The 144,179-nt window shown below is 41.6% G+C and overlaps 1 protein-coding gene across 2 annotated transcripts; it reads left to right on the top strand.

Moving 5' to 3' along the window:
- The first annotated feature begins 26,875 nt into the window (after positions 1–26,875).
- On the top strand, positions 26,876–136,286 carry RERG (RAS like estrogen regulated growth inhibitor). 2 transcript variants are annotated; one of them, XM_075727703.1, is made up of 4 exons: positions 26,876–26,936; positions 119,449–119,505; positions 135,075–135,148; positions 135,879–136,286. In XM_075727703.1, the coding sequence occupies exons 1-4, from the start codon at positions 26,876–26,878 to the stop codon at positions 136,284–136,286; spliced, it is 600 nt and encodes a 199-aa protein (XP_075583818.1). The 2 variants fall into 2 exon arrangements, with proteins under 2 accessions (XP_075583818.1, XP_075583819.1); XM_075727704.1 differs by lacking the exon at positions 119,449–119,505.
- The last annotated feature ends 7,893 nt before the right edge of the window (positions 136,287–144,179 follow it).

The raw sequence follows: 144,179 nt of genomic DNA, 5'->3' as shown, positions 1-144,179 counted from the left end.
TGAATTTAGCATCGGCACAGTAAGCCAGAGGTGAATGGAGGCATGTTGCTTACTTCCACACTTTATGCCAGGCAGACGTACTCACATTTTTTGCCTTTGTTGGGATTCAAACAGGGTAAACGGTCACCGTAACAAAGCAGTTAATTTGTCGTAGACTGAAATGGTAAACTAGATTTTTAGAGTCAGGAGACATTTCTTCCTCTTTCCATTACAAGCCTTTAAAAGGTCACACAGTACCAGCCAAAGAGTCACTATCAGCATCAGGCTTAAGGAGTGCATGTGACTGTTGCCGTGCAGCTCCTTCTTACTGGTTTTACACAGTTTCTCAGATGTGAAGATGGATTATACCCCTAATTACACTTTCATCTTCATAAGTCCATCTGAGTTAACTTTCTGAAAATATCAAGTGATTCAGCTAACAGCAGAAAGAAACAAACCAGAATTGTTCTCTGGAATAACACCTTTCTTTTTAGTGTCTTGTGCAGAATGAATAGTAATTTCAAACCTAAACACTCAAGAGGCAACCAGTTTTCCACTTACTGCAGAGTATATGATTAACCCCAGTTTGCCTGAAGCCATCAGAGTACTGGGAGGCAGCCACTTCTGGAGCATTTGTACCCAAGTGCTTGCTTGGGGATCCTTTCCCATCCTGAGCGAGGAACAGGTAAAAGTCATGGGATGGTCTATATGAATCCTTCAGTCTTCTTAGGCACTATAAAAACCCCACAGATTCTCAGATAAGTGCAGATTCCCTTCTTCAGGAATGCTGCTAATGATACGGGCTCTAATGGTTTTTTATTATTTTATTTTATTTTTTTTTACCAGCTGCAAAATTTCCCTGGCAGGTGTTTTGGTCAAGACAGCAGCATTATCCCAAGTTGGACTCCGGTACTTTTACACAGTGAACATGACTTTCCTAAACAAGTAGCTAGCCCTACAAGTTTCACTGGGGCTACTTTTAGAAAATATTGTCGCTCAATTGAGCTAAAGCAACCCTGGAATATCCTGTGTAAGCAAGTGGGACTGCGGGAGGCTATAGGTCAATAACCTTGGATGTATTTTACATAACAGATCAAATAGCTGTAAATTATCCCCGAGGTGGGCAAGATTAAGTTGGATAAGAGCAACCGCTGTGGTCATGCAGAGCTTCAAGACTCTGTTCCAAGTCTGGGCTTTTTGGAAGCCAGTGATTAAACACTGGAAAAAATGTGAAATGTTTCAGATAATTAGAACCATTTATTCAGTGGGAAAGGGCATGAACTGCATTTTCTTAAGGAAAAGCAAATGTAGAAGGACTACTACCAGCTTGGTTGGACTCCAAAAGCACATCTTCCCTATTAAGGTTAGATGATTCCCATGTGGGGTAGTAGACAAAAGGACTCTTGTTGGTTGTTTGCTATCTACACTTATTTACCACATATAATGAAGTGTGGCGTAAATGAAAATTAAGTGGTACACTGCAGAAATTTTCTTAGTAGGTATTTGGGTGGTCAAAGTCTCATGGGGGGCTTGCAGTAAAAGTTAATTCTGGGGCAACCTTTGCTTTGCATAATGAGAACCTAAACAGCTGGAGGTCTATCTGAAATCTGGATGTAGCACTCCAGCAGCTTGAGGACCATCTGCAGTTACTTTCATTCATGTCTTCCTCTTAATCATCTTAATGATTAGCCAGTATATCATCCAGTGGAAATGCTAAAATACCATAAGCCATAGATTCTGAATTAGCAATTCCTGCATCACATCAGTAATTTATATTTAGTTTATAGCAGTGCTTTTAAAAACATCTTTTTAGAAAGATGTCCAGTTTAGATTAAGACATAATGAGGCAGTCTGTTTAAATAATTTGAAAATTATTTCAAATCTCTGTCCAAATACAAATGAAACTGAACATGAACGCTTTTGGAGCACTGAGGAATTTAGTCACCTTCTTTACACCCTGTTTCTCTTCCTCTACATGTGCTCATAACTAAAGACAGCTCAGATTAAATCTGGATTTAAACTCTATGTCTGGATCTGAATATCCTGTCTCAAATGGTACAAACCACAGTCCCAGATCCAAACATCCAAGAAAAAAAACAACATTGGATCCTAATGCAAATCCTGGGAAGCTTGAGGAGTTCTAAACCAGCTCATTGTGAGCCAGCAAGTGTGAGCTCAAACTTCAAGCTGAACTCTGACCCACATATGAGCTCTGGATTCCTGGATTATTTGCACAAATCACTCCTTATAAAGTAAATTTTTATCACATTTGGTTTGGAAAGAAACATGCAGAACCCAAAACGCAGCAGTCTCAGAGTGAGCACCAGGCATAACTGGCCCTACAGGACACGAAACCCCCCAAAGCCCAGCTACGGGAGGAGGCAGCATCGTCATGCTCCCACCCCAGGAGCCTGCAGGTGCTCCGCTGCCAGCCTGCCTGCCCCGGGGCTGCCAGGGCCAGCAGGTCTGGTCCCGTTGCTGAAACACAGCCTGGCATTAGAGTGGGGAGACCACAGGCAGACACGGCCATCCATCTGCAAGTCCAGGCTCCCCCAAATCAGCGCCCTTGGTGTCAGCCCCTGAGGCAGGCTGGCCAGCTTCAGGTTGGCTCTGAGTGCTCTGGGCTGTTCTCCCACCTCGCTTAGCATTGAATTGTCTTACCTAACCTACATTCAATGCCAAGCAGTTATCTACAATCTATTTCCATCTCCACTGACATTGCCACAGGCATACCTGCCTTATGAAAAGAAATTCACTGTTCAGACGCTACATTTTTTCCCCACAGCCAAGGTACCTCTCTCTTGTCTACCTGAAAAGGTAACTAACCATGGAACAATCATCATTTTAAATGGTTCAATAAAGATTTCAGTTCAAGGAACAGCAATCTGCAAGGAACTGGGTATGATATATATTGCATCACTATTCTGATGGAAAATAATTAAGAATATATTACATATACCATTTGTACACATGTACCATTAAACTGACTGTGCATCATCAAAACCATGCAAAGAGTGGTATATATACCATTCAAATAACTAGACAAACAGCAGAGGTATTTATTTGAGAAGAAAGCCAAGCAATAACCTCTATATCCAGAGAGAAAATGTAGAGGCATTCTCATATGCTTCAATTCTGGATCTAACTTCTGACCTGACAAATTTGGATGGACTGTTTGCGGGTAAAAAAGGAATTTTGCCACAACAAAAATTTTCAGTTTTCAAAAAAATTGTGTTGTTTCAAAACCCATTAGAAATTGAAAAAAAAGTTGAAAAAAAATGTTTAAATAACAGTAAAGTTATTTTCTTTCAGTGGGTTTTGCTACAACTTCTCTACTAACCCTCGCTTGACTTCAGCAACCCATTGATATGCCCACAGCCAGAGCCTTCTATCTCTCTTGCAAGTTCAGCTCATTACCAGTCCTTATCAATTGACCAAGATAATTTCTTTGAGGGTTCAGTCCTGCAAATTACTGATATTCTGGCCTTAGTCTACAAAGCATTTGGACAGGCATTTGGCTTTAGTGAAACTACCGTGGCTTTAGTGAAACTGCTGATGGAGTTAGAGTTAAGACTTGAGTACTGTTTTGGATCAGGGCCAGAGCAGGTTTTTCTTTGCAGGATTAAGTCCTAAATCTCCCTCCAGAAGTGATTCAGTTCCAGTTCTTTACCCATTGTTTCATTCTCTGCATTTCTTCATTTGCTTTTATCTTTTGGATGAAAATCAAGGCCTAAGGCCTGATTCACTCATATTGTCGCTCTTTTACACGAGCATAATAACTTGAATGAAGTGTCTTAAATCAAATCTGGTAAAATGATTATCTGGGTGAATGGATGTGTTTATGCACTGCTGCTTTCAGACAGCTGGTCACTAGGAAAAAAAGGTCTTTCCCATCATAGATTCCGCTGTGCAGTTGCATAAAACTATACCAAAGTACAATTTTTCTCCTCTTTGTGATGAAAGAGAAAAAAAGCACAGGTTCTTTGGCAACAAGATAAGCACAGGCTCATCCTGACAACAACCATAAACCAAGAGGGCTTAAACAAAAAAGAGGTCAAAGGAATTAAAATCATAGAATCATTTAGGCTGGAAAAGACCTTTAAGATCAAGTCCAATCGTTAACCTAACACTACTAAGTCCACCACTAAACCATATCCCTAAGTGGCACATCTACACATCTTTTAAATACCTCCAGGGATGGTGACTCAACCACTTCCCTGGGCAGTCTGCTAATCCATTAATATATTCCAGTAAGCTTTAGAGGCCTGCATGATTATGTGAGATGATAAACTTTTAGATGTAACAAGTCTTTCAAAAACATAAATTCACAATGTTTCTGGCAAAAATCACTGGGGAAGAAATCTGTGGTACGCTAGAGAATAAATTCTCATTCAAGCGTGAGGTGTCAGAAAATTCTGTTTTCTTCCACTTTAGTTGAATTCAAAACATATCAAAGACAGCCCTTCACATTGCTTTACATTTGAACTCCCATGCAATTTCACCATGTTTTCTCAGTTTAAAATTCTTCAGCAAAGTTTTCTGGGTAACATCTTATAATTTCCACAGACCACTATACTTGACACCATCTTATTCCACGTAAACGGGCAAAATCTGCTCTTTCCCTGCCTCCTCAAAAGGATGCAGAACAAGAGAAGCAATCTTTTGACTTCCATGGAGCTTCCCTCCATAGCTCTGACAGTAGCTCAGTCTGAACTTCATCATGTGAGTAGATTTGCATCTCACAGCCATTTTTGCAGTTAAATAGAACAGTAGAAAGTAATCACATCTCATCGCAAAGCTGGTCAAAGCTTGTCTCAGACAGGCTGTGTAATAGAAAAACTACATAAAAAGCAAAGCAAATCCTTTCAGAGTCAATCATGATTTAGGGAAAGTGCATCATCTGGCAAAACCTCCATTCTTTATTTATCAGCTGAAATACATCTTGCCTAATCTAGTAAACAATGCAACCAGCTCACGTTAACTTTAAGACAAGTGATCGTAAGCAGATTGTTCCCACTTTCATCTCAATAGCAGTGCTAGAATTTAAAATATTTGGTATTTTTACTATAAATACAAATTGCTTCTGATGTAGTAAATAATTCATTAATCCTGCTTTGCTTTAATGTGTTGGGCACTTAGTTGCTCTTTTTCAAAGGATTATTACTTGACTATCCTACAAAAAATAGGTGATTATTGTGCAAGTGTATCTAGACTTGTATTTCTATGAGGAAAGAATGCTTCTGGCTGAAGTCAATATAATTAAGGACTTTCACACATGATCCCACAAACAAAATCTGCTTTGGTAGAAGTTAATGATAGGATGCATGTTAATTCTTTATTGTCAATATTAATATAATCTTGTTCATATTGTTCTTTCAGGGTGTGTTTTAAAAAAACCTCATGTGCAGTGGCACAACCTTCAGCAAGAAAAGCAAGCTGAGCTGGCCACAGAATAGGTGTATCTTAAGAATTAGTGAAATAGCTTGAGAGCATCTCATTGCAGATCGGTGGTATCCTGAGTAATTCAATCGGTTCCACTGCCTGCACAAGTCCCCAGCTTTTGAACCACGGAGAATACAGCCTGAGTGCAGAGAAGCTGCCTATTAGCCACATTTATACTTATTTGCTGAGATATTAGAAGATAGACTTCGTGTTGCTGCCAGATGGCTCCCAGCTGCCTTTTGGTGGAAGCAAGGCTGGCTGTGCCTGCTGGTGCATGCTGGGGTCTCATCTTGACTTGTGTCAAAATACATCTGGACACGCACTCGGCCTGGAAGCCTAAAAACTATTCCCAGGTTCTGGAGTTGGGGTGTAGCCTAATGGAAGCAGAAAGAATGGATCCAAAAAGGTATTTAGAAGTCTGAATTTCTATTCAAGTTCTTTTAAGAACTGTAATTAAATACCTAATTGTCTTCATGTTCCTTCCTACAGTTAAATGTTACAGAACATTGCTGTGGCGCCTTTTACCAGGCGCAACTCCTACAAAGAAAGCTTGCTGCCTTTCATAGCAGCTGCAGTTCCCAAATGGATTTAAATTGTCTTTCTGTTTAGAAGGTATTGTATTATTACAGCCTCTTCTGTACAGATTCAGATCAAATACGCATTTTGTGTGCTGTTTAAATACATTACATACCAAAAAAAAAAGCAAAAAGGACTCACACAATACAAAATGCCAGAATTAATCTATCCAAAAGCCTTCCTAATTCACCTTCACTGGGTGTATACATTTCTTAATTACATGACGCAGCCATTATTTTCCCCTTGGAACCCAGCCTTTTCCACCAAGCCTCGCCCTGAAGGACTTTGCCGTTGTTGCAGATAATCCACCTAACTAGCACATTCCTCCCAACAACATGTTCCTGAAGCCATTAAGACTAATTACTGCTATAAGTAACCAGTAAAACATGCCTACTGGCAAAACCCGCTGCTTCAGGACTAGATTTCATCGTCCCTGCAAAAGTGAGCTCTAACTGACAGGCACCACTAAGGAGCAGTGCAACTGCAAAATACCTAAATCACGGTCAAAATTCATCCCCTTTGTCTTCAAAGCCAGCCTGCCTGCATGCTCACACAGCTTTCCCAGCGGGGCTGAGATGGTACTGTCGGACTCTTTCCCTTATTTTTGCCCCTTTTATGAGCTGCACAAGAGATAGCGGGGGCTGGTGACAACCACTTTCCCCAGCACATTTGCACAGGACTTGCAGCTTGCACAGGGAAAAATCTCTATGCAGCAAGAACTCCTAGGCCGGTGCAGGAATCCCATAGTGAGAAAAATACCACGTACTCATGTTTACACTCACCAATAGGAAGTAAAGAAAAGTTAGAAATCTGATGAGCTATGAAGCCGTAGAACTAAAAGTGCTACTAACTTTTGACAATTGTCTTCAGAGAACCAATTTTCAGCACAGTTCTGCAGTCTGTCTGAACCTGATTATGCAAGGCAAATAGTTTTATGCTGTTTCACTTAAGGTAGAAATGAGCATAAGATACAATGAAGAAGGGACATTGCCCATGTCCTACTGCAAGACTGCTGGAGCATGCGCCCACCCACTGTTGGCCCTTTGGAACACAGAACTAGTCAGATAATAATCCATATACAGCCCTTGGCCAAGCCTTAACCTTTCAGAAACTTCAAAAATTTCCTTAAAAAGTTGAGATTTTTCATAGAGAAAAAAATGGAGTTGATTAATTCTTGTGACTGAAGTTGATTTTACTTAGTAAAAGTTAAAACAAGAAATATTGGAGAGCCAATTTATATCACTGAATGAAATTGCTTTCCATTTTTTCCACTTTGCCATGATGTACTTTTAGAAAAAAGATTATACTTATGAATTTATCAGTAACTTTTCTTTAGTCTCAATAAATGTATTATTTCAAGCTTCAACATGCATAAAATCTATTTTTGCAGTAGTATTAAAAATAATTCAAAAATATGCACTTATATTCAGTCACTGAAAGAGTCTCCCCATTATTGCTTTGTTCTTGAAGAATTTCAAAACTGCAACAGGCAATCCTTTATGTAGTGTACAAAAGTATATTCTTCTAGTATTTGGAAAACATCAGAGTTTTCATATTTTCAGACCCTTCAACACTGCCATCCAAGTCTTCAGAACAACCAAGGGGACAATGAATTAGTCCTTTTTCAATAATGGAGAAATGGACAACTTTGGACACATCTGAGTATTTACCTATTTTGAAAGACCAGTGATTAAAAAGAAAAATATGTCCTTTCAAAATACCTAGAAATCTTTTTTCCAACTGAAAGAAGAACTAATATATTGCTAGAGAAACAAGGAGCTTTAAGCCCAACATGCCTAGACCAAACATTTTAGCTGTGGGTGGATCTTGGAGAGCAAAGCTTTTATTTGATACCTGGATCATGTAATTTCTGTGAATTGAGAATACTGCAGCCCACTCTGCTTCTATCACAAATATACTCCTGCATTTGGTCATTTATATTTCTTAAAGAGAAAAAGAAAAAAGAAAAAAAAAAAACCCACTTTTTTCCTAAGAAGGTATGCTGCAATTCTTATTACTATTTTCTTCATTTATAGGCTACTGAGTATCTTAAAGTCTGTCATTAGCAATCGGTGGAAATTTTTGCTATGCATAAAAAAAGTAAGCCTTATGGCAGTTAGTGCTATCTTTAGAAATCTATGAAAAATATTTTTTTCTACTAATGCCAGAAAGTGTGACCTCTTTTTTATGATACAATTATCATGATTATTGAATGTTACCATTACAGTCAACTCATGTAAGCATGCAACTTTATCAACAAAAAAATACATAAATGCATTGAAATACATAAAATTCAACATCAGACCACAGAATCCTAGAATAATTCAGGTTGGATGCCACCTCAGCAAGTCATCCAGCTCAACCTTTTGCTAAAAGTAGGCTCAGTACTGAATGCAGACCTGGTTGCCCACGGCTTTCTTCAGCTGGGTTTTAAAAGTTCACAAGGACAGAGTCCACAACCTCTCTTGTGGTTGTAAAAGAGCCCTTTCCAAGGTCTGATTGTCCTCAGGGTGATTTTTTTTTTTCTTCTTTATGTCAAGCTGGAAGCCTACAGCACCCAGAGATCTCCCATCCAAGTACTGACTTTTGAGGTCTAATCCTGCTGAGCTTCAAGGTCAGACAAGCTCCAGTGTGTAAAGGGGCATGTGACCGTGTGCCATGATGTGGAATTACTCATAAATTTGGTTGTCACCCTTGCACAGGGCTGTACTAATCTCTCTACTCTTCCAAGTTTAGTATATGCATGCTAAAATGAGCTACAACCAAAGCAGTCACCTTATCTGCTCTGCAGCCCCCAACCACGGGCTAACAGACCCCAGATATTGTGCCTTATTTAGTCCATGACAAATACAGGGGATGAAAATTACAATTACATTCCAAACCACTGAGTGTATAGGTTAATCCTACCATACAACAGACTAGGTGTTCTAGAAATAAAAACATTCTTTCTGCATTTCAGTGATTGTTACAGTTACTGCAGAAAAACCTTAGAGGGAGATGTAGGAGCTTGGTTTTAAAGGTGGTGCTTAAATGTAAATGTTGCTCACTGAGACCAAATGCACCAAGCAGAAAGGCTTTTAGTAAATATAATTTAAACTCAGTCACCGAAACCCTATTGCAAACAAGCGTTTCAAACATTTTTTTCAGATATTCCCAATTCATTGGATTGGATTGACAAAGCTTTTCAGAGTTCAAGTATTAAACCTGGCGAACATAGGATCTGAAGGTTCTCCACCCACTTCTCTTTGGAAATGCTCACTCAGCCACTGCTATTGTCCTAAATAACAGAGGGAAAGCATTTCTTGTTATGATTTGGCTACAGAGCTCCAATGTTGTTCTGTTACAGTCTCAGCAGTTTGAAACCTGACAGCAACAAATTACAAAGAAGCCACTAATAGTCTGGTGGTTTGGGGTTTTTTTTCATTTTTCCTATGTATTAAATTGTATAATCATAGAATCATAGAATTATTTAGGTTGAAAAAGACCTTTAAGATCTTCAAGTCCAACCATTAACCTACCACTGCCAAGTCCACCACTAAACCATGTCCCTAAGCGCCGCTTCTACACATCTTTCAAATACCTCTGGGATGGGGACTCAACCACTGCCCTGGGCAGCATGTTCCAATGCTTGACAACCCTTTCCATGAAGAAATTTTTCCTGATATCCAATCTAAACCTCCCCCGGTGCAACTTGAGGCCATTTCCCCTTGTCTTATTGGTTGTTACTTGGGAGAAGGGACTGACACCCACCTCACTACAACCTCCTTTCAGGTAGTTGTAGAGAGCAAGAAGGTCTCCCCTCAGCCTCCTCTTCTCCAGGCTAAACAACCCCAGCTCCCTCAGCCACTCCTCATAAGACTTGTGCTCTAGACCTTTCACCAGCTTCGTTGCCCTTCTTTGGACACACTCCAGCAACTCAATGTCTCTCTTGTAGTGAGTGCCCCAAAACTGAACACAGTATTTGAGGTACGGCCTCACCAGTGCCGAGTCCAGGGGGACAATCCTGTCCCTGCTCCTGCTGGCCACACTATTCCTGATACAAGCCAGGATGCTGTTGGCTTTCTTGGCCACCTGGGCACACTGCTGGCTCATATTCAGCCGGCTGTTGACCAACACCTCCAGGTTCATTCTGGCCAGGCAGCTTTCCAGCCGCTCTTCCCCAAGCCTGTAGCATTGCATGGGGTTGTTGTGACCGAAGTTCAGGAGCCGGCACTTGGCCTTGTTAAACCTCATGCAGTTGGCCTCGGCCCATTGATCCAGCCTGTCCAGATCCCTCTGCAGAGCCTTCCTTCCCTCAAACAGATCAACACTCCCGCCCAACTTAGTGTCATCTGCAATCTTACTGAGGGTGCACTCAATCCCCTCACCCAGATTGTTAATAAAGATACTAAACAGAAATGGTCCCAGTACTGAGTCCTGGGGAACACCACTTCTGACCAGCCGCCAACTGGATTTAACTCCATTCACAACTCTTTGGGCCCAGCCATCCAGCCAGTTTTTTACCCAGAGAAGAGTATGCCTGTCCAAGCCAAGAGCAGACAGTTTCTCCAGGAGAATGCTGTGGGAAAGGGTGTCAAAAGCTTTACTAAATCTACGTAGCCAACACCCACAGCCTTTCCCTCATCCACTAAGCGGGTCACCTTGTCAGAGAAGGAGATCAGGTTGGTCAAGCAGGACTGCCTTTCATAAACCCACACTGACTGGGCCTGATCACCTGGTTGTCCTGTACGTGCCATGTGATGGCACTCAGGATCATCTGCTCCATAATCTTCCCTGGCACTGAGGTCAGACTGACAGGCCTGTAGTTCCCCGGATCCTCCTTCCAGCCCTTCTTGTAGATGGGTGTCACATTTGCTCCAGTCAATTGGGACCTCCCCGGTTAGCCTGGACTGCTGATAAATGATGGAAAGTCGCTTGGTGAGCGCTTCTGCCAGCTCCCTCAGTATCCTTGGGTAGATCCCACCCGGCCCCATAGACTTGCATGTGTATAAGTGGTGTAGCAGTTTGCTAACCATTTCCCCTTGGATTACAGGGGCTTCATTCTGCTCCCTGCCCCTGTCTTCCAGCTCAGGGGGCTGGGTACCCAGAGAACAACTGGTCTTCATTATTAAAGACTGAGGCAAAGAAGGCATTAAGTACCTCAGCGTTTTCCTCATCCTTTGAAACTAAGTTTCCCCCTGCATCCAATAAAGTATTAGCCCTCCTTCTGTTGATAATGTATTTACAGAAACATTTTGTATTGTCATTTATGGCAGTAGCCAGATGAAGTTCTAGTTGGGCTTTGGCCCTTCTAATTTTGTCCTTGCATAACTTCATAACATCCTTGTACTCCTCCTGAGTTGCCTGCCCCTTCTTCCAAAGGTCATAAACTCTCTTTTTTTTTCCTGAGTTCCAGCCAAAGCTCTCTGTTCAGTGAGGTTGGTCGTCTTCCCCAGTGGCTCATCTTTTGGCACATGGGGACGGCCTGCTCTTGTGCCTTTAAGATTTCCTTCTCAAAGAATGTCCAGCCTTCCTGGACTCCTTTGCCCTTCAGGACTGCTCCCAAGGGACTTCGTGAACCAGGCTCCTAAACAGGCCAAAGTCTGCCCTCTGGAAGTCCAAGGTAGTAGTTCTGCCGACCCCTCTCCTTACTTCTCCAAGAATCAAAAACTGTCTCATTTTGTGATCGCTATGCCCAAGATGGCCTCCAACCGTTACATCACCCACAAGTCCTTCTCTGTTCACAACCAACAGGTCCAGCAGGGTGCCTTTCCTAGTTGGCTCATTCACCAGCTGTGTCAGGAAGTTATCTTCCACACAGTCCAGGAACCTTCTAGACTGTTTCCTCTCTGCTGTATTGTATTTCCAGCAGACATCTGGTAAGTTGAAGTCCCCCAGGAGAACAAGGGCTAGCAATTGTGAGACTTCTCCCAGCTGCTTATAGAATATTTTGTTTGCCTTTTCATCCTGGTTGAGTGGTCTATAATAGATTCCCACCATGATCTTTGCCTTATTGGACTTCCCCCTGATTCTCAACCATAAGCATTCAACCATATTGTCACCATCATGAAGCTCTAGACAGTCAAACCCCACCCTAATGTACAGGGCTACCCCACTGCTTCTCCTTCCTTGCCTATCCCTTCTGAAGAATTTATAGCCATCCATTGCAGCACTCCAGTTTTGTGAGTCATCCCACCATGTTTCTGTGATGGCAACTATATCATAGTTTTCCTGCTGCACAGTGGCTTCCAGCTCCTCCTGTTTGTTGCCCATGCTGCGTGTATTGGTGTAGATAAACTTCAGTCAGGCTATTGACCCTGTCACCTTTCTGGGGGAAGAAGCCCTAATTCCTCTGTGACTGCTCTCAGGTGCTTCTGTGGTTTCTAACACATCAATAACCCTTGCGTCTTTGCTGCTGCATGCATCTCCATCCCCTACCTCCACTGAGACAGCAGACCAAAGGACCTCCCTAGCACACCAACCCTCAAACATTGGCATGTCACCCTCAGGCTTATCTCTAGCGAGACTGGCTTTATCCCTTCCCCCCTTCAAATCTAGTTTAAAGCTCTTTCAATGAGCCCTGCTAACTCCTGTGCAAAGATCCTTTTCCCGCTTCGAGACAGGTGTATCCCGTCTGTCACCAGCAGGCCTGGTGTCATGTAGAATGACCCATGATCAAAAACCCCAAAATTCTGCTGGTGACACCAAGCTCAGAGACAGGTATTGATCTGCTGGTTCTTCTTGTTTCTTCCCTCAACATTCCCTGCAACTGGAAGGATAGAGGAGAACGCTACTTGTGCTCCTGATCCCTTAACCAGTCATTCCAAGGCCCTGAAGTCTCTCTTGATTTCCCGCAGACTTCTAGTTGCAACTTCATCACTGCCTACCTGAAAAATCAATGATGGATAATAATCTGAGGGCCGTACCAGGGTAGGAAGTTTTCACATGTTTTACCCAGGCCCCAGGGAGGCAGCAGACTTCCCTAAGAAGTGGGTCCAGTCTGCATATTGGGCCTTCTGTTCCCTTCAGAAGGGAGTCTCCTAATGAAATGAAAATATCCAAAGAGGCCCCTTATCTAGAAATTTCTTTCCTGTGCCAGGAGCTGGCTGGCTATCACATTTCAAAGCCTTACACTGCACACAGTAAGCAATGATCCTTCTCCAATCAATTTGGAGCTCATATGTAACAACCATTTGTGGTTGATGTAGCCATTAATAAATATTTCTAGAAGTCTGCATCCCTACACGACATCTCCTTACCTGGCACATGAGTGGAAAGACACCCTGGGGGAGTTATAAGTCTTAACAGGCAAAGGGATTAGTTCCAATAAATTAATTTTTTCATAGGGAGGCTAAACATCTTTGCTCCCTTCGTAAGCAGTCATCAGGAGATGCTGCTGTTAAGAGTTAAATGAACCAGAAGTCAAGCTCTGCAGGTGTCCTGAATTACCTCCACTGACAACAGAGTGGCACTCAAACAGATGAGTCTCCCTTCCTAAAATAAAAGCCCTCCAAAATCAGAAACACAGATCACCAGTTTTGGTTTAAGTTTATGGGGTAGAACTATTGCAATGCTTCTTTCTTCTTCTTTTTATTTTGAGGTATACAGTTTGTTAAAATATTAAGTTTTTTCAAGCTGAATTATACATAGAAAGTAAGATTTAATGAATAGCCACTAGTGTTAGTTTTGCTCTGCAAATTTTTTGTCATTTAATACAACCTTCCAATTAGTCATGTGAAAAGTGAACAAAATCAGGAACACTCTTAAAAATATAGCATGAGTGTTCAACACTTGGCACAAATCAAAGAAAGGAGGGATACATTTGCACCCCATTAGGGAAATTTCCATGCATAATCACTGTTATCTTAAGAGCACAGTATATTTCTTCCAAAGTGTTAGTCTAACAGTGTTTTGATAGTTCAAAGCTGGACCTACACCAGGTTTCTCTAATTATCATTCAGAAGCTGCTCACAAGCAATTAGTTTCTTTAAATTTCTTGGTACCGTTCAGTAACCAGTAACTTAATCAGTGTTTTAACACAGTAGAAGGGCTGTAAAGAGTAGATTGCTTTCTCTCTTGGAAGGCAAACATTTTTACATTGGATTATTTTCAGAGGTTATTTTTAGTTTGGCTGGAGAGTTAGCAGAGTTTTGGTGCTTATGAGATTAATATAAATCAGGGAAGAAGGTGGCTTAATGATGCAGATGGCACAGGGCCATGGAATGCACACACTGCCTGCCTTAAAAAAGACATAAAAATGCATTCCTCTCACCATGGCATCTCCAGAAAACCTAAAAGGGAAAATATCTTTGTTTCATTTGAAATTCAGCCTAGGAATTCAGATTTCTAAATACAGACTGCTAGTTTGTGCCTTTTAAAAGGTGCCCACACTGAAACCCATGTTAAATAGCTGTGTGCATCTGGAGATGGTTGTTTTACTGAAAGGCTTGTGGTTGCCAGGGCAGTAATAGTGGGGTTTAGTACTGAGGACAATAGTGGACCTCCTTAAAACCAAGCTGTCTCCCCCATTCAGGCTCAAGAGAAGGAACAATCAAGCCCTTTATGTAGCTGCAGGTGATGATGGTGACTGCCTCAGATCTTTTAATAAAGCCAGGCAGATCGTAATTCACAATTACAGTGGTTAGGTTATCTTTTTTTTTTTTTTTTTAATATTGTAAAAGCTGGAGAAGACAAAACCAGGAGTTGAGAGAGAGACAAAGAGTCAAAGTTTCTTGGGTGAAAAGCTCTCAGAAATGACATATATGAAACTTTCCAGAATGCTTCTGTTGTGGTCCGGAAAACGAACCATTGTCCATAGACCAAAACCATGTACAAGATTGTATCATAAATATATGTTATTTTTATAGGTTTCCCAACTTCTGTAAAAACAGGAATGAAAGCCATAAACCTGCCTGCTAAGGCACATATGTTGAATATGAACACCAAATTTTGAACTCCTGGAGAAAAGTCCTGTGCCTCCAGCTGTGGGGCAGTCACTTCTCGGGAAATCTACTTTTTAGAGATGGACCTTGAGAACTAAACCTTCAAGACTTCAGCTGGAAATAGGACTTATTTGACCAATAGTAAATGGCTCCGTCTGAGCTACTCAACTAAAATCATTTTACAGTTAATGGAAAAAAAGTGTGCTAGACTCAATGCATATCACCAAAATAGGTCATTTTGACTATAAGAGGAGGTAGGATGTCTGTGACTAGTCTCCAGCTAGGTGAGAAGGTTGCTGGAAGTGGATTATATCAGCAGTAAGTTGTTAGGTTGTATTGAAACACTGGAGCCTCCAAGATGCCTTCAGAGATAAGATGAACTGCCTGTTAGAGGTAACTCCATGGATTGCAGAAAGTTAGATCAGTGGCTTAGACTAGATGTGTATTAAATGGCTAAAGACAGATGAAATAACCTGCCCACCCCTAGCTGTTTTTAAGAGGATACCATTAGTAGTAATGCCCAGAATGGAGACACTAGCTATAGACACTGTCCACAGCTAGGGATACTTTTCCCCATGTTCTAGTAATTGATTTGCTGCACTTGATCATGCTGTATTCAGGCTGGACTGTCAGGCTGTTGTCTGACTGAATCATGAGAGGGAACAATATAGAGTAACTTGTCATTTTAAATACAATGGAAAACTTGTTCCTATATACTTATATGACTAACAGAAAATGCAAAGCATCACAGACACACACCCACATCATATGCAAGATGGATGGTATGGACTACCTTAATTTGGCTGCTCGCTTGGAAACATCTAATATGGAACTAGTATTTACAAAATACTGGATCACTGTTCTCTGAACATCAAAGTGGTATGAGATATGTCAGATTAAGCATCCACTCGCAAAAGAAGAATACTGATTCAATTAACAGTAATTTTAGACAAGAGTTGGTGTTTTCAAAAACAATGGACAACTCTGGGTGGCTGATTTTTGGAAAATGTGTTTATGAATTCTTCCTGAATATCATGACCTTTTAAAGACTTCCCAAACGGACATACAAAAATTTGAAACACAACTATTTTCTAACATTTTCTACCAAAACTTCTAGGTAAGCAAATTATGAACTCTTATGTTAGTACTAATATTTACAATCATTTATGCTATATTTATCGGAGTTACTTTACTGAAAAGAGATACACTGCCATTCTCTGCTTTGTGCATGACACTTTCAAATATGTTGACATCTCCTTGTTTTGTTGCAAGGACAGTAATGAACTGCTGTTTTGGTGTTTCAGTCTGGATATGGAACATGACAGAAAAGTCTTAATCTTTCTTTCTTTGCTACAAGGACTTCAAATTACTGCTGTCCTTAAACAGATGTAAACAGAAATCATCTTGACTGTGGTCTTTGTGTTTAAGAATCCACAGTTTAGAATAAATTTAACCAACACCAGCCAAAATATTGTGAAATTCTTATAACTAAGCTATTTCACTTGACGTATTCTTTCTCAGTGCCCATTTGCTGTGCACCTGTATGCATGAAATAGCTGAACTGCAATCTTGTGTGATGTTAGAGAAAATGTGCTATTTCATTCCTGAGGCAGAAAACTCAAGTAGCAAATGAAAAAAACAATGTACCATCGTACAGGATGTTCTTTAATCATGGAAGGATATTGCAGCTATGTTCATTGCTCTAAATTATGAATTTCCTGTAGGTTTTTTTTCTGGATAAAGCCAAAATTAAAAAAAAAAAAAAAAGAAGTTAAACTAATTTTAAGTATTAGCTGTAAGTATTTCAAAATGAAACATTTATTTTTTTAATCTTTTGTCTGACTGGAGCCCAAAATATTTAATGGATTTTTTAAAGATATTATTATTATGGATGATACCATACTAATTACGAGTATAGTATAGGCATTAGTGGATAGTGTTCCTTAAGGAATACTCTTAATTGTATTCCTGCTATCCCACTATCAGTGGATACTGAAATAATGAGCAGCTTAAATAAACAAGCCACTGCTTGGTTAGTTAATCTCCATAATAATGTTACGCTGTTTTTCATGGGATTTGTGTTTATATGAAGATGGGAAGCCTGGCTAAAGAACTAGACACTTAATATTAGGTATCTCTTTCTGCTGTTTTAATTGCTGCTGCCTTATTGAATCCTTCAAGCTTTGCCTTCAGTTGAACAGGGAGTCCATGGGAATTTAACATGTGCTTAAAAGATTTTTGAAATTATGGCATTACTAGCTGCCTTTTAAAGTAAGTCCTTTCAGAGTTTCTCCACCTCACAGGATAATATGCTGAGAAATTTGGTTTTGTAACATCTGTTTGTTAACATTGCCTTCTGTTTCATTGGAGGGTATCTCTCTCTGCTTCTCTCATTCTGTCCTAACAAACTTTTATGTTGGTTTATTAATCACTCATTCACAAATGGTGTCTACAGGTCTTTGTTGCTGACTGAAACTTTTAGTGCACGCACACAGTCTCAGAAACTAGTTCACAGAAACCTTGATAAGTAATATGATAACAGTAATTAGTATACAAAAGCTAGACTGATTAGCAGTAATGATTTCCAGATGAGGACGGATTATCCACTAGTGCCATCACCTAGCGTCCTACAGTCTCAGAGCAGTACAGAAATGCTCAGCATCTGTTACCAGCTCCAGCTAGCTCCTATAATGCTGAAAGAGCTCATTTCCTTCACCAGCTGTTCCCTGAACACAGAAGAGTCCAAGGCTGCTTGAATTCTTTCATCGCCTTATACATAAAGAATTCAGGGATGGTTCCAAAAAAGTATCTAGATCACATTAACACATCATAGGAGTCAAGTACCTACATAGTTGGTGTTTTTTTTCCTCCAGACATCGTCCCGAAAAATTGTGGAGAAAAGTGGCAATAACCCCAGAGTATCATTCTCCAAAACAGCACCAAAGAGATGGAATACACAGGTGCACTTCAAGGCAAAATTATATAGTTCAAGCACACATTGGAGGACAGAAGATATCATTCAGCCCCCAGCAACCCTGGGTACATGAATAAGACATGAGTTCGCAAGACTCATGGACAGTAGATCATCCAGTCCTTGACTGAAAAATGTACTTACTACTTTTCCTTCAAGATGTGTCACCATCCTATTGACGTGAATTGTGAAGAGGCCATTCCAGTTGCGGAGCATTTGGATGCACAACGGTTGGTTCCCTACCACAACACGCTCATGGTCCTAGAAAAAAACTGATGGATGTGGACAGATGGAGAAGGACAAAGATTGTAAAAATATTACTTAGCATGATAGGCAGTGGTCATAACATATTTGTAGACAAACATTTGTCAAGTTGATTTTATGGATTATGGCAAGGAGGAATTACAAGGGCTAGATTTGAAGGAGGATAATGAATTACCTTTATATGAGATCCTCCCAAGCACAACAGACAGGGCAGAGGAAAGCACAAAATCACATTTCTGGGAGAATGAACATTAATAGATTTTATAAACAAAATTGTTGTCTCTTATACACAGGAATAGAAATCAGTGAGAAACCAAGGAAAAGATAAAAGTCTGTTTGTCTTCAAAAAAATTCTCATTTTCTGTTAATGCAGTGGTCTAGCTAATCTAAAACGAAGCATTTTGGTTCTGGATAGCTTAGAGAGAAAAGTCAAGAAAATTACTCTCATGGTGACAATTTCTTCACTTCTGCCTCTTTTATCTTTACCCTATCTTTAGCCAGTGCTGTGTATAGGATGCCAAGTTGAATTTTTCCTTTTGTTGAAGAGTTCTGAATCCAGCCCTCTCCAAATTCACAAGACTGTACCCTATCCATAAATACCATACTGTTTTGAGGCAGGATGCTATCATTTTATCACACTGATGATTTCCTAAATGTAACTAAATATTCTCTGTGGCAGGGCCTGTTACATTTGTCTTCATCCTAGCCATGGGCTGTAGGGTTACTCCTTTCAGCTGTGTCTGCGGATGCTCTCTGACAGCTCTCTGTGTATCCCCATCCAGCTACCTGGCTGTGCCCAGTATTTGCACAGCACCTTGCTGTACATGTTACGGTCACATTCTCACAAAGCAGTGTATTGTCATACACTGCAAGGCCAGGCAGATACAGTCTATGCTAAGGAATAGCCCACACTCAAGATTTCCCTTGCAGTGTATCCCTGAGCTCATTTAAACCCTGCCCCTGAGAATGGACTAGTGTCTGAAGGGCTTGGGTAGGAAGGAAGTCCGGATTTGATCAGGTATGGATAAAGATCCCTACTTAAAATCCACAACAACCTACCTCTCTCCTTGATACAATTACATAGGTGTTTTATATAACATGAAACATCCCCAGTGAAAGAAATGGGGTGTATATTCACACATATATATGTAGGTCGCCAAGACACTCTCCTGTGAAAGGGCATCTCCTGTCAAATCCACTGCTTGGCTTCAGAATGGGCGATGGAAATGTGGCCTCCTGCCTCTCCAGGCATGCCATGATGACTGGCGTTACAGTGTGTTGAAAGCAGATGTTCCTCAGTCTCACCTCTGTGAACAGGCCTGTATCTCCCACATTCTAGTTCTAATTATCCTCCAAAGTCCTAGCAGTCATTCAGTTTCTTGAAGATATTAACAATGGCAGCAATTTCCCCTTCCTATTCTCTTGATTAAACAGAGGGAAGGAGGTAGAAAAAAGATGAGAGATGTAAAACTCCAGATGTCAACACCAATATCTGGTTCCGCCAGAGAATTTGAACACTGAAGCAATGATGAATTTACAGCGGTGTCCCTATGGCAATCCAGAGTACTGTTGAGGAAGAATAAGGGCTAGCATTCATTGACATGAATAGCAAATGAATTTATGACAACTTCCACTGGTCCTTTCAAAGAACATGAATACATCTGTAAGAAATTAAGATGACACATCAGTGTAACTCATTCATTAATAAAGTCTGGTATTGCACATTTGTTGCAAAATTTGTTGCAACTGTTACCAGTGGTTTTTTTATTCTATAACTGTACTTTATTAAAACTGTAACACAAATCTCTCTAGCAGAAGAGTACTAGCTGGTTTACAGACTATTATGTAGGTGATTTCATTATTAGTCCAAACTTACTTTGGTGTAGAAACCGAACTTCTTCAGTTAAGCAAGTAGGTATGTAATCATTATAAATACGTACAAGAAAGTTATGGTTACCCTGCTTTCTTTAGAGCTATACAGCAATTAATCTCACATTAACAAAAACCTATTAAAGGATCTCTCCGTGATCTGAGTAAATGTGGAGGGACAAATAACAATACCAGAAAAGCAACCCCTAAACAAAGAGCAAAACCAATAATAACGTACCAAACTGTGATGGAGTCAGCGCAGTCACTGCTGTATTCCTGTGAGTGTGGACTCACGGCTTGCCCATTGTTAAGGACAGACTCTCAGGATACAACCTAGTCAACAGCACAGGTGAGAAGAAACATAGATTAGCAGAGTTTATGCATTTTAACTTGGGCAATATGAAGATTATCTATTAGTCGTGTTATAAAACATGAGTTTATGCTTTGCTACTCTGTTTAACAATAGTTCCTACTGAGCTGTGCCTCTCAGCTTTGCACATCTATCACTGCTAAATATACCTGATAAAAATCTTGCTACTGCAAGAAACCCAAGCTGTGTATTTACATGTGTCCATGCAAGTGTGCCAAATGCCTACTGAGACAGAAGGCCTGCATTAGGACATAGCATAGAGGCATTTGCATGTGTGAGATCCACAAGATGCTGTGAAGAGCACCCCATGTCCACCTCCAGGGCCCTGTTTTGGCACCTTGTGAAGCCAAATGGAACAAAATGTTGAAGCACAGATTCTGCAGGTGACTCCGCAGCCCACCTTCAAGTGATAATAATGGGGAAGCTATAGCTTCCTTGGCCACTCCATTAAGCCTGTGCATGTAAGGTTAAACACAAATAAATGTTCGCAGGATTGTGGTCTTATTTACTACATTAGAAATAAACACTTATTAAGTAATAAAGCCTGCCTCTTAAAAATATGTATTTGATTCTTCTTCTATATAGTGAGGAAAAAGTTGAGAGAAAGAGAAATTACAAATCCTTAGTGTACACTCAAGAAAACCCATCATTATAAACTCAGTGTTTATGAGCCATGAGGGAAAACATGAGAAAATGCAATATTAATTTAAAACAGCAATACTTCATATTGACTACAAACCAAACTAACAGCAAAGTTCATCCATAATTTAATGACAAAGTTGCAAATTTTTTCACGGCGCTAGATTAGTATAACTGAACAGATTTATGTACATTGCCAAGAGCCAACACAAAAAACATTTGGAAGATATTCTGTGAAAATGAAGAAAACAATCCAAATGTTTCCCCGTGAGCCTTTAGTAATAGCTACAAATATTTGTGTTAACATGCTATTTATTTGGTAGTTTTTCTACCAGTTATCAAGTATCATCTCAGCTCTCAGGAGAGTGCTGGAAGGAAGGGCGAAAAAGTAAACCAAGTTGCTGATGAGTTGCTGTTTGAGACAAGGATCCGGCTCTGACGAGGTGTGCCCTTCTCTAGAGCAATCCTCACTGCGGGTCTGGGCTGCTCTTCTACAGCAGCAGCAAAGACAGTAGTCATGAGCTCAATAACCTCTTCCTTACAGCAGGAATCATACCGGAGGATTCTGTTTCCTCGTCCGTGTCACCAATGGCACGATCTGCTCTACAGTTTGCAGACACTTGGACTCAGTTGCACAAAGGTGCTCAGAAGATGAAATATCATTCATTTCCATAGGATTCAGAGACTCCTAAATGACCCTGTGAAATCAGGTCTCTGTCATCTTTTCCTCTCTCATGAGTCTCATCAAACCCCATGCCCAAATCTTGGTTTTGGAAATTGTTGAAACCTGCAAAATTGCAATCTATAATGGGATTTCCAGCTTCGGAAATTCAGCGTTCCTTTCCCATTCATACATCCTCTTCACGTGTTAGCTGTCAGGCCTGCAGTGTCACACCAGCCCTCTCTCCCACCTTTCAGGAAGCAAATGCCATTGGCTTTCACAACAGAAACACCTCCAGAAAATATGCTGTAAGCATCCAGAATGAAAATGATAAGCCAGTAGAAGTGTTTGATGACAAAGAGGTAGCACCTGCAGACCAGACAGCAAGAACACTCTGGACTTTGGCAACACTTAGGTACCTTATTAAGCCAGTAAAGTGTTATTTAGTGGTACTTAAAATTGTGAGCCTTTCTAAAATACTTCTGTCATCTGTAACTGCTTGGATGCACCTCTGTTAACCAATCCTGAAACAGAATTTTGCTTTGGCTTAAGAGTCTGTGGCTTCATCTGCATTTCAAGTTGGTCCCGTTCTTATTTCATCTTCTGCTCCTCAGCCATTAGGGTTTCTGACAAACAGGGGTAGTCCAAAGCTCTGACTGCAGACACTGGCTGACCGCAGGCATTTACCAGACCACAGATGAAACAAAAATCTTGCTCTGGACCATTGGTGGGCATCTTCCTAAGCAAAAAGGGATGCAACCTGGTGTGGATAACAGGGGAGCTAAGCCAGTTATACCCCCTGCATCGTGAGATGCAGACCCACGTTACAGACCCTGGGGTAACTACACAGCCACGGACCTGCAGCCGCATTTTCCATGTTCACAGCACGGCTGGGCCCAGCTCTTCAGCAGCAAGATATCCGCAGTACCTGAGCTCATCAAGGGAGAGGAGGTCACCTGCCATGCCCTGTTACAAGGCTCAGCGTTAGCCCTGGGAGTCATAAAGCCACAGATATAGTCACTGATGACTGTGGGTAGATACGCTTCATTGTTTTGACACCGTTAGAAAAGGAGCCTACAAAAAGGAGTGAGTTTCCATCAGCTCCACTCCAGCCAATAATTCCCATAAGCCAGCTGTCTTCTTGTGCTGGGACTGTTCCTTTTCCTGGTAAAACAAGTATAATATTTTTAAATATACTAAAGTGCTATTTTCAAAAATGAATTAAGGCTGTGAAACACTATGACTCACAAAAGATGCAAGGGACAGGAGGGAGAAATCTAAGACACATGGCTCTGCTGGGGTGGGAAAAGGGGTACTCCTGACTTCTGCTGGATCAGGCTAAATTCTGACTGACAGCACAGAGACCATCTGGGATCAGACCCTGCGTACCTTCAGCTTTGCTTCCCTTCTCCCAGATTTTCATAAGAAGGAAGGGCAGAAAAGGAACGTGCCCCATTGTTCACGCAGTCAGTCCGTGATGGTCTTCATAGGGGAAAACCTTGATCTCGTTACCCATGCCAGGGTAATACCCATGAGCATGTTTTAGGATCAGCACAAATGGCAAAACCACTGGGAAAATACGCCACGTCAGCCACAGCTACCAACAAACCATCGCTTAGGACAAAGCAAGGTGGTCCTTGGTCTATAGGCCTAAAACCTAAGGCTTTCAAAACCCATTTTGGGTAGAAAAAAAACCCCAAACCCATCATCATTATGTATGAGAAGCACAGCGAGTACAGAGAAAACAAACAGCAACTGAAGTAGTCCTGGACCAGCCCTGTGGGTCTCAACCATCTAAAACCTTTGCCTGTGTCCATGATTAGTGTTTACTAAATTTTTATGCCCTGGCACCAATAAGAGACTTCAGTGCAAGCAGACTGCAAAGCCACTAGGATTTTTAATGACCAATAAATTATCTGCTCCTTTGGAAAAGCCAGTTATCGTATTTAATTTGACAGCCCCATGCAGGGTGAATTCCATAGACACAAAACAAATGTCGGGCCTCAAGAATAACACACTTCTCCCCAGATGCAAAGTAGACACTCACCAGTTGCTCTCCTAGGAGGATGGAAAAAGCTAATCCCTCTAAATTATGTAAGCCAAACAGAGAGTGAAGGCTTAAAGCCTCAGCATTTATTTTTAAGAAGTAAAGCACAAACCACACTACTGCTTTCACATCTGCCTTCTAATTTTTTTTTTGCCTTTGAGCAATATGCAGTACAACTATTTTAAGATGTGCTCCTGAGTGCCTGCAGCTGGCACAGCTTGGAGGGAATAGTAGGTGCTCATTTTTCCTCAGGACTGCCACCCTGCCCCCTAAACGCTTATCATGGTCTTGTAGAGGGACTTGGATTGTGGAAGATCTTTTCCAATCCAACTTTTATTCAATTTTGCATCGAGAAAGACAGCGAGGAGAGCGCTTTTTCTTTTACTCCTCTTGTATCTCATTCAGATCTGGGCTGGAGCAGAAACAGAGGAGGAACATCCACTGAACTCTTAAGTGCTTTCCAGCTCTGGTTCACATCTGTTACTAATGTATCTTTACATTACTGGATAGCTTAATAAACAAGGAAGTTAAGAGTTGTCCGGTGAATTTGGTCCTATCATTTCAGAACTTGATCCCTGGCTCTGACTCTAGCCTTTGGGAGGGCCTGATGTAATTACACGGTTCGTTTTCCCCATTTGCAAACTGAAATAACAATGCTTTCCTTTACCATAAGCAATGCTGGAGATGGGAGGGAGGAGAAGCGCCGAGTAAAAAGTTGGTGCTACTGGGGAGCGGTTTGACGAGGCAGCAACCTTGCCGTCGCTTTGCTGTCGCGCTTGTCAGGACAGGGGCGAGACGATCGGGCTCTGTGGAGCTCTACAGGGTGGTGCTGGTGAGCAGCGCCAAGCAAATGAGAGGGAGGGAAAGAGAGCACTCGCGATGTTAAATTAAACCGTGGAGCAGACTCGGCCGGGCCCGCTAGCAAGCACTTAGTCCAAATCCATGCATGCGAACAACAGCCATTGTCCCGCATAATTAAAGGCTGCGTTACCGTCGAACACGCCGAATTACAGGGCTGCGCTCGTTCCCCTCGGAGACCGCGCCAGGCAGCGGGTAACGCTTGCGGGAATCGACAGCGAGGGCTCGGCTCCCCCTCGCCCACCCCCCGGGGCCCCCCGCGCCGCTCCCCGGCCCCCTCCGCACCCCCGCGCCTGCTGCGCCCGGCGGCCGGCAGGGGGCGCCGCAGTGCCGCGGCGGCGGGGCGCTGCGGGAGCGGGAGCCGCCGCCGGGCGGGCGGCGGGGGGGGGGGGGGGCGGCCCCGCCGCATTGTGCGGCCGCGCCGCTGCCGCCGGCGGGAGCGCCCGGGGCCGGGCCGGGCCGGGCCGCGCCTCCCCTCGCTGAGCGCCGCGGCGCAGCTCGGGCACCGCCGTGCGCGGCTCCTCCGCGCCGCTCGCCCCGCGCAAGGAGGTGAGCGGCGGGCGGGGGGGAGAAGGGAGGAGCGGGGGTGGGGGGCGTGGGGAGGAGCGTGAGCGGGAAGATGCGGGGCGGGGGGGGGGGGGCGGGCGCGGTGCCCGCTGCGTGCGGGGCCGCGGGCGCGGAGCCGGGCGCGCCGGTGCCTGCAGCAGCGGGAGCCGCCCTGCGCCGGGCGGCACCTGCCGGGAGCCGGCCGGGGAGCAGAGCCCACCCGAAGTTAGGGGGCAGGCGGTGAATGAATCAATATCTACTTAGGAACGTAAAATAGACCTGCCGGCGAGGGGCGGGCGGGGCGCGGAGCGGAGCCGCAGGTCGTGCCGCGGGCGGCGGCGGGGGCTCGGCGCTGGGCGGGCGCAGCCCCAGGCACCGGCAGGCGAGCGGGAGCTGTCGTGGGAGGGAGCTACCGGTGTCCCCCTCCCACCCACCCCGTTAGGTGACAGCAGCACCCGCACCGCTTTGCGTTTCTAGCTGTTTATGCAAAGCGAGCGTGCCCCGACAGTCATTCTCAGGCAAAATGAATCGGAGGGAGAAAGACGCCGGAGAGGAATGGGGACCCTTCTCTATGTAAGGTGTCTTTACTCTTTCTTTTTACAAGCTTTCTTCCATAGGCAAAAGCCTCGGGCTCTTATTTCCAAGAAACGTGTTTGAAATGCGTTTCGCTGTAGAGCGGGTAACATTAACATAGAGCTTCCTACGTGGCTCAAGTGGACGCTTCAGCGCAGCAGCAAACCTTCGTAACAGGTTGCGTTCACAAGTGAAGTTCTACCCTGTTTTAAAGGGAGACTGAATTTTTGATGTTTTAGTCAGGGCTGAGGATCATCATCATCGTCACAGTTGCCATTTTTTCACCCAAGATCTTAAGGCATTCTACAATGACAGGTACTGTTATTTTTTTTGTACTGTCTGGGTTAGAGAAATCAAGGAGATGAAGTGTCAGGTGACTTGCTCAAGGTCACGCAGCAAAGCTGTGAATATAGATAATTCCCATGTGGCCTGTTAAAAGTGTATTACCAGAAATTCTGGCATCCTTTTTCTAACCCCACACTTTGCCGAATGTTTATGTATGGGCTGAGGCAGCTTAAATAGGGAGCACTAGAGAACTTCTGGGTACAGATTTGTTTAGCAGAGCGAGCAAGGTACAACTGCTTAGAGGTTTTTAAGCAACTGCAGCCGAGTAATTGAAACTTTTCTGGAACTGGAGGGCTTGGGGGAAAGATCATCTATCTGCAGGCACCATTAGTGAGCGCTTGTGGCTTTTCAAATACATGCTACAAAAACTAATACGTTGGAGTTGAGGCAAGTACAGTAAATATAAGCAATTACAGCTGAAAGAAAGAAAGAAAGAATAAGGAACCTTGTGAGGCAGGTACTTTAGGTTGTTAAGTACCTTTTGCGATATTACAGCGCCAGTGTGAAACAAACAGCGAGAGCTAGAAAGCTGAAGGTAGGTTTTTCACGAACAGTGCCAAATGTGTCAGTGGCATTACTGCAATGTTTAAAGCAGGAACATAGCATCAATTATCATGACTATTTAAAAAAAGAAAAAAGGGGGAGGTTGAGGGAGAGCCTGGCTTCTTGCAGGCTCCATCGTCGTGGTGTTCTTCCCCAGGCTCTGCATTGACGTCACAATGACACGGTGAAGCCGAAGACAGGAGCTGGGAACGGTTCTTCTGCTTCACTTTTGATAATCGAGTGAATTTGTCGCCACTCCGTTCCTTCCAGCATGGCTAAGAGCGCAGAAGTGAAGCTGGCGATCTTTGGTCGAGCTGGCGTGGGCAAGTCAGGTATGTTTGCTGTCTGATTTTTTTTCTTCTGCTTGTCATCAGGTAACTTTTTGCTCCCTCTGTGCAGACAAACTCTTTGTACAAAAAGACAGCTGTGACCTTATTCTTGTCAGGGAGATCAGGATCAGGCCAGGTGTTCTCTCTTTGTTGCTTTCCACACTATTTTCTCCAGGTTCTCCAGAATAAAAGTACTTTTATCACTTTAAAAAAACAACAACAACAAAAATAAACTTCCCACCCCAACTCAATCCCACTTCTCATGAAGTGAGTGGCAAGATTGCTCTTTTCCATTGGAACGGAATTAGTATTTAATTTGTTTCTTCATAGCTTGTGGTAGATGAAGGTATTTATATTATGCTCTCTATCCCCTAAGATCAGATCCTCTGTTAAATATTGGATGACTTCTGTAATAGCTCTAATTCTGGTTGATTTCGGTGGGAAATTTTAGACTCAGCAATGCAAAGAATTTTTATTCTCAGTCCTCTCTTGGATTTACATATTTACTAGGAAACCAAGAAAATATGATGTGTAACGTTTGCATTTGGAGAGATCTTTTGAGAAATAAACATAGTCTGGTGAGTTCATACTGTAGAAACACAAGGGGGAGGCATAAATGTTAAAAATCCATTTCTACAGACAGCCTTTGCTTTGGTGAGACAAGGAGCGTAACGCAAGGGTTGTGAGCTCTCTCGGGTAGTTGGGTGGTGTTGCATTAACTTGACACCTCCAGGACCACTCTAACATGTCCTTGCACCACCCGGATGTGGAAATAAGGAGACTGAGTCTAGTCACGCTCCTGTGCCAGTTTGGGAATTGTAAGGTACTGTTTATTTTGGAGAAATCTGCACAAGACAAGCCAGGAGGTAGGGCGTACCTGTAAGAGCACTAGCGAAACTCTCAGCTGCTGTCAACCAGCTCTGGTTCTCCAGAGTAACTTTTATACTAGAATTGCCAAGGTTCTGGCCCATAAACTGCTGTTACAGTTTCGTTAACTTTGGAAGGGGTTGTTTATAAAAGCATGTTAACCCAGAAGGTATTTTACTAGAACACTGTCAGTGAAGTACGTCTGTCAGCCTTCAGGAAAAAAGGCGTATGTGAGGCAGAGGTTGTTAGAGATTATACTGCTTATACAAACACAATGCAGATTAAATTCTGCCTTTTTGAATAAACTACCCGAGGGAATGCTGATAATATACTGGGATAAGTTTAAACTGTTTCTTCTCTTATGCTGTTCCCACCCCCACCCCTCTTTTGTATTTTCATTTCACTGTCCCCTCCAAGTTTTGCGAGTAACTTCGGTGGTTCTCCTTTTGGTTTGTCTTACATTCGGTCAAGGGTTCCTGTGGTTGTCCAGTCTTTTGGCTGGATTAAAAATAATGCAAGAGGATGCTGAGGTATTTGCAGGAGAATTTTAACACTAAAAGACTCCCCTCGCCCTGATATTCTGAGCCATTTGAGAGCTTCTATGTAAAAATAGAAAAACTACCAGTTGAATGCTCAGTTAAAATGCCTCACCAGTATAGGATCAACAAGAGCCTTTTAAACCTGTTGTATCCTTTTTGTAGACTTCACTATACTAGGATTTTATGGTAAAAATGTTTTCCTGTAGTCCTGGAACTGGGTGGGAGAACATCTTTAATGAAAAGCCAATAAAAATATCCTAGTCTTTTAGAGTCCTCCTCTCTCTTTTCTTTTTTTCCTGTTGAGATGCGAGGAGATATTACATAAAATATGACTAAGGTCCCCTCTTTTTGATTGTGACCACGCATGTGAGTCTGTGTGGAAATGAAGGCGCAAATAAGTGGCAGCACAGCAGGGTGAATTTAAGTAGGTGGAGAAACTACAGAGAGCTATCAGCCACCTCGACAGTGCAGCAACTGTGCCTCCCAGAATCTCCAGCTTGCTTATGAAAACCCCTCTTGTACGTTCCCATAAAAGGATCCAGTTTCAACAGCTTGACCAACTCCAGAGAAATAAGTGTGTGTGTGGGGGGGGGGGGAGGAGCGTGTCTGAAAATACCTATTGGCCTGTAGCCAGCAGTAGGAGCTGTGGAAGTGCTGTTACACCTTTGCTAAAAGCAGAGCTGGGCACAAAGTAGTCTTCAGATCACTGGGTTTGGTGGATAAGTACCCTGCTAAATTAGTGTTGATAGTGTCTTTTTTTAGCAATGTAATTCTCTATCCCTGTGACCAGCTTGTAATACGTTGACGACACAGGATCCTGTGGCCATAGGTTACTAGAGTAGGCTTGGCCAGACAGCTGAAAGATAAGCCAGACTCTAGAAGCAAGAATGCAAGGCAGAACACTGGAGCACGCTAGATACGTGTGATGAAAAGGAGACATTGGGTGATAAATAAGGCCACTGTAACTGCCAGAAAGCCATGCCAAAGTATGGTCACTGGCTTGCTTTCTTGGCTCATCTTCATTTGCTGAGGAAGAGCCAGGCATTAGGTTCTTAATCTGTAAGTGGCTTCACCACCTGACAGCATCTGTGAAGTTACAGACACATATTGTAATATCCTGGAGAGGCTCCTCTTCCAGCTCCTGACTGGGACTTTGGATCAGTGAGTCAAAGCAGCTATGAAGAAAGAAGTGTTGTGCTTGGACATGTGGAGAATTAAAGCTGTCCCTCACGCACCATGAAAGTCAATAGAATTGTTACCATTACTGAGAGCTGAGGAACATCCTAATCTCATCATTAATGCTAGGCATCTGTTTAATGGGGTGCAAGATTCCTTGTTCTACTAAGTAGTCCCTTCCAATTAATCCAAGACTCTCCCAAACATGAGGTGGGAAACCACAACACTGTTCACAAGTCAGAATAGCGATAGCATCTCAAAAGAGAGTTAAAGCCGGGGAAAACAAAACTTTTCTCCACTTTCTTGCTGCTTATTTACATGGTTTACATGGTTCAAAGGCTTAAAAAACGAAGAATGGGGAATAGCAAGTCTGTGTCAGCTTTTTACTGTTCTCCTTCCTTGCCTTGTCTCCTCCCGCCTGCTGGAGAAGGCTAGCAGAATTGCTAATCAACTCACCTGTCCTGTTTTGTTTTTTACTTAATGTGGGCCGAAACATTTCAAAGAGAAAAGGAGGAGCAAACCAACTCAGAAGGGGGCATGTAAGAATGCTCTAGTAAGGCGCTTAGTTCAGAATTACACTGAGTAGTAAATCACTGGTCAGCTCATCTGGGCAAGCTACCTGGGCAAGCTCATCAGGTACGAGCATCCCAGCCTGCTCTTGTACAGTGGACTGGATGCTCCTCTATTCACCCAGTTCTTATTGTATGAAAGTTGCATAAACATTGCTTTAAACTAGCTGAAAAAAACCCAGATGAGGAGCTCTGCCGAAGCCAAGGAGCTCTTTGCCGCTGCTTCACTCGGGAAGAAGAGGAGACGCGCTGTGGGTGGGAAGGGACGTTGCTAAGCCCTGCTAGCACCTCCTGCACAGGGCTGCACCTCCTAATTTGGGCTAGAGTCAAGCAGCACTGGGGGGGAGAGAGCTTTTAAAGTCTTTTTCTTTATGTCCAAGAGGAGCTTGGAGGGAGCGGAGAATTAAAGTTGAAGTGAATTACTTAAACATTGCTGTTTAAATTGTTCTTCTGCTGAATCCTACAGCTTCATTCCTATGGTAACAAAAGTTAGAATTTCCTAAATAGCTCCTTTTAAAAATACAGTAGTAACAATTAATAAAGACTTAAAGGCCTTGTTCTTCCATGTCATCACAAGGTACAGTACGTGCCCAGAAAGCTGAAGAGGAGTGAAAATATATGAACCGGGAGGAGAAAAGGGCATGTATTGGATAGCACTGCATGGCTGATGCTTTTCCAACTCATAATTCAGTTGAGTATGAATGCTCAAAATACCTCTGCTTAGGAGCCTTTATATTTTGGCCAAAAAAGAGAGAATGTCTAGCTGCAGCATGTGCTGTCCAACTTGCCTTTTTGCTGTGTGTGTGCCAGGCTGAATACTCCAAGTTTCTGCATTAGTGTGTATGGTGTGCCCAGCCACAGGCAGATGCAGTTCTCATCTGTCTGGATGGGCTGTGCAGCTGCAGCTGTGGTATGTGACACGGAAGTGTGCGTGGTTTCTGCTGGCGCTTAAGTGACAGGGACGATACTAAAGCTCCCACAGCCTCCCCCCCCAGTAAATATGTGTCTGCTTCTAGGCAGCTATGCAAATCATTTTCTTATGCAATCAAGTACATGAGACACAGGGCTGTTGTCACCTTTTGATCCAGCAATAGCTCAGATGTTTGCATTTGGGCAAGAGGGTGATCGATAAAGTGGCATCAGTAAATATCATCCTGCAAAGAGCCTGCCCCATCTCAGAAATGAAGATCTCGCCAACTCCAGTCCTTTTAGTGTCACAGTTGGGAAAGTCCTGAGTAGACGTAGATTTGTATCTGTTGGCTTACACTATTTTCCCCAGCTAACCCAGGATGGGGGGAACATACTTGGGAGAAAGATATCTGGATTTGAAAGCTGCTGCAGAACAAATTCAAGCAACAGCCAAGCCAGAGAGGCCTACAACAAATCTGTGTTTTGTTTTTGTTTTTTGGGGATATGTCTGAAATACACTACCAGGGATCACTTCCCAACTGCAAGGTCTGGGCATGTGGGGAATAGAACTGAATTCAGCACTGCACCACCCTGACCCCCCCTTCAAAAAAACATATGGGTTACTGGGAAAGAAGCCCATTTCAAAGTGATTTTGTACTTCACAAATCCCTGCTCATATGTTTTCCCCCACTAGTTTCATTTCAGGGACTTTTGGGGAGGAAACATGAGTTATTAAGGAGTGATTAGTCATCAAGCTCACAGCTCTGCTAGTAAGGCGAGGAAGGCTACCACAAAACCTTCAAAGTCCATGCTATACCAACTGATATATCTAGGGAGGATTACTGTAATAAGGTGCCTCTGAAATCCAGAAATGTGGGTGGAAGGAGACTCAGGATTTTCTGTTGTGGTTTGTTTTTTTTTATTTTTTTTACACTGGTGGAATAGATCAGTTGCTTTTTTTTTTTCTTTGTTCTTAAGAATGGCAATGACAACCAGATGCTTAAGCGATTATACAGTGATCAAGTTTAACATCCACTATATTAATTGTCCCCTAATATTTTGCTGGTAAAGTACTCATTAAACAATCCCACTGTTTGCATTCTCTGGTTTTACACTTTTCAACCAGGTACAGGTTCACTGAAGGTACTGTGCATGTATGTGCATACATACTAGTAGAAACATAACAGTAATTAGGTCACTCTGGGTGAGGTTTTGTGGTGATTTCTCCCCCAGCAAGCATGCAGATATGTCCCCCTGGAGCAGGTAATACTGCAAGCAACCAGTTGCATTGAGATGACCTTTCCACACTTCTGTCCAGTGGATGACACTGATGCCTATATGGAGGGTGAGACATAGGTTAAAGGATTAGTGAAATAAGGTGCTGTCACCCATGAATGTGTGGCCCTGAGACTTCTTGACATGCTGACAAGGAGAGGGGCTGCTGTTGTAGTGGCCCGAACACGTGCGGTTTTGGGGCTGGGCAGGGTGTACATTAACCAAGTGCAGGGCCCTATTGGGATCAGCAGTACCTGTGGGCACCCCCAGCATGCTGCTTGGAAAAGCCCCGCTGGCGTTACCACACAGGCACAAGCTTTTAGTCAGTAGCTGCATGACAACCAGTCTTTCTTGGACTTTCTCAAAACTGCATTTGTTGATTCTTGTTATGCTAAAACTGAAGAGAGGGAACACCAAGGACCTGGACTAGACACAGAAGCATTTGCCCTGAGTGCCAGGATGGTCTACTTGTATGTTACCTCCTCCCTTTCCTCTGCTTATTTGCCTGTCCATGGTTCACTATAGCCTTGCCCTTGGTGTAGAAATCATTCATGCTCTGCTCAACATTCGATCTTCCTTCTGACTAACCATGAAATAATAAAACGCAGAATTTCTCTAACCAAACGCCAACATTGTTCATTCAAGCATAGCTGCCTTCCCTGTTCCATCTCATTTAACTACATCTGACATTGGCTCTACCTGCGTCCCCTCTGAGCAGCTGGTGGCAGCTGTTAGAGCTAAGACTAGTCCTGCTGTTCTTCGTTTCTGTTTAGGTTGGGCTAAATATAGCCTGCTGTTTGATTACCAGGGAAGGAATGCCAGGATTCAAGATTTATGTGTGCAGCACAGCTTTTCCTCTAGGTCTGTGCTCAGCCACCCCCTGCGGTGCTTGCCTTGATAAGATAGCCATCCTGTCCACTTCTGTCTCCTGTAGTCATTGCAAAAGACAACTGAAAAGTTTGCTGGTGGAGTCCCAGGAATCCTTCGCCTTGTTCTTTACCTCCCTGGTATCTGGAGTCTCTGCCTACCCCTTGCCTTGCATATACTTTTTTGCTTTGCTGCTTCTCAGCTGTCACCCTTCCCTCTCCCCTTGCCAGTTTAGTACATGTTTCCTAAAGTCTGCGTATGGTAGAATCACTTCTGCTTTGTACTTTACATGAAAACTTTGTATTTACAGTTGCCTTTTCAGCCTCCTCACTTACTGCTTCCTCCCATCTCTGTTTCTCATCTCCAGCTCCTTTGTTACTCTTTGCCCACGCTGTCAGTGCGTCATTAAAGGCTCAGTGCACGAGATCCATCTGAGCCGACCTGGCAGCAGTGATGTGATGTGGCAAAGAACAGCCACTCTGAAGTGGTTCCTACTGTCTTGGAAACCATTCCCTGGCTTGGATTTTGAGGATGCTCCAAGCTTTGGCTGCTCCAGGCAGTCATTGTGTGAAGCCAGCTTCACACAGGTTAAAAAAAGGAGCAGTGTATATATTTACATAGCTAGCCTCAGACATAGAAGTGGGTAAATTCACCTATTTTGGCTTTGTAGCAGGGCAGGAGAAACAAGTTATGTCTGTACTTCCCAAGCAAACTTTATTTTTCTGCGTTTATCTTTGCACCACCATTGTGCCTTTTACATTTACAGCACCCAAAAATAAATACGTAAGTATATGAAAAACTAACACCGCCTTAAAGTAGGAGGATGAACAAAACGCTTTAGGCTTCAGCTGAGCTGTGGTTACAGGGCTGTCATTAGCTGCTGTTGACTGAAGGTGTTTGTACCCTCTCACCGCACGCCTGGTAGGCACTCCCGACACTGTGGTGAGCAGGAGAGTGGAAGAATGCTGTAAGATAGCAGTGGGCAAGGAAACTACAGCATCCTCACCCATTTGCTGCTTTTATTCCAAGTCTGTGTTTGGTCAGCATTACTGACAATGCTGCAGAGGCAGAGTTGCAACTTTGGGAGAAGGCACCCCTCGGCTTTCCTTCCCTTTCACATGCAGTCTGCAGAGCGCTGCCGTGAGCAGTCCCCATTACTGCTCTACTGGTTATGGGGCTCCCACCTCACCAGCTCTGAACCTGGCCTGCTGTTTGAACTAGCATTTCTTTCCATTCGCCTCAGATTAAACCAGCTTCCCCAATTTCATTGACTCCTACTTCTTCCCAGAGTCAGAAAAATAACTGAGAAGGGGGGTGCCTCTGTTTCTATCGCCTTTTCGTAATTCTGAATGGGAAAAGTACTTTTTATGATTGTTTCCCACCAGGTAGAGCATTCACACTGCTGGAGTTAGTCTGCAGCTGTTACAGTTTCTAATGGATTTGCCATGTAGGTGTTGGGAAATGCCATATATTATGGTAGTGACGCTGTAGATAACTCATATTCTATGCATACAGTATGAAAAGATGAATGGCAAGAGAAGCATGAAGCCCTGGGGAAGGAAGTAGTAGATATATTAAACATATGTGCGGCTTTAAAATGCCATAGAAATTGGCTAGAGTCTCCAGCTGCCTTTCCAGAAATGTTAGGCAGTAGTCTGCGTGCAGGAAAATGAGAGAGTATGCTGAAAGCATCAAGCCTGGTTTTGGAAGCACATGAAGCTCCTGACATTCACAGGTTGTTTTGCTGCTGCTGCTCGGGGGTCGGCAGAGAGGAAGCTGCAGACAAGCAAGAGCAGAGGCGTGGGGCAGCGATGCATCACTGTGTGGGAACTGTTTAGATAAGTGGCTTGAAAAGTTTTCAAGCTGGAAGGATGTAATTGGAGAGTGCACGATATACTCTCCCAGGGAGGGAATTTCTTTACCACTTGAACAGCATTCTAGCTTTCCAAAGGGCTGTGGGAACAAGGGCCACCACCATGACCCTCTTGCAAGGCACGCCACTATGGCTATCCTCAAGTGGCCAATATGGAAACTGAGGTGAAGGAAGGAGGAGCCTGATAGTCTCAAGTCACTAAGGGAATTGTGACTCAGGCATTGCCAAAGCTTCTTTTCATGATTTCTTCTCTGGGCCAGGGCTGCCAAGATCCAGCCTGCAGATGGCTCCCAGGCAGGCAGTAGTTACCCAGCATCTGAGCCCCAACCCATATAGGTCCTGAGGGATCCTTGTGACCCTTTATGGCTCATTCACTGCCATTAATTATTGACAGCAAGATAAAGCATTGAAATAACATTTATTTTCATTAAAAACATATTTGGCAATCCTCTCTTTCACTACTTACGCAGTAGGACTTAATTTCATTTTGACCCACAGGACCACAAGCAAAAGAGAAGCTTGTCTTTACCTTCTTTCTCCCCTTCATGAGGCTATATTTGTCATCCAACTCTGAGTATAACTATAATATAATCTATCATAGATTTGCACAACCCTACTCTAGAGGGCTGCTTTTGTCAGTGGCTTATCTCTGTGCCTCCGATAGGAAACAAAAATCCCACTCCCCACAACAGCAGAAGCCAGTTAGACAAAGCTGTTGGCCATGATCTTTTCCTGACCCACCCAGCAACTGACCTGTGCCCTTGAGGAGCTTTACAACTGAAAACTTCAAGTCTGACAATCGGAGCAGGAAAATGCAAGAAAGAGTGTAGAAGCCAAAAAATTGGAGTGGGCTATTTATTTCTTCACTGAAATAAGGCTGCAGAATAAATAGAAATATATTAGAGAGTCACCACAGAAGAATGCAGTATTACACCCACAGGGAGCAGAAAAAAACACAAACAAAAAAAACCCACCCCCAAACCCCACACTCTGCAAAACAGGGGGCATGGGAGTATGAGTGCCAAAACAAACACCTTGTGTTAACCAACCTCAGTGGCAGAATCAGTGACGCCAAGCACTACTGCTTAACCCGACTGGATGCTTGTGGTTACATACACTGGAGCTGGTTCCGCTCCAGGCCGAATTCCAACATTAAATAATTTAATAGTGATCCACAGCAGGAGTTTGTCCCAGGAGTCCATGTCTGCTAGATCTATTGCCAGGCAAAGTTTCAGGAAATTTATCTCCAATTAAGAAAACTTGGCCTTTATCTACAGGGAGCATAGTAGCTCACGGGAGATTATTGAAGAGGAGTGGAGAGGAATATCAGTGTCCTTATTTATGTATTTATTTAGAAAGATGTCCTTCAGTGACGTGTGGTCTTTCACCCATTCTGGCAGTGGGTGCCTGCTTACTCCAGCTGAGGATCTGGTCAAAAAAGCTTCTGTACAAAGCCAGGAGCGTGAAGTGGGCTGTCCACCTCCCACTGCTGTGCTGTGCCCACACAACCACCTTTCCCCTTGCTGCAAGCGGGAGCTGAGGAAATCGCCTTGTTTCCTGACCACAGCCAACAAATTCACTAAAGCAGGAAGATTGAGAGCTCTTGTAATTCATATCCGAGCAAGTGCAACTGCAGCTGTGGCCCTTACATATCCACTCCTCCTGTTTATTTATGTTTACCTTGCTGATCAAATGACAAAAACTGGGAGCACAGGAATTTTCCCGTAAAGATGCACAGTCCTGAAAGCAGAACACCTGCTGCTGAAGAGCTGCAGGCAGAAAGGTTGAAGGCAACAAGAGACAACTTTGTCCAGAACACAGCTTACTGTATTTTAATTATCAAATATACGTACACTGTGTCCTATTGATGACTTTGTGACTAAAGAAACATGCTTGGTCATAGAGCTGTGAATAATCCAGCTAGAGGCTAGTGAACATAGGTGGACCATGGATGGAAAACAATGGAAACTGAGCAGAAAGAAACCCCTGCTTTTGAGATTTGAAAAACAAAAGTGAAAAACAAAACAAAATTCTCCCTATTGTCAATGGATGAAGGATTCATTAATGAGCTGTACTGCTGAGATATGAAAGTAAATGATGCAAAAAGCAATCCAGGATCATTTTTTTGCTTGAAAGGAAGTGACTTATCCCGACTGGATGGTTCAGACCCATTCAGAGGGAGAGGCAGACCTGTCCTGGAAGCACCAGCTGACCACCCTTCTCCTCATATAACTGATACTGTCTCACTGAAATAAAAGCAAACACTGGCTGAGGCAAGAAATCAAGATCTTGCCTTTAATTAATCTTCAGTGCCCCATGATAATCTCAAATCAGTACAGCTCATGCAAGAATACTCTTTCGTTAGTGTTTGGTGTAATTAAACCAGTCTGTTTCTCACCACACCCCACCACTTTGGTAATTCCTTGCAGATTTTTGTTTGCAGTTTCTGACCTGGCATCTGAAAAAAACTAAGCCTCTCTCATGAAAACAAACTACCTCTATTTTAAACGCAGTCAGTATGACTGTTTTCTTCATTAAATTTCTATTTAGGATCTGGCATGAAAGAGGCACCTGAGCTTTGACTTGGCACCACTATGGTGGAAACCAGTAGAAATTCACATAGTGCTCAGTGTATGTTTGGAGCCTGTACTATCAGAAGTACTTTCATAGTTTGGACAGGTCTTACGTATAGCTCTGCAGACTTCTAGGGCTCCAAGGAAAAGATCATGCACCATTTCCACTCTTTGCTGCTTGAAAAGGCAGACACATTGGATTCTGAGCTAAGAAAGGAGCTTTGCCTGTTCTGTTTTTCTAGTCCCCTTCTACAGAATAAACCACCAAATTTTATAGGAATTTCATTCTCCTATTTTATTTTCATGCTGAAACGTCAGTAAAATTCCCTGTTTCCTAAGCAGTTGTAGCACCTATGATGTGTATTGATCTGTAGAATCATGGGCAGTTACTGATCTGCATGGTACAATCAGCATCAGCTCTGGAGCAGGCTAGCTTGGCATCCCTTTGAAGATGAGCCAAGAGACAGACCATGGAAAATGCAGAATGACCCTAGAGCAATTTCTTAAGTTTTTGCACTTTACAGGTATCATAATTTGCCTGCAGGAGGTCTCTAGACACAGCTGAACAAACCTTCAGTATCATTAGGACTAATGTCATGTTCAATATCATGCATCTCACCTCACATTAGCTCTGTATTTAAAAGACTTTTTAATCACCTAAAATAATTTTGCCTGGCTCATTTTATAGCATTTCTTGAATTGCCAAACATTTACTGAATGATACTTTCTACTAAGCTGTGAAAATTTTAATACCATCAAGTTTGAGGAACTTTGTTGCACATCAGAGTGCTGCAAGTATTACTTTTTGTTCCCAGTGCTGCAGCATGGACAGGGGCTGGCTGCAAATAGAAGCAGGGACTCAACAGGAAAGAATGACCTTCACAGCCAAGTTAAAACAGTACGTTGCCACCTTAGATCCTACCCTCTAGTTTCTGCACAGGAGGGAGCTGACATTCATGTTGTTCAAAGAGGCAGGGAAAATACAATGACCAACAGTAGGAGTTGGAACAGGGCTTAGGGAAACATGTTCATGATTAAAACACCTTGAAGCCTGATTGTGCACTGTCATTTTCTGTTCATTCCCATTAATACTGTTGCTCTTGGTGAAGGTTAAAATGCTTTTGTGTTTTGTGGATAACAAGACATAGTGGATGGAAAAAAGTCTTTAGTTTCAAGCGTGGGCAGACTGACATCATCATGTGTTAAAAGTACTAAATCATTGTGCAATTCCAGGACTTCTCTGTTCACTTTAATAGGCGACTGAAGAAGTTGGGGCTCTACACTCCTGTGACATTCTAAAGGCATATTTCATACGACATTTCAGAACACTTTGAACCTGCTGATTGCAAAAGTGCTCTCAGCTCCCAAACTGTTCTGCTCAGGAAAAAAAAGTTTCCAGGGCAGTCACGAAGATAGGATGCTTGGTGTGCCTCCCGGAGTATTAACCTAGTGAGAGTAGTTTTGCACACGGGTCTGTTTTGTAAGCCGTAATCCAGTTGCACCTCTACAGTTTCTGAAGAGTCCTAGGGATGGTCTTAATGATGTCACTCTTCTATTTGGAGAACAAGATGAATGTGGAGTGGTGGTTTGGGGTTTTTTTAAGTCTTAATATTGACCTCTAGAAAGACTTATCTGCCTGAAGCTTAGAGCACAGAGTGACATTCTCTAGTTCCCTGTTGGATTGCAGGCTTTCTGAGGAACAAAGCCGGTCTCCCAGTAAAAGTGGTGGTACATGACCCAAGAGATTCAAGTTTGATTCCTGTAAGAAAAGTGCCTCAGCTGCTGGCTTTCAGCTATTCTAAAAAAAACAACCAAAAAAACCCCAAAAAACAAAACAAACCAGAAAACTCAAACCCCACACTCAAAAACCCCCACAAATGGGCTGGAAGAAGTTCATGAATGCATGGAGCTGCTAGGTCACTGTGGGAGTGACAACTGTCTCTTGAATAAAACCTAATGATTTTTCTGCCTTCAGTTTATCCCTGTACCTCTCACATGAGGGATAGCCAGTACTGAAAAAGCCTTATGGGTTGGGACATCTTTTAGCACAGCACAGGCACATGCAGTGAAGGCAGCAATACTAACGTGGTAACTCCTCATATCACTCAAGGACTTTAGTGAAGTACTGGAACATGATCAAGGAATTTCATTACCTCAGCACATCATCCTAGCCACTTATTCTAAAAAAAACCCCAATCATACCATTCTGAAGCTTTCTGGTGACAAATGAAGTAAAGTGTTATTTACCACCTTACTGTAGGAGGACTTACGCCATCTGTATCTCCAGAAGCCAAGTCATAGCAGCTCCCTCAACTCATGCATTTGAAAGAGAATATTGTTGCCTAAATATTGTCATGCAGGTACCATACCAGGCACTTGTTACCATACTTCAATATTAAATGATCCTGGAGAAACTTTGAATGGCAGTAACATGAGACTTATGTATGGATTCTCTCTACTCTTAGGGAGTCAGTGCAGGGCTCTCTGGCAGTAGTCTCAACAGTGCAGGACTTGTCCAATTTTAGGTAACTCATGAACCTCCTAGGATTTTATTCCCCAGTAAATAATTTCCCTAGTGACCAGCATTTTGTGTCCTTCATTGCAAGGGGGTCAGAGTAGGTGACTGCAGTGACCCTTTCCGACTTGAAAAAATATGATCTTGTTGACCATGATTATATTAAATTAAGAACTTTTCCCTGGTGCTTAGTTGCCTCCCCCAACACCCCGAGCTAAAACACCTCTATAGTCGCAATCCTCTCCTTTGGGCCACTTGACCTTTCCTTTTTCTTAGTAGAACTTTTATTCTATATATCTGATTATTCCTATACACTGTCTAACCACATGGAGCCCTATCTTCCTTTTATAAGACAAATGATTTTCATAATACAGTTATGGAATCTCTTTATAGTATTTAAGAAAAAAAGTAACTTCCTGTTAAATAAAACAAGTACATATAACTTTATGGCACAAAGTTGAAAGCATTAGCTGAGTCAGTGTTTGGACTATGCTACAGGGGTGTTAATGAGAACTAACTTGCAAATTTTATGCATTTGAACTCATTAACATGAACAGCACAATTTATGCATCAGTGGCTTATTTGCAAGAATAGGGATTAACAGGAGCATGTGGAATAGCAGAATACAGATGCAATTTCTTCTGTAAATTCACATTGAGATCAGAACAAAGATGCAGAGCTTTCTGCTGACTCTTGCTAAGATGGATATTTTTGCCTCTGACCAACGTGTAAGATTTGAAAACACACTGGCAAAGAAGCTAAGAGCTTGCATAGAGGAGATCCTGCATGTATCGGGGAGGAAATCTAGACACAGACAGTTTTAGAAAGAAAATCCAAGTTAACACTCTTAGAAGATGAAAAAGCGAAGTCACGGAAAGGTGACCTTTAGTTACAACTCTTCAAAACTAGGCAGAAATTTCACTGGATTATTTGCAAAGCTGAAGAACATTAGTTATGGGAAATTAAGGATTATTAGTTAAATTAATTCAAGATTCCACAAAATGCTAGACTAAATAACCTTGTACAATGCCGTGAACAAATGCTGTGTCCCTCAGAGACAGGAGGAGGTTGATACTTAAGTAAGATTTGATTTCAGACAATCTGAATTGCAGCTTGTTGGTGCCACTACTTCTGCACTGTTTTCTCATTCTTAGAGGTGATAATCTCCTAGGGAGGGGTCCCAGTTTAAAGGAGGTCCTCTCTGGGAGATCTGAAAAGCAGAAGTTTCAAAACGCTTAATGGGGAAGGGTGAGAAGGTAGATGTTTTGGGTTTTTCTTTTTTTTTAATCTCTTAATCAAGAGCATGTTTCCTCAGCCTTAGCCACGCCAGGGACTTGAACTGAACTGATCTAGGAGAATCTGCAGGGATTTACAGCAAGACTTTTCTTCCCCCCCACTCCAGAAGAATACTGGTTTGGGTTGGTCTCTTCTGAATTGCCATCATACTTAGTTTCCATAGCAATATTTCCACAATTAAAAAGTATTGACAGACATCTGGAGATCAATCCAAAGTCTGTGGAAATCAATGAAAAAGCATGTATTTATTTCTGTGGGCTTTGGAGCAGGTCCATGGAGAGCAGGGTGTTGTGGTTTAACCCCAGCCAGCAGCTAAGCACCACGCAGCGGCTCGCTCACTCCCCCTGCCCGGATGGGATGGGGGAGAGAATCGGAAGAGTAAGAGTGAGAAAAACTCCTGGGTTGAGATAAGAACAGTTTAATAATTGAAACAAAATAAAGTAAAATAGTAGTAGTATTAATAACAATATAATAATAATAATATACAAAGCAAGTGATGCACAATGCAATTGCTCACCACCCGCTGACCAATACCCAGACAGTTCCCAAGCAGCAATCGCTGCTCCCCACCCAACTCCCCCCAGTTTATGTACTGAGCATGACATCATATGGTATGGAATAGCCCTTTGGTCAGTTTGGGTCAGCTGTCCTGGCTGTGCCCCCTCCCAGTTTCTTGTGCACCTGGCAGAGCATGAAGAGCCAAAAAGTCCTTGACTAGCATAAGCAGTACTTAGAAACAACTAAAACATCAGAGTGTTATCAACATTATTCTCATCCTAAATCCAAAACACAGCACTATGCCAGCTACTAGGAAGAAAATTAACTCTATCCAAGCTGAAACCAGGACACAGGGTCAGTTGTTCCATGAATTGTGTTCCACTGTGACACTTCCCAAGGAGGAAAGCAGGAGTCTGGGGTGTCCTCACACCCAGTGCTAGCAGACTGTCTCAGGAAGTAGTATAATGAATTGGAAGACAAAATACCATTTAAAAGCAAGCATTTTAAAGGACATATCTGTAGACCCCAGAAGTGTGGCATGCTATTTCCTCAGTCATAGCTGCTGCATTGTTTTGCATTCAGAATTTGGAGCACTTCCCACAAATTCTCTAAAAGCTCATCATCTGAAAAAGTTATAGTTCAGACTTCTTCTCTGTCCCTGCCTTGTAACAGGCTGCAAGTAGTGCAGCACTAACAGACGCTTGCTGTAGCACTTTTCACGTACTGGGGACAGACACTGGTCAAAGACGTGAATTAACTGACGCCAAGCACAGCAGCTGTGCCAGGAGTCTAACCCAGACCTCTCCAGTTCAATCTAGACCCTGACTCCTTGGACCAAGGACTCTCTTCCTGCTGTTTGCTTGGTTTAAACTGCCACTATCAGCATGTTAGATTTTTTTCAGCTGCACAAATGCAGACTTACCGCAACCTACTGGCTTCATCTCCTGGATAAAAGCATCTAGCAAAGTGCTTATTATCATGGGACAGCAAGGACATGCCTACAGTTACAGTGTTTTTCTGTTCAACAGTGATGTAATACTTCTAGATGAGCCTGGCACAGACAGTGGTGAGAAAAAGAGATGGTTTGAGAACTTTGGCAATTAAAATATTGGGGAGACAATGCTAGTTATTAGCATACAAAGCATCAGGCTCACAATTTCAGTAAGAGGAACTATTTAGCTGCGCTGCCTCAAAATGCTGAGTTCTGTAAGTGAAATCAATGTGGCTCCTGAATTTCTTTCTTTGACAAGGATGAGGCTTATCAGTTTTCAGACTGACAGGTGGAGCTGGAAGCAACACTATTTAGGTAGCCTTAAATAGTAGTAGGGTAGTACCAGATCCCCTGTAAGTTTCTCAGGACATTGCTTAGATTTAGCTATTCCAGCTGGATATTGCCATACTGGGTGTCTGCTTTGGGCTGCTTTTTTTTTTCCTGAAGATGTCTGCAGAAGTAATACAGTCATTTCTAAGAATAAGGTTAGGAAAAAAAAAATGGGCTGTGTCTGTGTTAAAAAAATATTCTTGCAGCCACTTTACATAGGTATTCTAGTATCATCATTCCCCAGAGCAGGAACTCAAAATATGACAGAGAGGGGTTAGCATGTCAGCAAGGCATGGTTTTTGCTATGCTCGTGAAAGTATACTTATGTTTGGTAGCAAGCCAATGCCTCTGGAAGTCCCGAGTTGTGTTTTATGTGTTGGAGCTGGGAGTTAAGTTTTCCTCATGAGTTTATCCTTATGGAAAAATATTCCAGCTCTGGATACAGGACCATCTTTCTTTTCAAGGAGCCGTGTACGGAAAAAAGTGGGCACGCTGGCATTATGGCCTTTTCCTTTTTCCTGGCACAGAGGCACTATGAAGTAGTAATGAAGTGCATGGGAGACAAAAGTCCCAAGAAATGAAAAGCAAACGGCAATTTAGGATTAAGATTGCCTTTCCATTAGTTTATCTGAAACAGATTTGTCCTAGGAAGCAGTTCTGGAAGCTAAAAAACATAGCTCACAGCCTCAGAGATCAGTGGCAAGAGCCTTTGTATCTTCCATGCTTAGGCTTCAATGGAGCTTTTTTACATCCAGTGCAACCAGAGATAAAGAACGCATCAGTCTCACCCACTTACAGATGCTTCCCTACTGGGCAGGGTCGCAAGATGTTGGCAAAGGGCGATCTCCCTCCTGCTACTGCCTGTGTGGTAGTTAGACTAAGGGTAAGCGGAGGTCTCCGGTCTCAAGGGCCATCAGGCCAGCCAGCACCTCTCACCATCACCAAAAATAATCCAAAGCACAGGGCTGAGGTTTACCTCACCAGTTCAGGAGAAAGTTTTAGTTAAATACCATAAATATAAACAAACACATAGGGAGATGGATATACATGCACACACAAAATTTAGCGCTTGCACAGCAGCAAGGAAGCTTTTGTTTAGCCTGAGATTCCCGTTTAGGCTGCCTCAAGTGATGAGTGCAGGGCACTTCGTGCATTGGCATATACATCAGCTCAGCAGCACACTGTTATTTAGCTTCTGGGGAATTTTATAGCCTGCTTTACTGCAGCAAGAGCAGCAATGTGATGAATCTTTTAAATAAATCTCATGTGATGGATTTGCTGGCGCCTTATTTAGACTAGGGGTGAAAAGTATCCCACCCTCAAAGCTCAACACATTTACCACCAACACAGGCACCATTTGGCACCATTAGAGCAGTTTTGACTAGGAAATTTATATAAAAAAAATACATATACTGTGTGGAGACACATCACAGATGAGCATTAAGTGCATGCAGTGAACAACTCGACACTGAAATGAGCATACATTCAACATTAACTAGCTGAAGTCAGAACCCTACTACACAACAACTAGATAGGTCGTCTCTTCTGCTGTGTGTGGTTTCACTGAAATGCTACAGTTGAACCTCAGAACACTCATTTCATTCATCTGCTGCTGAAACAAGCCGTGGGGAAAATAATTTATTCAAGGGCAACTTCAATTTCATGTTCACTCAGAAGATAAGTTTAACCTAATTTCTTTTTAAAGCAACTTCCTCTCCCCTTCCCTCAGCTCCCCCCACTCTCTACTTTCTGCTTCAGTGCTGCAATACCAAAGGAAGATGTCTGAAGAGTATTTTTTGCCTTGTATGAAATTGCCATGAGGAAACGCTGTTGTCCCAGTGAGAATAAGGCCAATTTTGCAGACTCCTGGAAAATCAAATAATTTTTGGACAAAACCCTAAAGTTTTGTGAGTTTATCCAGATATGGACTTTTGTTTTTACATTACTCAGGGAAAACCAGGAAAAAGGCATGGGTTGGTATGCAGTTCTTGATCCCACATGCCATGATATCTTAATTAAACTGTACCTTTTGTTTGCTTAAACCCGTAAGTGTGTGGAACTGAAAACTTAGCTAAGACCTATTTATAGGGCAGTGTCACTGGTCTATGCAAGTGTTAAGTTAATCGGACTATTGCCTAGTCTATCTGCTATGTGAAGCAAAACTCCCCTCCAGCATTTGTCCCTGTACGTAGGAGTCTAAGGGTCGGAAATACCCTGTCTCTTGCCTAGGCTTTCTACACATTGTTACAAAGGAGGTTTTTGCTGGATTTCCACTGCCTCCCTCTTACCACCTCTTTTTTTCCACTACCTCCAAGATGTCCCTTGCTGAAGGACAGTAGAAAGGGGGTCTTACAGCTCTGCTGCCTTTCTTGGCAATGCATCCTTCCACACTGGATGCCTTTGTGTCAGCCTTTTCCTGCTCAAAGCTTTGCTTTGCTCAAAGCTTTCTGAAAGCTCTGTTGGTTCAGTATTTCAACCGTGGCTTGCAGGGGCATGAAACCAGTATTTATATTAACCTAAGACATATTCATTTTGCATCTAGAATGAGTGATAAAAGTCTGATCTTTAGCAAAGATACAGGAGCTGTCTGCAGATCCAGAATGTCACATTATTTTGTGATGTTTAGACAATCGGTTGCACAGGCCCAGGAACTAAGCACATGAGAGCTTAAATCCTGAATTGTCAGTATTATATCCTTCACTGATAGTCAGGATGCCTTCATATCCAGTTGAGAATTTCGAAATCCTAAGCTTTTTAAACATTTTATGACATGCCATTACCAAAAGTGTTACAAAAATACCTTGGGGAAAAAAAAAATTTCTTTATGGAAGTTTTCCCTCAACATATTTCTGTACTTTTGTATCAGAAAAAATACAGGTGATTTTTAGAAGAGTTTGAACCTTTTTGAGCAGTGGTCTTAAAATGTGTTTAGAAAGGAAAAAAGTTAATTGCTTCACTAGTTTGATATAGAGTATTTAGTAATTTTCTTCCTGTGACATAGGAAGAGAGCATCTCCTTGCCTTGTTGCACCTCCCAGAGAATTATAATCTGACTTGCAGTGTCATTCATACAAGTTCACATGGATGTTCAAGGGTACGCTCAGTGAATTTTAACTGCTAAAGAGAACAGTTTTAGTATGAATACAAGTACAAGGATCGTGTTTACGTGCATATAGCAAATGAATGACAGTTCTAAAGTCCAATTGTGTCTATACCAATAGTTAATTAGCAGCCAGAAAAAAATACATGCATTTCAATATCTAACCTTGAAGTCAGGTTGGTATAAAGCTCTGAAGTATTGTCACATTAAAACATTATCCAGAAATTCTGTCTTTAAATGAATCAGTGAGCTGTGGTTGACAACAGGAGACTTTGGTCCTAGTTTTCTAGCATCTGTTCTTAATTCTGCTGCAATTTATTATATAACCTTGAGAAAACTTCTGTTGTTCTGGGGTTCCTTGCTCACCATTGTATGCTGAGATACAAGGAGAAGGCTTTATTAATCTCAGAGAAATGCTTGAAGTCCTTGAATAGAAGCTATACAAGTGCAAAGTGTGGATGACAAAGAGAAAATTCCCTGGGGAGAAAGTAAGAGAAGGGGCAGGTGGAGGGGAGTTCTTGTACACCTGCGATGCATAGTTCTGCAAGTGCTTCTGCAGGATAGGAAGCTCTCAGACGTCTGGCTAGAGTAAAAAAGATGCTAATTTTTGACTGAATTAAGCTTTGCAGTCAGGGTGGATAGGAGAGGATGAGAAATTAAGGGGATGTAACAGCAGCTTTATGACAGGACACTGGAAAGAAGGGGACTCACCAATTAGACGGCAAAAGGTAGAGTGAAGATATGATCAAGGTTTATATATCATTAAAATGGTGGGCAAAATGAACACAGAGTTCATTGAATACTACAGTATGAGGCCACTTGAGGAAACCGGTCTAAGGCTGGCTTAAAACAGATACAAGCAAGTATTTCTTTACAGAATGGGTAGTGAAATCCTGAAACTAGCTACTAGAGTTTTAAAACACAGCATCAGCAAGTTCAAAAAGGATTTACTCAAGTTCATTGGTAACTGATCTACAAATGGATTTTGAAAGCAGAAGGCAGGGATGTGCCCTGTAACATCCTCATTACAACAGTTCTCAAGGAGAGGAGCGGAGCACAGGAAGCAGCCGGGCTTGCATGCTCTCCCAAAACAGTATTTCCTGTTGTCACTGTCAGACTAAGCACTGGCTAAGATGGAGGGCTGGTCTGACCCAGGAGGGCATTTAGTATGCTCCTGATCTACAAGGAACAAATCACCCAGTGCAGTAACTTTACGTGCTGATGGTTTTCCTCTAAGAGACTCCTTCCTTATTAGCTCCAGACTTCCAAATATTATCAGATCAGCACTAACCACTTTCCTGAACATATGCTACTACTGCACCGCCAAGAAAGGAGGTTCCTTTTTTTTTTAAAAAAAAAAATTCACATTTTCAATTAACTGCTATTCTTTTTATTTGCTTTCTGGTGTGAGGTTTCAGAACACATGCTTAATGTTTTCAAACTTTTCTGCATAATGAAGGTGGCTGAACACACATTTCAAAAAAAGCTGAGATTCTCAGAGTGTCTGCTGCCATCAGTCAGGACTGCAGTAAAGGTAGCAAATGTTAAAAAAATTGCAGTAAAGTCATGAGAGATGACAATACTTTTGTGACTGAACAAGACTGCAGCTGGCTGTCAGCCATCTAGATGATTTTACATGCATTCAGCTTCCACAAATCAAAAAGACTTCTGGAATTAATCTATTTCAAAGGTCTGCATCAAAGAAAAACAACCATTACAAGTGGCACTTGAAGTCCAAGCACAGGTATTTGGGGAAAAAAAAAAAAAAAAAAAAGGAAAACAACAAAAAACAGAGCACTAAAAGTCTGTTTTCCTGGCAGAGGACCCATTTTACCACAGTCACAGCAGTATGGGGTGGTTTTTCTTGAGGCTGAACAGATGAATTGTATCTTAAAGTCTATCAGCTAGGAACTTCTGCAACAGGGGTTGACCACACAAGCTGATGTTGGTGAACCAGAAAGCAAAATCTGGCCAGGAACATTTCATTTTAATGTGATTCTTAAGTTGTTGGCTTATGCTTCATTCTGCTTCTGCCTAACTCCTTTGTTTTGCAAGAGCACTTTATCTGGAAGGCACAGTTCTGTGCTTGCTGGGCCATATGTTAGGTAGCCGTCCATAAGGTGTCCTTTTCACTTGGCAGCAGGGATAGACAGCCCTCGTAAGAGAGGTGATAACAAACACACACGTGCTTATTCAGAAGTCTAACAAAATTTCAAGCTGGAGCTATTCAAAGTGTTGGGTTGGGGTTTTGTTTTTTTTTTCTTTTTTTTTTGTGGTTTTGTTTTTTTAGACAGTCACCCAGACTTCTAGGAGTAATTTCTGAACCATGAAAAACCTAATATGACTGTAGCCAAGCAGAGGAAAAGCTAGACCTGTCTCACTGTAAACAAATACTTCAACTATACTGCTGCGCTTTAAAACGGCCTTATCAAAACCCCTGGAGGACCAGCGTTCCTCAGAAGCGCTCTGCCAACCTGAACATGCAGCTTTGATATAGTAAGTCCCTCAGTTAAGAGGGCTATACGTTAAATCACTAAAGCAAGAAGGTGTGCGGCCTACTTGTACCCAAGCACAGGGTGGCTTATTTTGGGGAGTTGAGCTGTAAGATAGGTTCTTTGCCTATATCCCCAGGTGTCATAAGGAGCACAGGTAGCCAGGAGGTTATCTGGACATCCAGTGGGTGCATAATGCAGTTTCCAAGTTTTATGATGCTTTATGTAGAGCAATCCTAGTTTTAATGCGAGAAGTCTTGTATCTACTAATGAGAGCTACAGATTAGGAAATAGGAGCCTGAGGGCTGTTGATAATAGTTGACGCCTTGTGTGGTCTTGGCAAGTCACTTAATCATTTGCTACCTCAACTTCGCCCAGCCCCTGAAGACCATAGTACCTTTTTATTTCCGGTTTCCTCTTTCATTATGGTAAGAACCAGCAAGCCCCAGCAGAGATTAGAGGTCTATCTCTACCATTTGCTATAAGGCGAACAAAAAAGATGTGCAAAAATCAGCTGATGTTTGTATACTGATGAGTGCCTTGTTTGCAGTGCACCATATGGATGCAAAGTTTTCGTCTGGCATATTCCTACAAGCAGATGCCTGAAGGAGCAACTGCTCATCTGAAGTTTTTACTAGAGAAACCTCCCATTTCGTTTACGCCACAACCTCCTCCTCTTTCTCCTCCTTCTCTAACATATGGAAATTAAATGTAGTTATGACTCAGGGGAATGTTTGTCCTTAAAATTAAAGAGCTTTCCCTGAATGCACTTTCTGTGAGGAGTTTTATTTGTCGCCTTTCTTACAAACCATTTGTATAGTTTGTGTGCTTCTATAAATTATATATGTCAGCAGAAAGCCATTTGCTTGTACTAATGTTATAGGCCACTGATTTTGGATACAAGTTTGCCATCTGTTGGCTCCAAGACCAAATTAAGGCTTAGATATCAGCCCAACTGAGTGGTTTAGTTCTCCAGCTTTTATCTGCAAGGAACTTTGCTTTTGCAGGTGCAACACAATGCTCAGTGAGGGTTACACAAATAACTAATTGACGGGCAGACATTAATTTCACACCATAGTTTATTAGCTGCTGTGTGGCAACAGCCATATGTTTGCACATTCTTACCCTGTGGAAGATGCAAGGTAGCCTTAATGGGAGGTGAACTTGCTTCTTTATTTGGGAAAGGCTATGCATACAGCACCTAGTGCAAGGAAAATGGGATGATGTAATACCTGTCCAAATTTGCCTGGCCCCAATTTGTTTGGGTTCCCCCTGTCTTATGATGTAGTTGTCATTAAGGGATAGATGTCTTACTCTGAAAGCTAGTGACTTGAATTCAAGTTTCCTATCTGTCACAGATTTCTTGTAGAACCGTAGGTCAGTCACTTCACTTCTAACATGATTATTAGAATATATATTTCAACAAAGTTGGGGGAGGATAAATGCTTTCAGACCTTTAAGTAGTTGAATATCACTGCAGCGGGAAGGCTCCACATGCAAGCATGTCAGTTTGGGTTATAATTATGTAAAAATGGTTTGGAAGAAATAAAAGATATATCAGCATATACCATATAGAACAGAGTGTGTTTAGGGTTGCTGAGGAAGTTCATTTACTGGGAGAAAAAGTAGATGAGATTTCTCTTACCGCTATCTACCTCCTTGGCCTCCAGATTACTTTTTCCTCAATATATTTTAATGTAAAAATAATTTTCGTGTATTAAAAAAAGAATCTTTCTGCAGTGCTCCCCAAAGAGTTAAGGCTTAGCTTTAAATGCCTTCCCCCCTCCCATTCTATTTGTCATGTACACAGGGCACCTTTGTTTTCACTTCAATTTTTTTTTCCTCCATTTTTTTCCCCAATTGTTTTGTTGACCATTCCAGATATCACACAAACCACCAGCAATTCAGAAACCACAGGCTGAGAAACATCATTCTAGGGCCTGCTGCAACATCAGAGTAATGTTTGGTGGGGAGAATATGGGAAAAGCTCCTGTTTCCCAGGGGAGACAAAGCCAACAATCGGAATATTTCTACCTAAGAAGGTTGTTTCTTTGCCTGTACCTTCACCATCTTATCCAAACATCTCTGGCAGTGTCCTCAAAGTCAAGTGTCCTGTCCATTCACTGGGCACCCAACAGAGCATGTTCTCCTCAAGGAATCCTAGTGTCTTCAAGGAGCCTTCAACTCTGGGTGCTCCTTCTTGGGGCAACCAGAGTCCACTACTCAGATGCCTTCACTATGTCCTACAAAACATACCCCAGTGCTCCTCCATTTCCTTCCACCTCACTGTCAAGGCATTTTTTTTCCCCAAAAAAACTTGCTAGGCACACTTCGCTAGGACATGCTGGCCTGAAATACCTTCACTGCAACACATTCAAAGAACAGTGTAGTGAAACACCACAAGCACAACCAGAAAAGAATTACTGGGACTTATGCTGCTAGGAAGTCTGTGCAGTTCAGAGGATGGGACCTTGGTCCTCTCAAAGACAACTGTTTCTGGAAGAGAAAGTAATGCCACTGCTGCCCTGGATGAATAATTCCCACACAGAGTATTTCTGTAGCCTCAGCTGGATATGGCATATCTGTGTTCCCAATTTAAGCATGTTTGTGTTAAAGAGCAGATCAGCATCCCTGGATCCTTGTGCAAACAGTCTGGATACTATACAGCCTACTATAGTACAAGTTTTTGTCACTGCTAAATCAGTAATTTGCACTGGGGTTTAGCAAGACAAAGTGTCAGTAATGGCAGTAATGCCCGATTGGTACTGCCTTGGAGCAGAGGGTTGACACATTTGGTACCCGACGCAGGAATATGCCAGGACCCTTCTGAAAAGTGTGAAACATGTTGGCTTCTGGTAGAAGTAGAAAAACATTCTGCTTTTTATGTGGCAAGGGACAGGCTCACACGCTTGCTTTAAAAAGACTGGAGGTTAGAAAATGTTTCATAATGGAATGTAGGAGACTCAGCAAGTTGGTTTAAAGAAAATGTTTTTGCTCTCAGTCCATTTTAAACTCTCTCCCTATGTTTTTCCCATTGGCACTGAAGCACTCATCTGAAATAGCTCTCTCCTGCAGAAGCTTCTGTCCCAGAGAATGATGTGGTAGAGAGAACATTTTCATGCAATATCACAGTGGTACTTATTAGCTTTTAGATGTATACCTGATGCCCTTTCCTTATGGCAACAAAGTGGGTTGAGACATTAAGCCTGCCTGTGAGCATCAGGGTGCACTGAGAATTAAGAATGCCTCCTTTCAAGAACCAAGGTTATAGACAGGAAACTAGTCAGAAGTCACTACAAAGCAAGGAGTTAGGCAAAAAGCATCCCTACTTTTACTGTAAGTGTGAAGATTTACTAGTAACAAATACTATATACACACCCTGCTCCGCACAGTTATTTAGTCAGGACAGCTTAAGCCAGATGCTGTGCAGGCCAAAGGACCTTCCTCCACTATTACTGCCTGCATATATAGTGACTTTGCAGCTACAGGTATGTCAGGGAAGATGTGCAGAGTTTTTTCTGCTAATGGACAAAGCTGAGCAAGCACAACCTTAGTATGTTAAACCAAATTCATCTTCAGCACATTGCAATGACAGCCAGCTCCAAGATGAGCACGTCCCACAAAGAACTGTGCTGGCATTCCCAGAAGACGAGGAAATTACTCCAGAATAAGAAAGGACAGTGTTAACTTGGAGCATAAGGACTATTCTAGAATACTTCTCTGTACAACTGTCCTGATTTTAAACCTAGTCTTTTATGATTTAGTGAATTCCTTTCCAGGTATTTGCCCTTGCTCAAAGTACAGCTCCAAGAGCTCAAGCTGTATGTCTTCCATTTCCCACATCAGGGATCCAGAAATAAAACGCAAGCTTACAATATTGCCTGTGTGGTATCAAATGACTTGTCTACATGTGGAACTGTCAAAGTGAAGTTTTGCATCCTGGCTTATAAGCCACCATGATCATATTCCCTGTTTGGAGATGCTTTGATGCCTTATGCAATTTTTCTTAGAGGTTCTGCATCAAAATTTGCAGGGGTGGTTCAAGATAATAAGACAAAATTTTCTTTAGCTAGAGTTCAGGACTATGGAATTACACTTCATTATCACTTCAGATAATGTCACCAAGACTGTCAAGATCAGCACTGAAGTGTAGAGACTGAACTCAGTAAAAGAGTCAGTTTCTTAGCTGAACGTGGTGAGAGATAGTACTGTATCAGAAGCAATGCAAAGTGACATTAATAGTTCAGACTTTGTGACACCAACTTGCATCTTGTACATTTCTTCAGGTCTTGCCTTCTCTAGCATGGGTCTGATTGAACCTATATACAGCATACCAAGTGTCTTATTGAGACAGGCTTTGTGTCTTTAGGGAATTCACGTGCTGCTAAACTCAAAACAGACAGCACATGATGTTTACATGCATGGGTTTTTGGTGGCTGCTGGATCAAAATATAGTACCAGCAGCTAACAGCTAGATCACATAGTAGGATACACTGGCATGCAAGGGAAATAGGATTATCAGATCCTAAAAAAAAAAAAACTTTCTGATTTGTTGTGTATCCCATAGAAACAGCATAACATTTTTCTTGGAGAAGGGCCACTCACAAATGAGTCAAGCCAAAAGTCTAGGAAAACAACAGAAAACCCTACTGACTAGTTCAGGCCCAAATACTAAACCTTCAGTACGAAACATTTTCTACCTAGGAAGGTTTATCAGTGCTTTCCATTGACTGCAGCCAGGCACCACCTCTGTTTTCATGGCATCAAGTCATTCACAGATCTTTCAAAAGCAGTTTTTCCTAGGATCTGCACATTGCTTGGGTCAGACAAGCAAAAAAGGCCAGTCTGTGGTAAGGAAGGGCTGCATCTCTTCATCTGAGAGTCCCCTCGCGTGCTTTCTCTCACTATCATCGCTCTCCTTAGCCCACTCTTCAGTTCCTACCTTCAGTCCTTTCCCCAACTCCCCTGTTATTGGAGTTACCACTGACAGCATAATGAGTCACATCAAGCTAGACACAAGCAATGCAAAGACACAGCTGTTTGCCCACTTCTGCATATTTCACTTTCTGCTCATCATTTTCTGGTCCTCCTTTTTTCTGCCCTGGTTGGAAACCCCTGTTCTCTCCCACTCACTTTTCACTTTATACATCTGCATTGCTCTGCTGGCCGCTTCCCTGCAGTGTCTAGTGCAGAGGAACAGATGGCCCAGCCCGATTAGCCCCAGAGAGGGGGACAGAAAAACACTGCCTTGTTATGTTAGGGCTGCATCTCTGATGCTGGGTGAAGTGTAGGCCAAAAACCTAGCTCTTTGTATTGTGGGTCCTAGGATGAAGCTAGTTGGCTTAAGTGTGTTTTGCCACACAGCTTTGGCCACATGATGATTTCTGGACACATCCTTTCTCAAAATGAGGAACCCTATAGGGGAAAACATGGTCACAAAGCACTTTGAGTCTGCAGTGGATGCATAGCACATGGAGGCACACCTGATCTCCAGGCTAGGAAATAAACTGGACTCAGATAGTCTGTCCACTGGGCTCTGGAGATGTCCAGAGTTTGTACCCAAGAACAGACTGACATCTAAACAGCATGGGCAGGCAGCAAGCCTGCCAGGCCAATGCTCCGTCAGTAGTGCAGACACAGCGTGGGATAGAACAGCAGAGCACTTGAAATCACAGGCAATTATCTTGACTCATGGGGCAGGAGCTTAGCTGAACTCCAGTCTTTTCAAGGCTGGGGACCGGATGAAAGTTGTGAGAACTTTTTCAGGCTGAGGTGTTGAGTAAAGAAGTCTTCAAACTTTCCTGCTCTGGAGGTGCGCATTTGACAGGCTCGATGGCATTCAGCATTCATTTTTTTCCTACTACATTCATCATTCAGCTCGAGACCCACACAGCTCACATGCTGCCAAGGGTAGGACTGAGCAGGAGAAAGAGGATGCTGCAGGACAAAAGATAACCTCTCCCTGATCTTCCTACCAGTGTAGCTCCCATCATGGTAGTGTGCTGTGCTTCCTCTGCAAGCAGGGGGTGGTCCTGCACTCAGCCCTTGCTGGACCTTATAGGATCCACCTATAGGTAGGGTCAGGCCTATTTCCCATCAGCTGGGACAAAGTAAGATTAAAAGAAAATAATCAAGGTAATGCAAAAAAAAGAGAAGCTGCTGAGAGCACATGTGCTCATAAACACATACCACAGTGAATTAGGATCATTTAAGAAAATCTCCTAGATCATCCCAAGGGTTATTTGACAACAGTATGCAGAGATCAGCTCTTATTTGCATTAACTGAAGTTGTATGGCTAGAGCTAAATATAACTCATAAGTTAGATCTCATCAGAGTTTTCATCTGAGTTTTCCCAGTAAGTGGTGAGGGTGCATGTTGACATAGATTGGATTTTCAGCTTGTGCTCCGAAGCATGTAGGAAAGGCATTGGGAAGCAACTGATAAAGAGAGATATTTGGAGCCTTGGGTATGGATAAAATAAGTTAGAAGCAAAGCTAGATAAATAAGAGAAAATGTCGGGCTTAAGTGGTGGAAGGAGCCTTTGAAGTGGGATTGCAAAAAGTCTCTGAAGGTCTGACCCCGTGCTGTTCAAACAGGCATTCACATCAGGCTGTTCTACCTTCATACTGAAGGATGGGTACGCGTGCTTCCCATCAGGGGGCAGATAGGGCGGGGTGTGGGTCTGGCTGCCTTACAGGGCACTTGTACCTGAGTTGCCCTTCTTCCATCACCAGATAAGAGGCATCTGCTGAATCTAACATTTCTGGCCTGAATATAGGTATGGTTTGCATATGGGGAAGTAGTTCATGTATAATCGTATTACAAGAATGACACTTTCTTCATAAAAGCCGTTTTTCAAGAGCAGGTTTTCATTCAGTTGAGTTGAAATGGACTCCTTTGCTTCAGTTAGACTAACTCCAGAAGAAGAAACACTTTTAGCCCAGGAGTTGATCATGAGTATCTAAATTAAAGAGCACTTTATTCTCTAGAAGCATTTTATGTTCACATATATTTTGTTCTCAAGGACAAGCAGATCTTTTAACATTTATCACAAGTTTAAAACCCAAGACATTCAACCCCTGCAACACCACCCACTCCTGCTCCACACCAAAAAAAACCACCAAACAAACAAAAAAACCCCTCCAAGAAATCAAAATCCCTGTGCTAACAAAAGGAAAACCACAGCAGCTAAAGCACCTGAACTTGCTTCGTCATGTTCTTGAGCAGAGACTACTAATTAAAAACAAAATTGATGATATGATACTTTTATGTCTTATCACATCAGAAGGATAAATGCATACACAACTGTTCACAGAAATGGCCTTGGAACCTCCCCAGCCACAGTTTAGAATTTATTAAAGTCACACTCCTACAACATAAGATGGGATATGCAAGTAATCAGGTGTTAGTATTTGAAAGGGATAGGAGTGAATTAAAGCTTTAGACTAGATTTTCCATACATAAAGCATCTTATCCCGAGGCTTGCGTACCACAGCTTTATGAAAAGCATTAGCAAGAAACTACAGTTCCAGGCTTAGAAATACACAGGTGATCCAAAGTCCTCTCTTAAACTCATCAATAGCAGCAGTGCCTTAGTTCCTCAGGCAGGCAACCAGTAGGTGTTCACCGCCCTGCCCACTCCCATTTCAAGCTCCTGCACCCATCCAACAACTCCCTAACAGAAACCAACAGCAGCAGATTTTGGAGCTCCACAAAAGATCTGGTATTTTCAGTGCACCCTGTTTACAACTCCACACAATTACGAAAGTTGACCATAAAGTGATTTTCTTATTTAAATAAGTCATGGTCCATTTTTGCCTCTGTTTAAAATTTTATGCAAAATGAAATGTTAAAACTGCAAGCTTGGAATGAGATATCAGAACATTCCTTGACCTTGTCATCACCATTTCCTTTTTACTTTTTTGTGCAATGCAAATATTTTTTTTTAAAAATCAGCATATTCCTATGAAACTTGTTGATTTCCATGAATTGGCATTTTCCAGGAGAAAAAAAAATGTTAGCTGAACAGATCGGCTGTCTCCAAGGGGGAAAAGGATTCTCGCCCAAGAGTTGGCGGGACTCATTGAGAGGGCTTTAAACTAGGTTTGAAGGGGGAAGGGGATATAAACAGGCCCGCTAGTAAGGAGCCCAGGGGCGGCATGGCAACATTGGGGGCAAAATCGACAGCCCAGCTTAAGTGCATGTACAGCAATGCACGTAGCATGGGCAACAAACAGGAGGAGCTGGAGGCCCTTGTGCAGCAGGATGGCTATGACATAGTCGCCATCACGGAAACGTGGTGGGACGACTCTCATGACTGGAGTGCTGCACTGGAGGGCTATAAGCTCTTCAGAAGGGATAGGCAGGGTAGGAAAGGCGGTGGGGTGGCTCTGTATGTTAGGGAGTGTTTCGACTGCATAGAGCTTGACAGTGGTGATGACAAGGTGGAATGCTTATGGGTAAGGATGAGGGGGAAGGCTGGAAAGGCGGATGTCCTGTTGGGAGTCTGCTATAGACCACCCAACCAGGAGGTAGAGGTAGATGAGGCATTCTATAAGCGGCTGGCAGAAGTGTCGCAATCGCTAGCCCTTGTTCTCATGGGGGACTTCAACTTGCCGGACATCTGCTGGAAATACCACACAGCAGAGAGGCAGCAGTCTTGGAAGTTCCTAGAGCATGTGGGGGATAACTTTCTAATGCAGCTGGTAAGCGAGCCTACCAGGGGAGGTGCCCCGCTTGACCTGCTGTTTACCAACAGAGAAGGGCTTGTGGGAAATGTCGAGGTCGGAGGCCGTCTCGGGCTTAGCGACCACGACATGATAAAGTTCTCAATTTTGGGTGATGCTAAGCGGAGGGGCACCAAAACTATTACCATGGACTTCCGGAGGGCAGACTTTGCCCTCTTCAGGACCCTGGTTGGGAAAGTCCCTTGGGAGGCGGTCCTGAAGGGCAAAGGGGTCCAGGAAGGCTGGGCCCTCTTCAAGAAGGAAGTCTTAAGGGCGCAGGAGCGGGCTGTCCCCGTGTGTCGTAAGACCAACCGGAGGGGAAATCGACCGGCCTGGCTGAATAGGGAGCTTTTGCGGGGACTCAGGGAAAAAAGGAGAGTCTACCGCCTTTGGCAGAAGGGGCGGGCAGCTCAGGAGGAGTACAGGGATCTTGTTAGGTCCTGCAGGGAGGAAATTAGAAAGGCAAAAGCCCAGCTAGAACTCAATCTGGCCAGTGCTGTAAAAGACAATAAAAAATGCTTTTATAAGTACATCAGCAATAAAAGGAGAGCCAAGGAGGATCTCCATTCTTTGCTGGATGTGGGGGGGAACATTGTCACCGAGGACAAGGAAAAGGCTGAAGTACTTAACGCCTTCTTTGCCTCTGTGTTCAACAGCCAGACCGGTCATCCCCAGGGTACTCAGGCCCTTGAGCAAGAGGATAGGGATAGGGACCAGAATGGAGCCCTCATAGTCCAGGAGGAAGCAGTTAATGACCTGCTATGCCACCTGGACGCTCACAAGTCTATGGGGCCGGATGGGATCCACCCGAGAGTACTGAGGGAGCTGGCAGAGGAGCTTGCCAAGCCACTTTCCATCATCTATCAACAGTCCTGGTTAACAGGGGAGGTCCCTGATGACTGGAGGCTTGCCAATGTGACGCCCATCTATAAGAAGGGCCGGAAGGAGGACCCGGGGAACTACAGGCCTGTCAGCCTGACCTCGGTGCCGGGGAAGATTATGGAGAGGTTCATCTTGAGCGAACTCCACAGGCAAGTACAGGTCAACCAGGGGATCAGGCCCAGCCAGCATGGGTTCACAAAAGGCAGGTCCTGCTTGACCAACCTGATCTCCTTCTATGACCTGGTGACCCGCCTGGTAGATGATGGAAAGGCTGTGGATGTCATCTACCTGGACTTTAGCAAAGCTTTTGACACCGTCTCGCATAATATCCTCCTCGGGAAGCTGGCAGCTCACGGCTTAGACAGGCATACTCTTCGCTGGGTAAAGAACTGGTTGGGTGGCCGAGCCCAGAGAGTAGTGATAAATGGTGTTAAGTCCAGTTGGCGGCCGGTCACGAGCGGTGTTCCCCAGGGCTCTGTTTTAGGGCCAGTCTTGTTCAATATCTTTATCAATGATCTGGATGAGGGGATCGAGTGCACCCTCAGTAAGTTTGCAGACGACACCAAATTGGGTGGGAGTGTCGATCTGCTCGAGGGTAGGATGGCCCTGCAGAGGGACCTGGACAGGCTGGATCGATGGGCCGTGGCCAACTGTATGAGGTTCAACAAGGCCAAGTGCCGGGTCCTGCACTTCGGTCACAACAACCCCATGCAACGCTACAGGCTTGGGGAGGAGTGGCTGGAAAGCTGCCTGGCCGAAAAGGATCTGGGGGTGTTAGTAGATAGCCGGCTGAACTTGAGCCAGCAGTGTGCCCAGGTGGCCAAGAAGGCCAACAGCATCCTGGCTTGTATCAGGAATGCTGTGGCCAGCAGGAGCAGGGAGGTGATTGTCCCCCTGTACTCGGCGCTGGTGAGGCCGCACCTGGAATACTGTGTCCAGTTTTGGGCCCCTCACTACAAGAAAGACATTGAGGTGCTGGAGCGTGTTCAGAGGCGGGCAACGAAGCTGGTGAAGGGTCTGGAGAACAAGTCTTATGAGGAGCGGCTGAGGGAACTGGGGTTGTTTAGCCTGGAAAAGAGGAGGCTGAGGGGAGACCTTATCGCTCTCTACAACTACCTGAAAGGAGGTTGTAGTGAGGTGGGTGTTGGTCTCTTCTCCCAAGTAGCTAGCGATAGGACAAGAGGAAATGGGCTTAAGCTGCGCCAGGGGAGGTTTAGACTGGAGATTAGGAAGAATTTCTTTACGGAAAGGGTGGTCAGGCATTGGAACAGGCTGCCCAGAGAGGTGGTGGAGTCACCATCCCTGGAGGCGTTTAAAAAACGGGTAGATGTGGCACTTCGGGATATGGTTTAGTCTGGTCTACCCTTGATTAGTCTAGAGTGGGCTTGGTAGTGTAGGTTAATGGTTGGACTGGATGATCTTAAAGGTCTTTTCCAACCTAGATGATTCTATGATTCTATGATTCTATGATTTTTTCAAGCAGGTCTCTACACAAGAACTGCAAAGCAGAAAAATTGCCCCAGCCAGTCCAGTTTGAAGTCCCCAAAGGCTTTTCCTTTGCTCCTTTAACTCTGGCCAGAAGATATAACCTTCCCTGAATTCCCTCCTGCAGGATTATATAATGCAAAATAGTTCTCACTGCTTCTTTGGTTGCTTTATACTATCATAACTGTATATATGTAGTACATTAATGGAACTGATGTAAATGAGAGGAAGACATGAAAGTGACTATTGCGTATCCAGGCACGAAATCATTATTTGCTTCAGGAAAGTCACTGTAAAATAATTTTTGTTGCTAGAGCAACAGGCACAGCAGATAGCAAAATTATGGTTTTTTATACATGTACACATATAAATAACTATATATATATAAAAGTCATAGTAACACATTTAAAAAGGAAATGGCAAATAAATCAGGTGGTTACAGCAAGCGCAGTATTTGAGAGTATGATAGATGAATACCCAGACAGCAAGGAGTTTGAGTTCCCACAGAACATTGTTGTACTTACTAGCCACATCCTTCTAGTGTAAAAACTCAGATGGTTGGACTTGGCATTTTTCATAGAACCACACCCCCATACAGTTACTGATTTCTGTGCAGGGCTCTTTGTAGCATGACTCCTTCCCAGCTTTCTGACCCTGCATCCCCATGGTGGTAGTTGCAATGGGCATCCATGTCCATCCAAACCAGAAGTCCACCCTTTTAGGGGTGAATCAGACCCCAGACAAGTGCTACAAGGCAGATCTCCTACCACTTTAGCAGAGCTCCACAGTCCAGGCAGGTAGCTGCTTCCACTTCAGGCACACAGCCAGGTGCTTTCTTTGTTGTCCTTACAAACCAAAAGTTTTGTCCGTTGTTGAGGAAGCAAAGTGGCAGTGGGTTTTACTTAGCTCTCCCAGGAGAGGTTAGAGAAGCGGAAGTGCTAGACAGGGGCCACAGCTCCTCAGCAACCTTGTAGTCCTCTAGGTTCTTTCATCATGCTTCCTACTTCATGTCCAGATATTGAATTACTTTAAGTTTCTTCCTAGGACCTGCACCACACCAATTTCTGAGCAGTTTTTCCACTTGCCAAAGAATATACACTCCAAGCTTAAACTAAGCTAAGCACTCCAGGCCTTGCAATTTAAAGGGAGTGCTGCAATCGGCTGATCTCCATCACCTGGTCCCCCATTTCTGCTCAGCCACAGGCTGCATTTTCCATCAGGGCTTTGTCCCAGGCCACTCCCAACCATCCCTGGTGGAGAAGGTGATGGAGAAACAGCTGCCCTGGGGCCAGCTAGTGCAAGTGACAGGGCAGATACAGTGGCAGAGCTTTCAGCACAGGCTCTGCAAGCTCCTTGGCAACTCTCTTTACTTGGCAGGTTACTCTGGAGTGAAGTCAATGGAGACAGAAGACGCCATGCTATAAGCATACATCACGCTTTGCAATCCAAACCCATTGAAACAGATAGGAAGTAAATATCAGCGTATCTGAGTGTGGAACAATTTGGCAGAGACTGTTAGCAGTACAGATACTTTTGACGTATGCAACAGTGGACTGTCCGGTTCCAGCTACTGAAATTGAGAATAACATACCTGAGTGGTCAGCCAAAGCTCAGAGAACATTCCTACATCCTGTGAAAAACAGCATGCCAGGTAGTTACCAAGGTGCTGAAATACAGTTTTAAAGCTGGGATTTAATTTCTGACTCTTGATGAGGAAAATTATTTATCTAAATGTATATTTTCAAAATTACAAGTGATGATCTATGATCTATTTTGATGATTTACAGCTACATTTGATACTGACCTTGCTAATGACGTGCTGTTTTTGTCAGTGTAACCTATGACTTATCCAGCAAAACCCCAATCTTTCAGCTGCTAATAGCTGAAGGAGAGTTTATCAGGGAGAGTTTATCAAATGGTGCCCTTCAACAGAGTGAAGAGGAATCCTTTCTGTGGAGAAACTGTGTAAGTTATCTCAGGATGTGGGCACTATCAGCCTATTACGCAGTATTTCCAATGGGCTGCAGATTTGAGAAGTAGGTTATATACTGAAAACTTGCCAGTATTCTGCTTCAGTTTTTCATAGATGTTCATGGTTTCATCTGTCCTATTTTTCATTTTTGCAGATAGACTTTATTGGCTTGCAGCATATAGGTTAGATACTAGTGCAGCACACATGAAAACAGATCTGCTTGAGAGACTCTATGCAGAAATGTCATATACCATATGGGCCATGGGTTTAAAGAAAAAAAAAGAGAGAAAGGAAAGAGAAGAAAAACCAGAAATGGTAGAACATTTCCAAGATGGAGATGAAATAGTCTTCCCATCACTACTTTGCCTTTGTTTTATTAGATTTGGTATTTGGGCATACAGCCTTGTACAAAGGGTCAACAAATGGCCTCTGCAATGTTTATATCCTATATCATTACACTAGGAATTGTGGTGAACCGCGGCCTTAAAATGCTCCACTGCATATGAGCAAATTTCACCTTTTGAAATGCTGAGGAAGGAGACAGCTTATAAACCTCAGAGAGAGACTGTTTCTTCAAAAATAAAAGGGAACTGTTTTGTAACTAATCTTATTATAAAACATTTCTCTTGTGTAAGAGATTTTGCTGTTAAAAAGTATCTCAAACTTTCATATAACTTGGTCAGAAAGGAACACAAAAAGTATCTATTTCAATTGTATTTATCAAAAGTTTCAGAACATCCTAAAATAGTTTGGAAGTCTTGCAAGAGTACACTTTCTAATGAGATTCGTGGGGTTCTTTGCTTCTGCTTAAACTGGAGCATAAAGGGGAAAAAAAAGGCACAGCAAAGTTTAAGCAGGGTTTACAGAGCCTGAAATAGGCTTGGCTTGAGATGGGAATATAGTTTTGTTTCATCTGTATCGTCATGTTAATTTACACATTTTATGAGCAACATTTGTCCCTGCTATATGTCCATTGCGCAGAATACCAGTTAGGTGCGTCATGGGTACATTACCCTGTGTATTTTGTTCCTGTATTTTATTGGAGGGTATTTTGTAAATGTTAGCACATTTGACATAGCTTTACATGATTCCTTTATTACTGAGGAAGAAATAAACAATGTTTAGCAAAGCAGATAGTGCAGTCAGGTGTATATTCCTTTAAGAATAAATCACAGTGTACCACAATGAATTTGCTGCTACTGGTGTTCAGAAATGAGCTAGGAAAAGAGCCTAGAAACTTGTCATCTTTAGCCACTTAGAATAACTTAGCAATGTTTTTTACATAAATGTCATATCTTAGTATAAAGAGGTCATTGCTTCTCCATTATCTATTGAATATCTGTTTAAACAAACACTGTTATCTTTTAAAGCTCATTTCAGCAGGGCTGGGGACTGAAACCACCAAGCTAGCTTATAAGTGTAAATCTGATTTAAAACTCTGGAAACGTCAAAGCAAAATATGTTGTGCTTGAGAAGAGTTCAAATCTCTCGTGCTAATTGCCATCTGAAGTTGGAAAGTAAATAATGACTGAGACTGGTACCCAAGCTTTGATTCATAGAAATCTAAACTGAACATACAAACCCCATTTCAGCAGTTCTACACCTGTAATTGAGTAAAAACAAATCCAGCTGAAGCTGCAGGAAGAATAGAAAATATTAATAAACCCAAATTTGATCAGAACAACATGGCTAACAACTCCCTTCTCATGCAAAACAAGTAACATTATGTGACCTCGTTAAAAGAGCAATCAAGAACTTTTATCATTTCCCAGCTTTAAAAAAAAGTGGGTTTTGGACAGCTGATGGATTTGGCTCAGAAAACGTGTACTAAAGAGATGAGAGGATTCTGGATGTTAAAAATTCTAAGTTTAGTGAAGGAATGAAACCTCAGTTACATGCTCAGATTTCTTTATTAGAAGCAGGAGACTGTGTTAAAGAATGATATTTGGAAGTAACTAGCAAGTCTGAAGAGCGTCTGTGCATGGTGTAGTCCTGGGCAAAAAGCATAGTCCTTTGGGAACAAAGATACAGTAGAAGTCTCTGATCCTAGCCAACTTGCATTTTGCGAGTAGGAAAGGACCAGAGAAATGTGTAATTTTAGACAGTGATTTGAATTCCACAGGTTGTTGAATGAATCTTTACTAAGCAGGGATGCATTAATACTAGAGATGGTGCTATACAACTGCACTTGGGTTGCTTAGAATGGTAATTTGTGGATTTATGTGGAATTCAGAATTGCTATTGCTTAAAAAAAAGTGAACAAGAGTGGTATACAACTAAAAAACCATAGAACTTATCTAGTAGAATCATAGTGTAGAAGATTTTTCTGAATGTGCAAGGGCATTGCAATGTAATGATTATTATTGAGACAGTATCTTAAATGTGCTTTGTGTTTACTTTTCTAATCTCAACTTAACTTACTGCGGTCCATTATTTATACACTCATTCCATCTATCAGAATTTGGGAGGTATGACTTTAATTGCATAAGAAACACAAGGCTAATTGAGATGGGGAAAAACAATAAGGGGAGGTACTGCTGTAAAAGTGCAAACTGTCAGAAGAAAAGTTGTGGAATGAGAAAATATCCAAATGTCCCATTTTACTGTTGTCTTTGTGATCCTGGTTTCCTAAGGAAACTGCATTTTTTTTTCCATCATGGTGTCTTGCTCTGTCTTGCCATCTGTCTCTTATTTTATCTGAAGCATATTATGTTCCAATAATGCATGTAACTCCCCAGCTGAGGAAATGGTTGCATTGTAAACTCACCTCTTTAGACATCTGAGCTTAATCTTGGGACCCACATCTGAAAAAAATCCTGGACACTGTTCATGTCCTTCCTCCCAGACTTACTCACTTCCGTAATTGTGGTGGTTCAGTTCTCAGCACACCAGACTGGATTGTGTTAGGTGCTCTACAAAAGCAGAACAAGAAGAGCACAAGAGCAAAGATGATCATGAGAGGACTCACAGAGTAGAAGAATGCCTAGAAAACAGTTCCAGAGTAAAATACATGTATGTAGACATACAAACATGGAAAACAAGGCACTGGCCTGGAAAAAAGATAGCTCTGACAACATCCTGGACTGCACACCCATGAGTCTTTTGTATTTGGGTCCCATGACATTCATTGGGTCCATGTGTGGTTAATTTTCTGTTAATCTGAGTTGTCTTGTTCCTTCTTCCACACAGCTCAGTCTGTTGACTGTAGGAGAAATGGTACGTTGAAGATCTTTACCCATGGCCTCTTGGACCAATTTTGTCCCATGCCTGTCAGATCCCCCACTGTTTCGGCATACGCCTTCCTGGCTCTCAGACCTGGCTCTGCACTCAGTCTCCATTTTCATTTGGGGTTCATGATGATGACATATACTCTAGGGTTTTGATGTCACGTTACTGTGGATTCACACGGCGTAGCTGTTCTACTGCCTTTACATAGCATAGTTGCAGATGGACAGGCAGAGGGTTTCACTTTTCCCTAGCATACAGCCAAACAGCTCAAAACCAGCTAGTTTCTCCTTAACCATCATGCCATTCAGTAGGCATTACAGACTGCATCAAAGAGAACTAGGAAGCTGTCAATGGGAAGGCAGGAGGAAGTACTTATAAATAAGAATGTTTCTGAGCTATACAAACTTATCATCCACAAGAATAAATAGAGCAAGAGGAGGTGTTGCTTGCTATTCCCACACTGATTAATTTTGGTAATAGAAGTGACAAAGAGCACTCTAAGAACACTTACAGTCCTGTCGTGAAGGAGGAGTCTAAGTGCAGTTCTTTGTTACTTCTTACATTCCCAAAATGAATCAAAACGAGAATTAGAAGAATTCATTTAAAATGATTTTCAAGTACTGAATTCAGCTGCAGCTCAAAAACTGAATTCATGTGCCAAAGCAGATGCCTCTGTTGCAGATACTGTAGTTAATTATTCATAGTCCACGAACTGCAGTGAAAAGAGACCTGGAGATGCAAAAGTCATTTCATGCTTGTAAGTCAAATTCACCAGCACTGAGTAAGCAGGTGCAGGCCCACTAATTTAAGAGAAGTTCTGCCAGGCCACCAGCAAAATTAGATCGTTGTTTAGCGTGCAGATGGCAGGAGGTTTTGGAAGAAATGGATGTGGTTGATTTGCTTTTCATAGCAGTTCTAATGTAGTGTGCAGCTATATGCCATGTATTTACTACAACTTTTACTTTACTACAGCTGTTCTTCTGTCTGGAAATGAATGCTTCCAGGCCATGGTAACAGATGATATACAGACAGCATGTTTCACTGATTCCCAAAACGCTATAAATGGTAACAGCCTAGGATGCTGAAGTTCTCTGTACCCTGCAAGATGAATGCCGTTGCGCAATATCAAGCTCCTGAGAAAACACTATAGTCCTTTCTGCAGGATAAATGAAATATTTAGTCTCTAAATCCCTGTGGGGCACAGCTGGAGCACAACAGGGATGTAGAGCTCTGCTTTCAGTGTGGTTCTGCATTTGCTCCCAGCACTGGTCTGCTCATATCCCCAAAGGCCAACCGACCAGGCAAAAACTACTTTTTGTGGCTCGCACTAGCCAGACTAGCTACTGGTTTTTAACATACCCCCTCCCTTAAAGACATTGAAGCTGGGGGGAGAGGGATAAGAGATTGTTTGCTCACTGTTAGCACACTTAGGGATGTTAGTATTTTGCCAGGAAAATGTTTCCCTTTTGGCACGTTTGCCACTCAAGAGCAAGCCATTTCGCTTACTCCTGAAATGCAGCCTTCATAGGGGAAAAGTGCGGATTCTGTTTCATAGCACAAAGTAGCGTTACATGACTTTTCTGGACAGCAAATGAAGGGCTCCTATAGCCATCCCAGCTTCCAGAGTGGAGGCTGGCAGAACGGAGGTGCGTGAGTGTGCCAGAAATAACACGGCTCCTCTCCCTGTGAGGGTGGCCATCTGTCCTCTCCCCAACTCTGCCTTGGAACCACACTGTGATCTTTGGCAACCTCCTGCTTTCAGCCTTCTCATTTGCAAAATGGGGGCTTGCGATGTTTCCTCCACCTCTAAGGCCTGCTATGAAGCTCTAAGATGGAAGGTGCTGGGGAGGTCTAAAAATACCATGGCTGTTAAAATTTGGAGAGTATTTGGATCAGAAAAGCCAGTGAGAAGCATCTGGGATATATCCAAGATCTAACAAGGCGCATTCATTTCCGGTTAGACTTTGTCATCTGGGTGGCAATGAATCAATGAGAGGACACCTTCTATTTCACATGTGCTATAGAAAGACACTGCATTATCGTTTGTAATACAAGTGCTGGATAATAGTCTAAATAGGACTCCTTTGTACTTTGGTGCCTCTGGAATGGTGTTAAGTGCATAAATATTGCAGTTCTGCATTGAAAGGTGATTCTGCTTAATAGAGAATTTAGATGGTTCGAAATTTGGTATTATTGTGACAAGAGACATATTTTAAAATTCTCTATAAAAAGAAAAAGCCATGGGACTAGGACTCTGGAGGAGACATATTGGCTCTCTTCCCCACAGGCAGTGCAATGCCAAGAACCCTAAGAAACCCAGCCTTTGTGCTGACTGATCCCAAAGCTTCCTGGGTTGTGAAGGAAAACTGTCAAAAGCAAACCATCTCTTCAAAATGTTTCAATTTTGACAAATAAGCAAATGCTAGTGGAAAAAGAGAAAAAAAACCCAACCCCAACCCTGCTGGAATTTTTCTCAGCAGTGCTAGTAAACATTAAAGTGCAGTGGCTCCAGCTAAGCAAACAGGAAAGCATACCCTGCTGTCTAACTGTGCCCTCTGACTGTTGCAAAATAAAGACTAGATTAAAGGTACGTTGGACCACCTCAACCAAGAGAGTTCTGGATCTCTAACATCAGCTAATGAAACACAGACAGATAGCGCCTCTTTATGAACTTAACTCTGTTTTGCCATGCAGGTAATCAAGGCTGATTTTGTGATGAAGCCGTCCCGAAGAGCATACTGGAACCTGCTTTTGGCCAAAATAAATAAATAATGACCTTAGGAAAATACACATCTGTTCCCTCTGTTTGATTGGCAAAAACGTCACTGGTATTCCAGTGCCTCCCTAATTTACAAAATTAGCCCTTAGGGTAATTATGGTTGTCGTCTTTGTAAAGGGTTTTGAGTTTTGCGCAGGTATCGCTCTATACATAAAGTACAAAATAGTATTATTTCAGCACGGTTGCTGGGATACCATTATATTGCGCATTATGGGACTACTCATGTAAGTGATATTGCTAGGAGGGGGTGTGAGGAAAACCAGAAATATCTTCCCCACCCACCCTTCTTATTCAGTGCAGTGGTAATTACTGTTCCCGCTTTCTAAACTTTGTAAACATCCCAGCTGGCTGTGAAGAGGGCAGCTTTCCTGTGGTAGCTACACACCCTCCCTCCCTGCAGGACCACGAACGTGAGCTGCAGTCCCTTGGCGGTTCTGGAGCCTGTCAGTACCACTCCTCACACGCTCAGTATTCAGCATCCCAAGTCATTTGCTCAATTAGGCCCTGGTAATGATGTTAAGCAATGATTTACCGCTCTCTGTGGCTGAAACACCCATGTGTGGCATGTGTATGGCATCCCATCCTATTCCCTGGACATTTTGCAAACAAATCGCCGTCTAGGTCCACAGTGATTAAAAGCATTAAGTTTGCTCTAGCTGCCTACTCTATATTTCTCTGCTTTCCATTTTGTTCTTTGCTTTGGGATTCATGTTTGAAGAGCTATGACTCACTCTACTTGGGCTCCTGCTGCTTGAAATTGAAGTAGGAGAGCTCCTCCCTCTATCCCCTTCCCCCCTTTCCTAATATGTTTCTTTCTGAAGCCATACAACACCTTATAAATGTTTCACCAGAAGGGAGCTGCCAGAGCATTCCCATCTGTCACATTAACACAGCCAGATTGGAAGTATTTTTAAAAATCTAAGATATTGTATGGAGGAAGAGAATGAAGAAGGAACTGCATACATGACCAGGAGAAGCAGAGTTAATGGGAGACTGTGAAGTACCACCACTTTGGGCTTGAGAATCTGGATCCACCTTGAAACATCCTTGAACACCATTTACACATGACAAGCAATGACCACTCTCTGCCTGCGCTGTTGATGCTTAGCACAACCACAAGTTTGGTCCTTGCCGTCTTGTTCAACTCCTTTATAAATTGAGCCACCTTTACTAGAGGCAAAAAATATAGTGCCTTACAATCACCAGAGCTTGAGTAGGAATGCTTGAAAACTATCTCTGCCTGTGTTTTCAAAGAGGGGAAGGGTTATAAGATAACTTAACAATAAGTAATGTCTCCGATGTCTTAGCAAGTATTCATAACAGTTAACCGATTATACAGTCTTTCATTTGAGCTGAACTCCTGCCCCACCAAAATTACTGAGTTTTGCCATTGCTTTGGGCACGGCTGTGCTGGGATTTCAACCTTGGGCATGGCTACTCCATGCAGAATAGTCATTTCAGATCTCACCAAGTGAGCACTGAATGGGATTGCTCAGGAAAGAGAAGCGCAACAGTGAGCTGGGATGTGTGCATGCTCGGAGTAATTAACCTTGCCTGCTAGCAAGGCTGGTTGTTTTGGACTCTGTGGCTATGCCTGTACTGCTATACAATATAGACCTAAAGACCAGTTCTTACCCCTGAGACCTGGTGGCACCAAAGATCTCAAGGCTAAGTCCATTTGAAGCAGATTTGTCTTGGAGGGAGCTTGTTAGCACGGTCCAAAACAAAGCCAGGGCAACCCAGTGAGTGACCAGTGTGAATGACCAAGAGCTATTGCCCAGTCATGCTCTCTGCCCCTCTGTCAATTCAGCATTATATACTTGTGCCGTGTGGGACTTACCAGTTCACTTAGTCCTGTGGGCTTCTTCCACTCTGGTGCTGTGCTGGGCAGGAGCCCTTGGTGGCTGGCATGCACCTTACTGGCTTGTGGAGTTGAAGTGGTTGAATCTACATCATGGTGCGTGATATTCAGGTTGTAAACCAGATTCAGTAAAAGGTTGTAATCAATGTGGAAAAAACCCTTTTTTTTTTTCCTAGGATTGCTTTGATTCTGAGATGCAAGCACAGATAGTCAGTACGTCTTTGTTTTTCTCAGCTCCCTTGAGCAGGAGGAGGGCAGAAAAAGTGTTATATTGCAGCTTTCCAGGAACTTGCTTAATTCTGTCTCATTCCCTATGTCACATACAGCAGCTTTGTCATCATGCAGGATGCTTTTCAGCTTGCATTTTAGCCAGTGCCCACCTCGCACATTGCTGACATGCAGTTCTCACTGGAGCTGAATGCATCTGCTATTATGAGCCAACCATACTGCAGGCCAATTTGCAAGAACATACATGGACAGAAATGGATGGCTTGAAAGCCTGAATCCTGATTTAATTTCCACCTGTTATGCAAATGCTCTGTTGCACTGGGGTCTCGCTCTATCTGTCAGTTTGTCTTCTGCAAGTAGTGATAACCTTACAATAGCAATCCAGATTTTCAAAAGAGCTCAGCCTCCCACTCTGACAGCCAGACTTGACAAGGAAATCACCTCCCATTTAGACACCAAAATGTAATATTCATATGTAGAAAAAAGTTTAGCACGCTGGATCCTCAGCTTCTTACATGAACTGGGCAGCAGGCACTGCTGTGAGGGTTGTTGGGAACTTTGGAAAACTTGCTTGTTATTTAAGAACCTAAACGAGAACCCAGCTTTTCTGAAAATCTGGCTCCAATGTAGGTGTTGAGCACTCAAAAATTTGAGTCTGAGCTCTCTGGAAAATCTGGCATCTAACGAAGGAGTGCTGGGAGGATGAAATAATTAATGTGAGATCCTGGGGTAACAGTGATGACAGTACTAGTAAACTTTGTGAAGAAGTGAGGAATAGCTTCATGTGTTGAAATTTCAGGGAAAATACCTAGTAGGCAAGAAATGATGGCCTAGTATGGGTCTGCCACAACACAAGGAGAGCCACAGTACGTTCTCCTGCAGCTGAATTCTGCCACCGGTAGAATGGGTGCTGTTGCCAGTGACAGATGTGATACTATTGGCACACAACTTTAGAAGTTTTAAAATACTAAAGTATAGGCTTTTAGTGAAGTGGAAAAACACATAGTAAATCCTTAATACTGACTTCTTAACCAAGAAGCACAAAGAGTATTTGAAAGCTGTTGCTCTGTTGCTATTAGTTTCACCAGAATATTTGTTGCCCTGTGGACTTAGATTTTCCAGATGACACTAATATCCCTGCAGGAAATGGGAGAGAGGTCTTGAGATGAAGCAATGTCTTTGAAACTGCTGAGAGACTAGTTTTGTGAAAGATTTATGTAAATATGATAATTGTGTGGTTTTCTTTTGAACAGTTACTCTATATAAAAGGAAGAGAAGCGCATCTATGAGATGCCTGTTGCTTGTTCTGCATGTTCACTGGTGTAATGCCTGCTTAGCGAAAAGTGCCTGTGGCTGTCAAGGGTCTTCACTCATCCTCTCAGAGGCAGGCATATAGCCCTGTTTTGGGGAAGGGTTTTCTAATGAGAAATAGGAAGGGTCTTACTTCTAAAGTAGTTCTTTCATTTCCTGAACGTTTCTCAAACAGAGCTGAAGAATAAGGCTAGATCTGGCACATCCTCACTGTCTGGGGTGGTCACGTCTTCAGCAGAAGCTGAGACTGCTGTAGCTGAGGGCTAGCAATATTTTACTCATAGCTTCATGTTCCAAGGACCATCTATCTCTTTGTTTTGTAGTGAGCTAAGCAGCCAAGATCTAACAAATACGTAATTCTAATGAGTTCAGCAGAGCTACTCTATTTCATATCAGCAGAGAGACCGGTCAAGTAAATAATCTTTTTGCAGATACACTAGTTATTTGTACACACATACACATGCACAGCATAGCGCTCCAAGGGCAGTGGAAATGAGCAGGTTTGGCACTTTTGCCTTTTCTTAACTATCTTGCCTCTTTTCTCAACATCTCTTTTATAAGCTAAAGCTTTCTCTTTTGCCCTTGTGGTACTTAACTCTCGCCCCTGCTTCTGCTGATTTAAAAAAAAAAAAGAAAGAAAGAAAAAAAAGAAGTACTGGGAAAATGAAATGATTTCTGGAATGTGTCAGCAACAAGTAGAATCTCTTGGGATCGCCTTTGACATACAGGAACAATAAGTTTGAGAGAGGAAATTGGTTTCCCCATGGCTGATGGTTTTCCTGGATTGGCTTACCCCACTCCCACAGTGTTGAAGCTATTGAACGCTCAATTAGTATTCCCCAAAGTGTCAAAACAAATTGAACCAACTCCAGAAATTCTTCACTGCAGTTCATGTATCATTTCTCAGGCTTTGAGAAAAGGACCTACTGTTTCACTGTGTGAAGCAAAGAAATTCTCTCTTCTCAACCCTGTGCCACTTTGCTTTTTTTACTTGTTTCAAGGGCACCTGCAAAAATAAACAGGAATGGCAAGTTATTGCCTCCAGAATACATGGAACACCTCAGCTAGTTGTTTATAAATAGTTAGACAGATGGATATGACTACTATAGTATCTTGGAAGTATTTGGGGTTGGTTTTGTTTTGCTTAGTGCAGTTGCTATATTACACTGTGTGATTCTGACAATGGTAATGGATTCCCAAAGTGCAGATGGTAGGCTACATTTTGAGCTACAGGCCAAAATCATACTGCCAAGCCCAAGGAGTCAAAAATCATGACCTAGATTTCATCCCAAATAATGGGATTTCTTCAGAAGCCAGTGGAACTGGGTTTGTAGAGTAAAAAAAAAAAAAAAAAAAGGTTGCTTGTATTTCATATTTATATTTTTGAGTCTTTGTAATGTATTTGGCTACATTTCTATCTCATCTTTATAACCAAGAGTCATAAATTTGTTGTTTAGTGATAAAAATGGAGGCCATAGTGTGACTCCAAGAGCAAAAGCTCCAAGAAAAATGCTGATTTTCACTAGAAATGACAAAATGGCAGAAGTTAGAAATTAACTCTTCAGGCACAAGAGGTTTCTAAGGATGACCCATTCTGGTTCATCCCAGTGCAAATTCTGAGAAAGTTGCATCTAAGCTTGAATCACTCACTGAGGTATTCAAGTGTAATAGTCTCTCCAAGTCTTCTCTGCATTAACTTCCTTAGATTTGCTCACTATAATCATTCTTGACTCTGTTTGCTAGTGGTGATGGCTTCCTTTGTGTTGGCCAGGCTTATGTTTGTGGTCAGAAGAAGCAGACAGAAATAAACATAAGACAAAGCTAAGCTGGATGCTGGACAAGACCGAGTGCATCACTCACCAAGGTGCTCGGAAGAATGAAAAAGCAGAAGTTATTTGAACTTTAAACCTCAAATCATAGTTGGATTTTAATCTGAAGTAGCAAAGAAATTTCTAACAGCCTGCTGTTTTATTCTGAAACAAGTGAGCTTTAGTACTTCGGTGCTTTGCAGTGAGATCAAGGACTGTTTTTCAATGATTGAGACACTTAGCCTTGAGTAAGTCATAAAGACCAGCTGTTCCAGTTCAGTCAGAAACTTGTTATAAGAAAACTGCATGCACAGGGAAGTCTCAAAGAGGAGCTGCTTGGGAAATGATTCAGGAAAAGAACTGAACAGAGAAGAGAGGCAGTGGCAGAGAGACAATGGGTCAATTTTCAAATATTCTTTGTTAGCCCCTGAACTCTGAGAGGTCACAGGCACACTGCAGTTTATTAATTGATAATTTTGATGATGGGATGGAGAATATGCTTATGATACTAAGCTGGGATGGACAAGAAGTGTGTCAGAGAGCAGAATAAGAATTCACAATGATCCTGGTGAGTTGTAGAAGTGGTGTAAGATGACCATTCTTAAAAGAAAAAGACCACTTCTATTTAGAAAGAGGTTTTGGTACAACATAGAGAAGTGGAAAGTGTGGCACAGAGGTTGAAGAACTTAATGATGTGAACGCAGCCTGGAGGATGTCTGGCTGCGTATCACTTTATCCAGCAAGGGTTTGAGGGTTATAATGAATCAGAAGCTATGACCATGAGTCAATCGGCCTGAGGCAAATAGGGAAAATATGATACTGGTATGTTTAAACCAGAGTATCATCTGTAAGAATGGTGAAATAATCTCTACACTCTACTTGGAGCTGCTTAAGACCAACAGAGCAGCAAGTAGCATTCTCCAATATTTAAAATGTAGTTGTGGGTACAACAAAAGCAATGGCCTTAAATTTGCAGTAAGGAGTGTTCAGTTAGACTTTAAGGACAAACATCTAACAGCAAGGATGAAGGACCCCTGGAACAGATTGGTGTGGGAAGGTTGAAGAATCACAGAAGGCTTTTACCCACAAGATAAACATCCATCAAGAATAGATATAGTTGAACTTTCACAGGGTGAATTTGGTGACCTTAGGGTCCTTATTTTCAATGATTTGTTAATAAAGCCTAGTGAGGAAGAGCTCAATACAATACTATCACCATTTCTTTACACTCTGGGCAAAAATGAGCAACCAGAGACAGTGCCTTTTGGTACTTATTGATTCTGATGCTGGCAACAGCAGCTGATCAGTGCATAAGGCAGTTTGCAGCAGAAGCAGCACAAGGGCTAGCGGAGAAGCGAGATGAGGCTGTTCACCCAGGCTGTACAATGCGTTGCAGATTCAGAGCCACTTGCCATCGCAGGGTGCTTGGTAAAGATGTAATGGTACTGTCAATGCCCACCACTCACTTGCTTCCAGCATGGAAGACGGTGCAGCTTGGGCCATATAACGCCACATAAACAAAAGCACTCAGAGCTCAGCTCCTTCAGGCTTTACAGCACACATGAGGATGGAGCTGTCTGGCGTAGGGAATTTATGAAAGCCCCATCATGCCTCACCTTCCCTTTATTTATCCCTGAATGGCATAAAGGGCTGCTACAGGAAAGTACCTTGTCCATGTTTGGGCTTCTGGCAGGATTCTTATTTGACATCTGTGAGAGAAATCTAATGTCCTACCTGCCTCACTTCCTCTTGGACCCTGTTGTAGAAGCTAAAATGGCTTCCTAGAGCCTCAGTACTTAAATACTGCAGACCTTATTCTAACTTGGCTCCTTATAAAATGTTATGCATGGAAGAAAATACTTTGAAAATACACTTGAGCAAGCCAAGAGAAAGAGATAATGAGAGTAAAAAATAGATCACTTCCAGGCACGGAGGGTGTACAACCCCTGAAACTATTTTCATTTTAGTTTTCAGCTTTCTGTCTAAGAGTGAGAGAAAGTTCTGGGAGAGTGGGAGAGTGAGTGCTTTGACATGCACACAAAGACTTGTTTGCTGGCAGAAAAAATATTACTGGGTTTGCTACTATATCAAGAGCTTTACTACACTGAGTTCAGCACATACACAATGTTTCTCAAAGTCATGTCTGTCTTCTGAAATTTCCCCATCTTTTATTTCCATTTTGAAACTATGTAGTCAATAAATAAAACATTAAATAGGCTGCTAAACACAAATAGCCAGCAAATCAAAGAGGAATGGGTGAAGAAAGTGTTGTCAAATAAAGGAAGATTATGATTAAGGATGCATAGAAACTTGTTCTATTTGAAAGAACGTTCAAAGCATTTTCTCAGCATCAAGCTAAGAAACCCAGGACAGACAGATTGTTTAGCTGCCTGTACTGCCTCTTCTGTTTTTATTGCCATCCTATGGGCTTATTTTCCCGGGATAAAATCTGTTTATTCAGCTAGCAGACACACAGGTAGCTTCTGCTTGCTTCTGCTAGCAAGCAGAAGACAAAAAAAAGGCAAAGCATTTGCACAAGGCAGGAAGGAAGAGAGTGTTTCTGTATACTTGCATTTAGGATGCTATTTGGAAGGAGCCCTCCATAGAGCTCTGCCATGGATAAAGGTTGGTTCTTCCTGGCATTGTGGCCTCAGTCCAGCTGTGGGCTGAGCTTGTTAGTCCAGGACAGGGTCACGTTTCAGTACATACCAAACTGGGCATATATGAACAGTGTCTCTAAAGTCACATTAATGTTAGTGGCAAGGTTGCTTTCTGGAGAGCCAAGTGGCAAGTCTGGGAACAGATGCTGAGTTGGATGGGGAGGTGAAACTCTCCTGTGAAGACAGGCCAGAGCCAGTTTTCATTTACCCAAAGCTGGTGTCAGGATACCACAACCCAGACTCCCAGCCAGCTACACTGTGGGTACTCAAGTTTGTCACCATGTACAATAATCACATTTCCAACTTATATCCCCTCCATCGCAGCTCGCTGCAGATAGCCTCCATTCAGTTTAGCTAAGCATTTAGAAGAAAGGTCATGTAAACCAGAGCATCTGAAATAATCGAGTATGCAACAGATTATTTGTAATCTCACAGCAATAAAATTAAGTTTCCATAAATAAGTCCCTAACAAGCCTGCATTATTTTATTAAGGCATGACAACTATCTAACTGAATATAAATTAAGTGCAAATTTGGGGACTTAATTGAAGGGATTACCCAAAATGTTTAGCTGAATCATAATCAATTACCATCTCTGTTTTCTCCTAACAGCTGCACTATCATCTGTGCAGAGTTTAAAAAATATGTTAAGCGTACTTGAACACAAGCTTACCTTCAAACCTCTCAGTAGATCCCCCACTTCAACCTTAGTGTTGTATTTGTGCTCAAAGATGTTGCTGAGTTGCAGCCACAATCCTGAGTAGGCATCCAACATGTTCAGTTGCCATCAACAGCATAAGCTTTCACGTATGCATCACAAGAGAAAGCAGCACCAGATTTTTCTCTCCAAGATGCATTTAGCACTGGTGACAGCTGCTGAGCCTGCGATGTTTTACCCAGAGCGTACATCCAGCATGAGAGCTTTTGCAGCCAGCTGCCATGTGCAGCCACAACTAACACGTGTCAGTGAAAGGAGGTTCCTCTTCACAGCTTATTCCCTGCCCTGGAAACCCTGGCCTCTCTCCCAAGCCTGGTGTTTTATGCTCACCACAGGGGGTTTTGTCAGCAACCTGGATGGAAAAAGTGTGCTGGAGCGGTGGCAAGGGTGGCAGGCTGAGTCAGACCTTGGGGCTGCTAGAGATTGCTATGGAGGATGGCAGCTAAACTCATCTTGAGGGGGGTGGTTGGAGTGGGATTTCAGCTTGCACGTTGGTTTTGTGGCAGTTCATGCTGGTGAAGTGTAGAAGTTGCCAAGAGTCCCTGTGGGCTGTTTTGGCAGCTACAAACCTACAGTGCGTAGAGGTGCATTGCCCATGCCCTTTTACTTCTCCATTGTAGACCATTTTCTGGGGAACTTTCTGGAGCTGTTTAGGTTTAACTTGGGCCTGAGCAGCCTAGACTATCGGAGCTTAAAAGGGGCAAAAACTTGAAATGCAGATACAAGGACATTCCAGCCTGTTTTTAATGTCTCCCTGGAACTTGCTCTGTACAAACCACCAAGAAACAGCCAGACAGTGAAGACTTATGTTTTCCACACACTGTGGAGCTACAGAGATTTAACCTTCTCGTGAAAAGTTTTCTGTCCTATTACCAGTGTCTCAGCTTTTGTACGCTGATGACAGAAGAACTACCTGGTGTCGAGGAATTGCATTCCCAACTCACACGAAATTTTAAACCTGAAATCTTAATTTATTTTTCCTTTGGGACTTCTTTATTGTTTCAGGACTTTGGGGGTAATTTATGCCCTGTTATTTGACTTTATTACACAAGATGCCAAGATTTATGTTAATAGAGGAAAATGCATTTAAAATGTCTCCTAATATATTTCCCTTGAAATACATGAAGATTACAGCTGCTGCAATAAACTCATAATCTCTGAATGCTAGAATGGAAATGTTTGACATTAACAGGCTGCTTTTAGAAATGAAATATCTGTAGCAAGGACATTGGGAACTTACAACCAACATCTAATTGTGTCTGCCTTTGAACTTTGCCTGCTATTTGAGATTTGGGGGGAGGGGAGTTAAATTTTTACACATACCTCAACACTTCTTGATGTCAACCAGAAACAGAGGCAGCAGAATTCCACAGGAGAGGCTGCTCCCTTGGCAATTCGGAGCTGAGAGGAACCAAGGAGCATGTGAAATCTTGTGAGAAAGTCTGATCCCTCCTATTTTCCAGTCTCAACAATTTCCATGGAAATTGAATGCTAGAGAATGCATACAGAGATTTATATCTCAACTGTGGCACAAACTTTAAAAATCTGGAATGGTGTGGGACAACTTCGGAACAGTTGGGTTTGAATTAGCACTGAATTCCTGACGTGCCCTGGTTAAATATGTGACTGGGGGACCTTGGAAGTGGACAACCATCCTGCAGCCCTTCCTGCATATAATTTCATTACTTTCAGAGTATGGAGGCAGGCTTTACATGTTACTGTGAAGTAGCAAGTGATGAAGAGACGAAAAGAGGTCGTCTCTCAAGAGATTCCCTACTCTGCCACAGCAGTTTTATGCTACTAAGATTTTACTAGCTTGTCTCACTGTAAGTCTGATGTAGTAGAGCAGAGATTAAGTCTGAGTTCAGAAAAACTGGGCAAGCTTGAAATTAAAGTATTACAGTAGAGCTGTAGTTCATACTACTGTTAGCAATCCTTAGTGCTTAAGTAAGATGAAGACCATTTCTGTACACATGAAACTCCCACTGAACTCTGCTGTCATTGACAGAGTGGTGACTAATTGCTCAAAATAAAATATGATTGCCTGTTCTGAATTCCTTTTTCTAAGAATCTAGATCCTTCTGATATACATAGGGTTATTTAAATCTTCCTTTGAAAAATGAACGTAGGAGTGTGGATCTAAGCATGACAAAGACCTTAGACCTCCACTTTTGAGTTGGGGAAGCCTTGTTATAACAGTCATTCGTCTGCTGGGAAGGTTTTTGTTTACATTCTAGGCATTAATTGCACAATGTATTGCAGAGTAAAATGGCACCTTTGTCTTGTCCTGGAATACCCCAGCAGAAGGAACTCAAGCTCAAAGTGGTTATACAACTTGAAGGAGGACAACTGTTTTCCTACATTTCAAAGGATCACGCACAAATACGATGCTGCCTGTGTCATAAGAAACAAACAAACAAACAGACAAAGAAAAACAACACAAAACCTAATCTGATTTAATAATATCAATAACTTGTTATTTTTTTATAAAGGAGTCAGTTTAGTGTTTAGTTTATGAATACATTCCATCCCTGCTACACAGATACCAAAATTGAAACATGCCACAGACCAACCGAGTTAAAAGAAAATCACACATTTTCATCGCCTCTTCACTTTTCCATGTATTTAGAATAATGACAATAGGCCAACTTCTATTTGAGGCAAGGTCAAAGTAATTTCAAAGAAATCAATAAAATTAATCTGCAGTTATCCATGTAACTGAAAGCAGAATTTGATCCAATAAGTGTTAAATGAGCACTCATTAAATAGGAAGTAACAGATTCTAGGCACACATATCATCAGTTCAAATTAGATTTTACTTCTTGAAGCATCCCAGCACAATGTAAAAACAGGCGTGGAAAGGAATTGCTCAGTCAGTGAGGAGTACAGTATCTCTTCTACTGTTTATATTGTCTTTCCTATATGTTTTCTTTTGGTCATCAGTAATAAAGTTTTTAGGGTTTTAATGCAAATTCCTTTTTCTGTTTGCTTCGGGCATTTCGTGTGCCTTATTCATGAAATCTAGAATGATTGTTTCCATCAAATCTCCCTTTCTAGTCATTATGCGTTGTTACCATTATTTTGTTTATATTATAAAAGACTCAGAACTGGTTCTTTGCTGCATAAAAAATATGAAATAAACCACAATCCCATCCCTAAAAAGTTTGCAATGAAAATACTAGCATGTTTAGGTTCATCCTATTTCAGGAAACTAAATTTAGCCTTTAATATCAGTTAAAGATACATCACAATGTTATTGGAAAAAATTATTTGAGACAAAGAAAGTACTCAATAGAATCTTGCCTGGGGGCTTTATCTGACTTGGCAGGACTTGAAAATGTCATCTTTTGCACTTTGAAGGGATAAACTGAAAGACATTTTGCTATTCCAGTAATGCTGGGAATTATAATTCTCTGCTCATGAGCCCAAAGAAGCCCACAGAGTAAGGCATCTATTAGCACAATTTAGCCAGTACAGCTTGAAAGCACAGATCACAATGTTAATCAGCTCAACAAACCTGCTATGTTATTAACAGTCACCAAAGGCCTTTATAATAATAGTAATAGTAAACAATGAAGATGCAAATAATGGAATACTTGGATGGGTTTTACAATTATATTCTCTTCTTGGGGCTATATTTTATTTTGTTTTTCTTAAAGAAACATGGGATCTGTATATTTAAGTGTTTCATTTGGAAGAACATTAGATTAAGTGGAATAGAGTCAAAATTAAAAAACCATATGTTCATACTTGTTCATGTACTAGTCTTGACTGCAGTGGGAGTTGAGAGCTAATTCTCTTAGATGAAACACAGTATGCTGAAAACCTGAAGTTTTACTATATAATTTTCTTTCATTATATGAACTTGGTTATATAGAAGAATATTTCATAAAAAATATGGTTAATCAAAAGTCAATTTATAGGTGAGGAATGTTTTGATGACAAATTTGTGACCAGCTGTAGTCCATAACCATAAGGAACTCTTGGGTGGGAAGTAAAGACCTTTTACTAAACATACTCACTGCTGAGGCATCAAATGTGTTAAGGCCATTTTTCTCAGGTGGAGCTTTACAGGATCAGATCCAAAACTTAATTGCACAGTTTCCACCTTCTCCAACCAATGAGGCAGATCTCCGATACACAGAAACTTAATTCATTACCAAGGCTCTGCCTTCCACCCTCCATCCAGTACATCAAATGTGCCAGAGGTCTTGAAAAAATAATACATGAACATGTACCTAAAGGTTTTATAACAGACACAAAGTAATTAAATTAAGATATTGAGGAAACCCTGAATGCTAAATACTTGAAGCTTGATTTTACAAACTTAATAAGCATATTAATAACATTAAAAAAACCAGGTGTCTATGATAGCTAGTATTAAAAAATTGACGTCCCATTAATCTTATGCACATAAAATACTTAAAAATTTAGATTATATTTTATGCAAATAAAGCTGTTACAAGTAAATGGTGGAGTGGAGATACAGGCACATAGAACAGGAAGACAGCTCAGTTGGTCACTGAGTCTAATCCTTCATGTCATGAGTCTCCTATCGGGCATTTGCTTCCTGCATGAATAGTGTATTAAAAAAAAAGCCTCACTCATAAGTTGTTTTCTATTTTATAGATTAACAAATAAGTGTGGTATTTGAAGAAGACAGTACACTGTAAAAATCGATAGCAGATTGCTTTGATAGAGTGATGATAAAAGAGATAAGGAACATGAAAAATATCAAGTGCCAGAGATGCTTCTTCAATCAAAGATTATTCCCTGGTTTAAGTTAAAAAAGAGGAAGAAGATTGCCTCAACTCTTCCCATGTGTTTGTCATAATGCTTTTAAGGTGTAATAGTGCTAATTAAATCAAACCTAAGGTTTTTTAGGAGTACTGTCATCCCTTGGATACCTGTGTGTTGTCTGATGAACACCGAATCAAGCTGCCTTTGCATTCCTTGTTAAATATTCTCTCTTTGACTCAGTCTTATTGAATTACTGAATACACAGCAGCAATGTGCTTGTGGATTTTAAGGGGTGCTTTGCTTGGAAAAGAATTGAGGAAAGCATGTGAGGATATGGCCATCATGCATATATGTCAGGTATTCACAAAGTGAAGTTAACATAACACACTTATCTTCACGAGTTTGACAAGTGGATCATCTCAATGTGCTGTGACATTCATCCATAACTGAATGACTAAAATGCCCACTCTAACCTCAATTTACTCTAATTGATTAGCTCTTCTATCTATAATTCAAGAAAATGGCACTGCTTTTGGAAATGATAACTGAAAACCAGGAGACTGATACCCACGCACCTGATTTTGCTTGTCTAAGCTGCTCTTCTGATGACCTGTGAGGCAAAGTCATGAACCTGCTATTTCATGGTGGTGCTGGATGATGTGAACTGCAATTAGTGCTGTCAGAGGAAGCAGACAGTTCTGTTCGTAGACTGCCACTTAGTCATGTAGCTTTTGCAGCTGCACAGTAAATAGCTCTAAAGCACGCTTTTGGAGGTTAATTGTCCACCATGATAATTATTCAGACATCACATTATGTATGCAGTCCTTGATGCACCTAAGTATCTGCTTCATGCATACTATCAGCTCTGCACATATATATTTACATACAGCACCCACAGCCCAGATTCAGGTAGGCCAATTTAGTTATAGCTGCAAAACACTCTTCATCCAAAATGCAGTATTTTGGGGGGGATTTGGAATTGCACCTATTTTTTTTTCCCCCCAGATAAAATTGCCATCCCTGACCTTGATATATCAAACTTCTAGATTCCGGTTTCCAGTTCAGTATGCTAAATCCTAGTAGAAAGCATAGGTTTGAAAAAGAAAAGCATATGTAAAAATGAGGTATTCTTGGCAGTTAATGACAAACTGCACTGAGCAAAAGTGTTTTAGGTAATTCGATAACAATGTTCCCATTCCTTTACCAAGCTAATACTACATAATGGGCTGTATCTGTTTCATTTCATGCAAGTAACGATATAAACATACATATGCGGTTCAGTAAGATGGTTATGAAAATGCAGCGCTTTGCCCCAGTGACTGCGGTTGTCTCGCGCTTCATTGCTGTGTATTTTTATTTGTAACAGAAGCACTTCAGGAGATGACCATGGCACTTTGCAGACCCCTTCAGTTAGGAGTGACAGGAGGGCATGCCGATGCAGTGGGAGTGGGACATAGCAGGAGGAGAGTCTGAATGCCTGTAGGGGCTCGAGAGCTCAGTCATGGGTCACAGTACCCTCCTGCCACCAGAAATGGAGGTTGGGTGGCCAAGTTGAAAGAAAGAGTGCAGCTGGGACATCTTGTTCCATTCAAAATGAAACATCTCATTGCTCTTCTTCAGGTTAGTAAAGCCTTATGTTTGCACTTTTTACAGAAAGACATCAAATCACAAATGGAAAAGCTGTTTCCAAAGCAAAATCACTTTAGTTTTTCTGAAACAATTTTCTCCTTTCTTTTGAAGCAAACTGCTTGCTGATTGGACAAATGGTTTCGGTCTCCCTAAAGCTGTATTTTCCTTTTATTATTATTTTCTTTACAAACCTCCTTTCTTTGCTTTCTGCTCTCCTGTAGCATACTGCTTCCATCCCCTCCATCCCCATCCAGCTGTGGGAAGCTGCTGAGCTCCATTTACTCCCCATATTCTGCTGAAAACAAAAACTAGCAGAGTTGTTACCAGAGGTGAGAAGAGGCTTCCTATCCTTCCCCCTCCAACCTGTAGGCATGTAAATCCTAAGTAGGAATATTTGTTTCCCCTTTGATTAAGGGAGCTTTTATCAATACCTGCCGGGTTCCCAGGATGATAGGCAGTTAGATAGTACATCGATACAGACCGCAGTAATGGCCCCTCAGCTAGAAGCTGCTTCCTTTCAGCAGAGCTGCAAAAGGCTCAGCACATGATACTCCCAGTACATTGCGAATGTGGCTGGCTTACAGCACCAAAGGCAGCAGCTAACCAGCTTGTCTTCACATTTGCAATGGTCTGGGGGGACACACACAGTTGATTACTGTGTCCCAACTGAGCGAAAAATACACTAACGCAAGGCTTTTCAACTGTAGGCCTGCACAGGGCGTGAAGATGCATGCTAACTTCTCATGTTCCTCTGAGCCAGGTAGTCAGATGGTTTGAAAGGAATGTTAGGGTGGGTCTCCAGACACTTCCGGCTGTGCTGAGGGCACATCTATCATGGTTTCATCCCTACCGGGCCTGGCTGCTTACCTCTTGGAAAGAGAAGAGGCGGGCGAAGGGAGCGATAAGGCAAACAGCCCTGCCGCTAAGGACAGCAGCCATGTCCCAGGACATTCCTTGCCCCAGGCGCCTCTGTGAGGCAAAACGCGAGCACTGTGAAAGGGTAATAGCAATGTCTTAGAAAACTCGATTTTCTGAATCTGTGGGCTCCAACTAAACCGATGAGGGGAGAAAAGAAAAAGAGTGAAACAAAATATTTGCAGCTGTTTGAATGGGAAATTTCTGTTTGATTCAGATCTCAAAATCAGATTTCGTTCATGCATTGGCACACTGCTGCACTGGTTTTTACAAGACACCAGATGCTGATCTGAATTGCTTCACAGAAGCCATTAGCAATTCAGGAGATTTAGGAGGCTGCTGATAAGAGAAGATACAGCAGCTCTGTAAATTGTCTCATTACACATCAATAAAGCTTGAAGGGGGAGCTTTCATCTACATTTGATCTCTTCCCAAATATGTAGAGTGGTTGAACGTGCCCATTTTTCTGAATAATAAAACTATTGCATTGAACCTTGCAGAGCTTAGTAGGTTAATTCACCACCCTTCGCTGAAGAGGCAGTTGTGGAGATTTTTTTAAAAACTGCTTTTTTTTTTTAACATCAAAGCTTTGGAGGCTACTGATGACATTTGCTTATTGTGGTTTTAAATAAATTTACAACGCACCTGAAGCTGTTATCAAAAGGGGTTTTTTTTGTGTATGCTGTGTCAGCAAACCTAAGTAACCACCTGAAGTTGATAAGGTATAAATGTAAATTTAGAGACTAGTTATAGTTAAGCATAAATACTTTCCATTTAGCTTTTTAATTGCTCTGTCCTGTTTAACTAAGTCATGTTTCTAAGTCATGTTGGAGCCTCTCTTGAGAAGCAGTCCCTTTGACGGAACTGCTCTTGGCTCCCTTTGAATGGAAGTAGCATCATGACAAAATACTTACAATAACTTAGAACGGAAAGCGATCACCACATTTACATGCCAGGATCTCTGCGTTTACAGTTTTGTTGAACCTGTCTGAAGCCATTTGAAGGCACTCACTTGTGTAAGGAGCAGAGCTGGAGAACACAGCCAGAATCTTGGTGCTGTAATGGGGTGGACTGCACAGAGCAGCTACAGCTGTAGCACTGCACCATCGCCAGCTTAGAGCAGTGGCCGGAGGGGAAGAGGGAAAAGAAGGGAAGAAGAAAGCATAGGCAGGGATTGCACAGTGCAGCCGGAGTGCCTGCTTCAGGATTCCCACTGTGTTCCCAGGGTTCCTATTCAGAGTCAAGTCCTCTGCAGTGAGCTTGCCATCACTTAGTGAGAGCAGCAAAACTCAGGTCAGAAATATTCTCAAAAGGAGGCTACAGTATTAAAATTAAGAATAGCTTTTTTCAAGGAAATAACAATTGGTGGACTTACATTTCCTGCCCCTGTGATCAAAGTTTGTAGTCCGCTAAAGTTTTGGGGGTGGAGAGGTGGTGGTGCTTTTGTTTTTTTTTTAAATTGTGGTGGGTTTAGATATTTGCCAACAGGCTTTTCTAAGTAACTTTGTTAGCTTGATGGCAGAGGCTAACATTTGCAGCTTGTAATAGCTGAAATGTTCCAGTATGCTCAAGTGATTTAAGTGCTTCAGGGATTTCTACCCTAATTCCCTGAGAGCAAATCTTTAAATGTCACTTAGAAGAAATTACAGCAAATATGCATAAGAATAACATCATTTACAGTTAAAGGACAACTAAACATTGCTAGAGATGGATATAAACCAGAACAATTGGATCCAAACATAAGCAGCCTTTTAGACAGACTGAGATCTGGTTACAATCTTTATAGCTGAAGCATCTCTCTAAATATCCCTGAAAGGAATGTATAACAACTTGCACTGTAATATCTGAGTCACCTTTCAGCCAAGGGGGTAGAGGTAGCAAAGACAGCACTGAAAATTTGTATATTACGGGCGCCTTAGGAGCTGTAAAATAAATAGCCAGTGTTGGGATAAGTAAGGGAAAAAGTCAATAAAAAGCTCTCTTAAACTTCATGTGTTTGGTTCTGAAGCTACAAAGCTGTTGAATTGTGGACAAATAAAATGAAGTATTTACCCAATGTAAATGGAAAAAGAAAGGGAGCCAAACAGATGAGAATACACACTCATATTTGTATACATAAGGTCAGACTCAAGCTGAAAAGAAATCTGTTCAGAGCACACCCAGGCTGTCAAATAACTTATCTGCATGCTTTGCTCCCAGCTCTGGTCCTTTGGTCATCTGCAGAGGATAGAGTAAAACAACTGTATTCCTCCACATCCCTCCAAGTGTGATTCTGGGAGTAGTTTGCTCTGCAGACTGTTCCTATGGCAGTAGGGATGAAGAGCAAAGCACGTTCTCCAGCATCTCCCCATCAGCCCTGCACTCTCAAAGACCCCTAAGCACTCCCCTGTTACTCTCCCATGGCATGCAATAACCACCCACGCTCTTGGGCTACAGAAACACCGCTCTCTTTCAAGCTGTCATATAGCCTACACGAGATCTCAGGTACCTCTAAGTGAAAAAATGCAAGGAAGAAAACAACTGTGTCTTAGAGCCTGTCTATAGGGGATCAGGGCCAACTGCTGGGTGGTGTGAAGGCAGCTAGTTGACTCTAAGTGGGGTTAAGCTTGTATGGTGGGAGTGTGACCCGCTTAAAAACACTGGTCTGGGCAGTTCCCTGCGAAGATGCCGTAAGCAGGGTACATGGTACCCTCTCTCTCACAGAGATGCACCCAAACTGGGTTATGTAAAACTACTGTTAAAGAAAAGCAATCCTTTATATAGGACTAATTGAAACCGTGGACTGAGAAGTCCAGAAAGTATCAGTCAGAGTGCTCAAACAAGGAGGTTACAACAGAATTTTATTGAATCAATTATTTCTACTGATAAACTGCAAGAAGTATGTGGACTTAGTTTCTACATACTAAAAGGCTTGATAGGCAGATTAGAAAAAGGTTATGATTACAGATACCAAAGAAGAGGTGACATGCCGGCTTTTGGACACGGACAGTCAGACCTGTCTAGATTAGAGATTAGATAATTATGTTTAGCTATTTTAGTAAGCTATTTCTCATCATGCATAAATGTGTGCTGATCAGTAATTACAACGGCTGTAGTATGAATCTCAGCAGTTTTTCTCTAAACGGGCTGAACTATATTTTGCTCCCCATTCATTTCAGTCTCTCTTCACACCACTGTGCCAAATACAATAAAATGAACTTTTTGGGAGGCCAAGTGTGAATATATTCACATCCAGCGACAAACCATTGATTTGGTGGTTACAGCTCGCTAGGTGTCGTCTCAGAAGCCTTCTGTCTCTGTCACTGGTACAGATGTTGGAGAGACAAGCTGCACCTTGTGGCTGCGCATAGAACAAAGACCACACAGGGTCTCAAAGATAAGACAATTAATCTGTAATGACAGTGTTTATTAACAACAGTAAAATGTGCAATGATCTCACATCAGGGGAAGAAAAGACTCTTAACTGCAATTATATCCTAATTTGGCTGAATTTAAGAGAATAAATCAATGGGATTTTAGAACAGGCTGATATGCTTTATGTGAGTGCTAGTATGAAGAGAATTGAGAATAACATTGCCAAAAGCAGTAGTTTATCCTGTTGAAATTAGGAAGCTTCCAAGACATCTTAGAGGGTATTATTAACAGAGCACGTTGAAGAAAATAATAATTTGAGCTTGGGACAAGTCGCAGAAAATAACATGAGTGTTCATATTTTTAATTCTTTTGCTGGTTTGTTTTTATTTTATTGCAGTTAGTATTGGAAAATGAAAATATTTTACTTCATAATGGAAAATGAGTATGCCTCTATTAGGTAAAAGTTTGGACTATTCTGCAAAGTAATTAAAATTGTCAGTGAAAGAAAAGCAGCTGAAAACCAACAGGCCTGCATTTTTCATCTCTTCTGGTGCAGAAACAAAATAAAAGTGTTCCTTAACATTATGCAAAAAAAGCAAAACAATTCTGTGGAAAATGAAGTCTTATTTTAAAAAACCTTTTTAAAACTGAAAAGTTATTCTAAAGATCATGCATAGTTGTATGGCATGTCTGATTTATAGCCCATGCAGGACACCATAAGAAAGCAGGGCCAAATCCAGAGCAAGCATAAATCAATTGTTAGCTTAAATAGAGCATTGGACTGGCTGAGAAACTCATCCTCATTCCGCTGTGTTGGTAGTAAAAGCAGTGTCTCATTTCTTTCTGAACTAGCTTTCAGTCTTGTAGGGGTTCCACACACTTCCAAGTCCATTATTATTCTTAGATGAAAGGCTCCTAATAATATGTGGCATTAAAAGATAGGGGAGAAACCAATTCTGTAGGTCACAGTCTGTCATTGCTTAAAAAAAAGCACAAAGTCCATCTTCCCTGAATTTGGATGATTCTGCTTAAGAAATGAAGCCAGGGAAGATAGACGAGCCACTGGCTGAAAGGAAGAGTTATTGTATAATAATAAATATTGTAGGAGATGGAGAATCACCTTTTCACTGAACATTTTAGAAGTTTCAAGATATATCACCCCCGCCATGACATTTAGGTGGGGCAGAAGAACCCACTCCCACTTAGTTATCTGGGAAACCTCCTTAAGCCAAATTCTCTCCTTGACACATTTCCAGCAGCTGTTTTAAAGACCATATGGAGCCCTGTATGCATCTCAGAAGGCCTAAAGTTCTGCAAGTGCTTTACCACTAAGTAATAAAGATCTCACAACATCTTGCACTTTGCAAATGGGAAAACGGAGACACAGACAGAGACACTTGTGGTCCCCTCCCACGGTGTGGCAGAGGCAAAGATAAAATGTGCCTTTGGTCAGAGGCCACTCTTCCATCTTTAGACTGTGCTACTGCTGTTCATACATGTATATTCATTTTGTATTCCAAACATGGGTGATAGTGAAGGCAGTAGTAACATTAATATAAATATGGTTTTCATTTGCATTTTACTACACACTAGTGATGGCAAAACGGGGAAACTAGGGAAATGCTCTGTCTTCAATTTGATGGATGACCTCTCCTATCTGATATGGAGTCCAAGCAAGTTAACAGAAAAATTTGGTACTACATGTACTTTTGTGCTGTGGAAGCATCTTCAAGAGTAATGATCACCCTAATGTGGTGAAACCATCTAAGCCCCGTCTATCACTGCGAGGGCAGAGTATGTTTTAACTTGTACATGCTGTTTCAGAGCTCCCTTCTACACTGGGATTAATTCCTCTGTACAGGAAACATTCCTCAGATAAAGTTATCATAAAGTTATATCATAAAGTTATATCATAATCTGTCACAAAAAAGAGCTGGAAAATGAATTGACTTGGCTGACATGAATTACAAATTGTGATGTATGATTGCTGAACACTAGTGAACACTGTAGGCCAGATTCTGTCCTCATTCTGTATAATAAATGTTCAGTAATGGAGCAAAATAAAAGTCAAACGTATCTTCATGCCTGCAGGATTGTAAGAAGGAGGTCCACTGAAAAAAAAAAAAAGAAAGAAAAACAAGTACTTTAATGGGAAACCAGGATGAGGGAAAACACATTATCGAAGTGGGGATACACTAGTGTAAAATTGGAGGAACCTAATGATAAAACAGCTCCATGAAATCTGAAAATACAGAAAAAGCTTTTTCATAGAAATGCATCTTTACTGTATATTTCATTATGCCCTTGGGAGTTGCTATGTATATCATCTGCATAGAACAGGGTGAAATTAATCTTTGGAGTATTTTGCTGCTAGTTGGTAAATCATCAAAATGTTCGTAAAGAGGAGCTACTAAATGCATTCCTGATTCCTGGGGGGAAGCATTTCTAGTGGCAGCAGGCATGACTAGCTCTATTTTATACCTTGTCAGACTTTCAGCTAAAAGTGAAAAAATTCTGTGCTAAGAGCTAACAACTGGTGTGTGGAAAAGCAGCAACAAGATTATGTTCCTTTTCATCCTTGGTTCAGATCTATTCCACATGGCTGTTGGTCAAAAGTCTTTTCCCATCCAATTGCATCTGGAGATAAGCCAGGATACTGGAGACTCATTACAGCTTGTAGAGACAAGTTGCCGCCTACACCACATCCTAACTTGATCTAACTGGAATTTGTGCTGTTGATTTGAGCATAGAGAGTGATATGTCCTCTGCACTTTGCTTGATGCAATCAGGACGTTTAAGCAAACGTACCTCAAGTGAGAGCAGCCATACAGAGCAATGGGACTAGCAGTGAGAGCATGCCCAGTAGAGCGCGCTCTGCATCCTGGCTCCATCCCTAGGTCCATCATCATCGGCTGGATAAAGCTTTAGCCCAATGGCAAGCCGTGTCCTTCCAGCTTGAAGCCTCACTTGAGTTCTTGAAAAGCATATGTGGATGGCGATCAGGCCACTGCTCCGATCGTGCTTAAACCTGTTGTGAAGATAAGGTCATGGTCGTGGCTCTGCAGTGTAGCAGCAGCACGTTGCAAGTTGGGTTGTGTGTGGCACTGCTGTCCCTAGTGCACCAGGTCTGTGGGAAAAGAGATCTACCAGCACCTTCAAGCAGGAAAAGTCCCTTGCTGGTTTGTGAGAGTCAGGCGGGGATGCAGTACGCAGTGGTTTTAAATTGTTTGTGTTCACTGTATTATAACAAACTCTGAGGCAATAATTACTTCCCTGAGGTAATATCAACTGCACTAACAGCATGAGAAATTTGATCTGCCCATTTCCTGGTTTTGGCCACAGCTCATGAAATCACAACTATCAAACACAGAGCCTGGATGAAAGAGCCATTTTCCTCTATCTACACAGCCATTTTTGGTTCTTCATAGCTTATAAATAAAATAATCTTTGAGACTGGAATTGCTCAGGAGGTTTTTTTCAACCAAATGGCAAGTGCCTTTAGAACACTTGGGGAGATGGGGGAAGTCAAAATCATTTGAGTCACACCTGTGTTTTTAGAAATGTTTAAAACTGAAAATTTGTTCCTAAAAAAAACAGATACACATATACCCTGAGTTCGATCCTCTCCCTGGAGGAGCATTCATAGCTTCAGTGATTTCCATGCAGTTATGTCAAATTACATGAGCCGGATATTTGCTCCAGGCCATTTTGCAATCACAAACAGCAGCCATGTGATACAGATCTCAGCATATTTCTGAAAGGAAGGCAAATATCACCGATAGACTGGTTGCAAAAATGTCATTCATTCATAAAAATGTCACAAGTGACTGAAATGGATACAAATGAAATATTTCACCTGTTTGGAGCTTCATTTTGGAGTCCCTTTAATTGTATTTATCAACCACATATTCCTAATCTTTTCCAAGGTCTGTCTTCCTGCGATTTAAGGTCTGCATTCGGGAACCTCAGGTTAAAAAGAGCCTCCATTTCTCTAAGCCTGGGTACACACTGGAGAGGCAAGGACCACTGTTGCAAGATAAGAGGAAATCTGAGATGTGAAAGATGGCTCAAACCAAGACACTGGCCCGAACAGCAGGCTATGTAAAATGCAGGTATAAGTACAGGCAGCGGCACTGGTGTTATATGACATAGCAAGCGCTGGTCTGGTAATTACAGATGGTGTTTTGAAGCTGCACACACTTACTCTGTGAGCATGTAGAGACTAAAAGCATGAAGGGTGCCCTAATCCAGAACACAGTAGCATCCTTGGAAAGAAGCTCCAGAGAAAATTAAGGCAAAAGAGATGTAATCTCATAGCATCAAACATGGAATGACTGAATACTTGACTTCCTCAGTCACTCCTACCTCAGGCAATGAAAACAAGCTTATACTCCAGGGTGAGAAGGAAAATTCATGAGAATTGTGGAAATCAATCACAGTGTTTTATTTGTCTGTGGTGTGCAGGAATTTCTCAGAGTCCAGAATAGTCTTTTTTTATTTATTTCTTTTTTTTTTCCCCCCAAACACAAACAAGGAATATGTACTGAATTAGAGTGGAAACTTTTAAGTCTGGTTTTCCAAGATAAAGATCTCTAGCGTAAGCAAGAACACAGTCCTACTTAGGGGTCACAAAAACTGCCAAATCCCCTGATTTGTGCAGCAGTAGAGGTGAAGATCTCAAATTCTTGCACAACACATAATCCAGCATGGAATTCAATTCTAAATCAATTATAAAACACCAAAGTGTTTATACTAAGTAGCTTTTTCCCCTCTTCCACCAAACCAATGTTAGTGAGCAAGTATGAATGGATAGTACTAGAATCAACTAATGGTAGGGATAACCCCAAAGTATTTGTACAGTTGTTCCTGTTCCCTGTCTGACCTGCTCTGCTTTATGTCAGTGTCTACTTTAAGGGGTAGGAATTGTCTTTCTGTACTGTGGTTTATGTGGTGTCACAAACGTTGATATTGATCTCTTGCAGCAAAGGTTTCTGTTTGATCTCACCAGTGTAAGAGCATGTATGTTATTTTCATCAGGGCCTTTCCAGTCACTTGATTCATTAGTTTTGCACAAAGCGGGTTTGTAACTGGGCAGTGAGGAGGGGGAAGTTCTATGTGCAGAATAAGATTTAGCAATTCCTGTATTTCTTGTAAGACAGAGGCTATTTTGAGGTTAGCTTGTTATGTTTGGTCTTCCTTTTTAAAAGAAAAAAGAAAAAAAAAAGGTATCTCCCCAAAGCAGAGAACAATGGCATCTAATTTTCCCATCCACTGCTTGTAAAATCTTTATTAAGTAAATGTATTTTTTACCTTCTCCCTCTTAACTTCTCCACTAATTCTGTGACACGATAACCTTGTTCCAAGTGTAAATGTCCTTCCTCTCCCAGCCAGAGATAACAAATGTCCTTGACAAAATAGTACATCTTCATTTTTCACAACAGAGTTGCTCTCCCACTGGTTACTTAAAAAGCAAAATTAATGTTTTGTCTGTGGGAACAATTTAAGCTGAGATAAACTGCAGGTATTAGCCTCTCAGAGATCGTCCCAAGCTGACGTTATAACCTTGTTTAGTTGATACATCTGGTAGTATATGAGCTCTCCCATAGCAGTATCCACAGAAATGGTTTAGTTTTGGATCATGCAGTAGGATTATGAATCTGTAACACTACCACTGTCACGGATGGGTATTCTCCTAAGTGGGCTCTGACTCACTTGTCATTCACATTCCTGTAAGGAGGAAAATCCTTAGAGATGTAAATCAAAGGTATCAGTAGGAAGCAACTCATATTCATCTGCAGGAAGCAGGAAAAAAGTAAAAATCCCAGTAGTTTTGCAAATGCATTGTCTCCCTCATAGGATCAACTGAGTGTTATTATTGGGCCATAGTTACTCCCAAGCTGTTTGGCATCCTGTGGATGTGAACTTGGGTGTGAAGTCCCATAGAAAGTCTCCTGTGGAGGATATGTTGAGAGAGACTAAGGGCAGGGTTCCATTTCAGAAACTGAAGTTCAGCATGCCTGTGTGTTCATGTTTACATGGGAATGAAGGGTCTACAATCTTCGTGTCCAGCCAGGGCTCTATGAAGTTGCTTAAACAGAGTCACCTAGTGCCTCCTGAGAGAGTCACAGGAGGCTGGCTGGTGTGAGACAGGACCTGTCAAAGATCCATGCTTTTCTAAATGGCTGCTAGAGCCACATAAGGTACTACAGGGAATTTCTAATGCCACTTCATACCTGCATTCAGCCAACTGAATTGAGCCCTAAGTGTCTCTACTGCTCCTTACGCAGACAGCCAAGCAGCAAGCACAGCCCAGAAAGTCGATGGCACTGCTCACCAAAGAACTGAGCGAACAGCACTGGTTCTCTTAATCAAAACATTTTCCAATGCAGAAATTTCTCTGACAGAAATTAATTGCCTCCCTGCAATTGCCCCAAAGTAGAGCGGAAACAGTGCATCTCTGTGCCCTTCTCTTTTCCTGTCTTCTTACACTTTTAGATCTTCTCTGACACAGACGAGTAACATTTGAAGTTCTCTGTGGGGAGAGCGAGTCCATATCCTGGGATGTTGAACCATGACAACTAGCCAACTTATTTGCCTCTCAATTCCTGTCCTTGATTCTCTTTGCATTTCTCAGATATTCTTTTAGATATCATCAGAGGCTGTATTTAAGTAGCAAAGACATTTTTGACATTACTCAAGAGGAACAGCATCATTATTCTAGTGCTTTATAGCCCACAAGTGCTTTAGAACCTACAGGCATGGTGGTTTGCCGTGCAACAGGTCCCTGGTGTCTAATCTCCCAAGTATGTGACTCATTCATCCTACAACAGTGTGGGACCATAAATATCAGACGTTTAATCGCTTGACAGAAGGCCATGTTCATGTGTGATTGATGAATGCAAAGTCTCTAGACAGTAAACACTCAGGCCTAAAACAACCCAAGCCTGCAACCAAGAATAAAAAACTTTGCTATTTTGTAGAATTTCGTGTTAGACGGTAGACCTTGTAGTCAGTAGATCAAGGGTAGTCCCTGTCGAGAATTATGCTATCTAACTTTAATAACAAAAATATATAACAAGTATTAACTAAGTTTTGTTGTTGTTCCTGTCTTAGTATCCTTTTAAGGCCAAAAATATGTTCATTGTGTTATGAACTGTTTCCAGTCAAAATATGCTTGACAGATTCTAATTAATACATTCAAAGGGACAGCTTTAGTACAGTTTCCCACAGACACTTCTATAGCAATTGTGTTTCAAGGGGGCAATAAAACCACAGGGAGGTTTTGCACTATAGTAACACTTGGCTGTTTAACTGGGCTCAGGGTTACTTGGGTGTTACGTATTCTTTCCTGGTGGAGGAGAATGAATTTAAAAAGGAAAATACTAAGCAACTTTCAGGTAGGCGGCTGCATCATCCTAGAGATTTTTTAGCAAAACAAATTCAGTGGTCTTAGGCCTAGCAGAGCTAAAAAAAGCTCAAGGACATATACATACTCTTTTGCATTCCTGTAATTTCCCCTTAAACTATTTGTTGCTGTGGTGCAAGTCAAATACAGTATAGAGATACCATTACAGAAGTACCACTAGGGACTCCAGCATTACAGGTACGTTGACAACTGCACTTAAAGCAACATTAAAATCCTGCTAGCTCACGAATTAACGGTAACTTTGGAAACCAAATTCTAACACAATAGCTCTTCAGGGGACAATCTGGAGGAGGAAAACCATTTTCATTTGCCTTTGACAATCTCACTTGTTTTCTTGGCCCCTTTTTTGCTAACAGCCACTTCAAACCTAGCAGTTGCAGAATACACTCATGCTCTAGTACAAGTCTCAGGATACAGGGCACATTTCAAACTTTTAATCACAGCCACTGATCATTGTTCTTCATAACCTAATTTAGTTCTGCAAACAAGACAATTAAAATGTCAAGCTTCATCAGTTGCATTGATTTTCCAGAGCAGCCTTACACTTGGCTACAGCCTTGACTGGGATGTCTCCCTACAGGTTCTGCTCTTTCCTTGCCCTGCTCAGATCCCAGGACCAATCTTCAGAAGGAGAAACTCTCAGACTGAAAGACTTGATTAGTTGCATGTGATCCCTGGTGACATCCAGAGGGTGCAATAGAAATAGGAGTAACTTTACAGCAAACCCTCAAGCTCACTGCTCAAGAAAATACAGTTCTCTACTGTAGGAGCTGCCAGTCCTCCACTCCCATTAGTAGCAGCAAGGCAGGTTCTCCCTGTGATGAATTTCCTGCAGTGCAATAACTTTTCAAGTTTCTGTTTCTAACTGGAGTATATAGTTTAATGAGAGCTGAAGCCCATAGCAGAAACAACAACAAGCAAGACAGGCAGAGAGTTCATCCTCTTCAAACCTTCCTACACTTGAAAAGAAATAGCCACTTGTGCCTCAGTACTTTGGTTCCAGGGTAAATGTTGTTCAATGGGTACATTAGACAGGTCTAGGGTCTAACATAAAAACTGGCATAATAAAATTATGCTGCACAGTAACTTATTCTCATCATAATTCCTAACGACTGAACTCTAGACTGCTTCAGCTGTACATTAGCCAAAAATTGAGCTTTAAAAAATTCAGAGGAGGGCACTACAGAAAATTAGAGTTCACACCAGAACCTACACAGTGTGGGACAAAAATTACATACAGATGAGAATTAAGAGACAACATGTAATTATGAAGGGAAAGATGAAGTCTGGTCACTTCTTCCTGTTTCTCTAATGTTACAATGTGAGAACATCACTCACTGCACAGATTAATAGCTGGTACCTATAGTTTAGAGCAAAATAAGATTAAATAATACTGCAAACAGCAGCTGTTTAACCTGGGCATTGCACATCCAGAGAAGATCATTGCATCATTTTCATTGTCAAATGTTGAAACGGTTTATGGTCTTCAGTAAGTATCTCTAATTATAGGTGGTAGGACATTGGAGGGCTTTGTGAGAGAGTCATGATTTAGACCTTTAGGGGAGCACTGCCAGGCCGGCGGTTTGTTTTATCGTGGATATAAATGCTGGGCTCAAACTACCAGGAATGTCAAATCCATGACTAAATAGAAGGATCTGAGTCCACAGCATAAAAAATAACCCTGAGGTCTACATTGGTGGGTAGTCAGGAATGTTAAGCACTAGAAGGCAGGAATCAAGCAGGCCAGAATTTACAAGATCAAGTAAGATTTACAACATCAAGACAAGATTTACTCCTAACCTGACTCCTAAAAAGATTGGATAGTATATGCATCCTAATCTGGAAAAGTATTTGAACATGCTTCATCTAGAAATAAAAGTGGGCATCTTATGGCAGCACAATTGTATAGAATAGTAACTGTCTTTCTCTGAGTTGAGATGACAGCCACCTTGAACCTCACCGGTTCTTATACCTCCACCCTCCAAATTCTTGTTCGGTTAAAAAATGTTAGCAGTAGGAGATCTTCATTTTTGGCAACACTTTGTTTTTACATTCAAGTCAAGCCAGTGCTACCAGACCAAATCTTCAGCTGGTGTAAATTAGCATGATTCTGTTGGTTTCACTGAACGTCAAACTCCTCTCTTGGCTTCAGTAACACTGTTCTGGTCTGCACAGAGGGTTTGCCCTACTGCTCACTGTAGTTCATGCAGGTCACAGTTCACTGACTGTTTTCGCTCTACTTAGAGCCAGTGAGACCTCTGACCTACTTTCCTTAGAGCTTTCACAACCCAGGAAGGAAGCAACCAGAATGGTCACCCCCTCTTTGTCACCTCTCTGTAGACAACTGGAACGTGGAGCGGCGCCCAGAGCGCTCTCAAATTGTGTCACTGCACTTCTGGGACTCATAACTGGGAGATAGTTTGGAAGAAAATTACTCCAAAACTACTTCGAATATCTGGTATGATTCTACACTTGAGTTTTTCAGTTCCTACACATCATTAAGATGTTCATGAGACTAGGATTGTCAGCAATGAGGAATGAACCAGGGAACTCGGCTTCTCAACATGGGAACCCTCCTGTTGCCTGAGCTCTTTCAGCTCTGTTGCATAAAGTTCTAGAAAGATTTTCAGCTTTCCCATGTAGTCCAGCCACCTGGACCACAATCAGATTAAACCCGTATTTTGTCTGGCATCTTAGAGCAGTGTCCTTTGCAACTCATAGCTTAAAGAACCAAGAGCCAGTTTGGGACTTAGTGACCATTTAATTGTATGTGCTCCCTATTCTGTGTTATCCGTATGTATAAATATGAACAGTGCATATGACTCCAATTTTGCTAAAAATATATAACTAAATGTATATCAGAAAGATATATGTAAGTAAATTTTAAGGTAACATAAAAATATAGAAACAGATACTTGCAACTTCTAGATAGATCATTGCGGGCACAGAATTATGAACCTACTATTTTTCCCCCACCTGCCCTCTGAATTTTTGGCGTACCCTTGCTGTCATACACCTTGCATTGTTTGTTGCCTTAAGTGAATGCTAATATTAAAAGAGAGTAATTTGATGGCAAATTGAAGGAACATTTAATCTAATCAATGCTTGCTTTGAACTTCTGCAATGCTACAAAAGCTTGTCAAATTGCTGTGTTTACATAGCACAGCTGCTGTTCATGAGCCTGCATGCTGTACATTATTTAGTGCTGCATGTAGATGCCAGCAGAGCTCAGGACTGTGGTTGCATGTGCAGAAACGTCTTGATACTTTGTTGCAACCTATCTCTGCTTGCACAAGTAATATTAGAATCTTAAAAGAACCTTCCCTGAGGAAAGTTCAGCAGTATGTTTCTCCTGGTCTCATTCAAAACCAACGAGAACAGAAGCACATGAAAAAGTAATGGAAAAAGTAAGTTAACTATTTCAAACTTCAAAAGAAGTGCTGAGCAATTTCAGTTTACAGAGAAGCTTCAAGTAACAGAAACAAATAAATACATTAATTTGGATGAAATAAAAATGGTATTCAAAGTAAATCTGAGCGCTGTTTTTCCTCATAGAATTATACTTGCTGAATGTAATATACTTTATATTTTATGAAAAAAATATAGGCAATAAGGTCTTAAGTTTACAGAAAAAAATCAGCTGACAGTAAAACATCACATAGTAGCGTTACCTGATGGAATCCAGAACTGGAGATTTCTTTCTACGTCAATACTGTAGGGTGGCTCTCGGCAACTTATGCTGTATTGGTGTATCTTGTGTTTATCATAAAACAGTAAAATATGTTCTTCTAGTGAGTAAGTCATCTTTCAGAACTGTGGGTGAAAACAGAATTATGTAAGAGCTAATACCAAATATTTATATTAACTTGCTTATATAACTGAAAACATCACATGGATAGAGGCTACATGCAAGTGTGTAATTGTGAAGCATTAACTGGAAAACAGGAAATATCAATTGCTTGTCAGCGATAAATTGGCAGGCCTAGCAAAATATTTTGAAGGCTGTTAGATATATATGCAGGATTTAGGAACCCAAAATTTATCTCATATAAAGTCAAGGTAATAGCTAAGGAAGGTAATACAGGCACGAGGTAAGAAATTTGGAAAAAAGTAATGCCAAAAGTGATCTGGAAGTTACACTGAATTACAAACACATCAGAAGTTGTAACATTATATGATTGTAAAGAACAGCAGCATGTGCTTGGCTTTTGTGAATGGAAGTTCATATCAATGTAGAAAGAATGTAACAAAAATCTTAAGTGTAAAAGCTGTTTCAGTACCTGAAACAAATACATCTATGCTAGGCTTTCTTTTATTAATTTTATGTCATGCTTTAGGCAAAATGGGTACAGTGGAGGAAACGGGAGAATAAGCAACAAAAAAGGACAGGGGCTCAGTGGGTGAATATGTAACCAAAAAAATTAAAGGATAGGAATAATCAGGAAGGCAGCAATACTGTGAAAACCTAAAGCTACTCCCTAAGTCTTATTCCTGCAAAAATGTGTTTTTATAAAGAGAACACACCAAGAATATATATATATATTTTTAGAATATTCTAAACGCTATTAATTATAGAACAAACACCCCTATGTTATTTGTGGAAACCAAGTAAAAGAATGCAAAGCAAATATGTAAGTAAATTAATAACTACTGTTTATTCAATGACTGTTGTACAAATAAGCAGAGTGTTTTAATATCAGTTTGTAAACATCTCCTTACCCAAACTGCATATTCAGTTGAACATCTTCTACAAGCAAGTCAGTTGAAAATAAGCACATGCAAAAAACAGGCTAAAATTCAAAGGAAAAAGCCCTTAAAAGCACAATAAGAAGGGGTGAAAAAGGATGAAAAAAGCAAGGAAGAAATAAAAGTAATTGTTCAAACTTTTTACTTGATAAACAATGTTAAAAAACTGTCAAACACAGAAAGACAAAAAAATATCTACTCATCTTGTATAAACTCAGTTGTGGATTGGCAAATTGAAGATTTTAAAGAAGGCTGTCTGCCAAAAAGAGGAGAAGTGAAAGTCCCAGCTGTAATTAAATAGATTGACTCCTCTTCCTCTGGAAGCAGCAGAGCAAGAGCTCCTCTTTGATGTCTCTCAAAACTTCCTCCTTTCTGTGGCTATGGCAGTGAGGACCACCTGGCTCAAGGCAGGCTGAATTAGAGATAGTGTGGGGACTAGAGATTTTTAGGACTTACGGCCTTTTCCTTCAGGTGTTTGCATGAGGAGAAAAAGGATCTATTTGGGGAAAGAAAGAGTGCTCCAGCTGAGGACCTCCCTTCCTTCCTGCCCAGGGGAGCTTCCAGCCTGCTAGGGAACTCAGGGAGGGGAAAAGGGTAGCAATTGCCCTCAGCTGCCTCCCCTCCTCTGCCAAGGGAGAGGTGCTTACAATGCAGATTGCTGGGCTCTCTCCAATGAAGGAGGTTAAAACAGCAGATAATTTGCTTTTCAAATGCAGAGGTTATTAGCTTTGATGAATAAACCATACAAACTGTAGATACTAGTTAGGTGTCTCTGCTCAGCAGATCCACTCCCTTCCTTGCTGGGACAAATAGCTCATGCATGAAACTGAGGACATGCATCCTTTACTGAAACATCTTATTCTTGTCAAGACAGTTTTCAGGTTTCTGAATTTTTCTACCTCAACTGATACTGCTTGAGCAACCATTCAGCTCTCCTATTAGGCTAAGCCAAGGATGAAGAATTTCTAGGATATGATGGGCATATGGGGACATACGCCCCTCACATTAGGGCAAATCAGCCAAGTAGTAACTTGTTCTTCCAGCTTCCTTTCAGACACACTTTTCCCTTACTCTGTCCTCTCTCCTGAAGTGTGCACCCCCAGAAGCTAGTGCAACCCTGCACCATGCCAGCTGCTCAGAACCCAAGGGGAAGCTGCCCTTGAAGGTGCCCTTCTGCGCAGCTGTCTGGCTGTGGCCTTGCTGGCTGGGCCGGCCAGCTGCTCCGCTGGAGGATGCTGCAGGGGTGCTTGGTTTGTCCCACAGCTCAATAGGCGGCATCTCATGGGAGGAATCCAGGCGCTTCTTTCCAATCTACCTTGTTTTGGAAATCTTCTGAATGTTATTAGATTCTGTAAGACCTGACCTTTAAAAGTCAGGGGTGCAATTAAGCAATCCGGCCAGCTCCACAGCAGCAGCTCACGCTAGCCTAGGAGAGGCAGGAACCAGACAATGCACTTCTGACTAATGTTATTACAGAGGAACAGGAGGTGGACCCAGACGCTCTAATTAAACTGCAGCAGGTCTGCTCAGCAGGCTGTTATGATTGAGTGCAAAGCAGAGATACTGTGCAAAGCATGCTAGAATCCCTGGGCTTCATCTAATTACGCAACATAGCCATTTTTGTGTTGATTTGCTGGCAGTAGCCTGTCATCCAGCTGGCAAAAGAAAGGGAAGGTATCCAGAGAAATGGGGATCCTCCACTGCCAATGCTCTGGTCCGGAGGCCTCTATACTAACTCACTTTATCAAAACTAGTGCATAAAAGCACGACCAGAATGGAAGGAAAGGCAAGTGTGGCCAGGAGAATGCCTTCACTATCTGTGCGAGTGACTCTCTGCTCTGCTTTCATTTGTATGTCAGAAATAGCCCTGCATGTAAGAGTGCCCCTGAAGATCAGAGGAGTCATTTGCTTGAGTCTGATTCAGTGGTTTTTTGGTGTAGGTGAAGACCCAGGCTCTAGAGCCTCTGGCCAGTGCTAAATGGTCACACCTCTCTCTCCCTGTCCCATCTACTTTCGATATGGACTTAAATGGCAAAATAAAAATTCTGCAGAAAGGTGAACCTTGCGGCTCCGTTGGGCTTCTTTGCTTTGTCTGGTATGTCAGTTGGCTTGAATTGTGGACTGCATTTATCTGTGTCAGTGTTTGCTGTCCTTTCCACTGGGGATCTACTGACATTTCTTGTTTGTTTCTCTCCCTTCATCCTGCTCACAGTGAATTGCCTCTGGTTCCGTGGAGCCCTTTTCCATTAACACACAGAAAACCTCAGACTTAAGATAAACTACTTTTTACTTGAATCAAATGGGTCAAGCCTGAATTTGGCTTTTATTTAGGCTGGTAACCTACCTACTCTGCAGTACAAACACAAGTCAAACCTGGTCAGTTGGTGCTGATTGTTTTGGCCCCTTGTTTCTCTCATCTCTTACTCAGAGAAGCAGATGAGTTTTCTTAACAGTTCACTGTGGAAGAGCCACAGGCTCTCTGTTTACTCACAGAGAGCCTTGGGCTGTCCCTAACCTTCCTACTGTATGCCAAAATGACCCTGCATACTCAAGGAATCCAAATATCCTTAACATTATTAAAAGCTGAATGTATGTGATGGGAAAAAGCAGGGAGGATATTCTAAATGTAGGCATTAGATCCCTGCAACTTTTTACTCAAGGGACAGAGAAGGGATCCTCCAGCTTGAATCCAATGCGGAAGCCTAATCTATCAGCTAGAAAAAAATCCTGGAGAAGTTAGTTTTATGAGGCTAAAGCCAGCTATTGCAAATAGATCCCTAACACATCTTAGACCTTAGCCTAAGTCTCCAAGTTTTCTTGTGTTTAGCTGATTGTGCAAGCGAGCAACTATGCACTTCATGTCTGTTAAATAAGACGGGTGCAAAAGCTAGAGCTTGGGTGCTGATTTGTTTAGGCTTAAGAACCTAATCCAAAACCATTTGAAGCTTCCTGATGATTTCTCAGCTAAGCCTCTGAATTGCCTCTCTTACTTGTCTTTCTCTATTTGAGTGCTGCTGGTAGAATTTGCAGCTGAAAAATATACTTCTTTGACTTGCAGAAAAACATTGTTATCATGATTACCTCCGAGGAAACAAAAGTCTAAACTGGCATAGGTGCATTAGTACTTGCAAAGCTAGTAGGGGTTGTACCTCTTCTTGGAAATAATGAAGATGACAGAAATTGCAAGTTATAAACAGAGTCTGAGGGCCAAAATTTTTAGCATAAGTATGTCCCTAGAGCTGCAGATAAGTGCCAGGAAGCTTGGTGCTTCTGGAAAATCTGATTAGGTCCCTATTTGCATCTTAAGAGCTTAAATATACTTATGCTTATGGTAAATTAGAACTTTCAACAGAGGCTGATGTTGGATCTGGGCCTTTGAAAAAAATCTAACCTCACTGAAGTGATTGGGAAATCTTTCAAATGCCTTTTAAAGATTTCCCAATCTTTTAAGTTGGGGTCATCCAAAAGTTTGACAAGCATAGACCAAACGATATTATAGGAATTTGCTCAGATTGGGCTTTTGGAGACAAATATACTTTATAATCTTATAGAGCAGTGGAAAAATCATTTTGCCAGGACTAGATGGGAAAGACCCATGGGCCGTCAGCTGTGCAGCCATGCACCAAGCTTATGGAGTGACTAGTTACTCATTAACCCCCTTTTTATGATGCTTGCTATTTTCCTGATCAAAGGAGGAAAAAAATGCATACTTGCTGCAATTCAAGTCCAGTTGGAGAGAAGCATAAGAAACTTTATCTACTACTACATAATAATGGAATTAAAGTGAATTTAATTTGGATTAAATCGCGGATTTGTCCTCTGTGTGGGTGGATCGCAACTTACTTGCCTATGTGAGAATCAAGACTCACACAGATACTGATATCTAAAGACTGGTGGGAAATGTGGCTGATGATATTTGGATGAGTAAGGGGAAAGACAGGGTATGGGAACGTTATTACTAAGAACTAGTTCAAACCATAGTTAGCAGAAAAGTTATCACATTTTTTTGTCTTAAGATCCTTCTAGTGAAAAAAAAAAAAATCCTTCCTGAAAGGGCAGGAAAAGAAAGACAGAATGATCAAGGAGAAGGATGGGGAAACCTGCCATGAAATTTACCTAAATTTGAAGTATTTCAGGTTTTCTTTCAGAAAATGGGAGGGGGGCATTGGAGGGGCAATAGCCTAAAATGGCAACATTTTCATCAAAAAAGTTCCAGTCAAATCTCTACCGACAAGGACAATGATAGTTGTAACGATACTCATTTTTCTCTACATATTTCCTCTACTTCCCTTATATAAATTTAACTACCCTGTCCCCCCCACCACCTCAGGCCTATGATTGTACTAAACCAGCATTTTTACCGTGACCCCTTTGGCACACAACCCTACGATACCTCTTTGGATTCATTAGTCACCTGTTGTGGTTTACAGCGTGTCCATCTGCCATTCGTTAGGCACTCTGGTCACGGCTAGCGGGAAGCTAGCTCAAGTCTGGTGGAGCAAGACCGTAATGAAGCAACAACTGAGTCTAATCCTAGCCAGCAGTTATTGTCCATGTTTCATTAGCTGTGTGTTTATGGACGTTTGTGGGATGTTGTTTTCCTCCTCTGTTAGGCTACGTGCTTTATTAGTAATTAGTGCAACTTGAAGAAAGATCTGCTGGAATAAGCATTCTATGATTCTATGTGAATAAGTAGATGAGGCCTTTGGTTTAGTGAGAATGGCGTGAAGAGGCAGGTAAGCATTTGGAGTGATGCCTTCAACCAAAATTGGGCACTTGCAAAGTACATACTTCCAAGGGACTAACCCTGCCAACACACTCCACAGCAAGTGCCTAAACCCCCCCAGCAGTAACTGGTGAGCGGCTGCGGTGCTCCCCGCTGGCACCATGTAAACAGTTGTGGAAGGCCCAGGCAAGCAAGTGAGCAATTAAAGAATAGAGAGAAAAAGTAGCCAGCCAGTTTTCAAGGAGTTCCCTGCCCAGTCAGAATTTGGCCTAACAATCCTTTTCCCAGTGATTTTTGAAGTTGATTTAGTTTAATCAAGTTTCAGAAGAGAAAGACCAGGAGTAAGCCTATCCACATAAGAGCTGTTGAGACATAGCGGTTGTACTTTAATTTACATGCAAGATGATTTTCCATGCACAGGCAAGCTTTTCAGAGCCATGAATAGCAAAGGAGACAGTTGAAGAACCAGTGAAATGTTTGCAAGAACCCTCACACAGAAGACATTGGAGAGATGAGAAGCTGTCTCTTCAGGAAACCGCTCTAGGATGCAGGAATTTAGCCTAAGCCTCCTTGTTTCCAGCTATTGCAGGCACAGGGGTTTCAGTCTTAACTTCTTTCTTGTAGGGGTGGGGCTGCTGCTGGTATCAATTTGAGAACATTACTTATCTCATTGCACCTAAGCAACTCCCCGGGGGCATGAGCTTCAACCTACAGAAAGAAAGGCAAAGCTGTTGATGACTTCAGTGGGTTGTGCCTCAGGCTCCATTCAAGGAATGAAGAATTCAGTACAAAAGTCATCCCAGAAATATATAGCTATGTTGAGCAATGGCAGGGCACTTCCCAGCTGTTGAACAATTTAACAGCCCAATTGAAAATAGCCTCCTGATGCATGTTCCTCTAGGAATAATTTCAGTGGCATGTGAGTTTTCTGCCCTTTCATTGTCAGCTTTATTTCCAGGATTTTTTTTTTTTTTTTTCCCAGCCAATGCTTTCTGTCACAGTGGCTTATCTGACAATAGGTTGCAGTGAGCCTGCTGCTTCTCTGCTTTCCCAAATAAACGGTCATAGAATCATAGAATCGTTTAGGTTGGAAAAGACCTTTTAGATTGTCCAGTCCGACCATTAACCTAGCACTACCAAGTCCACCACTAAACCAATTAAGGGTAGAGTAAAGGTCCTGGCCTTCTTATCACCTGTATCAATGAGTGACATATCTTTAAATGTTGTACTTTATCTAGTTAAAATGAGAGTATAACGTATGCCGCTTTTCTAACCAGACCATGCTCATTCGCTTAGAGTAGTGAATTTTTCATCTCTTCTTGCCACTTGTGCTTTCTTTTGGGGGGCCAAACCCTGAAGAATGGGAGGGCAGGGAATTCGGAGAATGGGGAGGAATAACAAAATTCCTCCTCCAGCTCTGACCTCGATAACAGTGGGGAGAGCAGGAATCGCTGCCTTGACTGCTCATCCTCCAGGACAACAGGTAAAGCAGCTAGAGTAGCTAAGACTGCCTGAAGCAGGAGCGTGACAGAGCAATGCTGCTGGGGGGGCAGGAGCAGGATCACTGTGGCTTTTATTGCCTCCCTGGGGCTCCATGTCACTGGGGCTTCACCACGTCTGCCCCAGGTGGATGAGCAGGAGGTGCCACAGCACTCCCAGGTGCTTTGCCATCTAAACAGCAAGCCCACAGGGCAGGACAATACCTGTAAGTGGAGCTTAAAGACCATATCTTTTCTTCTATATGAAACCAAAACAATAAAGAGGGAATCAGACTACTTTAAAAATAACCCTTGCTCCTGTAAGAAAGGTGAGCAAAGCTCTTAGCTTTGGCTGAACTTAGCTGGAGCTGAAGAGTTCATCCCACCCTGCAGCGGAGTCATTTGTGAGACCACAAGACTCACCTTCATCTCCTGGGGAAGCTATGTCAGGGTGCATCAGGAAAGTTAAAAATACCAGCTAAATTTGCCTCCTTTTTTAAAAGCAGTAAGGAACTGACAGTTATAGAATATTCTTGCTGTCTGTACGCAGCTCATTGAAAATCAAGCTTCCAACAAAAAACAAAATAAAATGAATACTTTCTTTAAAGGTACATCTCTGAAAGATTGTTTCAGCATCCAAGTAAAAAGTACTATTTATGTTTCCAAAACACTCCTGCTTTGTCAGCATTAGCCTATTTGTAGTGATAATCCATTTATCCCGGAAGCAGTGCTATTACACGCAGGTTCCAGATGAAGCTGAGGAATGTGCAGAGAAACTAAAGACCAGATTTTTCAAAAGCTTCTCAGGGGCTGAAAGAGGAAGATAGGACACAAAATACATTTCTAGAAATGCCCTAGTGTAAGTGAAATCACCAGCTGTAGGCTGTATTTTCTCCAGCAGCAAAGCCAATTTAAGCATTCCCCACCTTTCCCACAAGACCACCTTCTGCTCTCAGTTTGGCCACTTTGGCTGTTGGAGGCACCATGCCTTTCTCATGATCAGTGGAATGATCAGGGTTAACCAAAAAAAAGACCCAGTGTTGGGGAAAGAACATCTTTTGAATCAGGATAATTTCATTAATTCCACGTAGAGCTCATCCCCACAAACACATGAATCAGCATGACTGGGTGGGTGGACTTGGAGAGCTATGGACGAGGGAGTGACAAAAGACTTGGTGGGGAGGGATGGATGGGAGAACACTGGGGAAGGGCACCCTTGGAGACCAACACCATTTAAATGCTATTGGGCATCACGCTGGCTACCTCTCCACCCTGCTAGGCACAATAATAGCTTTGAAAATGTAATCACCCATTATTGTGGGCAAAGCCAAACAAAAAGCATGGTGAAGCAAGGAATGTAAACCACATCTCAGACTGGCTCTCTAGCCCCTGCATCAGTCTTCATTATGAGCAATTGGAGGTTTTCTTACTTGTCAAATTGTAGATTCCCAGGGCTGTGGTTCCTCATGGCTCATATGATGTCACCATGAACGGCTAAGCAAACGCGGATTGCTGCAGTCAGTATATGGCACTCTGCAGAGCAGTAACAGGAAAAATAAATGTATATTGTTTTATTCAAATGCTGGCAGAGAAAGTGGAATTGTTTATATTCTCTCTGCTAACTCTAAAAAGATCATGGGGTGAAACTGAGGAAGTGTTCTTTAAAAAAAGCATTAAAAGAAAAACTCAGCAATGAGAGGTTTATCACACTGGCCTGAGAAAATAATAGAAGTTAATATCATAATTGCAAATTTCCTTAGTCCTGAAGGATCTCTGAGCACCTGACAGCGTTATCCACTGTGGTGGCACGTACCTACCGAACCTCAGGATGGAGGAGAGGATCCTAGCAGGGAAAGATGACACGATACACTTGCAAAACTGCCGTGGAATCTTTAATGTCCCCCTAGAACAAACATGAGCTTGTTGTTTGCAGACTCATGTAAAAGGAATGAAGAAAATCCCATCACTAAGGTCACTTTAGACGGGATAAACCACTGAATGAGATAATGACTGGAAGAGGTCTGAATATTTGACTTGTTATCTTCGCTATCTGTGTAATTTCTATGGACAAGAGAATCTCACACAGCATCTCAGATTTTTGGGATGTAAGTCGTTATTCATCATGAATAAATGTAGCAGAGCTTCCTCTTAATATAGACTTTTAACTAAGTATAGCTCATTAGCTAGCTGAGACCAGAAGAACACTCCCTGTAGCTATTGCACTCTGGGGAGGCAGGGCCAGGTCTCCTGGCAGCTGTGATTGATTAACATAACTTAGTTTATGATGTTCATCCTCCAAGTTTCAGACTTGAGATAAGTCAGAGGTTTTACAGTGTCCATTATCTACTACTGTGTTTTTTATTTTGTTTAAAGATAGATGATGTTTATTAGCTGAATGCCCTTTAAGCATTGAAAAAGAAAGCAGAAATTTACCATTTAAATTTAGATCATGCTTTCCCCCTGCCACACACACACACGTAATTTTAAAGTTTACTCCGAACAGTTCCCAGGATTGTGTGTCCAGATTCCAAGCAGAAGGCTAATAATAACCTCTACATTATTATAGGCACCAAATGAGTGCTCATAAAACTGTAGTTGCAGCCAGAGATAGGAGATGATAGTTGTTTATCAAACCAATGAATTAGTTTAAATTAATTTAATGCTGTCAGTAGTACTGGGAACCAAGCACACCACGCTGTAGTGTACTGGCTGGACCACTTGGCAGTCTTTGCCCATCCTAACATGTCCTAGCTCTGATGGGAAATCATTACTTCCTGGTTCGGGGACGAATTAATCTTCCTACTGACAGTGATTGTGTGGGATGAGCAGTGATGTGAGATCACCAGTTAGGCTTCAGATTTAGACAGGCTTAGGTCACTAATGATTTATGAAAAGTTGCTCTCCACCCACACCTGCTCTTCCAGCCTGCTCCATGAAAGAAAAGAGGTGATGCTGTTAGATACCATTAGGTGCCTACCAGTGCCATCTCTCTTAGGGTCATTTTTTTTGCCTCTAGAAATGAGCATCTCCACAGTGTGTTAGAAAACCTTTATTCAGACTGAGCTTTCTTCTTCAGCTAATCATTTCTCCACTTTGCAACATACTTCTTTGTACCATGAGAAAGAAGCATGTGGTCCATAGCATTTAACTTATGTTTTACTTCAATTGTTAATCAAAGCCTTTCTATCATTCACTTCTTGTTCTTTAGTATTGCAAACCCTACTGTGGAAATGATACCTTTGTCTCTTAAAGAGCTTCTCTGCTGCTGTATCTTAATTCTCCATGTGTAGTGGCAAAGCTGTTTGCTGTAAAAAAAACGTGCTGGTACAAACAAAAGTTTAGGATTCCAGGTGATAAGCAAGTAACAGGACCAGATGTCTTAACAACACAGAGAAAAGGAGGGAGGGTAAAATAAAAAAAAAACATAAATAAAGCATGAGAACAGCTGTCAGGACATTTGCCACCACTTCCCATGAGATGCTGGAGGCAGTTGGAAGATTATACACTATGTTGCTAGTAACTAGTCACACAAGCCTGAAAACCATTGTGGTTTGTGTCGCTGTCTGATATATCTGTTCTCACATGCCTTTCTCCATTAATTCTTCTGGGAACTTCTCCATGTGTCTGGTTCAGGTACTTGACAATGAGCCCGTCAGAAAGAAAAGAATTCCTTATCTTCTGCCTTTAAAATTCCAGGTAGCCAAGGAGCTGCAATGCAAAATCAGCTAATAGCACAATTTGAAAAGAATGGGTTCCCATAAATATTGTATTCTGCACTGTATTAAAAAGATGTCACATTTACCAATGCTCATGTCATCAGGCTTATAAAAAAGAGGATCATGAAAAATCCATGAGTCAGTTTTCAGTGTATTTTGTTGCCTAATTCTTCATTTCCCTGTGATACAGCCACCTTATAGGCATGCATCTTTTGATCGATGAGCCATAAATCAGTCAATAGGGCTGATCTGAACTTCTGGTGTTCACCTAAGCTCCTTTGCCAAAGAAAGAAAGCTGGAAATTGGACAGGACATACGATCTTTCAAGATTTTCCCGTATATCCTACTCCAGCTGGATTGTAATTGCAATGTAAAGATTTTCCAGGTTATCTGACATTTCCATGGAGCCAAACCCGGAAAGCCAGGGTGTACATGTAGAAGAAATGAAGTATATCACAGAAGAACAAGCTGTTCCCTGGATTTTTCATTTGATGCGAGCTGTAGTCTCATCTGATAAAGTATACACAGACTTAAAATAAGATGAGAAACCTATTACAGTCAGGCTGAGGAGAATAGAGTGATAGATAGGCTGTTCAGACTCTGACCACACAGAAACAGCCCGTGCTGTCTACCAAATTGAAATAGGGAGCTCTGCATTCCTTTGCATCACTGGATTTCTGAGGCAAAAGAGAGAAGAAGGTACACTTTATGCCATTTCTAGTTACCATTTGTGCTGATCTGTACAGACTTGGTGAAACAGTAGCACAGCAAGGCACTTTCACAAAGGTACTTTTTGCCATCGTGAAGGTTACAAATACAGGCAGTGATACAGCATTAATGACAGTGGCCTTGCTCACAGTATGCTAACTGCCCTCTCATTCAGGCTGACTCACCAGGGTCTGATAAAACCCTGTTTTTAAGCATTTAGAGTTGCACTAAGTCTTCAGCCTAGCAGCAAAAGAGTATGTTGCGCCTTTCCAGAATGGGTTTGTCAGACCAGGACATGCCATGTGAAACAAAATGTCTTTTGCCCCTCGCAAGAACAGGAGTCAGTGGGATGGTGAAACACCAGCCAGTTCCCCAAAAGTATCAAGCACTAACCCCAGCACGAGGCAGATAGGTTCGCTGATCTCCTTACCAGCAGCCTCCCCCTTAGGCAGGGGTAAGGATTTATGCCCAGGTTGTTGCTGGCAGCCAGGATGCTCTCGCAGAACAGCTGAGCCTTGTAGACCAGTCCCTACCCTGACCAAGGATTCACACAGAACCAGCTTTTCACTTTGTTGGAAAAATTTCTTAATCTCCTTTGGGCATGAGACCATGCTCCCTCCCCTACTCCCTGGGAAAGGGGTCCATGACTCTCCCAGGACATGCAGACCTTCTCTAATAAGGCAACTTCACTCCTTTCCCCTTTCTTCCAGTTCCTCCTATTCATCTCTTGCCTTCTGAGCATGGGAAGGGAGAGAAAACAGGGATCAGAGAAAAAGCTGAAGGAGAGCCTTAGAAAAAAAAGCCAAAGCAACCAAAACCAACACCCAAACCAAAACAAAAAAACCCACAACAAAAAAAACCCAAACAAATTAAAAAAAAAAACCAAACCAGAACAGCAACAAAAATCCCCACTCCTGCACTGCACTGGCCACTGCTTCCTTCTGTGCTCATGCATATTCCTCCCTCTGCACTGGCAGGGGATGAGGCAGCAGCTCGACACCATCCTAGGAGCATCTCAAGGTATCTCCAAAATGGCCGGCCAGCCCTTCCTTTCAGGAGCACCACTCAACTAACTCGCTTTGCTTGCACCTTTAGCCAGGCTCAGTACCAGCAGAGTGAAATCAACTTTGAACCCTTTTGGGACATACAGCTCAGCTGAAGCTGAGTAGTTGGTGGATGCTACAGCCAAGAAAGTGCATCTTTGCCATCTCTCTGTAACAGTGGCATCTGGTTAAAAAAACCCACAGTTTGGTCCCACACATTTCTCCAGTGCAATACAAAATAACACTACAGCGAATAAAAGAACAATATGGAGGCTAGTGAGGTTGGGTTTGTTTGTTTGTTTTAAATTTGCATTTCCTAAATTACAGGTTCTTTGAAAACAAATGGTGAGGTGTTCAGGCATTTCCTTTGAAAGAGATATCTAAAAAACTAGCTTCCTTCCAAAAAATGGCCTTTCTGTTCAAAGTGCATTGTCCAACAAAAATTCATTCATACAAAAATGCTTTGACAATAACCAGAAGATCATCCTGCCATCTAAAGTATTATAGAATTCCTTTATTTTTCCTTTATTTCTTTTTTCTTTTTAAAGATGACAAACTAATTTGACCAGGAGTGGGATGTTTTCTAGTCAACACTGGGAGAAATGTAAGGAAAAAAAATTAAAAAAGGTACAGCTCCCTGAAAATTTTGTCATCTTCCCATTGACTTAATGAAGTACTGGATTTTTAAACAAAAAAAGTTTTCCACCCCTTCTTTCTTCTGAAAATATTTTCTTTTTTCAATTCTCTCTCAAATAAATCAAACTTTTTTTATTTTTCACCTTGAGATGGGGGGTGGGGTTTATGTAAAAGTTTTATACTGAGAATTCTATTTTACTTTACTTTGTCCAGTGTCTTTCAAAAGAGCATGCAAATTCAAACTTTATCTGTGTCAGTCATCTAGAAAAGCAACAGCTATTTGTGTGATTTCATCTGTAAGACTTGCTCTACAGCCCAATCACAAATATACTCTGTCTCAGACACAAAAACATCTGGAGGTGTTACCATTAACTATGTTTTGGAAAACCATATGTGTTAGTAATAGCACACCAGAAAGTTTAGTCTTCACAAAGGGGCGACATAACAAGTTATACAATGAAGTCAAGAGAGGAGAAATGGTAGAAGTGTGGCTATTACACACTACATTCCTAAAATGATCAAAACCATTAGACACACCAGTCTGACCATTTGTCTTTTATATGAGAGGAGACCTGTGAAATAAACAACCTTATATTGGAGCAATATATTATGGAATGGGATAGCATAATATAAATTAAGCCTCCTGCTTGTATCCCATATGCAGCAACTGTTGTAAAAAAATGCCTCCAGCACTGAAGGCAACGGGTAGAATATTACTACAAAAATCCTCCCATTCAGTGGCAATGGGATGAATGACTACTATACTGTGTATTTTGTGAAATTCACAGTAGACTATTCCAGATGAATATACAGAGAGGTTCTTTTATTGTGAAATTACCACGCCAGAAGCAAGACAAGAAACACTTCCTGCTATTAGCATTAGGATGTGGTTATAATCAAAGATTTTGACAAATGACTCCCGTATTTTCCATATTCAGTACTGAATATGGAAAGTGGCCCTGGTTCCGCTAACATGCCTGCGCCAAGACTGCTTTCTCCCCAGTCTCTGAGTAGCGGCAAATTTTGCCTCTAACCTGGCGGTCAGACATCTCTGCCAGTGAAAGGAGATGCTGACAATTCCTTAACATTGGACTCAATTTGTCCAAAAGCTGCAAGCCTACAAAAGCAGGACCAGGCATGGCTAGATGTTGCAGAAGAGCTGGAGCATCCACAAGACCCCGTTGCCTGGGCATACGCTGGCAGGTAGCACCCCTAAGCCTGGGCAGCCCACACATGGTCTGGTTGGTGAGCAAGAGAGCAGAAACATGCAGGGAGCAGAGCACTGGGTAAACAGTCACCCTGGAAATAAGTGTGAACATGGGTAGAGCAATTACCCTTGTGCAAGTCGGGAAACGGATGGCTCACCTTTTCATTTCATGAGCACCTGCAAGCATTAGTGTCATTGCACTGAAGTCAATGATGTTTATGTTCGTTTTCAGCGGCGGCAGAAGTAAACTAACGTGCATGCTCTGATAAAAGCACAAGTTATTGTTTACTTCATTCCTTGCAGTTAAAAAGTGCTTGCAAAATAATCTGATGTAGTGCTTCCTTCCAGTCTGCTATTAAAACAGTCAAGATGGAATCAGTAAATACACCATGCTATGGACTGCTAGAGTTTCAGATGAGGTCCTTGAAATGAGTTACTTTTCTCCAGACCCTTTCCACTTTTCCACTCAAAAGTTCCTAAAATCAGGTGCTTCCCACAGTAGTAAAATGCAGTTACACCTAAGATAAACTGAAATTGCCACTAACAAAAGGAATACTCCCCAAAACTTTGTAGTAGAAACTGAAAACAGTTTCTCTTGCACAGTAGTACAGTCCTTCCAAACAACTTGTCAAAAGAAGGTCAGTTATTGACATCTAATTGAACAACCTACTGATTTAGCATCTGAAGCAGTCTTTGGAGTCCTACTACGTGCATATTCAGCATGTAAAATACTATTTACTGTAAAGATAAATCCAATATACAGTGTTTAAGTTTTACCTTTGAAAGTATGTTAGTGTTTTCAAAGTACTTGAACATGGAATGTTGGTTTGGTCCATGATCCTGCTGTGGGGATTAAGATAGAGATTTGAGACAGGTATTACAGTCCCTTTAAACGCCACCAGAACAAAAAGACTTTTAAACCATTTTTGATGTTCAGATTTGGGTCCACAGAACTGAAGCCCACATCATTACCACTGAAGAAAAAAGGCTTACATTACGCTAAGAAACATATCCTCCTGAAAGGCAAGAGCAACACATTTCATCACATAGCTGTTCAATCCTCGTCTGTATTTACTCTTACACGGTATATATATATACACACAGTTATATATATATATATACTGCTAGACAGTATATATAATAAAAAGTATATATAGTTTTGATATTTATATATAAAAGTGTATATACTTTTTATATTTATATCATCAGTCAGTGGAGGACCTCACTGTGCTGTGACAGAAAAAACACACAGGCATACACCGTAAGTTCTCTGAACAGTTCACTGCTTAAGACAGTCATTAAAATATGCATAAAATATGCGGAGATTGAGACAGTAAGGCAGTGTAAAACAGACCATTTTTATACTTGGTACAGTTCTTCCTTTCCCCCCACTGATCTCATTTTGCCCCATTAAATTTACTTTCTAGTTTACTACAAGCATGTTAGGTCTCAACGTCAGAAGTGACCACAATGAACAAACCGAGAGAGGAAGGAAGGCAGAGAAATCCTTCTGTTGATGTCTCACTCACCACTCATATCCCCACATCACTGAATTGCCAGAGATACTGTCAAAACTGAGTCAAACCTAGGCCCACGGATGCAGAGCCAGAAGTAATGACTGCATGGTTACATCCACGACGTACCAGGATCAGAAAAAGACTCCGCATTAGCAGCTCATACTTCATACTCATACATATAGAAACCCCCCACCCCCCCAAATGGCCTGCACTTTCAGGAGCAAATTAAATTCTCGTGGTTGTGCCTTTCAAACAAACGGTTACATGTGAAAGCTGGACACAGAGCTGTTGAAGGAGGCAGCACATTGCATGCCAGAATCTTGTGGCACCGCCATCCTGCAGGCTGGAGCTCACCACGTGCTCCAAGGGGACTGAAATACCAATACATGAGGGGCCTCCGAGAGGGTGAATGGGGGATGAACTCTCTAACAAAAATATACTTTTTTAAAAAAATGAAATACTTCATTTGTGAAAGTGCCTTTTGATCATTATAACCTCTAGTTTTAACCACTCCGGTGCCTCCTGCCAAGTATGGTTTACTGACAACACACCATCATGGCACTGGGAATGGACTTGTTGATAAGTTAAATAATGGGACTACTTTCAGACCATTTTTATAGCTTAAAATTCTCATGGCATAAAAGAGTCATCATACAGTTATTTCACTGCAGAGAACTGTTATTTTTCTTAGAATAACTTTGAACTCTGTAGCTTTTGGGGAAGGGGGATGTTTTTCAAATAAAACCCTGCTTCCATTCTTCTCCCAAAAGCTCAGCTTGTATTAGCTGGAACGATAACAAATTCATGAAGATATGTATTCAGACAGATTGTAAATTTAGCCAGGGCATTTATATGTTACTAAATCCAAACAAAGATCTAAAGCAAGACGCAAAACACCACAACTTTTGGAACAAATGTTCCAAAAGATATGGACTGAGATTTTTAAAGCTGAGTAAGGGACTCGGCTGCACAAGTACCAAATAAATTGATTAATTATGTGGTTGATAATCTCAGTTTATATGCCAAGTTAATTCCTGATATAAATTCATTGTCTTCAGTGGAGTTACACTGCAAATGTATTTGACAGATAGTCATGTTTCTTCTCCAAGAATAACTTCTAACGCAGAAGGTTTAAACATGAGTGAATGAAAGTCCTGGGCCAAGTTCTACCCTAATTTAAACCCTGTACAAAACAGCTGACTTGGAAGTGAGGGTGTCAGGAAAGGCAGAAAGAGACATGAGTCTATTCTTCCTTTGCTGGGACATTACATCAATTCCCTTAGGTAATGGTCATGTCTCCAAAAAACACAGCGGGAATCCAAATTGCAGTTTGTTGGAGATTCTTTCCTTCTAAGCCTGCAAGTTCTTGTATTTCACAAGCAGTAAGTGTTCAGGGAAGAGCCTGGACTAGTCTCAGGGGAGGACCATGAAATTAGGACCATGTTAGGTACTGCACCGATCCGAATCTTGCCTGCTTCAAAATGCATTTCATCTTCTTTGAGGATAAGCACTGGAAATGGTCATTTTAATATGAACATTGGAATTAGACACCTAATGTAATCAGAAAATAATGCATTTCAGACATTCTCAACCTCAATGTTATTTTGAATCAAAACCCAGCATTTGGATTTTTTTTTTTGTGTGTGTGTGTTGGGTTACTTTTGGCTCATTATTAGTATTAGAGTTAAATGTGTCTAAATAAGGCCAACGGGTCAAACAGGTTGCACACACCTTTGCTAAGGTGAGAAGGAAGTAATGCCCATCTCAACTTTTTCTGTGCAGCATTGCTAAGGACATGGAGAAGTTTTATTGCTTTGCCCAAAGCATCATTTATTCCAGTGGCAGAAATGCAAGTGCTACTGCTCTAAGTGTAGTGAATTCCTAATGTCCTCACTTCAGATTCTTCTGCTGGCAGAAGTTAATTTACTAAAAAGTGATGCAATCTGGCAGTAAGTGAGCTCAACATAAACAAAATGGCTCCATAGTAATACCCCTGCTCTAGGGGGATCATTGCTAGGGCAGGCAGTGCAAGCCAGCAAGCTGGTCTCCGGACTGACAGCCTAAACACTTGGATGCCCTTCCCAGCTCTCTTCTCATTGACTATTTTTAGTCAAATCAGATAGCAAAGCCACATACATTGTTTTAATACTCAACTGGATGTCAGGGGCCCATCTGCTAGGCACCCCTAATGAGGCAAAAGTGAAGACATTTCCCATCCAACATAGCGTGCAATAGTTATAAACAGGACAGACACTGGGTCAGAAGCATCTCACGTTTCCATCTGTGAAATGCAGCTGCTAATCTTCAGCCTTGTAAAAACGTATGGAAGTGAAAAGCTCCATAGGATGGGCTGTGACCATTGCCATAAAGGAGAGCAGGAGTATTTTGCGGGAATCGGCCAGGCCAGAAGCGAGGAGGCTGAGCAGAGCCAGCCTCGCAGGAACAGCAACTCTGCACACCCCTGAGTGTGCGTGCCCCCAAAACTGGCGCAGAGCATATGGCTCTGAAGCTGACACTTCCTCACTCACCTGGGGTTGTGCTGAAGTGGCATTTTCTTCCCTTCACCAGGCCCAAGCAAGCCTTATGCAAGTACTTTATTACCGGCAGTGCCTAGCGAATAACTTGCTGGGCTTGCTGTGCTCCCCGCTGAGACCTGCCAGCGAGGGAGGCTAATTGCCATCTGGCCCTATGCATGGCAGCCTCCTCCCACCCTTCCTTTCTTTTCTTCAGCTCCCTCCTGCGTATGTGATTATTTGTTATTTCTGCATACGGACCTCCCTGCTGGAGGCGAATACAACCTACTTTTTTTACCTCCTCACCAGAGCTTACATCTGTGATCTCTAATTCTTCACCTTGGTAGTGCTCAGCGCCTGTACCATTTCATCAGGTGTACATAGCTGCACCTCTCCTCTCCCAGGCTCATCTCAGCAGCTGCGGTCCAGTTCTACCTCTCCTTCTTATGGCTTGTCACCTTCTCACCTCCTTCATTTGGGCTACCTCCAAAATCAGCTCTTCTCCCTCTTCCTTCAGAGCTGCTGCTCTCTATCACCTGTCTCAGACATTAGCGCTTGACAGATTTTCTTCCAGTCCCCTTCATCACTTTGACCCTCCTCTCTAGTAATTTCCATCTACAAGTACAATGTTATCATAACTATAAGTGAACCATGTTTAAATATGAAAATAGTTGGACAGGTTCCCCCACCCTCTTCCTCCTTTTCTCTCTCTCCATTAGCAACTCCAGGTCAAGGTTCAGGCTGCTAAAGCACTGCAACACAGGTAGCGCATCACTGCTGCTCCTTCAGAGTATGGCTGTGAAAGAAGAAAGCATTTTTAAAGTCTGTTCTTGAAAAGGAAGGTGGTATGAGTCTTCTGAAAGTATGTCAGGAAAACTTTTACCCTGCATCACTTCCCCAGTCAAAATAGAAAAAGAAAAAAAAAGAAGAAAAAAAAAAAAGAACATGCTGTGCATTTTACCAGCAATTAGAGAACCAATTACTAGCAATTAGAGAAGAGTCATGACCAAACTTTTGAAATATCAAGATGTTTAAACTATTCCAGCTGAGGGAAAATGTGAGGAAAAAAGTCCTGGTGCAGACATCATCATGGATGGAAAATAAGCTACAGAAATCTTCTTGCGGTATAATGACATCCACATTAGGACTATGACTTGAAAAGTTACTTTGGCTAAGAATTGCCACATTCACTCTGAGGGCCAAGGAGAGCATTTCTGCAAAGGCTAATAAAATTAAAAAATAGGATTTCCTAAGGAAAATAGAAACTTAAAATAACACCAATTTAAAATTGCTTCTTATGTAGTGATCTCATTTCCTTAGGATCAGCTTCTTATTGCCCCTCCCAAGTGTGAGGCATACTTAAATCTTCCTGAAAACTAATGTTCTGATTGTATTTAAAAAATAGGTTCTGATTAAGCAAAGCTTAATTATTTAGTCTGCAGAGTGTTGCCCTGTCCTACTATTGGGCACAGAAATCTGGGATGTGGGGCATTCTCATGGGTTTAATTTTGAAAAGGACCAGCACTGGGTTTAGCTGTCACCTTTTACTGTCTGTCTGCAACCGAAAGAACGGAACAATCCTGTAGGGCTGACAAGGAAAACTTTTCCTATAGCTGAAATCACCACAATCATAGCTAGTGCAGTGATATCTGTAGCTGCATTTTAGAAACACAGAAAGATTTTGAATAGTTGGCAATGGTAAACACTTCATTTACACCACTAGAAATTCAAGGCACTGCATAGTTTTAAATTAGAACATAATCAATATCCTGACAAAGCCTTTATAAGTCGTTTTTAAAAGGGGGTGGGGGGATAGAAAAAATTAAATATAAGAACATAAGTAGCAAGATCTTAGCCCATAAACTGAAACTGAGAACTAGTTATCCAGTGCTCCAAAATCTAAAGCTTTATTTCTGCTTCTGCAAATTCATTAATAGCATTTGTTGACGATTGGTTTAAAATATTATAGCTGATTGCTTCAAGTGACAAGTCGGCAAAACATGGAAGATAAATTGTTGCAAGGAAGGCATGCCAAAATACAGAAGAAAGCTATTTAGCCAGTTATGTGTTTACCTTACAAGGTTTAAAATCTGAAGGGAAAGTTTTCAAGAATTAAATTATTTTGAACACCCCTAGTTTTGAAGCTTCAAAGCATCCTGGATCAAAAACTGCCAACCAATTCCCGAAACTTCCCAAAACCAATTTTCCATTGGTTATGGGAAATCTAAAGCATCCAAAATAGACTTTTTTTTCAAAGGTCATCTGCTCATAGCACTGTAAATAAGGATGTTTTGGCTTTTTAATGGTAGAAGCTATTGTGACCAAACAAAAAAAAAAAGCGGAAAAAAGTCGAAAACCTCCTGGTATTCTTTGTCCTGCGTTGTTACATGGGTAAATGATTAATGCTGTAAAGAGTTGTGTTCTTTTCATTTTGTTTCCCCCCTCCAAAAGTGTAAAGTGGGCCACAAACAGAGAAAAGGTCTCAACTGCCGCAATACGCAATGCTGAATTCTGCTCACAGTTCAGGGGAGCTGCTGCATGCTCATTCACACAGAAAAGTTTGCTGGGAAAACTTTAAAAACCAGATGAGTAGATGGCTTGTGCATCTCACCTGGAATCTTTTTGCTCCTCCAGCTCTTGTTGTACGCTTCCTGACCAAACGGTTCATCTGGGAATATGACCCGACGCTAGGTAGGTTGCATTTTATTCTATACACATGGCATGCTGTATATAATAGCATGGCTGAAGTAATGGAAAGTCATAGAGTTAAAATTCCAAGCTTCAGTCAACCTTTAAATTTGCTGTAAAAAGCTTCTCTATGGTCATTTAAAGCTGGAACAAATTATTACCTAAGATGGCAGAAGAGAGAAGCAGTAACACACTCAAACGAAAGCAGAATTAATATATGAGGCACATGTCTGCCCACACAGAAGTCAGTGGGAATCTTGCCATTGAAAGCAATTGCGTTAGCATTTCACTCTGAAAATTATTTAGTGTGCGATCAGTTTTCAGCTTTTGGATTACCCAAACATCAGCTGCTAGAGAATAAGATCGCTGGGATACGGATCTCAAATATTCAAGGGGAAGAAAAAAAATTGCAGGTACTTACAGTCAGTCTACCTACCCTTAGGTAAGTTTTTTGTCCTCACTTTCAAACATACTTTGCATCTCACTTTTTGGGTGACCAGACACCAGTCGTCAAAAGGGACACGTCTCCTCCACTGCTCACACTTAGCTGTGTTGGGTTCCCGCTTTTGAGAAGCTGGCACAGATATCTCAAAAAACCTGTCAAACAGTTGCTGAATTAGAGGCCTCACTTGAAAATTTGGATCAAGGTCCATTTCTTAGTATTTTCTAAGTTAGCAGCTATTTGAATGCTCTGCACCAGAGAAAATCCAGGCCAAGAAGTCTGAGATGAGGCGTTAACATCTTAGAAGGCACCTTCAATGCCTCAAGACTAAGTGATTCGCACATGAACTAAAGCACCAGGAAATTTCCTTTTCTCCTACAATCTGTTGCCATCTCCTTCCTAACCTTTCTTTGGAGGTTCAACTACAGATTATGCAGTTAAATACCTATTTCTTTGTTAAAGTTCTTTCTCTAAGAGTTCTCACTAAAGAAATACAGAGCACCATAAACTTGCACAGCAGAAACAAAGATGAAAGTTTAATACACTTTATTGCAAAACCCAGGCAGACCTTTCAACAAAGCAAAGTATCCAGTATTCTAGTAAGTGTTTTCATCTGGTAGATGAAGAAATGATAGATATCAGCAGTCTCATATTGGGAAAATAATTCTCAGAACAACCTGAACTCAAATACATTCTTTTATCTGCTAATATCAATATATTCATCAGTGAATTATATGTCACCTGCCTTGTACTGCACAGTGGGAAGTTCAGTATAATATTCTATTAGTATTATTAATGTTGGTACTTCACATCTCTATCACTAATACGTCACTTTAAGAACTTGACAATAGAAGTATATAAAGTGTTTTATATCAGTATAGTCCAAGTTCATTAATTTCTTACAGGGACACTGAATGCAAAAGTATCCTTGTTGCCTTTAAACACACAAAGTTATTAGCAAGCTGCAAGGTTTATTATTTTTTGACCCATTATGAAGGCCCCATACCTTTTTTGGCGTACAAGACTTGACCTTTGTTTCTGTTTTACAAATGAATACAACTGCAAATTAACCATGCCCCTCAGGAATTTGTCTTCTGTTTGCAACATGGAAACCTTTCATGCAGACAACAGTCCTATCCCAATAAAATAAAAATTAAACCTCTTTTGACCTACTGAATTCTACGTTCTCATTCAGTTTAGAGGATAACAGCTTAAATTATATATTACAGTTATTGTGAAGCTAAGTGCTTTAAGTTTCTCAGAGGAAAAGGTTTGAGAAATTCAAAAACTAATGAAATATTGTCAATAAGTTACTTCTTAATCACAGTAATCACTGGTGGAAGCTGCCCACCAGAGACTGTTTTTTAAAGTGTTCTTTTTTCAAACTATGTATCACAACAGGATTCAAAGGAGGCTCTGAAGTGTTAGGGAAAAAAAAAAAAAAATCTCCTGAAATTCTAACCACTATTCAGGCCTTCAGAGATCAATCAGAAAGGGACTGGACCTCCAAAAGCTTTGAGGAACAGTGCTTGAAAGAATGCATTTCTGTCTTTATCATGATCATCCTGTGGTGATTTAGTGTCCAGACACCTGTAAACATCACTGAGCTGAATTTAGTGAGAAGTTTTAGCAGAATAGATTCATTTCTTCTTAGCAGTCACGGACTGGCAGTTGGGTGGAAAGAGGGATATCTACATATTCCACCAATATAAAAAGTTTAAGTTTTGTCAGTGAGACCCATTTGCCTTACAGGGAGAATAAGCAGCTTTGTCAAGAGATTTTGAAAGGGCAGGAGTAAAATAGATGCAAACTAGCTACTAGGCAACAGGATGTTTTGCCAAAAATCACTGGGGCTGTGACAAAAAATGTTATATTTACCATTTATTTCTTATGTCAAGTTTTCAACCACCCATTAGCCCTCTGATGCAAGGAATCCCCAGATAATTCCTATTTTTAGGAAAGCTTTCATCAAGCTGTACAAGGCCTGATGGAAATTCAACATTATTCTAAACTAAGCATCAGGGTAAAAAAACTTGTTCTCTTGTAATTCAAAGGTGCCACTTTTTAAGTGGAAAGGAAAAAACACACCTTATAAATATTCTTTAGTACTCTAACCTGCCAGAAGAAAATGAAGGACCGTATTTTTAGCAGCATCAGGATATACTGCTGTATCTTCAGGAGCCAAATTACAAACCACAAAAATAACATTTTCTGGTGGGAGGAGCATCACTGAATCTTGCAAGCTTTGGCACATGGTGCTGTTGCTGAAGTCAAGGTTTTGCAGCTCTGCCACTTTTGTGCACGATGTTGAATCTGTGCGAGCATTGGTAGGACAGCTGCATCTTCACAAAAAAGGTACATATCACTGTGCTGTTTAATTTATTATTCCTAGCCAAGGGGTAACAACTGCAGAAAAGGTCATTTTTCAGGCAAGTATTAACTGTCAGCCTTGACTTCTCCATCATTTGTGCTTAACTGGCAAGTCACTGTCATCATCTTGGCATGGGGTTGGTTTGTTTTTTTTTTAAAAGTTGCCTAATCACTCAGGCTAAATGGTTACCTGGCATTATCAAGGCAAATGAGTTTCCACTTTCAATCTGTATTTATACAAAAATCACACAACTGTCCCACGTGCAACGGAATTAGAAGGTCCAATGAAAGAGCTCTATGTAGAAATAGGCTGGAACTGCACATTTGAAAAAATACATACAGTTGTTTTCTAAAATATTAAATATATGAATGCAGCATTAAACTTAGTCTTCTTTAGCTTGTTAAATATGTACTGAGAAAGGGGATTGGGTTACCACATGACTTTCACCAAAATTCATCAATGTTTTTATGTTTTTAAATAGAACACGGCTCGCAAATTAATAAGCAAATTCAGCGTGGTGTTAGAAGGCCTAAAATCACTTGGCCTGGTTAGGGCAGCACTTAAGCCACAGCCTAAAAGTGCTTCACAAACATAAGCAACACATCTGCGGTGGCTTTAATACAGAACTGGAAATTGGTACTGTATTTCCATTTGGCTTTATTAAGAGAATCATAGAAGCAGCATGAAAACAAGTGTTCCTGTGTACCATTTCAGCAGCGCTTGCCAGGAGTGGGGTGACAATTTGCCTGCCACCAAGGCAGCTTGGCTCAGGGACAGTTTGCAGCCTGCAAGCGGCCGCCCCCAGCAGCGCTGCTGCAGCTGGTGCCCTTGGGGCTTGACCACCTGTCCTCCGTACTTGCCCATACTATCCCGCACGCCCTTCCACTCATAACTATCCAGCCTTGGGGCAGATCTCTGGATGATATTCTTAAACTGCTCACTGACCTTTATCAAAACTGAAACAATATTCCCAAGAAGTATCAATAGAAGTATCTTAACTGCCCAGGGGTGTTCAAGATACTGAAAAGTTGTTGTAATGAAGGAGGAAACATCATAGAAGAAGGTAGCAAAGGTGCCATTCTTTATTTCCTCCACAACAAGCCTCAGAGTAAGAAGTATAATTGCTAACTCTCTCCATGAGGTACTACCCGAAGTACAGTAGTGACTTCTGTATGAAACCCAAATACCAAAGAATGCTCAAGGTCAGGGTTTTGATAAGGAGCCTCCCAAGCAAAAGATTGTGAATCACTGCAGAGCATAGCACACTGCACAAACTGACAACAAGCTTTAACGTGTGCTGCAAAAAAAAGAACATGGCGCAGATCAGATGAACTAATATCGTGACCGGCAACTGTTAACAGACTCCTTAATACACTTTGGTTAATCTGTTGTTATCTCAAACCCTTCGTGCCCCATGTTGGGCATCAAAAAGGACTGTCATGGTTTAGCCCCAGCCAGCAACTAAGCACCACGCAGCCACTCGCTCACTCCCCCTACCCCGATGGGATGGGGGAGAGAATCGGAGGAGTAAGAGTGAGAAACACTCCTGGGTTGAGATAAGAACAGTTTAATAATTGAAATAAAGTAAAACAGTAATTATAATAATAACAATATAATAATGATAATAACAATATACAAAGCAAGTGATGCACAATGCAATTGCTCACCACCTGCCAAACAATACCCAGCCAGTTCCCAAGCAGCGATCCCTGCTCCCTGGCCAACCCCCCCCAGTTTATATACTGAGCATGATGTCATATGGTATGGAATGGAATAGCCCTTTGGTCAGTTTGGCTGTGCCCCCTCCCAGTTTCTTGTGCACCTGGCAGAGCATGGGAAGCTGAAAAGTCCTTGACTAGCATAAGCAGTACTTAGCAACAACTAAAAACATCAGTGTGTTATCAACATTATTCTTCTGCTAAATCCAAAACACAGCACTATGCCTGCTACTAGGAAGAAAATTAACTCTATCCCAGCTGAAACCAGGACACCACCTCACCGCTGCCACAAAACTAGAAGTGTATAAGTGTGTAACACCTGTCAGCCAGCATTGTCTCGGGGATGGACATACTCTATGGGAATGAGTTTCAAGGTGGAGGTGCAAAGACCTTTATTTGGCCACCTACCCTCTGTGGGTAAACTCTTGGCCTGAATGCAGGACTCCCATAGACCTCAGTGACCCAGGACTTCGCACCATGATTTTCAAGGCTGCTGTGAAGGCCTGCTCTCCTCAGTGCCAATAAGTAGGAATAACAGTCTGGATCTCAGAAATTTCCCCCACGAGCTAGTGGCAGTGCCCAGAATTTAGGGTGCCTTCACCTGACCTCAAAGATATAGAGAGATTGTGGTTTGCCATCAAACAAGTGATATTATATGATTTTAAGATTGGAGACGTTGAATCGGAATAAGTCATCAAGGAAACTGGTAAATGTATTTTTTCCTGGGGGGCAAAAAAGGAGGAGGAAGCCCAAAGAGTCATCAAAGCAGTAGACAGACAGCACTGATGGCCTGCAGATTACTTTGTGGGCAACAGTAAATTACCTGCCTCCGTAAGTCATGACAGCAGAGAGAATCTCCTGGATCAAAGGATGAAAGAAGAAACTTCACCATAGCTATGGCTAAGTGGGTGCTTTCTAAAATAAGTTTTGCAGTATTTCTCTGAAAACACATTTGTTGTTCTACCATAACCAGGACAGTTTGCTTAACTAGAGCTGGGATATCCAAGATTTAAAAAGAAGAGGGGATTATGAACTGGGTTGTGTCATTTCTTCTGAATTAGCATTTTTATGTACAGTTGAGAGAATCAGCTGCTTTCTGAGGCGTGGGGATTTAAAACATCCATATTTGCCTTATAGGGAAAAAATCAAACAAAACCCCAAGGAAGTGCAGGAGATAGGTTCCTCAGTTCTTTTCTTGATTCTGTCACTGATTTGTTGCCTGCAGTCTCTCTGCCTCTGCTTCTCACCTATAAAATCCTTCGTCTCATAGAAGGGTTGTAAATCCTTTAAGTAACTGGTACTGAGGGTTGACTCACATATCAAAGGTGCTTTAAACAAAAGTCTACTTATGAAATAACAGCAACCAAGGAGTTAATATTTTTTGTCGACCTTTCTAAAGGTCACTTGGCTTTCTCACACTACCCCTAGATGTCTTTCTCTAGCTGCTCATGTATTTCATACAACTTTGCTAATCCTCTGAAAGGAAAAACTGTCTCTGAGCAGATAATCAGCAGAACAGTGCATGACAGACTGGCCCACCTATGAAGGCAAAGAGAGACAGAAAGCATGAGAGTTTATTTCATTTGAATGGGACAGAGAAAAGACTATTCATTACTTTGAAGAAGCAGAGGTAACCGTAAAGAAACATGAGTCTTAAGAAAAAAATATAACTTTGCTAGGACTATTAGATTAATAGTGACATTTTTAAAGAGTATTTCTTCCAACTATGTCACAATTTCTTTAAGTCACTCAGGTTTTTGTTCACTCTTTTTCAACTGGGAGGGGACAAAAAATGAGTTAGTGTTTCTATAAAGTCCCATCTAATGCAATAGCCCATAAGACATCATCAAACATGGGTGAAATGTGTAGGTATCAGTAAAGCAGAAAAGATAGGAGATAAGGTGGTACAAATTGCTGTCCCGCTAGCTTGGTTATGAAAGGCCCATGATAGCACCGTCCTTCTGCAGCGTAGCATGAAACAACCAAAGGACTGCAGAAAGGTACACTAAGTAATCAAGTGCTTGAGGGAGGGAGACAGACACCTCTGTTAGTGCCCGGAATTATCTCACAGCAGAGAACTTCATCTCCTATAGACCAGCTCAAGACATAAATTTCACTGCTGTGGCAAGAACAGCAGAAATCACTTTGTGAAGATACTGTTTACATTGGCAAGAAGGCTTTTCCCATTGGAAGGTTTGTTGCGAGGAAGATTATTTTACATTAGAAGGGTAGTTTTGCCTTTATAACCACATCTGTAGCTGGGGGTTCTGTTAGCAAAATGGTATCATTCACGGACCACAAAGGAAGTTTGTGGATACCATACATAATGTGATTAACATTACAACCCTAGCAAATATTGCTAGCCTGAGTTTCTTTTCTACACCAAATACATACAAACAACATAAACAGAGCAGAGTGGGAATATATCCAAACTAGCTTCCATCAAAATGGTTGATAACCAGAAAGATCTTATCAGTGGGAGCCAAGACCTCACTAAGAATAATTTACTGTAGCAAGAGAAGATGCAAGGACTACCTTTGTGGGCTAATTTTGTGCCAAGGCAGCTATGAAAAAGAGCTCAGGTCCAAATACAGTTTTCAAGGACTGTCTTCGCTCTCACATTCAGCTAACACATTGTCTGGACAGCTGGAATACTGTCTGAATACAAACTCTTCATCCCCAGGATTGCTTTCACTGCTGCAGGTTACAAGTTGAAGAAACACATGTCCTTGCATATTGTAGATTTCTAGTTTTCTTGAATTGTGGCTCACTCAGCAAGTTTGTCATAACACTCCTGAAGGTTTACTGCCTGCCTCTACCATAAAAATACTAACTCCTAGCAGCACAGCTGAGAGAGAAACTTCCCAGACAGCAAACAGAACTTTTAACAGTGGGGCCATACTAAAATAAGTGTTAATAAATCATTAACTGGTGGTCCCTTCAGTCCTAGGGTGTAAAGGTTGACAGACCAGCAGTCCCAGGAGGAAGGCAGCCTGGGGAAGCCTCCCCTCCCAGCCCTCTCTTCCTCCTGTTGCACAACAGGATACTGCAGTCTACACAGTGCTATAGACCAGACCATCATCATCTTCATGATTAAAACTAACCATTTTCCACAGCGAGCAGAAGAGGAGTTAAGAGGGCCACCAGAATGATCCGAGGGCTGGAACACCTCTCCTATGAGGCCAGGCTGAGAGAGTTGGGATTGTTCATCCTGGAGAAGAGAAGGCTGCGAGGAGACCTTATTGTGGCCTTTCAGTACTTAAAGGGGGCCTACAGGAAAGATGGGGAGAATCTTTTTAATAAGGCCTGTTGTGACAGGACAAGGAATAATGAATTTAAACTAAAGAAGAATAGATTTAGACTAGACATTAGAAAGAAATTTTTTACAATGAGGGTAGTCAAGCACTGGAACAGGTTGCCCAGAGAAGTAGTGGAGGCCCCATCCCTGGGAACATTCCAGGTCAGGTTGGATGGGGCTCTGAGCAACCTGATCTGGTTAAAGCTGTCCCTGCTCGCTGCAGGGGGGTTGGGCTAGATAATCTCTAAAGGTCCCTTCCAACCCAAAGCATTCTATGATTCTATGATTCTGAGTTCTGCCATCATCTTGCAGAACTTTGCCTTCTGCATATTTCATCTGAACGCCCATGTTGACAACTACAGTTTATCCAGGCACAAACTAGGAATAACATGCTGTCCAGTATGGGCTTTCAGCCAAAGGGAGATGTAACGGTAACCAACCATTTGGGGCTAGGAGGAATGGCTGCCAACCCGTGTTTCAGGGAGTACCATGACAAATGTGCAGATGCTTAATAAATTGCTGGAAAACAGCCTTATTTTCAAGCCAGACTCTAGTTATTAGCATCCTCAATTTTTATTAACAAAATTACTCATTCCTTCTGCCTCAGTGCTTAACAGATTCAGTCCCCAATAGTCGAGATTGTGCCTTACTAGGTATCTTCCTGGGCTTTTATTTTTTCCCACTTCAAAACAGTAGAAACGTTACTTAACTTGATATACATTTAATACACTATATCATTTTTACTATACTCCTCAGCAGTAGGAATTTATACTGAATGTATTATGGCAATGAGCCATGAAAGTATTCCTGATTTCTCCGAGGTGTTTGTAACGAAATGGACTGGTATGGCCTAAAGCACCTTAAACCCCCAACACCGGCTTCTAAAGTGCTCAACAAAGACTTGAAATGACGAAATTGTAATTCAGAGCAGCAGAGGAAGATGCTTAAAATAACATGGAAGCAGTTATCTGAAAATGTGGTTTGTTTTCGTTCATTAGAGTCTCAAGATGAAGATATTCCTGATGCCAGTAATAAAAATATTGCCTTTTTACAGTAGCTTGACAGACAGCAAAAATCAGGAATGGCAGTGGTTGTTCTTGCTGTAGCTACATCTGCAAAATATTTTGTCCCTACTTTTCTTGCTCATCATATTCTGAAATGTTCTCCAGATGAGTTTCCAGTGCTTGCTTTTGCACCTTCAGGAGAGCAGGCTTTTGTTTTGCTTGTTTTAGGTGTGAGAAAAGTCTCACTGGTTAGTTTTCATTTGTATTGGCAGAAATAAGGTGAAACTCACAGCTTTGCTAACAAAGACTTCTTGCCACAATCAAACAGAACATTGTAGCAAAATATGGTTTATTCAGACTTAAACTTGTCAGGCATAATTCCCACCAGGAACTAATGCCTTTGTTTAGTGTTGGTAGGAAAGTTAAATCAGCAAATTAAAAAAACACTTAAAGCCTTGAAGCTTACTACCTACTAGTTAGCACTGCTCTGGCTTTGTTTTTTTTTGTTTTAGCATGCCTTAATGAACGCAGTTCACAAGTATCTGTACACATTTTCTATGCCTATCTCAGCAAAAGCTGGATAAGGACAGAACCTATAGGAAAGGAAAAGTAACATCACTCACCACCTCCTCAAAAGAAACCCAGTCATCGCACACAGGAGAAAAATCATATGCGGCAGAAGCCAACAAGTAGACATAATTCTCATTAAGTTTAGAGTTGTCTTCAAGAAAACTGTATTATAGGATTTCTGTTTGGAGGCCAAAATATGTTATTTATTGAAAATATCAACAAGAAAAAAATGTTTTTCTTTATACTAGTTTTATATCTCCCACCTGTTCTACCTAAAGAGCAAGTTTTGGGCATGCAATAAATCCTTTCATACCAAGATGAGAACTTCATAGTCTAGTGGGGCTATGCATGCAGTAGCCATTTATTTTCCTTCCCACTTTTTTATAAGAGGAAAATATGATAAAAACCAAGCTGCTTCCTGAGCAGCAGACCTAATGAAGCCTCACTTCTGAATTTGTTCTCCATATTTTACACTGCAGTAGCTTTTTTTCTTTGCATGTGTCCCTGAGCTCCACAGAGCATCCCTTGTCCCCCATGAGTCCCCACAGCACCTGGAGCTTCTTCTGAGGTCCCCTACTAATAGACTTTGCCCATCTGCATGGGCCTAGGACAGCCCCACAGCCTGGCTTGTGCAGAGGCGCGTGCCTGCTGCCTGTCCAAAGCACACACCGGGCATTCCTCCCTCACTAATAGGGTCTCTGCCCTCCACCCAACCCTGATTTTAGCAAAACTTTCAGGATGAAAATATTTGCGAGCTTTCCCTGGGACTGAAAACAGCAACTAAAAGCAGCTCGGCAAGCCAGGGCACACTCGCTGCCTGCAGTGCCTCCCACATCACATTTTTGTGCTCAGCTTTAATCTGACTAGTTTAGGAATACCTGCTCTACTGCAGTCACAACTCTGATTATATCAAATTCAGCCTTGTAGAAGGCAGCCACAAAAGCCAAAAATGAAGTTAGAAAAGAAACTCCTTTGCACATCACCATATCAATTCCAAAAGCAGCAGACTCCATATGAAGCAGGCTAGAGTCCCTAGAGTTGAATTAAATATCACTGCAAACAAATACCTTCTTCTTTCATACACATTTTGGTTTAAATTTGTGGCTTGACATGAATGTTTGTATAGTATGTTAGTCACACATATAAAGCACATCACAGGTACTGTACAACCTCCTAGAACTTTTCCTTCTGTGTTTCCTGACTCTTGGGGTTACACATGTGGAAACACTTACAACATTGAAGAGTCCAAGTGCAATTATCAGAGCTGTCAGAGTTTCCTTTCAGTAACTTTTTTTTTTTAATACTTTTTGTTCTTTTATACATGATAATAATGATAGCAATAACAATGTATGGCATATCATTTGATGGTATTATTGATAAATAATAAATAACCCAGCTATCCTTTTTTTTGCATCTGTAGTATCAGTTAATAAAGAGACGTGTGGGGATACACTGCATTAGCATTAGAAAGATGTTCTAAATACACAAGGGCAGAGCTGTGGTTCCTGTGAAACCACTGATGGTTGCAGAATAAAAACCCTCCTGTAAGGTAAATAATGGATGGAGTAAGTAACAGCAGATGCAAGCAAGAAAAAAAAAATACATTCAGCTGAGTTTTGAGAAGAGCTGGGGTGGGGGAAGGAAGAAAGCAGGAGAGACTTTCTGAGTCAGGAGGGTACATTCAACTTACAGGGCTTTCTAAAAGTTGAAAAGTTCCTGAAGCAGCAAGAAAATGCAGAGGGAGACAGATTTCACAAAGGCAGGCTGAAGGCAGGCTCTGGAGAACATATCAAACAGCACCAGAGTTAGTAATGCAGGTAAATTGTTTTCCCAATGGGCTCTCAAAGTTACTGTTCTCAAATGTTGTGGAGACAGGTGCCGTCCTGATGGATGTCAAAGATTGCAGGAGTCTAAATGAACAGGGAGTTTATTTAAAAAAAAAAAAAAAAAAAGCAACCCAGCAAAAAACCAAACCAAACCAAAACCAGGAAACTTTATTATGTAATCAGAAATAATTATGGGAAATTTTAGTCTTTTAAACATACTGCTGCATTGCCATCAACCAAGACTTCAACCATAACTTAGAAGTTCATGCCTATTAGCTGTAGTTTTTCGGTCTGGAAACTCAGCTATGATTATTACACAAAATCTCTTTCTCTAGGTCTCTTGCAGTTCTCATATTCAACTGGCTGAAAGGCACCACGAGACCAGAATTTCTTAGAGAATTTTTTAAATGCCCTTGTTTTATTAATCTTTCTTGACAAAAATGAACTAAAATTCTGAATGGATACAGAGTTTGTGTCCCTCTGTACTTAAAAGCAATCAAAAGAGACCAGGCTGTTCATTAAATTTACATGTAAAATGGTGTATGTCGTGCTCCATTTCAACTGATTTACCTACTCCTACTACAAGTGTTTTCCTAAAGGCAATAAACCCTTCCAGTGCAAATATTTCCTTCCAGAGCTGTGACATACCCTGATGTATATTGCCTATTCAAAATAAACAAGTACTGAAAACAGCTTTTTACATCACTACAGCTTTTTACATCACTGCAAATATAAACCAAGATCTAGCAATTACTTCTCAGATAATAGTTTTCCTCTTGGAAATATAATCTTCTGGAACAGATATATTCAATAGATCAGGATAGTCCTGGACAAATAGTCCTTGATAAATGACCAGCTAAGTCTTACGGGCCAAAACTCTGTTAAATATGTCACAATAAGCATAGCACCAGGATGGGATGTGGTCAAGCTGTGACCGAACATCATATCTATGGACAGTCTGTGGATCATGGGCTTCAAAGTTTTCTCTATATAAGTTTAGCAGTTTTTTTCTACAATGTTTTTAAAAATCATATTGTTTAGACGAATAGGGAGATTTCTAACATGCTTATTAACACAAAGAGCTTATCAACACAAAGAGTTTTTTAATCCCCCCCCACCCCCCCAAAAAAAATCATTATTTCCATAACTATTCAGCAGCTGTAGTAATTTGAAAATTTTATGCAGTTCCTATTAATGAATTATTGTGGCAATATGTTAGACTTAAAAAGAAACCAACTGCTACCACATTCCAACATGTTTCTCAGGCCTTTTGACAGCTCTAAATGTTTCTGGAATAAACTTAATTTTTTCAAACGATAGGACTGTGAGAACCAAGACTGCTTTGCACAGCAAGAGTGCTGGGGGATTGCAGCTTTATAACCAAGTGGGACCCTGAAATCTGACATCAGCTCCTAAAGCCACACTCATCAGCACCTTTGATCTTGTTACTGAGATTATGAATAGACGCATAGCACACCCCAAAACCAACAAGAACAAGTCAGATTTACTTACATTGAAACAGAGCAAACCACCAAATGTTTCCACTCTATTTCCACAGCACTAACAGCATCAGGCACACCACAGCTCGGTCAGCAGCGGCAGCTCCCTAGCTCTGCTTTGAAGCTAGCAGTTTTGATACTGAGTCTGTGAAGAGTAAAACACAGCTCTGAGGTTTCTTTTCGATCTGTGAGGTTTTAGCCATATAGCTGTAGATCTAATATATCGGCATCACCTGGTGCAGATGATATTCTGAAGCTGAGAAAGTTGCCTATAGTCATCTTGGGAGCCTGTATCAGGAAGGCTGCTGGCACACAGTGTTACACTTTGCTCTTTCCACTTGACCATGACAATGCAAGGATAAGACATTTACAACCTGGATTCACCTGACCAGTTTTAGACTTCTAAGTGCTTTTGAGGTGTGATTCATCCCAGGAGAGAGATCAGGCAAGCACCTATTTTACTTCATCAACCGTAATAGGAGTCAAGGGTGCTTAGCTGAGACACAGACACCTGCACCATTGACGGTTTCAGTTAAGGATCCAGCAGATATCTCAAGTCATCTAATTTCTCTCTAGCTGCATGTCTCAAAAAACAAAGTGCCACAGGGAAAATGATATTAATAAATCCCAAACCCAGGCAATGCATTTGTGAAGTACCACAGGATCGATGCGAACAGACTGGAAATCACAACTTCAGGGCTCATAACTTACAAGACAACCAGATTCTTCAGATGTTTCTGTTCTGTTTCTGTGATTACACCAAAAATTGCTTTAATCATCCAGCTGTTTTACACTCCTCATTCAAATTAATCCAGCTACTGCACATTCCAAAGCACAGGAACAGACACACACTTACTAAGATATATTTACACTAATCTGACCCAAATCAGTGCTACTCATCCAGGATCAAATTCCATCCCAATGCGAGCAGCCAAAGTGAGTTAAACTTGCAACATAAAGTGCCACCAGAGTCCAATTGTGAGAACTCAAGTATCATTTAAGAATCATGCTACTTTTCTGCAGTCAGCACAAGTCTAGTCCTTGAGATTTATTCTCCCATTTCATGGGCAAGAGCCATATGGCCTACCACACTCTGCCTCCTAAGAAGGACATTTCACAGATACGCTGCAAGCATGGTTGGATGAGCATTTTCTTAAGTTGCATGGACCAATTCTCAACAGCTAATTGTCAAGCAGGGCCATATGGTTAAAGGCATTTAGGCATTGCAAGGCCTAAACAAGTAAGGAGCTAATACCACATTGCTCACTCAGAGAGCCATCTCTTCTTCACAGCACTGTCCCCCAAAGAAACGAAGTGTAAGTTCCTAAATGACCTTGGACATGGAGTGCCGCACAGGAAGTCCCAACCTAGCACTGAACATTTTAGCTGCTGAAATAACCTGCTGAAGGTGCATCATTGCAGCTTCCATGCCAAACTAGAGGCCCTGCTTTTCTGCACTCCCCTGGGAAAACTGCAGCAGCTAGGAGAGATTTAGCTATATCTTACTCTGCTGTGTAGATATAGCCTCAGGACCACAAAGGTAGAACTCCAACTCCTTCAACAGCATTACAATACTAAACAGTAGGGGTATTTACAGCCTTTAAAAAACCTAGTCTTCGTTGCCTGAAACCCTACAGCAAGATTGCTTGCCATCTGTCTAATTAAATTGACCATTTGTCCCTATTAGAGGCAGCTGTGCTACTTAAAGCAATTAAGGTGGCACAGGAGGGAAGTAACATTTTTGGTTTGGGAAGAGTGTTTGCAGCACTGACAGCATTGAAACATTCTTCACTACGAAGAAGTGACATTCTTAAGTATGTAACGAAAAGAGGCATTCACAAACATGAGCCCTTTCAGAAGTTCAAATTCAAGAAATGTGTTTCCTTAAAAATATCCTTTGTTCCTATTGAGGAGATTTGCACCAAATAAAAGAATTGTGTCTCTGACAATGCAAAGCATTTGTAGTCACTGGCCACAGTTTTAAAGCATACACATTTGCCTTTTGATATAGGACATCTGTGAGCTAGCAACAGTAATAAATCTGAATTTTAGCACAGATCATTTTCCAAGTTTTAGGTCAAATGCTATCAAATTGAACTTATCAGCTCATTAAGATAAAACAAGCCCTTTTGTCATTAGCTTTCTGATTAGCTGTCTTGTTCCAGAACCTGGGACACAGTAAATAGGTTCCTTTTTTTCCTGTAACATAGTGTGAATGCTTAATGCCCACTGGTTTTCCTTATAAATCATACACAGGGAAATCACTGCTTGAGCCCTTGCTAGAAGAGCAGAATGTGATGATTTCAGCGCGTTTCAAAAGAGACATTCCTAAAATAGCTAACTGTTCTGTAATTTTACCACAGTATAAGGCCTGAGCTTAATGGTTAGGTTCCCTGGTTTGCAACCATACTGGTTTTGATCTTGTCAGAGTTCAAGCTACACAATGATAGGCTTTTGAGCTGGATACTTTGAGAGTAGCAGTATTTGTGTTTCATAGGTGGCAGCCTTCCCTATAAGCAAACATGAAAAATGGGCTGCAGCCTTGCAGAGCTCTTTACTGCAGGAAACTGTCCTTTTGTTGGGCGCAGAGCGCAGCGTCCACAGGCACAGCCCTTTGCAGGTATAAGACATGGGAAAGAAAGAATTGTGCCATATGGGGAGAGGTAAAATAGTCACCATTGTAGAAAGGAGGACTTGCGTTCTCCAGAATGCCTGGAAGAGCTCCAACAAATAAAAGTGAAGCTGTATGTCACATCTCAGGTCTTGTGCTGGGGTAGCTGTAAGGAAGATACAAAACAAATTACCTTCTTTTAATACGTTTCACAAAATGTGTTCTTATTTTAGAGTCTACATATCGTCACCAGGCTACCATTGATGATGAAGTCGTTTCCATGGAGATACTAGATACAGCTGGTCAGGTGCGTGGGTACATGTACTATTATCCAATACCTTGGCTCAGATAGACAGCAGGGAAGGGGAGCGTGGTGGCGGCAGCAGTGCGGTGGGTGGCAGGTGTGATCTGCTTCTGGGGACAGAGATTTGCTTCTGACAGAGCCCCCCCTCCTCCACCACCATCAGCTTGCTGCTGGACCCAGCATGCTGGATCCAGACCCTTCTGCAAGGGACCCTGCTTAGAGTTTTCGAACGCTGGAAGAACAAACAAAGTCAGGGTTTACTCTGGGATTAAAATGATTTAGTTCTCATTCCTTGATTCAGGGCCAACCCAACAACACATTATTACTATGCATGAAGTCACAGTCTATTTCTACAGTCAAGCGATGAGGCTTGACAGCCTCAGTCAATGAATCCCACCAAAGTGAAGAGCAGTTTTGTCATAGCCAGTCCCCTTTCCTTTCAAAACATGGCAGATACTCATGCTGCATAGTCCTATGCGGTTTGTGTGCTGGGTATCATTCCACAGAGACCCTGTTCCAATTCCGTGCTACCAGCCTGCCCACAGGGAGCCCATGACACCTTGGTAGAGTGGATCTCCTATGCTACGTGATAAAGAAGGTGACATGCATAAAGTATAAAGTAGAGCAGATGTATATGGCTTTTCAGGCTTTGGAGGACCAATGTCTATCTGAAGGCCTGGTGTCTTCTTCATAAATCAAATTCCTAAGGCTGGTGTCTGTCTTTTCAAAACAGGAGGATGCTATTCAGAAAGAAGGACATGTGCGATGGGGTGAAGGCTTTGTGCTGGTTTATGACATCACGGACAGAGGCAGCTTTGAGGAAGTGCTGCCACTTAAGAACTTGTTGGATGAAGTTAAAAAACCCAAAAATGTCACCCTGATCCTGGTGGGGAACAAAGCAGACTTGGATCACTCCAGGCAGGTCAGCACAGAGGAAGGTGAAAAGCTGGCCACAGAACTAGCATGTGCTTTTTATGAGTGCTCTGCTTGCACAGGAGAAGGCAACATTATGGAGGCCTTCTATGAGCTCTGTCGTGAGGTACGGCGTCGAAAGATGGTCCAGGGCAAGACTCGGAGACGAAGCTCCACCACCCACGTCAAACAGGCAATTAATAAGATGCTTACCAAAATCAGCAGTTAAAAAGAGCTGTACTAAGCCAGAGGAGCATTTTAGAGCATATTAGCTTGGAGTAGGGACAAGGCAGGCAGAGCACATTTAATTAAAAATGGGCAAAGCTTTGCAATTAAAGAAATAGAAAAGACAAACCACACACACGGGGTCAGACTTTTTTCCTGTTTCAAGATGTATTTAGCCACACTGCTTCTGGCTAATGTGAAAAAAAAAAAAGGGGGGGGGGGGGGGGGGGGGAGGAGGGAAAAAACAAAAGCAAACTCCAAAGGACTAGATGATTGTGGGGATTGGCACTGCCAGAGCATCTTCTGCTTCTACAAGGCTGGCTCCAATCCCCTGCAAGTCAGTAGTGCCTAAACATCATTTCCAGCCAGCCAGCTGCTCAGTAGCCACTGGAGAGTAAGAATCAGTCCTCAGTCCCTCAACAGCTATCACAACCAGTGTTCTCAAGGACTGAATACATGTAGAGGCTGCTGTGTTTCACCAGGAAGTTCATCTGACACCTTTCACCCGCTCTAGATTGGCGCGTTGTGTGCTTTTACTCCAAACTGTCCTTCCTTGTTGTTATTTTTGTCAAATCTATGAGTGCTGATGTTCTTAGTGAGGTATGCAAAAAATACAGGAAAGGTCTTTTTCATGGAGCGTTTAGCCAGCAAGACACACATTTCAGTAGAGCTGAAGTTCAGCTGCTCTTCCAGATCCTCTGAAACTGCAGAATTCATCCAGAAATAATCAGCTAGTCCAGTGGCATTTCAGCATTTCCCCCTTGAAGTGCAGTACTGTACTTGGGGAGATGAGAGTGTATGTGTTGGGAAAATAAACTAAAAAAAAACATATTACTATTGATTTAGTTATGGGTAGTTTTTAGCTTTTGTTTACTTTTTTGTTTTGGTCTTATTTCAATTCTCATCTTATACTGAAGAAGAACTGAATCCATGGGAAGGCAAGTGTTTAAAGTCTAAGCCCAAATGTAAATCAGATGTGAATAGCCTCTACCATATCAAAAGGCCATAATTTCCAGCTGTTTAAACTTCCAGATGTTGCTTGAAGCACTCTGTTGTTTAAACCAGCACAATTTTTTTGTGACTCTATCTGGCATATTCAACTGAAAGTGCATTTTATCAGATTTTCGTGCCTGGGATAAAAGTTGTCCGTTTTTTTCTCCTCCCTCCTCCTCCCTCATGTGTCTCATTTAAGGCAGTTTTGCCTTCTAACTTGACTTGTTAACTGTATGCTAAGAGATGCAAGAACCAAGACTGAAAGACTTTCATTCAGATCATGCTCATCTCCCACCAGTTGTGTTGCATCCCTTTAGGCAGCGTGGTGTGCAGCTTAGACTGGCATCATGTAGAACCGCAGCCAAAGGTTGGGATGACAAATGGGAATATTAGAAGTATTCCTCTTTGAGGAGCAGCCCTCTTGTAGCAACTACTTAGAACTTTATTCTCCACTGCTTTGTACTTCATGTGGTTATTTGACCCTGTGAGGAAGTAACACCAAAAGGCTGTCAAACGCAAATTGCCACAGATGTAAGAGAGTGAGGATATACACTTTATACAGTTATAGGTAGCCATATAAGAGGTGGAACTGGCTGGAGGATCAAGCCTTTATATCCCTATGAACAGAGAAAAGTCCCAAGTCAGTACTTTTCAAAAGGATTCACTTAAAGTTACTATACCAAAGTAATTTTTTTTTTTAAACATTCTCTCACCCGTATCTTTTACCCAACCAGCATCAAAGAACATCACATTCAGTTTTGTATTTTATTTGTACTGTTGTTTATTTTTTCTGTTTCCCCCATTCTAGACAGTGAAAATTCATTCCTCTCTTCTGGAATCAATATCTATATTTTGGTCCTCATATTCAGGTATGTTGCCAGACACCAGCTACACACACTGCAATGGAAGCTTCACCACGTGCTTCTGGGCAGGGGGCTCTTGCAACAGGTGATGGCGTTATCTCCATGACACACCTGCGCCCAAACTATTGGTTATATCTCTAACTTTTGTTTAAAAAAAAAAAAAAAAAGAGAAGTTTTGCCATTTTTAGTCCTATTAGTAACGCAGAATCAATAAGAATTTAAACAAAAGAGTTAGTGCCTGTTCACATACCAGTAGTCATTAGCTGAAGGTCTGAACTTGCAAGCGTGTATGCTACCTTAGGAGCTAGAGAGAGCATTTCACTATGTCATTCTGTTACCTTTCAAATCAGTGCTGTTGCACAAATCTGAAGTTAAAAAAGTCCTTACCTGCAATCCCATGGCAACATAGCTGAGAGGAAAGTCTTTATGTCGGTATGCTAAGCAATTGATTTATCCCCCTCTAAGACAACTTCAACAGTTCTTTTCTCTGAAAACCTTTCTTGGGGTTCAGAGTTGAGCTGCATTTAAAGTATGAAAAGGTAATATATGAATGACAAGAGAAAATACATTAATCATATTTATATTAGGAGAGTTGAAAGGAAGGAGGGGCTAAGTTATGGCCCTAATACTTTCCAAAAGAATCCCAGCAAATTTTATCTTCTTTCATAAAGTCTGTATGGAGAAATTATGAAATCCTGGTGAAAGAAAATGTTCCACTGTGCAAACATGACTTGTTACATAAAGAACCTCTGTAAAAATAGTAACATTCCTTTGCAAAGACTGAATTTGGAAACTGCCGAATATGATAAACACTCAGTCAAAAAGGAGGCTGCTATTTTGTGACCTTTCCTCCCACACAAACACAAATTTCTTTACTTAATTGCTCATTGATTTTTTTTTTCCTTGGTGTAACAGGCTGCTTGTCAGGCCAGTTACAATATAGTATATTATAATCTGTTGATACATACTACATAGTACGAAATGCAATCTGATTTGCTGTTGCTCACAATGTTGCAACATATTATTGGCTATGCTACGAATGTGTCATATTTCTACAATGTGCAAATTGAGCCAAAAAGTGCCCAAGCATTGAAAAGGCGAAAGGCAACATGTACCCACATTCGGTAGCCTTTCTGCAGCAGACGTCAACAGTTTAAATTCTGTTTCTACTGCTGCTATTTAAATGTACATATATGACACTAACATTAAATTCCTCTCCTCTGCCCATTATCATTTCTGCAGAGAGAGGATGGGAAGGACAATAAACAAAAAGGGGGAGGAAAGGTGAAATGGATACTTGTTACCTACAACAAGTTGATTGTCATTTATGAAGTTTTTAAATATTTATCTTCAATTGATGAAGAGTTAGTCATGCCCATGCTGCAAGACCTGGATCAGGAAACAAGACTTCCCTAGAACTTTGAGAATCTTCATATCTGGGGGTTCGGTGCAACCACGGATGGAAGTGAGGATCAGCCACTGGGTTTGCACCTGGATCCAGACAAGTTGTCCCCAAAACTGGGGATAGTTGCATCTGGCAGTTTGCTACAAGGCTAGTTGATTTTTATATATATAATGATCTGTATGCATTTTTACATTAAAAATATGAAAGCTTGTGCTTGTAGATAATATATAAGAAAAAATAAAAATATAAAAAATAGTGCTGTCTGTACTGAACTGTTACACTTCCATTAGTTGTCTCCGACGTGTTGTCTTCCAGCTTTTAAGGGGACAGTTCCAGAAGTCCTGATTCAGTTTTGATTTAATCTTTATCTAAGGAAAACAAAACAGTGAATTTTGCCTCAATAAGCACTTTAGCATTTGGATCAGTTTATTTGAATTTATTTGGCTGCTAGGCCTGGACTTGAGAGGTCAGGCAGCATCTACAGTGAAGCACAGAACCGAATGTCCTTGCTAACTATTTCAAGGCTGATCAAAAAAAGCTACAGTGCCAGAGTTATTAAATGACCTCAGTGAAACCCACCACCTAAACTCTTTCCTGCCAACTAAATAACATGGATCTTGATCCCAAGATTCTCAGGTAAAATCTTGGGCTGAGAGGCCTGGAAGATTTATGCCAGCGATTTGGACAGAGACAACTTTTCACCTGCTCCCAGCTATGCCCCTTTTCCAAGGATAATGGTGCTGCTGTTCTGAAGAGAAGGTACCTTATGTAAGGTACATTATATCAATGGTACACAATCACACATAGTGTGGGTATTAAGCTATAGCAGAGGAAGCTTCATTGCAGAAGAGGGGAACCAGCTGTAATCCACACTCTTGTTTTCCTCCAAACCTGGGCCAACCAAGTGACACAAAGCATGATCATAAGCAGCTGAACTGCAATGGGGGTGTATGAATGCCACCTCTGGCAGAGCACCACATGCAATCTGGGTGCAGGACATATGCTGCGAGGTGAAACCTCCCAAAACTAGGTAAGGCATCCTTCCAGTCACTGTCTGCCTCTAGCACTGCAAAGCACCCTTGAGTTATGTCAAGTTGCACTATAACTTGCTCCAGTCAAAATAATGTTTTGTGCAAAATAAGTAGCTGCAGTCATAAAGGCTATGTATAAACAGTGTTTGGGCTTCCTTTTATCTTTCTCTTTAATGGCTTAATCCATTTGCATATCTTGAGAAGAAAAGAAAAAAGATAGAGGCTTTAATTAAAAAAGGCTGCTTGGCATTTTGATGTATCTGCCTTTACGTTCTTTGAAAAATTAAACATATAATGAAAACAGTGTCACTTTATTTCCGTTACAGATGCCAGGCACTAATTACTGCTGGGTTATGAAAATACAGAGCAGCGGCTTGTCGTCCCGTGCTTTGCAAGGTTACTAAGAGGCGATAATGATGGCTTGTGTGAGGTCAGTTCAGCCTGGTTTCTGTTAACACAGTTCCACATGAAGAAAGCTATTACTGCAGCTTGCAGCAGAGACAGGCCAAGTTCCCAGGAGCAGGACCCCACTGACTCCAGCAGGGTTATGCACGGGACGGGTCAAGCCCCTGGTTCCCAGCCTTGGTAGCCAACATGTGGAGGAAGCACTCCAGTACCCAACCTCTCTCATCCACTTGAAGAATCTCTCCTCCATTTTCGGTCTGAAGTAGACCAGTAGGAAACTGGGAGGTAAGTTTACACTGCTGACTGTCATCTATTAAATTGGAGAATACAATGGGAGTTTGGTCTTCTGCCTTTTTGGACTGGTCTCTTTCACCTCTGCTAGATTCCCCAAAGCAGAATTTTTTTTTTCCCCACTGCTATTGTTTTAAAATAAAGTTTTTTTTTTTTTTTAAATGGCAGGTGTCAATATACTCTGATATCCAAAGATGTTGTATGGGGCAGGAGGCTGTATTGCTTCTCGCAGGTCCCTCTCACAGGAATGCAGTATTTACAAATGCCTCTGGATGTAAATTCTTAAAGCTGAACCCAGCTGCTCTGAAGAGTCGAAAAACATTTTTTTTTTTTTAATAAGGGATCATCTCATAATTACAGTATGGACCCCTTTGTCAAGTACCACAGTCCTAAACCAGACTGAAACATTCTGTATCACTAGGAGCAGCTACATCCTACCATGAAATATTAACATACAGAATAATAAAAAAAATGAAAACAATTTGTAGACAGACTGCAAATCATACCTCGCAGACCAAACCTACACTTTTTTTAAATTTTTAATTTTATTTACGTAGTATCAGGAATTTACAGAACCTCAATTCAAAACTCAGCAAGTTCTAGTTACTAAGAATACATCAATAAAGTAAAAATTAATGGTTTATTATCAAACCACTTTGCCAGTACATATGGTTTGACTCCATCCTGCTTCCTCTACCCTAGTCAAAGCTGTCAAAGCTACAAGGAATACTAAGGAGACACAGAGGAAATTTTGACAGGAAAAAAATCAAATAAAAGAAACAGTAAATAACTCCAAAGGGACATAACCTAAATAAAGGTGGAATTCCCATTTTCCTGAAAAACAATTACAAGATTTAATACATTAACACTGGCACACAGGTGATCTGACCAAAATAAGTAATTGGTGAAAGTTTTTGAGGCTTTGACTTGGCTTTGTTTCTTTTTGCAAATCTAACTGTAAAGAAATAAAATTATTATTGTGCAACAGACATTAGGGCTGGAATTTGTAATTAATGCCAGGGTTCTGATATTCAGCTTTTAATAAAGTTTGTGGATTTTCGAGTATTTCAGGTTTAAATTTACATTATGGAAAACAAATATCTCTCAATAACTTTACTCGGTGTTACCCCAGCTATACTATTTATGATTCATTTTAAACAGAATTAGCTGCAAATAGAGGACTATGAAATTTTTCTCAGGAATTCAAAAGCATAGTTTTCCCTGAATTCTTAACAACTGGAACATGATAAAAGAGTATATCAAGTAATGCCAGTGATATATTGGAGCAAAAAGCTCCCAGATTCTGTGCAAGCCTTCACAGATCAGTGCCACTACAATACTTCCCCCAAAACTTTCAAGTGAGTATGAGATCTCAGGACTGTCACATCCAAAAGCATGTAGCCTTAAAACCTGAACTAAACAAGTAATGTTTTCTGATGGCAGTAAGAAGTTCATGTCATGGAGAGGGTTCACTGCTGTAGGAAGACATGATCTCTCCCAGTAACACAGATCTGTCAAGGCTATATCAACATTTGCAGGCACATTTCATTTCATTCTCTTTGGTTTGAGCTGCTCATCACTTTTGCAAGTGAGAACTGCATAATTTTGAAACAACTCTGAAGTCCAAGAAAATCAGTTGTCTGCCTAGAAATCTCTCACAGCAGCCATTCCAAAGAGCAGCAGTAGAGCAATGAGCAAGGTCTCTTAAGAAACAAAGAAAGCATAAAAATAATCTTCCCCAACCTCTTTTTTCTTTTCAATAAAGGAGGCATAGACTGGGCATAGAAAAGTTAAATCAGTTGTCTGAAGTCATCACAGTGGCTTGTGTAATGCCAGCAATAGAACACGTCATCCGAGTCACTGATTTTTGCTTTCAAAAATCCAGAAAATTCATTTGAAGTTTTCAGTTCTATTCAGCTTCTGCTAAAAAAAAAAAAAAAAAAGAGAGAGAGAGAGAGAAAGAAAGAAACAAAAAAACTAGTTTAGAAAAAAATTCAAACAAGTTTCTCTGTGCAGAGCTTTCTGTCGTTCTGCCTTTGCTAGAGCACTGAACATTGACACTTGGCATCCAAAAATCTTGCATCTCATAAGTACAGGTACAATCTTAACCATATTCATGTAAAGCTTAAACTAAATTCAGTGCAAATCTGGGATAGAAGTTTATACCTACTCCAATCTAAATTATTTAATTTTTTGCACTCTGAAAGCAGGGAATGCTTCCCCTCTTTAGAATAGAATTCAATGCCAAAGCAGTGAGTGTTATCAACAATATTAAAACCACATAGTTTTATTATGCCAAAATGTATTTAACACAAATCCATAAACAAAAGAATTCGTCTGTGTGAACTGTAAAGAGCAAACGAATGCTGGATAAGTTCTATAAATGCTAAATTTCTTTTAATAGACCCATGAGTTGCCTTTTGCTGCTTCTCTCTGTTTTTCAGTATTTGAAATAACCACAATAAATGTGAAAAGCCTGCAACTTCCTTTAGGGACTTTCTCTGAAGGACAAGATTGTTCTGTGGAGTTAAAACATTCACAGTTTATAAATCAATAGGAAACATATCAGGAATGACATCAGAAATGACTAAAAAGTTATTTTAGAGATGGAGAAATTTAGGGGAGAGATCTTCAGACTTCATAGAAAAGAAGCTGATTAAAGCTCTCCGAAGGACTCTGACATTTATACATAGTGATGCACTGTTATCTGATGTTTAATCTCAGATTCTTTTGAAATAATTATTACTACAGAGAGGAAAGAAGAAATCTGTAAGATGGTATGTTTTGGTAGCCAGGCCATCAGGTCTTCACTTCTGGGCTAGGTTTGTCATCATTCTGAAGCAAAGAGTTAGTTACCAGCCTGATTTCAGACAATTTTCCCAATAAAACCTATCACCATTCTAATTTTC

This window comes from Pelecanus crispus, chromosome 1 (genome assembly GCF_030463565.1).
Source record: "Pelecanus crispus isolate bPelCri1 chromosome 1, bPelCri1.pri, whole genome shotgun sequence".
In the NCBI taxonomy this organism is placed as follows: Eukaryota; Metazoa; Chordata; class Aves; order Pelecaniformes; family Pelecanidae; genus Pelecanus; species Pelecanus crispus.
The sequence above is the reverse complement of the archived record's forward strand: the minus strand, read 5'-3'. Positions and strand labels throughout refer to the sequence as shown.

What these genes read in the sequence shown, in the direction of transcription:
- RERG (XM_075727703.1), top strand. Translation starts at nt 26,876, where the DNA reads ATGGCTAAGAGCGCAGAAGTGAAGCTGGCGATCTTTGGTCGAGCTGGC. An exon ending in GGAATATGACCCGACGCTAG is followed by an intron (nt 119,506 to 135,074) that starts GTAGGTTGCATT and finishes TTCTTATTTTAG; the next exon opens with AGTCTACATATCGTCACCAG. An exon ending in TACTAGATACAGCTGGTCAG is followed by an intron (nt 135,149 to 135,878) that starts GTGCGTGGGTAC and finishes TTTTCAAAACAG; the next exon opens with GAGGATGCTATTCAGAAAGA.